Source organism: Camelus dromedarius, chromosome 35, assembly GCF_036321535.1.
Source record: "Camelus dromedarius isolate mCamDro1 chromosome 35, mCamDro1.pat, whole genome shotgun sequence".
Taxonomy (NCBI): Eukaryota; Metazoa; Chordata; class Mammalia; order Artiodactyla; family Camelidae; genus Camelus; species Camelus dromedarius.
The window spans coordinates 10,212,054-10,356,232 of NC_087470.1; positions in this window are offsets into that span (position 1 = coordinate 10,212,054).

Below are 144,179 nucleotides of genomic sequence, written 5' to 3' on the forward strand. Positions count from 1 at the left end.
CATGCTCAGTTCGGAGACATAAGTGTGAGTGAAGCAGTACTTCACCTAGCTTGTTGGGAACACAAATTTCATTTTGGTTGCAAATTCCACTCCATAATTATGTATGGGGAGGTACTAGGTCCAACTTGGTTGTACAGTGAAAACTGCAGGAACTTCAAACCGGCACTAGGAAACAGACTGAGAAACCAGAGTAAAAGTTTCTCCTGCATCCCGTTCCATTTGTGCTAGATGAACGATCGTCTCTCCACATGCTCTGTTCTGAAATTTAATTGTGTGTGAAAGCCGTTCTTCAACTAGCTTGTTGGGAACACAAAGTTTCTTTTCAGTTGCAAAATTCACTCAATATATATATATGGGGAGTTACTAGCTCCAACACGGTTTAATAGTGAAAAATTCTGAAACTTCAAACCGGCACTAGGAAACAGACTGAGAAACCAGAGTAACAATTTATCCTGCAACCGTTCAATTTGTGCTACATGAACGAACGTCTCTCCACATGCTCAGTTCTGAGAGTTAAGTGTGTGTGAAAGCCGTCCTTCACAAAACTGGTTCAGAAAACAAAGTTTCTTTTTAGTTGAAAACTCCACTCCATACATATATATGGGGATGTACTAGCTCCAACTCGGTTTTACAGTGAAACAGCAGGAACTTCAACCCGGCACTAGGAAACAGACTGAAAAACCAGAGGAAAAGTTTCGCCTGCAACCCGTTCCCTTTGAGCTAGATGAACGAACGTCTCCCCACATGCTCAGTTCTGAGAGATAATTGTGTGTGAAAGCCGTCCTTGACCTTGCTTGTTGGGAACACTAAGTTATTTTTAGTTGTAAACACCACTCCATACATATATATGGGGAGGTAATAGCTGCAACACCGTTTTACAGTGAAAACTGCAGGAACTTCAACCAGCACTAGGAAACAGACTGATAAACCAGAGATATTTTCTCCTGCAACCCGTTCTATGTGGTAGATGAACGAACGTATCTCCACATGCTCAGGTCTGAGAGATAATAGTGTGTGAAAGCCATACTTGACCTTTCTTGTTGGGAACACTAAGTTTCTTTTTATTTGCAAACTCCACTCCATACATATATATGGGGTGGTAAAAATCCAACACCGTTTAACAGTGAAAACTGCAGGAACTTCAAACCAGCACTAGGAAACAGACTGAGAAAACAGAGTAAAAGTTTCCCCTGCAACCCGTTCCTTTTCGGCTAGATGAACGAACGTATGTCCACATGCTCATTTCTGAGAGATAAGTGTGTGTGAAAGCCTTCCTTCAACTACCTTGTTGGGAACACAAAGTTTCTTTAAGTTGCAAACACCATTCCATACTTATGTATGGGGAAGTACTAGCTCCAACTCTGTTTTACAGTGTAAACTGCAGGAACTCAAACCGGCACTAAGAAACAGACTGAGAAACCAGAGTAAAAGTTCCTCCTGCAAACTGTTCCCTTTGTGCTAAATGAACGAACATCTCTCCACAGGCTCAGTTCTGAGAGATAAGTGTGATTGAAAGCCGTACTTCAACTTGCTTGTTGGGAACACAAAGTTTCTTTTCAGGTGCAAACACCACTCCAAAAATTTATATGGGGTGGTACTAGCTCCAACTCGGTTTTACAGTGAAAACTGCAGGAATATCAAACCGGCACTAAGAAACAAACTGAGATACCAAAGTAAAAGTTTCTCCTGCAAAACGTTCCTTTTGTGCTAGATGAACGAACTTCTCTCCACATGCTCAGTTCTGAGAGATAAAGTTGTGTGAAAGCCGTCCTTCACCTAGCTTGTTGGGAACACAAATTTCCTTTTAGTTGCAAACTCCACTCCATATTTATGTATGGGGAGGTACTAGGTCCTACTCGGTTGTACAGTGAAAACTGCAGGAACTTCAAACCAGCACTAGGAAACAGACTGAGAAACCAGAGTAAAAGTTTCTCCTGCATCCCGTTCCATTTGTGCTAGATGAACGATCGTCTCTCCACATGCTCTGTTCTGAGATTTAATTGTGTGTGAAAGCCGTTCTTCAACTAGCTTGTTGGGAACACAAAGTTTCTTTTCAGTTGCAAAATCCACTCAATAAATATATATGGGGAGTTACTAGCACCAACATTGTTTTATAGTGAAAAATTTAGGAACTTCAAACCGGCACTAGGAAACAGACTGAGAAACCATAATAATTGTTTCTCCTGCAACCCGTTCCCTTTGTGCTAGATGAAAGAAAGTCTCTCCATATGCTCATTTCTGAAAAATAATTGTGTGTGAAAGCCGTCTTACACATAGCTTGTTGGGAACACAAACTTTCTTTTAAGTTGCAAACTCCACTCCATACATATATATGGGGAAGTACTAGCTCCAAATCGGTTTTACAGTGAAAACTGCAGGAACTTCAAAACGACAGTAGGAAAAAGACTGAATTACCAGTGTAATTGTTTCTCCTGTATCCCGTGCCCTTTGTGCTAGATGAACGAACGTCTCTCCACATGCTCAATTCTGAGAGATAAGTCTCTCTCAAAGCCGTCCTTCACCTTGCAATTTGGGAACACAAAGTTTCTTTTCAGTTGCAAACTCCACTCAGTAAATATATATGGGGAGTTACAAGGTCCGACTCAGTTTTGCTGTGAAAACTGCAGGAAATTAAAATCGGCACTACTAAAAAGACTGAGAAACCAGAGTAAGAGTTTCTCCTGAGATCGGTTCCATTTGGGCTAGATGAACGAACGTCTCTCCACATACTCAGTTCCGAGTGATAAGTGTGTGTGAAAGCCGTACTTCACTTAGCTTGTTGGGAACAAAAAGTTTCTTTTCAGTTACAAACTCCACTCCATAAATATATATGGGGAGGTATCAGCACCAACACGGTTTTAAAGTGAAACAGCAGGAACTTCAAACAGGCACTAGGAAACAGACTGAAAACCAGAGTAAAAGTTTCACCTGCAACCAGTTCCCTTTGTGCTAGATGAACGAACGTCTCTCCACATGCTCAGTTCTGAGACATAAGTGTGATTGAAAGCCGTACTTCAACTTGATTGTTGGGAACACAAAGTTTCTTTTCAGGTGCAAACACCACTCCAAAAATTTATATGGGGTGGTACTAGCTCCAACTCGGTTTTACAGTGAAAACTGCAGGAACATCAAACCGGCACTAAGAAACAAACTGAGATACCAAAGTAAAAGTTTATCCTGCAAACCGTTCCTTTTGTGCTAGATGAACGAAGTTCTCTCCACATGCTCAGTTCTGAGAGATAAGGGTGTGTGAAAGCCGTCCTTCACCTAGCTTGTTGGGAACACAAATTTCCTTTTAGTTGCAAACTCCACTCCATATTTATGTATGGGGAGGTACTAGGTCCTACTCGGTTGTACAGTGAAAACTGCAGGAACTTCAAACCAGCACTAGGAAACAGACTGAGAAACCAGAGTAAAAGTTTCTCCTGCATCCCGTTCCATTTGTGCTAGATGAACGATCGTCTCTCCACATGCTCTGTTCTGAGATTTAATTGTGTGTGAAAGTCGTTTTTCAACTAGGTTGTTGAGAACACAAAGTTTCTTTTCAGTTGCAAAATCCACTCAATATATATATATGGGGAATTACTAGCTCCAACACGGTTTTATAGTGAAAAATTTAGGAACTTCAAACCCGCACTAGGAAACAGACTGAGAAACCATAATAATAGTTTCTCCTGCAACCCGTTCCCTTTGTGCTAGATGAAAGAATGTCTCTCCATATGCTCATTTGTGAAAAATAATTGTGTGTGAAAGCCGTCTTTCACCTAGCTTGTTGGGAACACAAACTTTCTTTTAAGTTGCAAACTCCACTCCATACATATATATGGGGAGTACTAGCTTCAACTCGGTATTACAGTGAAAACTGCAGGAACTTCAACACGGCACTAGGAAAAAGACTGAGAAAACAGAGTAAAACTTTCTCCTGCCATCCGTTCATTTGTGCTAGATGAACGAACTTCTCTAAACATGCTCAGTTGTGAGAGTTAAGAGTGTGTGAAAGACGTCCTTCACCTAGCTTGTTTGGAACACAAAATTTCTTTTCAGTTGCAAACTGCACTCCATACATATATATATGGATGTACTAGCTCCAACACTGTTTTACAGTGAAGACTGCAGGAAATTCAAACCGGCACTAGGAAACAGACTGAGAAACCAGAAAAATGTTTCTCCTGCAACCCGTTCCATTTGCGCTAGATGAACGAACGTATATCCACATGCTCAGTTCTGAGAGATAAGTGTGTGTGAAAGCCGTCTTTCACCTAGCTTGTTGTGAACACAAAGTTTCTTTACAGTTGGAAATTCCACTCCATACATATATATGGGGAGGTACTAGTTCCATATCAGGTTTTACAGTGAGAACTGCAGGAACTTCAAACAGGCACTAGGAAACAGACTGAGAAACCAGAGTACAAGTTTCTCTTGCAACACATTCCCATTGTGATAAATGAACGAACGTCTCTCCCCATGCTCATTTCTGAGAGATAAGTGTTTGTGAAAGCCGTCCTTCAAATAGCTTGTTGGGAACATAAAATTTCTTTTCAGTTGCAAACACCACTCCTTAAATATATATGGGGAGGTACAAAGTCCAAATCCATTTTACAGTGAAAACTGCAGGAACTTCAAAACGACAGTAGGAAAAAGACTGAATAACCAGTGTAAGTGTTTCTCCTGTATCCCGTGCCCTTTGTGCTAGATGAACGAACGTCTCTCCACATGCTCAATTCTGAGAGATATGTCTGTGTCAAAGCCGTCCTTCACCTTGCAATTTGGGAACACAAAGTTTCTTTTCAGTTGCAAACTCCACTCAGTAAATATATATGGGGAGTTACAAGGTCCGACTCACTTTTGCTGTGAAAACTGCAGGAACTTCAAACCGGCACTAGTAAAAAGGTTGAGAAACCAGAGTAAGAGTTTCTCCTGAGATCGGTTCCATTTGGGCTAGATGAACGAACGTCTCTCCACATACTCAGTTCCGAGAGATAAGTGTGTGTGAAAGCCGTACTTCACTTAGCTTGTTGGGAACACAAAGTTTCTTTTCAGTTGCAAACTCCACTCCATAAATATATATGGGGATGTTCCAGCACCAAAACGGTTTTACAGTGAAACAGCAGGAACTTCAAACCGGCACTAGGAAACAGACTGAAAACCAGTGTAATAGTTTCTCCTGCAACCCGTTCCATTTGCGCTAGATGAACGAACGTATCTCCACATGCTCAGTTCTGAGAGATAAGTGTGTGTGAAAGCCGTCTTTCACCTAGCTTGTTGTGAACACAAAGTTTCTTTACAGTTGAAAATTCCACTCCATACATATATATGGGGAGGTACTAGTTCCATATCAGGTTTTACAGTGAGAACTGCAGGAACTTCAAACAGGCACTAGGAAACAGACTGAGAAACCAGAGTACAAGTTTCTCTTGCAACACATTCCCATTGTGATAAATGAACGAACGTCTCTCCCCATGCTCATTTCTGAGAGATTAGTGTTTGTGAAAGCCGTCCTTCAAATAGCTTGTTGGGAACATAAAATTTCTTTTCAGTTGCAAACACCACTCCTTAAATATATATGGGGAGGTACAAAGTCCAAATCCATTTTACAGTGAAAACTGCAGGAACTTCAAAACGACAGTAGGAAAAAGACTGAATAACCAGTGTAAGTGTTTCTCCTGTATCCCGTGCCCTTTGTGCTAGATGAACGAACGTCTCTCCACATGCTCAATTCTGAGAGATATGTCTGTGTCAAAGCTGTCCTTCACCTTGCAATTTGGGAACACAAAGTTTCTTTTCAGTTGCAAACTCCACTCAGTAAATATATATGGGGAGTTACAAGGTCCGACTCACTTTTGCTGTGAAAACTGCAGGAACTTCAAACCGGCACTAGTAAAAAGGTTGAGAAACCAGAGTAAGAGTTTCTCCTGAGATCGGTTCCATTTGGGCTAGATGAACGAACGTCTCTCCACATACTCAGTTCCGAGAGATAAGTGTGTGTGAAAGCCGTACTTCACTTAGCTTGTTGGGAACACAAAGTTTCTTTTCAGTTGCAAACTCCACTCCATAAATATATATGGGGATGTTCCAGCACCAAAACGGTTTTACAGTGAAACAGCAGGAACTTCAAACCGGCACTAGGAAACAGACTGAAAACCAGAGTAAAAGTTTCACCTGCAACCAGTTCCCTTTGTGCTAGATGAACGAACGTCTCTCCACATGCTCAGTTCTGAGAGATAATTGTGTATGAAAGCCGTCCTTGACCTTGCTTGTTGGGAACACTAAGTTATTTTTAGTTGTAAACAGCACTCCATACATATATATGGGGAGGTAAGAGCTGCAACAACGTTTTACAGTGAAAACTGCAGGAATTTCAACCAGCACTAGGAAACAGACTGATAAACCAGAGAAATTTTCTCCTGCAACCCGTTCTATGTGGTAGATGAACGAACGTCTCTCCACATGCTCAGGTCTGAGAGATAATTGTGTGTGAAAGCCATACTTGACCTTTCTTGTTGGGAACACTAAGTTTCTTTTTATTTGCAAACTCCACTCCATACATATATATGGGGTGGTAATAGATCAAACTCCGTTTAACAGTGAAAACTGAAGGAACTTAAAACCCGCACTAGGAAACACACTGAGAAAACAGAGTAAAAGTTTCCTTGCAACCCGTTCCTTTTCGGCTAGATGAAAGAACGTATCTGCACATGCTCATTTCTGAGAGAAAAGTGTGTGTGAAAGCCTTCCTTCAACTACCTTGTTGGGAACACAAAGTTTCTTTAAGTTGCAAACTCCATTCCATACTTATGAATGGGTAAGAACTAGCTCCAAATCTGTTTTACAGTGTAAACTGCAGGAACTCAAACCGGCACTAAGAAACAGACTGAGAAACCAGAGTAAAACTTTCTCCTGCAAACTGTTCCCTATGTGCTAGATGAACGAACGTCTCTCCACATGCTCAGTTCTGAGAGATAAGTGTGATTGAAAGCCGTAATTCAACTTGCTTGTTGGGAACACAAAGTTTCTTTTCAGGTGCAAACACCACTCCAAAAATTTATATGGGGTGGTACTAGCTCCAACTCGGTTTTACAGTGAAAACTGCAGGAACTTCAAACCGGCACTAGGAAACAGACTGAGAAACCAGAGTAAAAGTTTCTCCTGCATCCCGTTCCATTTGTGCTAGATGAACGATCATCTCTCCACATGCTCAGTTCTGAGTGTTAAGTGTGTGTGAAAGCCGTCCTTCACAAAGCTGGTTCGGAAAACAAAGTTTCTTTTTATTTGCAAACTCCACTCCATACATATAGATGGGGATGTTCAAGCTCCAACTCGGTTTTACAGTGAAAACTGCAGGAACTTCAAACCGGCACTAGGAATCAGACTGAGAAACCAGAGTAAAGTTTCTCCTGCAACCTGTTCCCTATGTGCTGGATGAACGAACGTTTCTCCACATGCTCAGTTCTGAGAGATAAGTGTGTGTGAAAGCTGTACTTCACCTAGATTTTTGGGAACACAATGTTACTTTTCAGGTGCAAACTCCACTCCAAACATTTATATGGGGAGGTACTAGCTCCAACTCTGTTTTACAGTGAAAACTGCAGGATATTCAAACCGGAACTAGGATTCAGACTGAGAAACGATAGTAATAGTTTCTCCTGCAAAACGTTCCCTTTGGGCTAGATGAACGAAAGATTCTCCACATGCTCACTTCTGAGAAATAAGTGTGTGTGAAAGCCGTCCTTCACCTAGCTTGTTGGGAACACAAAGTTTCTTTTCAGTTGCAAACTCCACTCCATACATATATATGGGGAGGTACTAGATCCAACTTGGTTTTAGAGTGAAAACTGCAGGAACTTCAAACCAGCACTAGGAAACAGACTGATAAGCCAGAGTAACAGTTTCTCCTGCAACCCTTTCCCTTTGTGCTATATGAAAGAGCGTCTCGCCATATGCTATGCACTGAGAGATAAAGGTGTGTGAAAGCCTTCCTTCAACTACCTTGTTGGGAACACAAAGTTTCTTTTAGTTGCAAACTCCATTCCATACTTATGTATGGTGAGGTACTAGTTCCAAATCAGGTTTTACAGGGAGAACTGCAGGAACCTCAAACAGGCACTAGGAAACAGACTGAGAAACCAGAGTAAAAGTTTCACCTGCACACTGTTCCATTTGTGCTAGATGAACGAACGTCTCTCAACATGCTCAGTTCTGAGAGATAATTGTGTGTGAAAGCCGTATTTCACTTAGCTTGTTGGGAACACAAAGTTTCTTTTCAGTTGCAAACTCCACTCCATAAATATATATGGGGATGTTCCAGCACCAAAACGGTTTTACAGTGAAACAGCAGGAACTTCAATCCGGCACTAGGAAACAGACTGAGAAACCAGAGTAATAGTTTCTCCTGCAATCCGTTTCTTTTGTGCTAGATGAACGAACGTCTCTCCACATGCTCAGTTCTGAGAGAAAAGTGTGTGTGAAAGCCGTCCTTCACCAAGCTTGTTTGGAACACAAAGTTTCTTTTCAGTTGCCAAATCCACTCCATACATATATATGGGGTGGTACTAGCTCCAACGCGGTTTTACAGTGAAAACTGCAGGAACATCAAACAGGCACTAGGAAACAGACTGAGAAACCAGAGTACAAGTTTCTCTTGCAACACATTCCCATTGTGATAGGTGAACGATCGTTTCTCCCCATGCTCATTTCTGAGAGATAAGTGTGTGTGAAAGCCGTCCTTCAAATAGCTTGTTGGGAACATAAAATTTCTTTTCAGTTGCAAACACCACTCCTTACATATATATGGGGAGGTACAAAGTCCAAATCGGTTTTACAGTGAAAACTGCAGGAACTTCAAAACGACAGTAGGAAAAAGACTGAATAACCAGTGTAAGAGTTTCTCCTGTATCCCGTGCCCTTTGTGCTAGATGAACGAACGTCTCTCCACATGCTCAATTCTGAGTGATAAGTCTGTGTCAAAGCCGTCCTTCAACTTGCAATTTGGTAACACAAAGTTTCTTTTCAGTTGCAAAATCCACACAATAAATATATATGGGGAGTTACAAGATCCGACTCAGTTTTGCTGTGAAAACTGCAGGAACTTCAAACCGGCACTAGTAAAAAGACTGAGAAACCAGTGTAAGTGTTTCTCCTGAGTTCGGTTACATTTGGGCTAGATGAACGAACGTCTCTCCACATACTCAGTTCTGAGTGATAAGTGTGTGTGAAAGCCGTACTTCTACTTAGCTTGTTGGGAACACAAAGATTCTTTTCAGTTGCAAACTCCACTCCATATATATATATGGGGAGGTATAAGCTCCAAATCAACTTTACAGTGAAAACTGCAGGAACTTCAAAACGGCACTAGGAAACATACTGAGAAACCAGAGTAAAAGTTTCTCCTGCAACCCGTTCATTTTGAGCAAGAAGAACGAACGTCTCTCCACATGCTCAGTTCTGAGAGAAATGTGTGTGTGAAAGCCGTCCTTGAACTATCTTGTTGGGAACACAAAGTTTCTTTTAAGTTGCAAACTCCACTCCATATATATATATGGGGTGGTACCAGCACGAACTCGGTTTTACAGTGAAAACAGCAGGAACTTCAAACTGGCACTAGAAAACAGACTGAAAAACCAGAGTAAAAGTTTCTCCTGGAAACCGTTCCCTTTGTGTTAGATGAACGAACGTCTCTCCACATGCTCAGTTCGGAGACATAAGTGTGAGTGAAGCAGTACTTCACCTAGCTTGTTGGGAACACAAATTTCATTTTGGTTGCAAATTCCACTCCATAATTATGTATGGGGAGGTACTAGGTCCAACTTGGTTGTACAGTGAAAACTGCAGGAACTTCAAACCGGCACTAGGAAACAGACTGAGAAACCAGAGTAAAAGTTTCTCCTGCATCCCGTTCCATTTGTGCTAGATGAACGATCGTCTCTCCACATGCTCTGTTCTGAAATTTAATTGTGTGTGAAAGCCGTTCTTCAACTAGCTTGTTGGGAACACAAAGTTTCTTTTCAGTTGCAAAATTCACTCAATATATATATATGGGGAGTTACTAGCTCCAACACGGTTTAATAGTGAAAAATTCTGAAACTTCAAACCGGCACTAGGAAACAGACTGAGAAACCAGAGTAACAATTTATCCTGCAACCGTTCAATTTGTGCTACATGAACGAACGTCTCTCCACATGCTCAGTTCTGAGAGTTAAGTGTGTGTGAAAGCCGTCCTTCACAAAACTGGTTCAGAAAACAAAGTTTCTTTTTAGTTGAAAACTCCACTCCATACATATATATGGGGATGTACTAGCTCCAACTCGGTTTTACAGTGAAACAGCAGGAACTTCAACCCGGCACTAGGAAACAGACTGAAAAACCAGAGGAAAAGTTTCGCCTGCAACCCGTTCCCTTTGAGCTAGATGAACGAACGTCTCCCCACATGCTCAGTTCTGAGAGATAATTGTGTGTGAAAGCCGTCCTTGACCTTGCTTGTTGGGAACACTAAGTTATTTTTAGTTGTAAACACCACTCCATACATATATATGGGGAGGTAATAGCTGCAACACCGTTTTACAGTGAAAACTGCAGGAACTTCAACCAGCACTAGGAAACAGACTGATAAACCAGAGATATTTTCTCCTGCAACCCGTTCTATGTGGTAGATGAACGAACGTATCTCCACATGCTCAGGTCTGAGAGATAATAGTGTGTGAAAGCCATACTTGACCTTTCTTGTTGGGAACACTAAGTTTCTTTTTATTTGCAAACTCCACTCCATACATATATATGGGGTGGTAAAAATCCAACACCGTTTAACAGTGAAAACTGCAGGAACTTCAAACCAGCACTAGGAAACAGACTGAGAAAACAGAGTAAAAGTTTCCCCTGCAACCCGTTCCTTTTCGGCTAGATGAACGAACGTATGTCCACATGCTCATTTCTGAGAGATAAGTGTGTGTGAAAGCCTTCCTTCAACTACCTTGTTGGGAACACAAAGTTTCTTTAAGTTGCAAACACCATTCCATACTTATGTATGGGGAAGTACTAGCTCCAACTCTGTTTTACAGTGTAAACTGCAGGAACTCAAACCGGCACTAAGAAACAGACTGAGAAACCAGAGTAAAAGTTCCTCCTGCAAACTGTTCCCTTTGTGCTAAATGAACGAACATCTCTCCACAGGCTCAGTTCTGAGAGATAAGTGTGATTGAAAGCCGTACTTCAACTTGCTTGTTGGGAACACAAAGTTTCTTTTCAGGTGCAAACACCACTCCAAAAATTTATATGGGGTGGTACTAGCTCCAACTCGGTTTTACAGTGAAAACTGCAGGAATATCAAACCGGCACTAAGAAACAAACTGAGATACCAAAGTAAAAGTTTCTCCTGCAAAACGTTCCTTTTGTGCTAGATGAACGAACTTCTCTCCACATGCTCAGTTCTGAGAGATAAAGTTGTGTGAAAGCCGTCCTTCACCTAGCTTGTTGGGAACACAAATTTCCTTTTAGTTGCAAACTCCACTCCATATTTATGTATGGGGAGGTACTAGGTCCTACTCGGTTGTACAGTGAAAACTGCAGGAACTTCAAACCAGCACTAGGAAACAGACTGAGAAACCAGAGTAAAAGTTTCTCCTGCATCCCGTTCCATTTGTGCTAGATGAACGATCGTCTCTCCACATGCTCTGTTCTGAGATTTAATTGTGTGTGAAAGCCGTTCTTCAACTAGCTTGTTGGGAACACAAAGTTTCTTTTCAGTTGCAAAATCCACTCAATAAATATATATGGGGAGTTACTAGCACCAACATTGTTTTATAGTGAAAAATTTAGGAACTTCAAACCGGCACTAGGAAACAGACTGAGAAACCATAATAATTGTTTCTCCTGCAACCCGTTCCCTTTGTGCTAGATGAAAGAAAGTCTCTCCATATGCTCATTTCTGAAAAATAATTGTGTGTGAAAGCCGTCTTACACATAGCTTGTTGGGAACACAAACTTTCTTTTAAGTTGCAAACTCCACTCCATACATATATATGGGGAAGTACTAGCTCCAAATCGGTTTTACAGTGAAAACTGCAGGAACTTCAAAACGACAGTAGGAAAAAGACTGAATTACCAGTGTAATTGTTTCTCCTGTATCCCGTGCCCTTTGTGCTAGATGAACGAACGTCTCTCCACATGCTCAATTCTGAGAGATAAGTCTCTCTCAAAGCCGTCCTTCACCTTGCAATTTGGGAACACAAAGTTTCTTTTCAGTTGCAAACTCCACTCAGTAAATATATATGGGGAGTTACAAGGTCCGACTCAGTTTTGCTGTGAAAACTGCAGGAAATTAAAATCGGCACTACTAAAAAGACTGAGAAACCAGAGTAAGAGTTTCTCCTGAGATCGGTTCCATTTGGGCTAGATGAACGAACGTCTCTCCACATACTCAGTTCCGAGTGATAAGTGTGTGTGAAAGCCGTACTTCACTTAGCTTGTTGGGAACAAAAAGTTTCTTTTCAGTTACAAACTCCACTCCATAAATATATATGGGGAGGTACCAGCACCAACACGGTTTTAAAGTGAAACAGCAGGAACTTCAAGCAGGCACTAGGAAACAGACTGAAAACCAGAGTAAAAGTTTCACCTGCAACCAGTTCCCTTTGTGCTAGATGAACGAACGTCTCTCCACATGCTCAGTTCTGAGACATAAGTGTGATTGAAAGCCGTACTTCAACTTGATTGTTGGGAACACAAAGTTTCTTTTCAGGTGCAAACACCACTCCAAAAATTTATATGGGGTGGTACTAGCTCCAACTCGGTTTTACAGTGAAAACTGCAGGAACATCAAACCGGCACTAAGAAACAAACTGAGATACCAAAGTAAAAGTTTATCCTGCAAACCGTTCCTTTTGTGCTAGATGAACGAAGTTCTCTCCACATGCTCAGTTCTGAGAGATAAGGGTGTGTGAAAGCCGTCCTTCACCTAGCTTGTTGGGAACACAAATTTCCTTTTAGTTGCAAACTCCACTCCATATTTATGTATGGGGAGGTACTAGGTCCTACTCGGTTGTACAGTGAAAACTGCAGGAACTTCAAACCAGCACTAGGAAACAGACTGAGAAACCAGAGTAAAAGTTTCTCCTGCATCCCGTTCCATTTGTGCTAGATGAACGATCGTCTCTCCACATGCTCTGTTCTGAGATTTAATTGTGTGTGAAAGTCGTTTTTCAACTAGGTTGTTGAGAACACAAAGTTTCTTTTCAGTTGCAAAATCCACTCAATATATATATATGGGGAATTACTAGCTCCAACACGGTTTTATAGTGAAAAATTTAGGAACTTCAAACCCGCACTAGGAAACAGACTGAGAAACCATAATAATAGTTTCTCCTGCAACCCGTTCCCTTTGTGCTAGATGAAAGAATGTCTCTCCATATGCTCATTTGTGAAAAATAATTGTGTGTGAAAGCCGTCTTTCACCTAGCTTGTTGGGAACACAAACTTTCTTTTAAGTTGCAAACTCCACTCCATACATATATATGGGGAGTACTAGCTTCAACTCGGTATTACAGTGAAAACTGCAGGAACTTCAACACGGCACTAGGAAAAAGACTGAGAAAACAGAGTAAAACTTTCTCCTGCCATCCGTTCATTTGTGCTAGATGAACGAACTTCTCTAAACATGCTCAGTTGTGAGAGTTAAGAGTGTGTGAAAGACGTCCTTCACCTAGCTTGTTTGGAACACAAAATTTCTTTTCAGTTGCAAACTGCACTCCATACATATATATATGGATGTACTAGCTCCAACACTGTTTTACAGTGAAGACTGCAGGAAATTCAAACCGGCACTAGGAAACAGACTGAGAAACCAGAAAAATGTTTCTCCTGCAACCCGTTCCATTTGCGCTAGATGAACGAACGTATATCCACATGCTCAGTTCTGAGAGATAAGTGTGTGTGAAAGCCGTCTTTCACCTAGCTTGTTGTGAACACAAAGTTTCTTTACAGTTGGAAATTCCACTCCATACATATATATGGGGAGGTACTAGTTCCATATCAGGTTTTACAGTGAGAACTGCAGGAACTTCAAACAGGCACTAGGAAACAGACTGAGAAACCAGAGTACAAGTTTCTCTTGCAACACATTCCCATTGTGATAAATGAACGAACGTCTCTCCCCATGCTCATTTCTGAGAGATAAGTGTTTGTGAAAGCCGTCCTTCAAATAGCTTGTTGGGAACATAAAATTTCTTTTCAGTTGCAAACACCACTCCTTAAATATATATGGGGAGGTACAAAGTCCAAATCCATTTTACAGTGAAAACTGCAGGAACTTCAAAACGACAGTAGGAAAAAGACTGAATAACCAGTGTAAGTGTTTCTCCTGTATCCCGTGCCCTTTGTGCTAGATGAACGAACGTCTCTCCACATGCTCAATTCTGAGAGATATGTCTGTGTCAAAGCTGTCCTTCACCTTGCAATTTGGGAACACAAAGTTTCTTTTCAGTTGCAAACTCCACTCAGTAAATATATATGGGGAGTTACAAGGTCCGACTCACTTTTGCTGTGAAAACTGCAGGAACTTCAAACCGGCACTAGTAAAAAGGTTGAGAAACCAGAGTAAGAGTTTCTCCTGAGATCGGTTCCATTTGGGCTAGATGAACGAACGTCTCTCCACATACTCAGTTCCGAGAGATAAGTGTGTGTGAAAGCCGTACTTCACTTAGCTTGTTGGGAACACAAAGTTTCTTTTCAGTTGCAAACTCCACTCCATAAATATATATGGGGATGTTCCAGCACCAAAACGGTTTTACAGTGAAACAGCAGGAACTTCAAACCGGCACTAGGAATCAGACTGAAAACCAGTGTAAAAGTTTCTCCTGCAACCCGTTCCATTTGCGCTAGATGAACGAACGTATCTCCACATGCTCAGTTCTGAGAGATAAGTGTGTGTGAAAGCCGTCTTTCACCTAGCTTGTTGTGAACACAAAGTTTCTTTACAGTTGAAAATTCCACTCCATACATATATATGGGGAGGTACTAGTTCCATATCAGGTTTTACAGTGAGAACTGCAGGAACTTCAAACAGGCACTAGGAAACAGACTGAGAAACCAGAGTACAAGTTTCTCTTGCAACACATTCCCATTGTGATAAATGAACGAACGTCTCTCCCCATGCTCATTTCTGAGAGATAAGTGTTTGTGAAAGCCGTCCTTCAAATAGCTTGTTGGGAACATAAAATTTCTTTTCAGTTGCAAACACCACTCCTTAAATATATATGGGGAGGTACAAAGTCCAAATCCATTTTACAGTGAAAACTGCAGGAACTTCAAAACGACAGTAGGAAAAAGACTGAATAACCAGTGTAAGTGTTTCTCCTGTATCCCGTGCCCTTTGTGCTAGATGAACGAACGTCTCTCCACATGCTCAATTCTGAGAGATATGTCTGTGTCAAAGCTGTCCTTCACCTTGCAATTTGGGAACACAAAGTTTCTTTTCAGTTGCAAACTCCACTCAGTAAATATATATGGGGAGTTACAAGGTCCGACTCACTTTTGCTGTGAAAACTGCAGGAACTTCAAACCGGCACTAGTAAAAAGGTTGAGAAACCAGAGTAAGAGTTTCTCCTGAGATCGGTTCCATTTGGGCTAGATGAACGAACGTCTCTCCACATACTCAGTTCCGAGAGATAAGTGTGTGTGAAAGCCGTACTTCACTTAGCTTGTTGGGAACACAAAGTTTCTTTTCAGTTGCAAACTCCACTCCATAAATATATATGGGGATGTTCCAGCACCAAAACGGTTTTACAGTGAAACAGCAGGAACTTCAAACCGGCACTAGGAAACAGACTGAAAACCAGAGTAAAAGTTTCACCTGCAACCAGTTCCATTTGTGCTAGATGAACGAACGTCTCTCCACATGCTCAGTTCTGAGAGATAATTGTGTATGAAAGCCGTCCTTGACCTTGCTTGTTGGGAACACTAAGTTATTTTTAGTTGTAAACAGCACTCCATACATATATATGGGGAGGTAAGAGCTGCAACAACGTTTTACAGTGAAAACTGCAGGAATTTCAACCAGCACTAGGAAACAGACTGATAAACCAGAGAAATTTTCTCCTGCAACCCGTTCTATGTGGTAGATGAACGAACGTCTCTCCACATGCTCAGGTCTGAGAGATAATTGTGTGTGAAAGCCATACTTGACCTTTCTTGTTGGGAACACTAAGTTTCTTTTTATTTGCAAACTCCACTCCATACATATATATGGGGTGGTAATAGATCAAACTCCGTTTAACAGTGAAAACTGAAGGAACTTAAAACCCGCACTAGGAAACACACTGAGAAAACAGAGTAAAAGTTTCCTTGCAACCCGTTCCTTTTCGGCTAGATGAAAGAACGTATCTGCACATGCTCATTTCTGAGAGAAAAGTGTGTGTGAAAGCCTTCCTTCAACTACCTTGTTGGGAACACAAAGTTTCTTTAAGTTGCAAACTCCATTCCATACTTATGAATGGGTAAGAACTAGCTCCAAATCTGTTTTACAGTGTAAACTGCAGGAACTCAAACCGGCACTAAGAAACAGACTGAGAAACCAGAGTAAAACTTTCTCCTGCAAACTGTTCCCTATGTGCTAGATGAACGAACGTCTCTCCACATGCTCAGTTCTGAGAGATAAGTGTGATTGAAAGCCGTAATTCAACTTGCTTGTTGGGAACACAAAGTTTCTTTTCAGGTGCAAACACCACTCCAAAAATTTATATGGGGTGGTACTAGCTCCAACACGATTTTACAGTGAAAACTGCAGGAACTTCAAACCGGCACTAGGAAACAGACTGAGAAACCAGAGTAAAAGTTTCTCCTGCATCCCGTTCCATTTGTGCTAGATGAACGATCATCTCTCCACATGCTCAGTTCTGAGTGTTAAGTGTGTGTGAAAGCCGTCCTTCACAAAGCTGGTTCGGAAAACAAAGTTTCTTTTTATTTGCAAACTCCACTCCATACATATAGATGGGGATGTTCAAGCTCCAACTCGGTTTTACAGTGAAAACTGCAGGAACTTCAAACCGGCACTAGGAATCAGACTGAGAAACCAGAGTAAAGTTTCTCCTGCAACCTGTTCCCTATGTGCTGGATGAACGAACGTTTCTCCACATGCTCAGTTCTGAGAGATAAGTGTGTGTGAAAGCTGTACTTCACCTAGATTTTTGGGAACACAATGTTACTTTTCAGGTGCAAACTCCACTCCAAACATTTATATGGGGAGGTACTAGCTCCAACTCTGTTTTACAGTGAAAACTGCAGGATATTCAAACCGGAACTAGGATTCAGACTGAGAAACGATAGTAATAGTTTCTCCTGCAAAACGTTCCCTTTGGGCTAGATGAACGAAAGATTCTCCACATGCTCACTTCTGAGAAATAAGTGTGTGTGAAAGCCGTCCTTCACCTAGCTTGTTGGGAACACAAAGTTTCTTTTCAGTTGCAAACTCCACTCCATACATATATATGGGGAGGTACTAGATCCAACTTGGTTTTAGAGTGAAAACTGCAGGAACTTCAAACCAGCACTAGGAAACAGACTGATAAGCCAGAGTAACAGTTTCTCCTGCAACCCTTTCCCTTTGTGCTATATGAAAGAGCGTCTCGCCATATGCTATGCACTGAGAGATAAAGGTGTGTGAAAGCCTTCCTTCAACTACCTTGTTGGGAACACAAAGTTTCTTTTAGTTGCAAACTCCATTCCATACTTATGTATGGTGAGGTACTAGTTCCAAATCAGGTTTTACAGGGAGAACTGCAGGAACCTCAAACAGGCACTAGGAAACAGACTGAGAAACCAGAGTAAAAGTTTCACCTGCACACTGTTCCATTTGTGCTAGATGAACGAACGTCTCTCAACATGCTCAGTTCTGAGAGATAATTGTGTGTGAAAGCCGTATTTCACTTAGCTTGTTGGGAACACAAAGTTTCTTTTTAGTTGCAAACTCCACTCCTTACATATATATGGGAATGTACTAGCTCCAACTCGGTTTTACAGTGAAAACTGCAGGAACTTCAAACCGGCACTAGGAAACAGAATGAGAAACCAGAGTAAAAGTTTCTCCTGCAACCCGATCCCTTTGTGCTAGATGAACGAAAGTCTCTCCACATGCTCAGTTCTGAGAGATAAGTGTGGGTGAAAGCCGTCCTTCACCTAGCTTGTTGGGAATACACAGTTTCTTTTCAGTTGCAAACACCTGTCCATATATTTATATGGGGTGGTACTAGCTCCAACTCTATTTTACAGAGAAAACTGCAGGAATTTGAAACCGGCACTAGGAAACAGGCTGAGAAAGCAGAGTAACAATTTCTCCTGCAACACGTTCCCTTTGTGCTAGGTGAACGAACGTCTCTCCACATGCTCAGGTCTGAGTGATAACAGTGTTTGAAAGCTGTCCTTCACCTCGCTTGTGGGGAACACAAAGTTTCTTTTCAGTTGCAATCTCCACTCCATACATATATATGGGAGGTACTAGCTCAAACTCTGTTTTACCCTGATAACAGCAGGAACTTCAAACCGGCACTAAGAAACAGACAGAGAAAACAGAGTAAAAGTTTCTCCTGTAACCTCTTCCCTTTGTGCTAGATGAACGGACGTCTATCAACATGCTCAGTTCTGAGAGATAAATGTGTGTGAAAGCCGTCATTCTACTAGCTTGTTGGGAACACAAAGTGTCTTTTCATTTCCAAACTCCACTCCATACATATATACGGGGAGGTACTAGATCCAAATCAGTTTTACAGTGAAAACTGCAGGAACTTCAACCGGCACAAGGAAAAAGACTGACAAACCAGAATAAAACTTTCTCCTGCAAACCGTTCAATTTGTCCTAAATGAATGAAATTCTCTCCAAATGCTCAGTTCTGAGATATAAGTGTGTTTGAAAGCCGTCCTTCACATAGCTTGTTGGGAACACAAATACTATTTTCATTTGCCAACACCACTCCATACATATATATGGGGAGGTACTAGCTCCAACACGGTTTTACATTGAAAACTGCAGGAATTTCAAACCTGCACTAGGAAAAAGACTGAGAAACCAGAGTAAAAGTTTCTCCTGCATCCCGTTCCATTTGTGCTAGATGAACGATCGTCTCTCCACATGCTCTGTTCTGAGATTTAATTGTGTGTGAAAGTCGTTTTTCAACTAGGTTGTTGAGAACACAAAGTTTCTTTTCAGTTGCAAAATCCACTCAATATATATATATGGGGAATTACTAGCTCCAACACGGTTTTATAGTGAAAAATTTAGGAACTTCAAACCCGCACTAGGAAACAGACTGAGAAACCATAATAATAGTTTCTCCTGCAACCCGTTCCCTTTGTGCTAGATGAAAGAATGTCTCTCCATATGCTCATTTGTGAAAAATAATTGTGTGTGAAAGCCGTCTTTCACCTAGCTTGTTGGGAACACAAACTTTCTTTTAAGTTGCAAACTCCACTCCATACATATATATGGGGAGTACTAGCTTCAACTCGGTATTACAGTGAAAACTGCAGGAACTTCAACACGGCACTAGGAAAAAGACTGAGAAAACAGAGTAAAACTTTCTCCTGCCATCCGTTCATTTGTGCTAGATGAACGAACTTCTCTAAACATGCTCAGTTGTGAGAGTTAAGAGTGTGTGAAAGACGTCCTTCACCTAGCTTGTTTGGAACACAAAATTTCTTTTCAGTTGCAAACTGCACTCCATACATATATATATGGATGTACTAGCTCCAACACTGTTTTACAGTGAAGACTGCAGGAAATTCAAACCGGCACTAGGAAACAGACTGAGAAACCAGAAAAATGTTTCTCCTGCAACCCGTTCCATTTGCGCTAGATGAACGAACGTATATCCACATGCTCAGTTCTGAGAGATAAGTGTGTGTGAAAGCCGTCTTTCACCTAGCTTGTTGTGAACACAAAGTTTCTTTACAGTTGGAAATTCCACTCCATACATATATATGGGGAGGTACTAGTTCCATATCAGGTTTTACAGTGAGAACTGCAGGAACTTCAAACAGGCACTAGGAAACAGACTGAGAAACCAGAGTACAAGTTTCTCTTGCAACACATTCCCATTGTGATAAATGAACGAACGTCTCTCCCCATGCTCATTTCTGAGAGATAAGTGTTTGTGAAAGCCGTCCTTCAAATAGCTTGTTGGGAACATAAAATTTCTTTTCAGTTGCAAACACCACTCCTTAAATATATATGGGGAGGTACAAAGTCCAAATCCATTTTACAGTGAAAACTGCAGGAACTTCAAAACGACAGTAGGAAAAAGACTGAATAACCAGTGTAAGTGTTTCTCCTGTATCCCGTGCCCTTTGTGCTAGATGAACGAACGTCTCTCCACATGCTCAATTCTGAGAGATATGTCTGTGTCAAAGCTGTCCTTCACCTTGCAATTTGGGAACACAAAGTTTCTTTTCAGTTGCAAACTCCACTCAGTAAATATATATGGGGAGTTACAAGGTCCGACTCACTTTTGCTGTGAAAACTGCAGGAACTTCAAACCGGCACTAGTAAAAAGGTTGAGAAACCAGAGTAAGAGTTTCTCCTGAGATCGGTTCCATTTGGGCTAGATGAACGAACGTCTCTCCACATACTCAGTTCCGAGAGATAAGTGTGTGTGAAAGCCGTACTTCACTTAGCTTGTTGGGAACACAAAGTTTCTTTTCAGTTGCAAACTCCACTCCATAAATATATATGGGGATGTTCCAGCACCAAAACGGTTTTACAGTGAAACAGCAGGAACTTCAAACCGGCACTAGGAATCAGACTGAAAACCAGTGTAAAAGTTTCTCCTGCAACCCGTTCCATTTGCGCTAGATGAACGAACGTATCTCCACATGCTCAGTTCTGAGAGATAAGTGTGTGTGAAAGCCGTCTTTCACCTAGCTTGTTGTGAACACAAAGTTTCTTTACAGTTGAAAATTCCACTCCATACATATATATGGGGAGGTACTAGTTCCATATCAGGTTTTACAGTGAGAACTGCAGGAACTTCAAACAGGCACTAGGAAACAGACTGAGAAACCAGAGTACAAGTTTCTCTTGCAACACATTCCCATTGTGATAAATGAACGAACGTCTCTCCCCATGCTCATTTCTGAGAGATAAGTGTTTGTGAAAGCCGTCCTTCAAATAGCTTGTTGGGAACATAAAATTTCTTTTCAGTTGCAAACACCACTCCTTAAATATATATGGGGAGGTACAAAGTCCAAATCCATTTTACAGTGAAAACTGCAGGAACTTCAAAACGACAGTAGGAAAAAGACTGAATAACCAGTGTAAGTGTTTCTCCTGTATCCCGTGCCCTTTGTGCTAGATGAACGAACGTCTCTCCACATGCTCAATTCTGAGAGATATGTCTGTGTCAAAGCTGTCCTTCACCTTGCAATTTGGGAACACAAAGTTTCTTTTCAGTTGCAAACTCCACTCAGTAAATATATATGGGGAGTTACAAGGTCCGACTCACTTTTGCTGTGAAAACTGCAGGAACTTCAAACCGGCACTAGTAAAAAGGTTGAGAAACCAGAGTAAGAGTTTCTCCTGAGATCGGTTCCATTTGGGCTAGATGAACGAACGTCTCTCCACATACTCAGTTCCGAGAGATAAGTGTGTGTGAAAGCCGTACTTCACTTAGCTTGTTGGGAACACAAAGTTTCTTTTCAGTTGCAAACTCCACTCCATAAATATATATGGGGATGTTCCAGCACCAAAACGGTTTTACAGTGAAACAGCAGGAACTTCAAACCGGCACTAGGAAACAGACTGAAAACCAGAGTAAAAGTTTCACCTGCAACCAGTTCCATTTGTGCTAGATGAACGAACGTCTCTCCACATGCTCAGTTCTGAGAGATAATTGTGTATGAAAGCCGTCCTTGACCTTGCTTGTTGGGAACACTAAGTTATTTTTAGTTGTAAACAGCACTCCATACATATATATGGGGAGGTAAGAGCTGCAACAACGTTTTACAGTGAAAACTGCAGGAATTTCAACCAGCACTAGGAAACAGACTGATAAACCAGAGAAATTTTCTCCTGCAACCCGTTCTATGTGGTAGATGAACGAACGTCTCTCCACATGCTCAGGTCTGAGAGATAATTGTGTGTGAAAGCCATACTTGACCTTTCTTGTTGGGAACACTAAGTTTCTTTTTATTTGCAAACTCCACTCCATACATATATATGGGGTGGTAATAGATCAAACTCCGTTTAACAGTGAAAACTGAAGGAACTTAAAACCCGCACTAGGAAACACACTGAGAAAACAGAGTAAAAGTTTCCTTGCAACCCGTTCCTTTTCGGCTAGATGAAAGAACGTATCTGCACATGCTCATTTCTGAGAGAAAAGTGTGTGTGAAAGCCTTCCTTCAACTACCTTGTTGGGAACACAAAGTTTCTTTAAGTTGCAAACTCCATTCCATACTTATGAATGGGTAAGAACTAGCTCCAAATCTGTTTTACAGTGTAAACTGCAGGAACTCAAACCGGCACTAAGAAACAGACTGAGAAACCAGAGTAAAACTTTCTCCTGCAAACTGTTCCCTATGTGCTAGATGAACGAACGTCTCTCCACATGCTCAGTTCTGAGAGATAAGTGTGATTGAAAGCCGTAATTCAACTTGCTTGTTGGGAACACAAAGTTTCTTTTCAGGTGCAAACACCACTCCAAAAATTTATATGGGGTGGTACTAGCTCCAACACGATTTTACAGTGAAAACTGCAGGAACTTCAAACCGGCACTAGGAAACAGACTGAGAAACCAGAGTAAAAGTTTCTCCTGCATCCCGTTCCATTTGTGCTAGATGAACGATCATCTCTCCACATGCTCAGTTCTGAGTGTTAAGTGTGTGTGAAAGCCGTCCTTCACAAAGCTGGTTCGGAAAACAAAGTTTCTTTTTATTTGCAAACTCCACTCCATACATATAGATGGGGATGTTCAAGCTCCAACTCGGTTTTACAGTGAAAACTGCAGGAACTTCAAACCGGCACTAGGAATCAGACTGAGAAACCAGAGTAAAGTTTCTCCTGCAACCTGTTCCCTATGTGCTGGATGAACGAACGTTTCTCCACATGCTCAGTTCTGAGAGATAAGTGTGTGTGAAAGCTGTACTTCACCTAGATTTTTGGGAACACAATGTTACTTTTCAGGTGCAAACTCCACTCCAAACATTTATATGGGGAGGTACTAGCTCCAACTCTGTTTTACAGTGAAAACTGCAGGATATTCAAACCGGAACTAGGATTCAGACTGAGAAACGATAGTAATAGTTTCTCCTGCAAAACGTTCCCTTTGGGCTAGATGAACGAAAGATTCTCCACATGCTCACTTCTGAGAAATAAGTGTGTGTGAAAGCCGTCCTTCACCTAGCTTGTTGGGAACACAAAGTTTCTTTTCAGTTGCAAACTCCACTCCATACATATATATGGGGAGGTACTAGATCCAACTTGGTTTTAGAGTGAAAACTGCAGGAACTTCAAACCAGCACTAGGAAACAGACTGATAAGCCAGAGTAACAGTTTCTCCTGCAACCCTTTCCCTTTGTGCTATATGAAAGAGCGTCTCGCCATATGCTATGCACTGAGAGATAAAGGTGTGTGAAAGCCTTCCTTCAACTACCTTGTTGGGAACACAAAGTTTCTTTTAGTTGCAAACTCCATTCCATACTTATGTATGGTGAGGTACTAGTTCCAAATCAGGTTTTACAGGGAGAACTGCAGGAACCTCAAACAGGCACTAGGAAACAGACTGAGAAACCAGAGTAAAAGTTTCACCTGCACACTGTTCCATTTGTGCTAGATGAACGAACGTCTCTCAACATGCTCAGTTCTGAGAGATAATTGTGTGTGAAAGCCGTATTTCACTTAGCTTGTTGGGAACACAAAGTTTCTTTTTAGTTGCAAACTCCACTCCTTACATATATATGGGAATGTACTAGCTCCAACTCGGTTTTACAGTGAAAACTGCAGGAACTTCAAACCGGCACTAGGAAACAGAATGAGAAACCAGAGTAAAAGTTTCTCCTGCAACCCGATCCCTTTGTGCTAGATGAACGAAAGTCTCTCCACATGCTCAGTTCTGAGAGATAAGTGTGGGTGAAAGCCGTCCTTCACCTAGCTTGTTGGGAATACACAGTTTCTTTTCAGTTGCAAACACCTGTCCATATATTTATATGGGGTGGTACTAGCTCCAACTCTATTTTACAGAGAAAACTGCAGGAATTTGAAACCGGCACTAGGAAACAGGCTGAGAAAGCAGAGTAACAATTTCTCCTGCAACACGTTCCCTTTGTGCTAGGTGAACGAACGTCTCTCCACATGCTCAGGTCTGAGTGATAACAGTGTTTGAAAGCTGTCCTTCACCTCGCTTGTGGGGAACACAAAGTTTCTTTTCAGTTGCAATCTCCACTCCATACATATATATGGGAGGTACTAGCTCAAACTCTGTTTTACCCTGATAACAGCAGGAACTTCAAACCGGCACTAAGAAACAGACAGAGAAAACAGAGTAAAAGTTTCTCCTGTAACCTCTTCCCTTTGTGCTAGATGAACGGACGTCTATCAACATGCTCAGTTCTGAGAGATAAATGTGTGTGAAAGCCGTCATTCTACTAGCTTGTTGGGAACACAAAGTGTCTTTTCATTTCCAAACTCCACTCCATACATATATACGGGGAGGTACTAGATCCAAATCAGTTTTACAGTGAAAACTGCAGGAACTTCAACCGGCACAAGGAAAAAGACTGACAAACCAGAATAAAACTTTCTCCTGCAAACCGTTCAATTTGTCCTAAATGAATGAAATTCTCTCCAAATGCTCAGTTCTGAGATATAAGTGTGTTTGAAAGCCGTCCTTCACATAGCTTGTTGGGAACACAAATACTATTTTCATTTGCCAACACCACTCCATACATATATATGGGGAGGTACTAGCTCCAACACGGTTTTACATTGAAAACTGCAGGAATTTCAAACCTGCACTAGGAAAAAGACTGAGAATCTAGAGTAACATTTTCCCTGCAATCCGTTCCCTTTTTCTAGTTGAACAAACTTCTCTCCACATGCTCAGTTCTGAGAGAAAAATGTGTGTTATATTCATACTTCATCTAGCTTGTTGGAAACACAAAGTTACTTTTCAGTAGCAAATTCCACTCCATAAATATATAAGGGGAGGTACTAGCTCCAAAACGGATTCATAGTGAAAACTGCAGGAACTTCAAACCGGCACTAGGAAACAGACTGAGAAACCAGAGTAAAATTTCTCCTGCAACCCGTTCCATTTGTGATAGATGAAAGAAAGTCTCTCCAGATGCTCAGTTCTGAGAGTTAAATGTGTGTGAAAGACATCCTTCACCTAGCTTGTTTGGAACACAAAGTTGCTTTTCAGTTGCAAACTCCACTCCATACATATATATGGGAGGTACTAGCTCAAACTCAGTTTTACCTTGATAACTGCAGGAACTTCAAACCGGCACTATGAAACAGACTGAGAAACCAGAGTAAAAGTTTCTCCTGCATCCCGTTCCATTTGTGCTAGATGAACGATCGTCTCTCCACATGCTCTGTTCTGAGATTTAATTGTGTATGAAAGCCGTTCTTCAACTAGCTTGTTGGGAACACAAAGTTTCTTTTCATTTGCAAAATCCACTCAATATATATATATGGGGAGTACTAGCTCCAACACGGTTTTATAGTGAAAAATTTAGGAACTTCAAACCGGCACTAGGAAACAGACTGAGAAACCATAATAATAGTTTCTCCTGCAACCCGTTCCCTTTGTGCTAGATGAACGAAAGTCTCTCCATATGCTCATTTCTGAAAAATAATTGAGTGTGAAAGCCGTCTTTCACATAGCTTGTTGGGAACACAAACTTTCTTTTAAGTTGCAAACTCCACTCCATACATATATATGGGGAAGTACTAGCTCCAACTCGGTTTTACAGTGAAAACTGCAGGAACTTCAACACGGCACTAGGAAAAAGACTGAGAAAACAGAGTAAAACTTTCTCCTGCCATCTGTTCATTTGTGCTAGATGAACGAACGTCTCTAAACATGCTCAGTTCTGAGAGTTAAGTGTGTGTGAAAGACGTACTTCACCTAGCTTGTTTGGAACACAAAATTTCTTTTCAGTTGCAAACTCCACTCCATACATATATATGGGGATGTACTAGCTCCAACACTGTTTTACAGTGAAGACTGCAGGAATTTCAAACCGGCACTAGGAAACAGACTGAGAAACCAGAGTAACAATATCTCCTGCAACCGTTCAATTTGTGCTAGATGAACGAACGTCTCTCCACATGCTCAGTTCTGAGAGTTAAGTGTGTGTGAAAGCCGTCCTTCAAAATGCTGGTTCGGAAAACAAAGTTTCTTTTTAGTTGCAAACCCCACTCCATACATTTAGATGGGGATGTTCAAGCTCCAACTCGGTTTTAAAGTGAAAACTGCAGGAACTTCAGACTGGCACTAGGAAAAAGACTAAGGAACCAGAAAAAAGATTCTCCTGCAACCCGTTCCCTTTGTGCTAGATGAACGAACGTCTCACCACATGCTCAGTTCTGAGAGATAAGTGTGATTGAAAGCCGTACTTCACCTTGCTTGTTGGGATAACTAAGTTACTTTTAAGATGAAAATTCCACTCCATACATATATATGGGTAGGTACTAGCTCCAACTCCGTTTTACAGTGAAAACTGCAGGAACTTCAGAATGGCACTAGGAAACAGAATGAGAAACCAGAGTAATAGTTTCCCTTGAAACCCGTTCAATTTGTGCTAGATGAACGAAAGTCTCTACACATGCTCAGTTCTGAGAGATAAGTGTGTGTGAAAGCCTTCCTTCACATTTCTTGTTGGGAACACTAAGTTTTTTTAGTTGCAAACTCCACTCCGTACATATATATGGGGAGGTAATAGCTCCAACTCCGCATTACAGTGTAAACTACAGGAACTTCAACCGGCATTAAGACACAGACTGAGAACCAGAGAAATTTTCTCCTGCAACCTGTTCCCTATGTGCTAGATGAACGAACGTTTCTCCACATGCTCAGTTCTGAGAGATAAGTGTGTGTGAAAGCTGTACTTCACCTAGATTTTTGGGAACACAATGTTACTTTTCAGGTGCAAACTCCACTCCAAACATTTATATGGGGAGGTACTAGCTCCAACTCTGTTTTACAGTGAAAACTGCAGGATATTCAAACCGGAACTAGGATTCAGACTGAGAAACGATAGTAATAGTTTCTCCTGCAAAACGTTCCCTTTGGGCTAGATGAACGAAAGATTCTCCACATGCTCACTTCTGAGAAATAAGTGTGTGTGAAAGCCGTCCTTCACCTAGCTTGTTGGGAACACAAAGTTTCTTTTCAGTTGCAAACTCCACTCCATACATATATATGGGGAGGTACTAGCTCCAACTTGGTTTTAGAGTGAAAACTGCAGGAACTTCAAACCAGCACTAGGAAACAGACTGATAAGCCAGAGTAACAGTTTCTCCTGCAACCCTTTCCCTTTGTGCTATATGAACGAGCGTCTCGCCATATGCTATGCACTGAGAGATAAAGGTGTGTGAAAGCCTTCCTTCAACTACCTTGTTGGGAACACAAAGTTTCTTTTAGTTGCAAACTCCATTCCATACTTATGTATGGTGAGGTACTAGTTCCAAATCAGGTTTTACAGGGAGAACTGCAGGAACCTCAAACAGGCACTAGGAAACAGACTGAGAAACCAGAGTAAAAGTTTCACCTGCACACTGTTCCATTTGTGCTAGATGAACGAACGTCTCTCAACATGCTCAGTTCTGAGAGATAATTGTGTGTGAAAGCCGTATTTCACTTAGCTTGTTGGGAACACAAAGTTTCTTTTTAGTTGCAAACTCCACTCCTTACATATATATGGGAATGTACTAGCTCCAACTCGGTTTTACAGTGAAAACTGCAGGAACTTCAAACCGGCACTAGGAAACAGAATGAGAAACCAGAGTAAAAGTTTCTCCTGCAACCCGATCCCTTTGTGCTAGATGAACGAAAGTCTCTCCACATGCTCAGTTCTGAGAGATAAGTGTGGGTGAAAGCCGTCCTTCACCTAGCTTGTTGGGAACACACAGTTTCTTTTCAGTTGCAAACACCTGTCCATATATTTATATGGGGTGGTACTAGCTCCAACTCTATTTTACAGAGAAAACTGCAGGAATTTGAAACCGGCACTAGGAAACAGGCTGAGAAAGCAGAGTAACAGTTTCTCCTGCAACACGTTCCCTTTGTGCTAGGTGAACGAACGTCTCTCCACATGCTCAGGTCTGAGTGATAACAGTGTTTGAAAGCTGTCCTTCACCTCGCTTGTGGGGAACACAAAGTTTCTTTTCAGTTGCAATCTCCACTCCATACATATATATGGGAGGTACTAGCTCAAACTCTGTTTTACCGTGATAACAGCAGGAACTTCAAACCGGCACTAAGAAACAGACAGAGAAAACAGAGTAAAAGTTTCTCCTGTAACCTCTTCCCTTTGTGCTAGATGAACGGACGTCTATCAACATGCTCAGTTCTGAGAGATAAATGTGTGTGAAAGCCGTCATTCTACTAGCTTGTTGGGAACACAAAGTGTCTTTTCATTTCCAAACTCCACTCCATACATATATACGGGGAGGTACTAGATCCAAATCAGTTTTACAGTGAAAACTGCACGAACTTCAACCGGCACAAGGAAAAAGACTGACAAACCAGAATAAAAGTTTCTCCTGCAAACCGTTCAATTTGTCCTAAATGAATGATATTCTCTCCAAATGCTCAGTTCTGAGATATAAGTGTGTTTGAAAGCCGTCCTTCACATAGCTTGTTGGGAACACAAATACTATTTTCATTTGCCAACACCACTCCATACATATATATGGGGAGGTACTAGCTCCAACACGGTTTTACATTGAAAACTGCAGGAATTTCAAACCTGCACTAGGAAAAAGACTGAGAATCTAGAGTAACATTTTCCCTGCAATCCGTTCCCTTTTTCTAGTTGAACAAACTTCTCTCCACATGCTCAGTTCTGAGAGAAAAATGTGTGTTATATTCATACTACATCTAGCTTGTTGGAAACACAAAGTTACTTTTCAGTAGCAAACTCCACTTCATAAATATATAAGGGGAGGTACTAGCTCCAAAACGGATTCATAGTGAAAACTGCAGGAACTTCAAACCGGCACTAGGAAACAGACTGAGAAACCAGAGTAAAATTTCTCCTGCAACCCGTTCCATTTGTGATAGATGAAAGAAAGTCTCTCCAGATGCTCAGTTCTGAGAGTTAAATGTGTGTGAAAGACGTCCTTCACCTAGCTTGTTTGGAACACAAAGTTGCTTTTCAGTTGCAAACTCCACTCCATACATATATATGGGAGGTACTAGCTCAAACTCAGTTTTACCTTGATAACTGCAGGAACTTCAAACCGGCACTATGAAACAGACTGAGAAACCAGAGTAAAAGTTTCTCCTGCATCCCGTTCCATTTGTGCTAGATGAACGATCGTCTCTCCACATGCTCTGTTCTGAGATTTATTTGTGTATGAAAGCCGTTCTTCAACTAGCTTGTTGGGAACACAAAGTTTCTTTTCATTTGCAAAATCCACTCAATATATATATATGGGGAGTACTAGCTCCAACACGGTTTTATAGTGAAAAATTTAGGAACTTCAAACCGGCACTAGGAAACAGACTGAGAAACCATAATAATAGTTTCTCCTGCAACCCGTTCCCTTTGTGCTAGATGAACGAAAGTCTCTCCATATGCTCATTTCTGAAAAATAATTGAGTGTGAAAGCCGTCTTTCACATAGCTTGTTGGGAACACAAACTTTCTTTTAAGTTGCAAACTCCACTCCATACATATATATGGGGAAGTACTAGCTCCAACTCGGTTTTACAGTGAAAACTGCAGGAACTTCAACACGGCACTAGGAAAAAGACTGAGAAAACAGAGTAAAACTTTCTCCTGCCATCTGTTCATTTGTGCTAGATGAACGAACGTCTCTAAACATGCTCAGTTCTGAGAGTTAAGTGTGTGTGAAAGACGTACTTCACCTAGCTTGTTTGGAACACAAAATTTCTTTTCAGTTGCAAACTCCACTCCATACATATATATGGGGATGTACTAGCTCCAACACTGTTTTACAGTGAAGACTGCAGGAATTTCAAACCGGCACTAGGAAACAGACTGAGAAACCAGAGTAACAATATCTCCTGCAACCGTTCAATTTGTGCTAGATGAACGAACGTCTCTCCACATGCTCAGTTCTGAGAGTTAAGTGTGTGTGAAAGCCGTCCTTCAAAATGCTGGTTCGGAAAACAAAGTTTCTTTTTAGTTGCAAACCCCACTCCATACATTTAGATGGGGATGTTCAAGCTCCAACTCGGTTTTAAAGTGAAAACTGCAGGAACTTCAGACTGGCACTAGGAAAAAGACTAAGGAACCAGAAAAAAGATTCTCCTGCAACCCGTTCCCTTTGTGCTAGATGAACGAACGTCTCACCACATGCTCAGTTCTGAGAGATAAGTGTGATTGAAAGCCGTACTTCACCTTGCTTGTTGGGATAACTAAGTTACTTTTAAGATGAAAATTCCACTCCATACATATATATGGGTAGGTACTAGCTCCAACTCCGTTTTACAGTGAAAACTGCAGGAACTTCAGAATGGCACTAGGAAACAGAATGAGAAACCAGAGTAATAGTTTCCCTTGAAACCCGTTCAATTTGTGCTAGATGAACGAAAGTCTCTACACATGCTCAGTTCTGAGAGATAAGTGTGTGTGAAAGCCTTCCTTCACATTTCTTGTTGGGAACACTAAGTTTTTTTAGTTGCAAACTCCCCTCCGTACATATATATGGGGAGGTAATAGCTCCAACTCCGCATTACAGTGTAAACTACAGGAACTTCAACCGGCATTAAGACACAGACTGAGAACCAGAGAAATTTTCTCCTGCAACCTGTTCCCTATGTGCTAGATGAACGAACGTTTCTCCACATGCTCAGTTCTGAGAGATAAGTGTTTGTGAAAGCTGTACTTCACCTAGATTATTGGGAACACAATGTTACTTTTCAGGTGCAAACTCCACTCCAAACATTTATATGGGGATGTACTAGCTCCAACTCTGTTTTACAGTGAAAACTGCAGGATATTCAAACCGGAACTAGGATTCAGACTGAGAAACCATAGTAATAGTTTCTCCTGCAAAAAGTTCCCTTTGGGCTACATGAACGAAAGATTCTCCACATGCTCACTTCTGAGAAATAAGTGTGTGTGAAAGCCGCCCTTCACCTAGCTTGTTGGGAACACAAAGTTTCTTTTCAGTTGAAAACTCCACTCCATACATATATATGGGGAGGTACTAGCTCCAACTTTGTTTTAGAGTGAAAACTGCAGGAACTTCAAACCAGCACTAGGAAACAGACAGATAAGCCAGAGTAACAGTTTCTCCTGCAACCCTTTCCCTTTGTGCTATATGAACGAGCGTCTCGCCATATGCTATGCACTGAGAGATAAAGGTGTGTGAAAGCCTTCCTTCAACTACCTTGTTGGGAACACAAAGTTTCTTTTAGTTGCAAACTCCATTCCATACTTATGTATGGGGAGGTACTAGTTCCAAATCAGGTTTTACAGGGAGAACTGCAGGAACTTCAAACAGGCACTAGGAAACAGACTGAGAAACCAGAGTAAAAGTTTCACCTGCACACTGTTCCATTTGTGCTAGATGAACGAAAGTCTCTCAACATGCTCTGTTCTTAGATTTAAGTGTGTGTGAAAGCCTTTCTTCAACTAGCTTTTTGGGAACACATAGTTTCTTTTCAGTTGCAAAATCCACTCAATAAATATATATGGGGAGGTACTAGCTCCAACACGGTTTTGTAGTGAAAAATTCAGGAACTTCAAACCGGCACTAGGAAACAGACTGAGAAACCAGAGTAAAATTTCTCCTGCAACCCGTTCCATTTGTGCTAGATGAAAGAAAGACTCTACATATGCTCATTCCTGAGAAATAATTGTGTGTGAAAGCCGTCCTTCACAAAGCTGTTTCGGAAAACAAAGTTTCTTTTTACTTGCCATCCCCAATCCTTACATATATATGGGGATGTACTAGCTCCAACACGGTTTTACAGTGAAAACTGCAGGAACTTCATACCGGCACTAGGAAACAGAATGAGAAACCAGAGAAAAAGTTTCTCCTGCAAACCGATCCCTTTGTGCTAGATGAACGAACGTCTCTCCACATGCTCAGTTCTGAGAGATAATTGTGGGTGAAAGCCGTCCTTCACATAGCTTGTTGGGAACACACAGTTTCTTTTCAGTTGCAAACACCTGTCCATATATTTATATGGGGTGGTACTAGCTCCAACTCTATTTTACAGAGAAAAATGCAGGAATATCAAACCGGCACTAGGAAACAGGCTGAGAAACCAGAGTAACAGTTTCTCCTGCAACACGTTCCCTTTGTGCTAGATGAAAGAACGTCTCTCCAAATGCTCAGGTCTGAGTGATAACAGTGTGTGAAAGCTGTCCTTCAAATCGCTTGTGGGGAACACAAAGTTTCTATTCAGTTGCAATCTCCACTCCATACATATATATGGGATGTACTAGCTCAAACTCTGTTTTACCGTGATAACTGCAGGAACTACAAACCAGCACTAAGAAACAGACAGAGAAAACAGAGTAAAAGTTTCTCCTGTAAAATCTTCCCTTTGTGCTAGATGAACGGACGTCTATCAACATGCTCAGTTCTGAGAGACAAATGTGTGTGAAAGCCGTCCTTCAACTAGCTTGTTGGGAACACAAAGTTTCTTTTCATTTCCAAACTGCACTCCATACATATATACGGGGAGGTTCTAGCTCCAAATCAGTTTTACAATGAAAACTGCAGGAACTTCAACCGGCACTAGGAAAAAGACTGACAAACCAGAATAAAAGTTTCTCCTGCAAACCGTTCAATTTGTCCTAAATGAATGAAATTCTCTCCAAATGCTCAGTTCTGAGATATAAGTGTGTTTGAAAGCCGTCCTTCACATAGCTTGTTGGGAACACAAATACTATTTTCATTTCCCAACTCCACTCCATACATATATATGGGAAGGTACTAGCTCCAACACGGTTTTACATTGAAAACTGCAGGAATTTGAAACTTGCACTAGGAAAAAGACTGAGAATCCAGAGTAACATTTTCCCTGCAACCCGTTCCCTTTTTCTAGTTGAACGAACTTCTCTCCACATGCTCAGTTCTGAGAGAAATATGTGTGTGATAGTCATACTTCATCTAGCTTGTTGGAAACACAAAGTTACTTTTCAGTAGCAAACTCCACTTCATAAATATATAAGGGGAGGTACTAGATCCAACACGGATTAATAGTGAAAACTGCAGGAACTTCAAACCGGCACTAGGAAACAGACTGAGAAACCAGAGTAAAATTTCTCCTGCAACCCGTTCCATTTGTGCTAGATGAACGAACGTCTCTCCACATGCTCAGCTCTGAGTGATAACTGTGTGTGAAAGCCGTCCTTCACCTCGCTTCTGGGGAACACAAAGTTTCTTTTCAGTTGGAAACTCCACTCCATACATATATATGGGAGGTACTAGCTCAAACCCAGTTTTACCGTGATAACTGCAGGAACTTCAAACCGGCACTAAGAAACAGACTGAGAAACCAGAGTAAAAGTTTCTCCTGCATACCGTTCCATTTGTGCGTGATGAACGATCGTCTTTCCACATGCTCTGTTCTGAGATTTAAGTGTGTGTGAAAGCCGTTCTTCAACTAGCTTGTTGGGAACACAAAGTTTCTTTTCAGTTGCAAAATCCACTCAATAAATATATATGGGGGGGTACTAGCTCCAACACGGTTTTATAGTGAAAAATTCAGGAACTTCAAACCGGCACTATGAAACAGACTGAGAAACTAGAGTAAAATTTCTCCTGCAACCCGTTCCATTTGGCTAGATGAACGAAAGTCTCTCCATATGCTCATTTCTGAGAAATAATTGTGTGAAAGCCGTCCTTCACAAAGCTGGTTCGGAAAACAAACTTTCTTTTCAGTTGCAAACTCCACTCCATACATATATATGGGGATAGACCAGCTCCAACTCGGTTTTACTGTGAAAACTGCAGGAACTTCAAACCGGCACTAGGAAACACAATGAGAAACCAGAGTAAAAGTTTCTCCTGCAAACCGATCCCTTTGTGCTAGATGAACGAACGTCTCTCCACATGCTCAGTTCTGAGAGATAAGTGTGGGTGAAAGCCGTCCTTCACCTAGCTTGTTGGGAACACACAGTTTCTTTTCAGTTGCAAACACCTGTCCATATATTTATATGGGGTGGTACTAGCTTCAACTCTATTTTACAGTGAAAACTGCAGGAATTTGAAACCGGCACTAGGAAACAGGCTGAGAAACCAGAGTAACAGTTTCTCCTGCAACACGTTCAATTTGTGCTAGATGAACGAACGTCTCTCCACATGATCAGGTCTGAGTGAAAACAGTGTGTGAAAGCTGTCCTTCACCTCGCTTGTGGGGAACACAAAGTTTCTTTTCAGTTGCAATCTCCACTCCATACATATATATGGGAGGTACTAGCTCAAACTCTGTTTTACCGTGATAACTGCAGGAACGTCAAACCGGCACTAAGAAACAGACAGAGAAAATAGTGTAAAAGTTTCTCCTGTAACCTCTTCCCTTTGTGCTAGATGAACGGACGTCTATCAACATGCTCAGTTCTGAGAGAAAAATGTGTGTGAAAGCCGTCCTTCGACTAGCTTGTTGGGAACACAAAGTTTCTTTTCATTTCCAAACTCCACTCCATACATATATACGGGGAGGTACTAGCTCCAACACGGTTTTACATTGAAAACTGCAGGAATTTCAAACCTGCACTAGGAAACAGACTGAGAATCAAGAGTAACATTTTCCCTGCAACCCGTTCCCTTTTTCTAGTTGAACGAACTTCTCTCCACATGCTCAGTTCTGAGAGAAAAATGTGTGTGATAGTCATACTTCATCTAGCTTGTTGGAAATACAAAGTTACTTTTCAGTAGCAAACTCCACTCCATAAGTATATAAGGGGAGGTACTAGCTCCAACACGTATTTATAGTGAAAACTGCAGGAACTTCAAACCGGCACTAGGAAACAGACTGAGAAATCAGATTATTAGTTGCTCCTGCAACCCGTTCCCTTTCTGCTAGTTGAATGAACGTTACTCCAGATACTCAGTTCTGAGAGATAATTTTGAGTGAAGCAGACCTTCACTTAACTTGTTGGGAACGCAAAGTTTATTTTCAGTTGCCAACTGAACTCCATACATATATATGCGGTGGTACTATCTCCAACTCTGTTTTACAGTGAAAACTGCAGGAACTTCAAACCGGCACTAGGAAACAGACTGAGAAACCAGAGTAAAAATTTCTCCTGCATCCCGTTCCATTTGTGCTATATGAACGAACTTCACTCCAAATACTCAGTTCTGAGTGAAAAGTGTGTGTGAAAGTCGTCCTTCACCTAGCTTGTTTTGAACAGAAAGTTTCATTTCAGGTGCAAACTCCACTCCATACATATATACGGGGAGGTACGAACTCCAACTCGATTTTACAGTGAAAACTGCATGAACTTCAAACCGGCACTAAGAAACAGACTGAGAAACCAGAGTAAAATTTCTCCTGCATCCCGTTCCATTTGTGCTAGATGAACGATCGTCTTTCCACATGCTCTGTTCTGAGATTTAAGTGTGTGTGAAAGCCGTACTACAAATAGCTTGTTGGGAACACAAAGTTTCTTTTCAGTTGCAAAATCCACTCAATAAATATATATGGGGAGTTACTAGCTCCAACACGGTTTTATAGTGAAAAATTCAGGAAATTCAAACCGGCACTAGGAAACAGACTGAGAATCCAGAGTAAAATTTCTCCTGCAACCAGTTCCATTTGTGATAGATGAACGAAAGTCTCTCCATATGCTCATTTCTGAGAAATAATTGTATGTGAAAGCCGTCTTTCACCTAGCTTGTTGGGAACACAAACTTTCTTTTAAGTTGCAAACTCCACTCCATACATATATATGGGGAGGTACTAGTTCCAACTCGGTTTTACAGTGAAAACTGCAGGAACTTCAACACGGCACTAGGAAGAAGACTGAGAAAACAGAGTAAAAGTTTTTCCAGCCATCCGTTCATTTGTGATAGATGAACGAAAGTCTCTCCAGATGCTCAGTTCTGAGAGATAAGTGTGTGTGAAAGCCATACTTCAACTAGATTGTTGGGAACACAAAGTTTCTTTTCAGTTTCCAACTCCACTCCATATATACATATGGGAAGGTACGAGCTCCAACTCGGTTTTATAGTGAAAAATGGAGGAACTTCAAACAGGCACTAGGAAACAGAATGAGAAACTAGAGTAACAGTTTCCCCTGCAAACCGTTCCCTTTCTGCAAGATGAACGAGCGTCTCTCCACATGCTAAGTTTTGCGAGATAAGTGTGTGTGAATGCCGTCCTTCACCTAGCTTGTTTGGAACACAAAGTTTCTTTTCAGATGCAAACTCCACTCCATACATATATATGGGGAGGTACTAGCTCCAACACTGTTTTACAGTTAAGACTGCAGGAATTTCAAATCGGCACTAGGAAACAGACTGAGAAACCATACTAACAATTTCTCCTGCAACAAGTTCCCTTTGTGCTAGATGAATGAACGTCTCTCCACATGCTCAGGTCTGAGTGATAACTGTGTGTGAATGCCGTCCTTCAACTCGCTTGTGGGGAACACAAAGTTTCTTTTCAGTTGCAAACTCCAATCCATACATATATATGGGAGGTACTAGCTCAAACTCAGTTTTACCGTGATAACTGCAGGAACTTCAAACCGGCACTAAGAAACAGACTGAGAACCCAGAGTAAATGTTTCTCCTGCATACCGTTCCATTTGTGCTAGATGAACGATCGTCTTTCCACATGCTCTGTTCTGAGATTTAAGTGTATGTGAAAGCCGTTCTTCAACTAGCTTGTTGGGAACACAATGTTTCATTTCAGTTGCAAAATCCACTCAATAAATATATATGGGGAGTTACTAGCTCCAACACGGTTTTATAGTGAAATATTCAGGAACTTCAAACCGGCACTAGGAAACAGACTGAGAAACCAGAGTAAAATTTCTCCTGCAACCCGTTCCATTTGGCTAGATGAAAGAAAGTCTCTCCATATGCTCATTTCTGAGAAATAATTGTATGTGAAAGCCGTCTTTCACCTAGCTTGTTGGGAACAGAAACTTTCTTTTAAGTTGCAAACTCCACTCCATACATATATATGGGGAAGTACAAGCTCCAACTCGGTTTTACAGTGAAAACTGCAGGAACTTCAACACGGCACTAGGAAAAAGACTGAGAAAACAGAGTAAAAGTTTCTCCTGCCATCCGTTCATTTGTGCTAGATGAACGAAAGTCCCTCCAGATGCTCAGTTCTGAGAGTTAAGTGTGTGTGAAAGACGTCCTTCACCTAACTTGTTTGGAACACACAGTTTCTTTTCAGTTGCAAACACCTGTCCATATATTTATATGGGGTGGTACTAGCTCCAACTCTATTTTACAGAGAAAACTGCAGGAATTTCAAACCTGCACTAGGAAACAGGCTGAGAAACCAGAGGAACAATTTCTCCTGCAACACGTTCCCTTTGTGCTAGATGAACGAACGTCTCTCCACATGCTCAGGTCTGAGTGATAACAGTGTGTGAAAGCTGTCCTTCACCTCGCTTGTGGGGAACACAAAGTTTCTTTTCAGTTGCAATCTCCACTCCATACATATATATGGGATGTACTAGCTCAAACTCTGTTTTACCGTGATAACTGCAGGGACTTCAAACCGGCACTAAGAAACAGACAGAGAAAACAGAGTAAAAGTTTCTCCTGTAACCTCTTCCCTTTGTGCTAGATGAACGGACGTCTATCAACATGCTCAGTTCTGAGAGAAAAATGTGTGTGAAAGCCGTCCTTCGACTAGCTTGTTGGGAACACAAAGTTTCTTTTCATTTCCAAACTCCAATCCATACATATATACGGGGAGGTACTAGCTCCAACACGGTTTTACATTGAAAACTGCAGGAATTTCAAACCTGCACTAGGAAACAGACTGAGAATCAAGAGTAACATTTTCCCTGCAACCCGTTCCCTTTTTCTAGTTGAACGAACTTCTCTCCACATGCTCAGTTCTGAGAGAAAAATGTGTGTGATAGTCATACTTCATCTAGCTTGTTGGAAACACAAAGTTACTTTTCAGTAGCAAACTCCACTCCATAAGTATATAAGGGGAGGTACTAGCTCCAACACGTATTTATAGTGAAAACTGCAGGAACTTCAAACCGGCACTAGGAAACAGACTGAGAAATCAGATTAATAGTTGCTCCTGCAACCCGTTCCCTTTGTGCTAGTTGAATGAACGTTACTCCAGATGCTCAGTTCTGAGAGATAATTTTGATTGAAGCAGGCCTTCACTTAACTTGTTGGGAACGCAAAGTTTATTTTCAGTTGCCAACTGAACTCCATACATATATATGGGGTGGTACTATCTCCAACTCTGTTTTACAGTGAAAACTGCAGGAACTTCAAACCGGCACTAGGAAACAGACTGAGATACCAGAGTAAAAATTTCTCCTGCATCCCGTTCCATTTGTGCTATATGAACGAACTTCACTCCAAATACTCAGTTCTGAGTGAAAAGTGTGTGTGATAGTCATACTTCATCTAGCTTGTTGGAAACACAAAGTTACTTTTCAGTAGCAAACTCCACTCCATACATATATACGGGGAGGTACGAACTCCAACTCGATTTTACAGTGAAAACTGCAGGTACTTGAAACCGGCACTAGGAAACAGACTGGGAATCCATAGTAAAAGTTTCTCCTGCAAACTGTTCCATTTGTGCTAGATGAACGAACGTTTCTCCACAAGCTCAGTTCTGAGAGATAATTGTGTGTTAAAGCCGTCTTTCACTTAGCTTGTTGGGAACACAAAGTTTCTTTTCAGGTGCAAAATTCACTCCATAAATATATATGGGGTAGTAACAGCTCCAACTCGGTTTTACAGTGAAAACTGCAGGAATTTCAAATCGGCACTATTAAACAGACTGACAAACCAGAGTAACAATTTCTCCTGCAACCTGTTCCATTTGTGCTAGATGAACGAACGTCACTCCACATGCTCAGTTCTGAGAGAAAAGTGTGTGTGAAAGCCAACCTTCACGTAGCTTGTTGGGAACACAAATTTTCTTTTCAGTTGCAAACTCCACTCCATACATATATATGGGGAGGTACTAGCTCCAACTCGGTTTTACAGTGAAAACTGCAGGAACTTCAAACTGGCACTAAGAAACAGACTGAGAAACCAGAGTAAAATTTCTCCTGCATCCCGTTCCATTTGTGCTAGATGAACGATCGTCTTTCCACATGCTCTGTTCTGAGATTTAAGTGTGTGTGAAAGCCGTACTACAAATAGATTGTTGGGAACACAAAGTTTCTTTTCAGTTGCAAAATCCACTCAATAAATATATATGGGGAGTTACTAGCTCCAACACGATTTTATAGTGAAAAATTCAGGAACTTCAAACCGGCACTAGGAAACAGACTGAGAATCCAGAGTAAAATTTCTCCTGCAACCAGTTCCATTTGTGATAGATTAACGAAAGTCTCTCCATATGCTCATTTCTGAGAAATAATTGTATGTGAAAGCCGTCTTTCACCTAGCTTGTTGGGAACACATACTTTCTTTTAAGTTGCAAACTCCACTCCATACATATATATGGGGAAGTACAAGCTCCAACTCGGTTTTACAGTGAAAACTGCAGGAACTTCAACACAGCACTAGGAAGAAGACTGAGAAAACAGAATAAAAGTTTCTCCTGCCATCCGTTCATTTGTGATAGATGAACGAAAGTCTCTCCAGATGCTCAGTTCTGAGAGATAAGTGTGTTTGAAAGCCATACTTCAACTAGATTGTTGGGAATACAAAGTTTCTTTTCAGTTTCCAACTCCAATCCATACATCATATGGGAAGGTACGAGCTCCAACTCGGTTTTATAGTGAAAAATGGAGGAACTTCAAACAGGCACTAGGAAACAGACTGAGAAACTAGAGTAACAGTTTCCCCTGCAAACCGTTCCCTTTCTGCAAGATGAACGAACGTCTCTCCACATGCTAAGTTTTGCGAGATATGTGTGTGTGAATGCCGTCCTTCACCTAGCTTGTTTGGAACACAAAGTTTCTTTTCAGTTGCAAACTCCACTCCATACATATATATGGGGAGGTACTAGCTCCAACACTGTTTTACAGTGAAGACTGCAGGAATTTCAAACCGGCACTAGGAAACAGACTGAGAAACCATAGTAAAAATTTCTCCTGCAACACGTTCCCTTTGTGCTAGATGAACGAACGTCTCTCCACATGCTCAGTTCTGAGTGATAACTGGGTGTGAAAGCCGTCCTTCACCTCGCTTGTGGGGAACACAAAGTTTCTTTTCAGTTGCAAACTCCAATCCATACATATATATGGGAGGTACTAGCTCAAACTCAGTTTTACCGTGATAACTGCAGGAACTTCAAACCGGCACTAAGAAACAGACAGAGAAACCAGAGTAAATGTTTCTCCTGCAAACCGTTCCATTTGTGCTAGATGAACGATCGTCTTTCCACATGCTCTGTTCTGAGATTTAAGTGTGTGTGAAAGCCGTTCTTCAACTAGCTTGTTGGGAACACAAAGTTTCTTTTCAGTTGCAAAATCCACTCAATAAATATATATGGGGAGTTACTAGCTCCAACACGGTTTTATAGTGAAATATTCAGGAACATCAAACCGGCACTAGGAAACAGACTGAGAAACCAGAGTAAAATTTCTCCTGCAACCCGTTCCATTTGGCTAGATGAACGAAAGTCTCTCCATATGCTCATTTCTGAGAAATAATTGTATGTGAAAGCCGTCTTTCACCTAGCTTGTTGGGAACAGAAACTTTCTTTTAAGTTGCAAACTCCACTCCATACATATATATGGGGAAGTACAAGCTCCAACTCGGTTTTACAGTGAAAATTGCAGGAACTTCAACACGGCACTAGGAAAAAGACTGAGAAAACAGAGTAAAAGTTTCTCCTGCCATCCGTTCATTTGTGCTAGATGAACGAAAGTCCCTCCAGATGCTCAGTTCTGAGAGTTAAGTGTGTGTGAAAGACGTCCTTCACCTAGCTTGTTTGGAACACACAGTTTCTTTTCAGTTGCAAACACCTGTCCATATATTTATATGGGGTGGTACTAGCTCCAACTCTATTTTACAGAGAAAACTGCAGGAATTTCAAACCTGCACTAGGAAACAGGCTGAGAAACCAGAGTAACAATTTCTCCTGCAACACGTTCCCTTTGTGCTAGATGAACGAACGTCTCTCCACATGCTCAGGTCTGAGTGATAACAGTGTGTGAAAGCTGTCTTTCACCTTGCTTGTGGGGAACACAAAGTTTCTTTTCAGTTGCAATTTCCACTCCATACATATATATGGAATGTTCTAGCTCAAACTCTGTTTTACCGTGATAACTGCAGGGACTTCAAACCGGCACTAAGAAACAGACAGAGAAAACAGAGTAAAAGTTTCTCCTGTAACCTCTTCCCTTTGTGCTAGATGAACGGACGTCTATCAACATGCTCAGTTCTGAGAGAAAAATGTGTGTGAAAGCCGTCCTTCAACTAGCTTGTTGGGAACACAAAGTTTCTTTTCATTTCCAAACTCCACTCCATACATATATACGGGGAGGTACTAGCTCCAAATCAGTTTTACAATGAAAACTGCAGGAACATCAACCGGCACTAGGAAAAAGACTGACAAACCAGAATAAAATTTTCTCCTGCAAACCATTCAATTTGTCCTAAATGAATGAAATTCTCTCCAAATGCTCAGTTCTGAGATATAAGTGTGTTTGAAAGCCATCCTTCACATAGCTTGTTGGGAACACAATTATTATTTTCATTTGCCATCTCCACTCCATACACATATATGGGTAGGTACTAGCTCCAACACGGTTTTACATTGAAAACTGCAGGAATTTCAAACCTGCACTAGGAAACAGAATGAGAATCCAGAGTAACATTTTCCCTGCAACCCGTTCCCTTTTTCTAGATGATTTAACTTCTCTCCACATGCTCAGTTCTGAGAGAAAAATGTGTGTGATAGTCATACTTCATCTAGCTTGTTGGAAACACAAAGTTACTTTTCAGTAGCAAATTCCACTCCATAAATATATAAGGGGAGGTACTCTCCCCAACACTGATTTATAGTGAAAACTGCAGGAACTTCAAACCGGCACTAGGAAACAGACTGAGAAATCAGATTAATAGTTGCTCCTGCAACCCGTTCCCTTTGTGCTAGTTGAATGAACGTCTCTCCACATGCTCAGTTCTGAGAGATAATTTTGAGTGAAGCAGTCCTTCACCTAACTTGTTGGGAACACAAAGTTTATTTTCAGTTGCCAACTGAACTCCATACATATATATGGGGAGGTACTAGCTCCAACTCTGTTTTACAGTGAAAACTGCAGGAACTTCAAACCGGCACTAGGAAACAGACTGAGAAACCAGAGTAACAATTTCTTCTGCATCCCGTTCCATTTGTGCTAGATGAACGAACTTCACTCCAAATACTGAGTTCTGAGTGAAAAGTGTGTGTGAAAGCCGTCCTTCACCTAGTTTGTTTTGAACAGAAAGTTTCATTTCAGGTGCAAACTCCACTCCATTCATATATATGGGAAGGTACTAGCTCCAACTCGGTTTTACAGTGAGAACTGCAGGAAATTCAAAACGGCACTAGGAAACAGACTGAGAACCCAGAGTAAAAGTTTCTCCTGCAACCTGTTCCATTTGTGCTAGATGAACGAACGTCTTTTCACATGCTCAGTTCTGAGAGATAAGTGTGTTTGAAAGCCGCCATTCACTTTCTTGTTGGGAAAACTAAGTTACTTTTTACATGAAAACACCAATCCATACATATATATGGGGATGTACTAGCTACAAATCCGTTTTAGAGTGAAAACTGCAGGAAATTCAAACCGGCACTAGGAGACAGACTGAGAAACCAGAGTAAAGTTTCTCCTGCAACCCGTTCCATTTTTGCTAGATGAATGAACGTCTCTCCACATGCTCAGTACTGAGATATAATTGTGTGGGAAAGCCGTCCTTGACCTTGCTTGTTGGGAACACTAAGTTTTTTTAGTTGCAAACACAACTCCGTACATATATATGGGGAGGTAATAGCTCCAACTCCGCTTTACAGTGAAAACTGCAGGAATTTCAACCGGCACTAAGACACAGACTGAGAAACCAGAGAAATTTTCTCCTGCAACCCGTTCAATTTGTGCTAGATGAACGAAAGTTTCTCCACATGCTCAGTTCTGAGAGATAAGTGTGTGTGAAAGCCGTTCTTCACCTAGCTTTTTGGGAACACAATGTTACTTTTCAGGTGCAAACTCCACTCCAAACATTTATATGGGGAGGTAATAGCTCCAACTCGGTTTTACAGTGAAAACTGCAGGAACTTCAACACAGCACTAGGAAGAAGACTGAGAAAACAGAATAAAAGTTTCTCCTGCCATCCGTTCATTTGTGATAGATGAACGAAAGTCTCTCCAGATGCTCAGTTCTGAGAGATAAGTGTGTTTGAAAGCCATACTTCAACTAGATTGTTGGGAATACAAAGTTTCTTTTCAGTTTCCAACTCCAATCCATACATCATATGGGAAGGTACGAGCTCCAACTCGGTTTTATAGTGAAAAATGGAGGAACTTCAAACAGGCACTAGGAAACAGACTGAGAAACTAGAGTAACAGTTTCCCCTGCAAACCGTTCCCTTTCTGCAAGATGAACGAACGTCTCTCCACATGCTAAGTTTTGCGAGATATGTGTGTGTGAATGCCGTCCTTCACCTAGCTTGTTTGGAACACAAAGTTTCTTTTCAGTTGCAAACTCCACTCCATACATATATATGGGGAGGTACTAGCTCCAACACTGTTTTACAGTGAAGACTGCAGGAATTTCAAACCGGCACTAGGAAACAGACTGAGAAACCATAGTAAAAATTTCTCCTGCAACACGTTCCCTTTGTGCTAGATGAACGAACGTCTCTCCACATGCTCAGTTCTGAGTGATAACTGGGTGTGAAAGCCGTCCTTCACCTCGCTTGTGGGGAACACAAAGTTTCTTTTCAGTTGCAAACTCCAATCCATACATATATATGGGAGGTACTAGCTCAAACTCAGTTTTACCGTGATAACTGCAGGAACTTCAAACCGGCACTAAGAAACAGACAGAGAAACCAGAGTAAATGTTTCTCCTGCAAACCGTTCCATTTGTGCTAGATGAACGATCGTCTTTCCACATGCTCTGTTCTGAGATTTAAGTGTGTGTGAAAGCCGTTCTTCAACTAGCTTGTTGGGAACACAAAGTTTCTTTTCAGTTGCAAAATCCACTCAATAAATATATATGGGGAGTTACTAGCTCCAACACGGTTTTATAGTGAAATATTCAGGAACATCAAACCGGCACTAGGAAACAGACTGAGAAACCAGAGTAAAATTTCTCCTGCAACCCGTTCCATTTGGCTAGATGAACGAAAGTCTCTCCATATGCTCATTTCTGAGAAATAATTGTATGTGAAAGCCGTCTTTCACCTAGCTTGTTGGGAACAGAAACTTTCTTTTAAGTTGCAAACTCCACTCCATACATATATATGGGGAAGTACAAGCTCCAACTCGGTTTTACAGTGAAAATTGCAGGAACTTCAACACGGCACTAGGAAAAAGACTGAGAAAACAGAGTAAAAGTTTCTCCTGCCATCCGTTCATTTGTGCTAGATGAACGAAAGTCCCTCCAGATGCTCAGTTCTGAGAGTTAAGTGTGTGTGAAAGACGTCCTTCACCTAGCTTGTTTGGAACACACAGTTTCTTTTCAGTTGCAAACACCTGTCCATATATTTATATGGGGTGGTACTAGCTCCAACTCTATTTTACAGAGAAAACTGCAGGAATTTCAAACCTGCACTAGGAAACAGGCTGAGAAACCAGAGTAACAATTTCTCCTGCAACACGTTCCCTTTGTGCTAGATGAACGAACGTCTCTCCACATGCTCAGGTCTGAGTGATAACAGTGTGTGAAAGCTGTCTTTCACCTTGCTTGTGGGGAACACAAAGTTTCTTTTCAGTTGCAATTTCCACTCCATACATATATATGGAATGTTCTAGCTCAAACTCTGTTTTACCGTGATAACTGCAGGGACTTCAAACCGGCACTAAGAAACAGACAGAGAAAACAGAGTAAAAGTTTCTCCTGTAACCTCTTCCCTTTGTGCTAGATGAACGGACGTCTATCAACATGCTCAGTTCTGAGAGAAAAATGTGTGTGAAAGCCGTCCTTCAACTAGCTTGTTGGGAACACAAAGTTTCTTTTCATTTCCAAACTCCACTCCATACATATATACGGGGAGGTACTAGCTCCAAATCAGTTTTACAATGAAAACTGCAGGAACATCAACCGGCACTAGGAAAAAGACTGACAAACCAGAATAAAATTTTCTCCTGCAAACCATTCAATTTGTCCTAAATGAATGAAATTCTCTCCAAATGCTCAGTTCTGAGATATAAGTGTGTTTGAAAGCCATCCTTCACATAGCTTGTTGGGAACACAATTATTATTTTCATTTGCCATCTCCACTCCATACACATATATGGGTAGGTACTAGCTCCAACACGGTTTTACATTGAAAACTGCAGGAATTTCAAACCTGCACTAGGAAACAGAATGAGAATCCAGAGTAACATTTTCCCTGCAACCCGTTCCCTTTTTCTAGATGATTTAACTTCTCTCCACATGCTCAGTTCTGAGAGAAAAATGTGTGTGATAGTCATACTTCATCTAGCTTGTTGGAAACACAAAGTTACTTTTCAGTAGCAAATTCCACTCCATAAATATATAAGGGGAGGTACTCTCCCCAACACTGATTTATAGTGAAAACTGCAGGAACTTCAAACCGGCACTAGGAAACAGACTGAGAAATCAGATTAATAGTTGCTCCTGCAACCCGTTCCCTTTGTGCTAGTTGAATGAACGTCTCTCCACATGCTCAGTTCTGAGAGATAATTTTGAGTGAAGCAGTCCTTCACCTAACTTGTTGGGAACACAAAGTTTATTTTCAGTTGCCAACTGAACTCCATACATATATATGGGGAGGTACTAGCTCCAACTCTGTTTTACAGTGAAAACTGCAGGAACTTCAAACCGGCACTAGGAAACAGACTGAGAAACCAGAGTAACAATTTCTTCTGCATCCCGTTCCATTTGTGCTAGATGAACGAACTTCACTCCAAATACTGAGTTCTGAGTGAAAAGTGTGTGTGAAAGCCGTCCTTCACCTAGTTTGTTTTGAACAGAAAGTTTCATTTCAGGTGCAAACTCCACTCCATTCATATATATGGGAAGGTACTAGCTCCAACTCGGTTTTACAGTGAGAACTGCAGGAAATTCAAAACGGCACTAGGAAACAGACTGAGAACCCAGAGTAAAAGTTTCTCCTGCAACCTGTTCCATTTGTGCTAGATGAACGAACGTATCTCCACATGCTCAGTTCTGAGAGATATGTGTGTGTGAAAGCCGTCCTTCACCTACATTTTTGAACACAAATTTTCTTTTAGTTGCAAACTCCACTCCATACTTATGTATGGGGAGGTACAAGCTCCAACTCGGTTTTACAGTGAAAACTGCAGGAACTTCAACCCGGCACTAGGAAACAGACTGAGAAACCAGAATAATAATTTCTCCTGCAACCCGTTCCATTTGTGCTAGATGAACGTCGTCACTCCACATGCTAAGTTCTGAGAGAAAAGTGTGTGTGAAAGCCGTCCTTCACCTAGCTTTTTGGGAACACAAAGTTTTCTTTCAGGTGCATAATCCACTCCACACATATATATTGGGATGTACTAGCTCTAACTCGGTTTTACAGTGAAAACTGCAGGAACTTCAAACCGGCCTTAGGAAACAGACTGAGAAACCAGAGTAATAATTTCTCCTGCAAACCGTTCCATTTGTGCTAGATGAACGTCGTCACTCCACATGCTAAGTTCTGAGAGAAAAGTGTGTGTGAAAGCCGTCCTTCACCTAGATTTTTGGGAACATAAAGTTTCCTTTGTGGTGCAAACTCCACTCCATACAAATATATGTGGAGGTACTAGCCCCAAATCCGTTTTACAGTGAAAATTGCAGGATTTCAAACAGGCACTAGGAAACAGACTGATAAACCAGAGTAAATGTTTCTCCTGCAAACTGTTCCCTTTGTGCTAGATGAACGAACGTCTTTTCACATGCTCACTTCTGAGAGATAAGTGTGTTTGAAAGCCGCCATTCACTTTCTTGTTGGGAAAACTAAGTTACTTTTTACATGAAAACACCAATCCATACATATATATGGGGATGTACTAGCTACAAATCCGTTTTAGAGTGAAAACTGCAGGAAATTCAAACCGGCACTAGGAGACAGACTGAGAAACCAGAGTAAAGTTTCTCCTGCAACCCGTTCCATTTTTGCTAGATGAATGAACGTCTCTCCACATGCTCAGTACTGAGATATAATTGTGTGGGAAAGCCGTCCTTGACCTTGCTTGTTGGGAACACTAAGTTTTTTTAGTTGCAAACACAACTCCGTACATATATATGGGGAGGTAATAGCTCCAACTCCGCTTTACAGTGAAAACTGCAGGAATTTCAACCGGCACTAAGACACAGACTGAGAAACCAGAGAAATTTTCTCCTGCAACCCGTTCAATTTGTGCTAGATGAACGAAAGTTTCTCCACATGCTCAGTTCTGAGAGATAAGTGTGTGTGAAAGCCGTTCTTCACCTAGCTTTTTGGGAACACAATGTTACTTTTCAGGTGCAAACTCCACTCCAAACATTTATATGGGGAGGTAATAGCTCCAACTCGGTTTTACAGTGAAAACTGCAGGAACTTCAACACAGCACTAGGAAGAAGACTGAGAAAACAGAATAAAAGTTTCTCCTGCCATCCGTTCATTTGTGATAGATGAACGAAAGTCTCTCCAGATGCTCAGTTCTGAGAGATAAGTGTGTTTGAAAGCCATACTTCAACTAGATTGTTGGGAATACAAAGTTTCTTTTCAGTTTCCAACTCCAATCCATACATCATATGGGAAGGTACGAGCTCCAACTCGGTTTTATAGTGAAAAATGGAGGAACTTCAAACAGGCACTAGGAAACAGACTGAGAAACTAGAGTAACAGTTTCCCCTGCAAACCGTTCCCTTTCTGCAAGATGAACGAACGTCTCTCCACATGCTAAGTTTTGCGAGATATGTGTGTGTGAATGCCGTCCTTCACCTAGCTTGTTTGGAACACAAAGTTTCTTTTCAGTTGCAAACTCCACTCCATACATATATATGGGGAGGTACTAGCTCCAACACTGTTTTACAGTGAAGACTGCAGGAATTTCAAACCGGCACTAGGAAACAGACTGAGAAACCATAGTAAAAATTTCTCCTGCAACACGTTCCCTTTGTGCTAGATGAACGAACGTCTCTCCACATGCTCAGTTCTGAGTGATAACTGGGTGTGAAAGCCGTCCTTCACCTCGCTTGTGGGGAACACAAAGTTTCTTTTCAGTTGCAAACTCCAATCCATACATATATATGGGAGGTACTAGCTCAAACTCAGTTTTACCGTGATAACTGCAGGAACTTCAAACCGGCACTAAGAAACAGACAGAGAAACCAGAGTAAATGTTTCTCCTGCAAACCGTTCCATTTGTGCTAGATGAACGATCGTCTTTCCACATGCTCTGTTCTGAGATTTAAGTGTGTGTGAAAGCCGTTCTTCAACTAGCTTGTTGGGAACACAAAGTTTCTTTTCAGTTGCAAAATCCACTCAATAAATATATATGGGGAGTTACTAGCTCCAACACGGTTTTATAGTGAAATATTCAGGAACATCAAACCGGCACTAGGAAACAGACTGAGAAACCAGAGTAAAATTTCTCCTGCAACCCGTTCCATTTGGCTAGATGAACGAAAGTCTCTCCATATGCTCATTTCTGAGAAATAATTGTATGTGAAAGCCGTCTTTCACCTAGCTTGTTGGGAACAGAAACTTTCTTTTAAGTTGCAAACTCCACTCCATACATATATATGGGGAAGTACAAGCTCCAACTCGGTTTTACAGTGAAAATTGCAGGAACTTCAACACGGCACTAGGAAAAAGACTGAGAAAACAGAGTAAAAGTTTCTCCTGCCATCCGTTCATTTGTGCTAGATGAACGAAAGTCCCTCCAGATGCTCAGTTCTGAGAGTTAAGTGTGTGTGAAAGACGTCCTTCACCTAGCTTGTTTGGAACACACAGTTTCTTTTCAGTTGCAAACACCTGTCCATATATTTATATGGGGTGGTACTAGCTCCAACTCTATTTTACAGAGAAAACTGCAGGAATTTCAAACCTGCACTAGGAAACAGGCTGAGAAACCAGAGTAACAATTTCTCCTGCAACACGTTCCCTTTGTGCTAGATGAACGAACGTCTCTCCACATGCTCAGGTCTGAGTGATAACAGTGTGTGAAAGCTGTCTTTCACCTTGCTTGTGGGGAACACAAAGTTTCTTTTCAGTTGCAATTTCCACTCCATACATATATATGGAATGTTCTAGCTCAAACTCTGTTTTACCGTGATAACTGCAGGGACTTCAAACCGGCACTAAGAAACAGACAGAGAAAACAGAGTAAAAGTTTCTCCTGTAACCTCTTCCCTTTGTGCTAGATGAACGGACGTCTATCAACATGCTCAGTTCTGAGAGAAAAATGTGTGTGAAAGCCGTCCTTCAACTAGCTTGTTGGGAACACAAAGTTTCTTTTCATTTCCAAACTCCACTCCATACATATATACGGGGAGGTACTAGCTCCAAATCAGTTTTACAATGAAAACTGCAGGAACATCAACCGGCACTAGGAAAAAGACTGACAAACCAGAATAAAATTTTCTCCTGCAAACCATTCAATTTGTCCTAAATGAATGAAATTCTCTCCAAATGCTCAGTTCTGAGATATAAGTGTGTTTGAAAGCCATCCTTCACATAGCTTGTTGGGAACACAATTATTATTTTCATTTGCCATCTCCACTCCATACACATATATGGGTAGGTACTAGCTCCAACACGGTTTTACATTGAAAACTGCAGGAATTTCAAACCTGCACTAGGAAACAGAATGAGAATCCAGAGTAACATTTTCCCTGCAACCCGTTCCCTTTTTCTAGATGATTTAACTTCTCTCCACATGCTCAGTTCTGAGAGAAAAATGTGTGTGATAGTCATACTTCATCTAGCTTGTTGGAAACACAAAGTTACTTTTCAGTAGCAAATTCCACTCCATAAATATATAAGGGGAGGTACTCTCCCCAACACTGATTTATAGTGAAAACTGCAGGAACTTCAAACCGGCACTAGGAAACAGACTGAGAAATCAGATTAATAGTTGCTCCTGCAACCCGTTCCCTTTGTGCTAGTTGAATGAACGTCTCTCCACATGCTCAGTTCTGAGAGATAATTTTGAGTGAAGCAGTCCTTCACCTAACTTGTTGGGAACACAAAGTTTATTTTCAGTTGCCAACTGAACTCCATACATATATATGGGGAGGTACTAGCTCCAACTCTGTTTTACAGTGAAAACTGCAGGAACTTCAAACCGGCACTAGGAAACAGACTGAGAAACCAGAGTAACAATTTCTTCTGCATCCCGTTCCATTTGTGCTAGATGAACGAACTTCACTCCAAATACTGAGTTCTGAGTGAAAAGTGTGTGTGAAAGCCGTCCTTCACCTAGTTTGTTTTGAACAGAAAGTTTCATTTCAGGTGCAAACTCCACTCCATTCATATATATGGGAAGGTACTAGCTCCAACTCGGTTTTACAGTGAGAACTGCAGGAAATTCAAAACGGCACTAGGAAACAGACTGAGAACCCAGAGTAAAAGTTTCTCCTGCAACCTGTTCCATTTGTGCTAGATGAACGAACGTATCTCCACATGCTCAGTTCTGAGAGATATGTGTGTGTGAAAGCCGTCCTTCACCTACATTTTTGAACACAAATTTTCTTTTAGTTGCAAACTCCACTCCATACTTATGTATGGGGAGGTACAAGCTCCAACTCGGTTTTACAGTGAAAACTGCAGGAACTTCAACCCGGCACTAGGAAACAGACTGAGAAACCAGAATAATAATTTCTCCTGCAACCCGTTCCATTTGTGCTAGATGAACGTCGTCACTCCACATGCTAAGTTCTGAGAGAAAAGTGTGTGTGAAAGCCGTCCTTCACCTAGCTTTTTGGGAACACAAAGTTTTCTTTCAGGTGCATAATCCACTCCACACATATATATTGGGATGTACTAGCTCTAACTCGGTTTTACAGTGAAAACTGCAGGAACTTCAAACCGGCCTTAGGAAACAGACTGAGAAACCAGAGTAATAATTTCTCCTGCAAACCGTTCCATTTGTGCTAGATGAACGTCGTCACTCCACATGCTAAGTTCTGAGAGAAAAGTGTGTGTGAAAGCCGTCCTTCACCTAGATTTTTGGGAACATAAAGTTTCCTTTGTGGTGCAAACTCCACTCCATACAAATATATGTGGAGGTACTAGCCCCAAATCCGTTTTACAGTGAAAATTGCAGGATTTCAAACAGGCACTAGGAAACAGACTGATAAACCAGAGTAAATGTTTCTCCTGCAAACTGTTCCCTTTGTGCTAGATGAACGAACGTCTTTTCACATGCTCACTTCTGAGAGATAAGTGTGTTTGAAAGCCGCCATTCACTTTCTTGTTGGGAAAACTAAGTTACTTTTTACATGAAAACACCAATCCATACATATATATGGGGATGTACTAGCTACAAATCCGTTTTAGAGTGAAAACTGCAGGAAATTCAAACCGGCACTAGGAGACAGACTGAGAAACCAGAGTAAAGTTTCTCCTGCAACCCGTTCCATTTTTGCTAGATGAATGAACGTCTCTCCACATGCTCAGTACTGAGATATAATTGTGTGGGAAAGCCGTCCTTGACCTTGCTTGTTGGGAACACTAAGTTTTTTTAGTTGCAAACACAACTCCGTACATATATATGGGGAGGTAATAGCTCCAACTCCGCTTTACAGTGAAAACTGCAGGAATTTCAACCGGCACTAAGACACAGACTGAGAAACCAGAGAAATTTTCTCCTGCAACCCGTTCAATTTGTGCTAGATGAACGAAAGTTTCTCCACATGCTCAGTTCTGAGAGATAAGTGTGTGTGAAAGCCGTTCTTCACCTAGCTTTTTGGGAACACAATGTTACTTTTCAGGTGCAAACTCCACTCCAAACATTTATATGGGGAGGTAATAGCTCCAACTCGGTTTTACAGTGAAAACTGCAGGAATTTCAAACCGGCACTATTAAACAGACTGAGAAACCAGAGTAACAATTTCTCCTGCCACCTGTTCCATTTGTGCTAGATGAACGAACGTCACTCCACATGCTCAGTTCTGAGAGAAAAGTGTGTGTGAAAGCCAAACTTCACGTAGCTTGTTGGGAACACAAAGTTTATTTTCAGGTTCAAACTCCACTCCATACATATATATGGCGAGGTACTACCTCCAAATCTGTTTTACAGTGAGAACTGCAGGAACTTCATACCGGCAGTATGAAACAGACTGAAAACCCAGAGTAAAAGTTTCTCCTGCAACCCGTTCCCTTTGTGCTAGATGAACGAACGTCTCTCCACATGCTCAGTTCTGAGAGATAATTGTGTGTGAAAGCCGTCCTTGACCTTGCTTGTTGGGAACACTAAGTTTTTTTAGTTGCAAACACCACTCCGTACATATATATGGGGAGGTAATAGCTCCAACTCCGCTTTACAGTGAAAACTGCAGGAATTACAACCGGCACTAAGACACAGACTGAGAAACCAGAGAAATTTTCTCCTGCAACCCGTTCAATTTGTGCTACATGAACGAACGTTTCTCCACATGCTCAGTTCTGAGAGAAAAGTGTGTGTGAAAGCCGTTCTTCACCTAGCTTTTTGGGAACACAATGTTACTTTTCAGGTGCAAACTCCACTCCAAATATTTATATGGGGAGGTAATAGCTCCAACTCGGTTTTACAGTGAAAACTGCAGGAAATTCAAACCGGAACTAGGATTCAGACTGAGAACCCAGAGTAATAGTTTCTCCTGCAAAACGTTCCCTTTGGGCTAGATGAACGAGCCTCTCGCCACATGCTAGGTACTGAGAGATAAGTGTGTGTGAAAGACTTCCTTCAACTACCTTGTTGGGAACTCAAAGTTTATTATAGTTGCAAACTCCATTCCATACTTATGTATGGGGAAGAACTAGCTCCAACTCGGTTTTAAAGTGTAAACTGCAGGAACTCAAACCGGAACTAAGAAACAGACTGAGAAACCAGAGTAAAATTGCTCCTGCAATCCGTTCCCTTTGTGCTAGATGAACGAACGTCTCTCCACATGCTCAGTTCTGAGAGATAAGTGTGAGTGAAAGCCGTCCTTCACCAAGCTTGTTTGGAACACAAAGTTTGTTTTCAGTTGCCAAATCCACTCCATACATATATATGGGGTGGTACTAGCTCCAACTCGGTTTTACATTGAAAACTGCAGGAACTTCAAACCGGCACTAGGAAACAGTCTGAGAAACCAGAAAAAAGTTTCTCCAGCAACCCGTTCCCTTTGTGCTAGATGAACGAACGTATCTCCACATGGTCAGTTCTTAGAGATAAGTGTGTGTGAAAGCTGTCTTTCACCTAGCTTGTTGGGAACACAAAGTTTCTTTTCAGTTGCAAATTCCACTCCATACATATATATGGGGAGGTACTAGTTCCAAATCAGATATTACAGTGAGAACTGCAGGAACTTCAAACAGGCACTAGGAAACAGACTGAGAATCCAGAGTAAAAGTTTCTCCTGCAAACTGTTCCATTTGTGCTAGATGAACGAACGTCTCTCCACATGCTCAGTTCTGAGAGATAATTGTGTGTGAAAGCCGTCTTTCACTTAGCTTGTTGGGAACACAAAGTTTCTTTTCAGGTGCAAAATCCACTCCATAAATATATAAGGGGAAGTAACAACTCCAACTCGGTTTTACAGTGAAAACTGCAGGAATTTCAAACCGGCACTATTAAACAGACTGAGAAACCAGAGTGACAATTTCTCCTGCCACCTGTTCCATTTGTGCTAGATGAACGAACGTCACTCCACATGCTCAGTTCTGAGAGAAAAGTGTGTGTGAAAGCCAAACTTCACGTAGCTTGTTGGGAACACAAAGTTTATTTTCAGGTTCAAACTCCACTCCATACATATATATGGCGAGGTACTACCTCCAAATCTGTTTTACAGTGAGAACTGCAGGAACTTCATACCGGCAGTATGAAACAGACTGAAAACCCAGAGTAAAAGTTTCTCCTGCAACCCGTTCCCTTTGTGCTAGATGAACGAACGTCTCTCCACATGCTCAGTTCTGAGAGATAATTGTGTGTGAAAGCCGTCCTTGACCTTGCTTGTTGGGAACACTAAGTTTTTTTAGTTGCAAACACCACTCCGTACATATATATGGGGAGGTAATAGCTCCAACTCCGCTTTACAGTGAAAACTGCAGGAATTTCAACCGGCACTAAGACACAGACTGAGAAACCAGAGAAATTTTCTCCTGCAACCCGTTCAATTTGTGCTAGATGAACGAAAGTTTCTACACATGCTCAGTTCTGAGATATAAGTGTGTGTGAAAGCCGTTCTTCACCTGGCTTTTTGGGAACACAATGTTACTTTTCAGGTGCAAACTCCACTCCAAATATTTATATGGGGAGGTAATAGCACCAAATCGGTTTTACAGTGAAAACTGCAGGAAATTCAAGCCGGAACTAGGATTCAGACTGAGAACCCAGAGTAATAGTTTCTCCTGCAAAACGTTCCCTTTGGGCTACATGAATTGGCGTCTCGCCACATGCTAGGTACTGAGAGAAAAGGGTGTGTGAAATACTCCCTTCAACAACCTTGTTGGGAACTCAAAGTTTATTATAGTTGCAAACTCCATTCCATACTTATGTATGGGGAAGAACTAGCTCCAACTCGGTTTTACAGTGTAAACTGCAGGAACTCAAACCGGCACTAAGAAACAGACTGAGAAACCAGAGAAAAAGTTTCTCCTGCAATCCGTTCCTTTTGTGCTAGATGAACGAACGTCTCTCCACATGCTCAGTTCTGAGAGATAAGTGTGTGTGAAAGCCGTCCTTCACAAAGCTTGTTTGGAACACAAAGTTTGTTTTCAGTTGCCAAATCCACTCCATACATATATATGGGGAGGTACTATCTCCAACTCGGTTTTACAGTGAAAACTGCAGGAACTTCAAACCGGGACTAGGAAACAGACTGAGAAACCAGAAAAAAGTTTCTCCTTCAACCCGTTCCCTTTGTGCTAGATGAACGAACGTATCTCCACATGCTCAGTTCTGAGAGATAAGTGTGTGTGAAAGCTTTCTTTCACCTAGCTTGTTGGGAACACAAAGTTTCTTTTCAGTTGCAAATTCCACTCCATACATATATATGGGGAGGTACTAGTTCCAAATCAGGTTTTACAGTGAGAATTGCAGGAACTTCAAACAGGCACTAGGAAACAGACTGAGAAACCAGAGTAAAAGTTTCTCCTGCAAACTGTTCCATTTGTGCTAGATGAACGAACGTCTCTCCACATGCTCATTTCTGAGAGATAATTGTGTGTGAAAGCCGTCTTTCACTTAGCTTGTTGGGAACACAAAGTTTCTTTTCAGGTGCAAAATCCACTCCATAAATATATATGGGGAAGTAACAGCTCCAACTCGGTTTTACAGTGAAAACTGCAGGAATTTCAAACCGGCACTATTAAACAGACTGAGAAACCAGAGTAACAATTTCTCCTGCCACCTGTTCCATTTGTGCTAGATGAACGAACGTCACTCCACATGCTCAGTTCTGAGAGAAAAGTGTGTGTGAAAGCCAAACTTCACGTAGCTTGTTGGGAACACAAAGTTTATTTTCAGGTTCAAACTCCACTCCATACATATATATGGCGAGGTACTACCTCCAAATCTGTTTTACAGTGAGAACAGCAGGAACTTCATACCGGCAGTATGAAACAGACTGAAAACCCAGAGTAAAAGTTTCTCCTGCAACCCGTTCCCTTTGTGCTAGATGAACGAACGTCTATCCACATGCTCAGTTCTGAGAGATAATTGTGTGTGAAAGCCGTCCTTGACCTTGCTTGTTGGGAACACTAAGTTTTTTTAGTTGCAAACACCACTCCGTACATATATATGGGGAGGTAATAGCTCCAACTCCGCTTTACAGTGAAAACTGCAGGAATTTCAACCGGCACTAAGACACAGACTGAGAAACCAGAGAAATTTTCTCCTGCAACCCGTTCAATTTGTGCTACATGAACGAACGTTTCTCCACATGCTCAGTTCTGAGAGAAAAGTGTGTGTGAAAGCCGTTCTTCACCTAGCTTTTTGGGAACACAATGTTACTTTTCAGGTGCAAACTCCACTCCAAACATTTATATGGGGAGGTAATAGCTCCAACTCGGTTTTACAGTGAAAACTGCAGGAAATTCAAACCGGAACTAGGATTCAGACTGAGAACCCAGAGTAATAGTTTCTCCTGCAAAACGTTCCCTTTGGGCTAGATGAACGAGCCTCTCGCCACATGCTAGGTACTGAGAGATAAGTGTGTGTGAAAGACTTCCTTCAACTACCTTGTTGGGAACTCAAAGTTTATTATAGTTGCAAACTCCATTCCATACTTATGTATGGGGAAGAACTAGCTCCAACTCGGTTTTAAAGTGTAAACTGCAGGAACTCAAACCGGAACTAAGAAACAGACTGAGAAACCAGAGTAAAATTGCTCCTGCAATCCGTTCCCTTTGTGCTAGATGAACGAACGTCTCTCCACATGCTCAGTTCTGAGAGATAAGTGTGAGTGAAAGCCGTCCTTCACCAAGCTTGTTTGGAACACAAAGTTTGTTTTCAGTTGCCAAATCCACTCCATACATATATATGGGGTGGTACTAGCTCCAACTCGGTTTTACATTGAAAACTGCAGGAACTTCAAACCGGCACTAGGAAACAGTCTGAGAAACCAGAAAAAAGTTTCTCCAGCAACCCGTTCCCTTTGTGCTAGATGAACGAACGTATCTCCACATGGTCAGTTCTTAGAGATAAGTGTGTGTGAAAGCTGTCTTTCACCTAGCTTGTTGGGAACACAAAGTTTCTTTTCAGTTGCAAATTCCACTCCATACATATATATGGGGAGGTACTAGTTCCAAATCAGATATTACAGTGAGAACTGCAGGAACTTCAAACAGGCACTAGGAAACAGACTGAGAATCCAGAGTAAAAGTTTCTCCTGCAAACTGTTCCATTTGTGCTAGATGAACGAACGTCTCTCCACATGCTCAGTTCTGAGAGATAATTGTGTGTGAAAGCCGTCTTTCACTTAGCTTGTTGGGAACACAAAGTTTCTTTTCAGGTGCAAAATCCACTCCATAAATATATAAGGGGAAGTAACAACTCCAACTCGGTTTTACAGTGAAAACTGCAGGAATTTCAAACCGGCACTATTAAACAGACTGAGAAACCAGAGTGACAATTTCTCCTGCCACCTGTTCCATTTGTGCTAGATGAACGAACGTCACTCCACATGCTCAGTTCTGAGAGAAAAGTGTGTGTGAAAGCCAAACTTCACGTAGCTTGTTGGGAACACAAAGTTTATTTTCAGGTTCAAACTCCACTCCATACATATATATGGCGAGGTACTACCTCCAAATCTGTTTTACAGTGAGAACTGCAGGAACTTCATACCGGCAGTATGAAACAGACTGAAAACCCAGAGTAAAAGTTTCTCCTGCAACCCGTTCCCTTTGTGCTAGATGAACGAACGTCTCTCCACATGCTCAGTTCTGAGAGATAATTGTGTGTGAAAGCCGTCCTTGACCTTGCTTGTTGGGAACACTAAGTTTTTTTAGTTGCAAACACCACTCCATACATATATATGGGGAGGTAATAGCTCCAACTCCGCTTTACAGTGTAAACTGCAGGAATTTCAACCGGCACTAAGACACAGACTGAGAAACCAGAGAAATTTTCTCCTGCAACCCGTTCAATTTGTGCTAGATGAACGAACGTTTCTACACATGCTCAGTTCTGAGATATAAGTGTGTGTGAAAGCCGTTCTTCACCTAGCTTTTTGGGAACACAATGTTACTTTTCAGGTGCAAACTCCACTCCAAATATTTATATGGGGAGGTAATAGCACCAAATCGGTTTTACAGTGAAAACTGCAGGAAATTCAAGCCGGAACTAGGATTCAGACTGAGAACCCAGAGTAATAGTTTCTCCTGCAAAACGTTCCCTTTGGGCTACATGAATTGGCGTCTCGCCACATGCTAGGTACTGAGAGATAAGGGTGTGTGAAATACTCCCTTCAACAACCTTGTTGGGAACTCAAAGTTTATTATAGTTGCAAACTCCATTCCATACTTATGTATGGGGAAGAACTAGCTCCAACTCGGTTTTACAGTGTAAACTGCAGGAACTCAAACCGGCACTAAGAAACAGACTGAGAAACCAGAGAAAAAGTTTCTCCTGCAATCCGTTCCCTTTGTGCTAGATGAACGAACGTCTCTCCACATGCTCAGTTCTGAGAGATAAGTGTGTGTGAAAGCCGTCCTTCACAAAGCTTGTTTGGAACACAAAGTTTGTTTTCAGTTGCCAAATCCACTCCATACATATATATGGGGAGGTACTATCTCCAACTCGGTTTTGCAGTGAAAACTGCAGGAACTTCAAACCGGGACTAGGAAACAGACTGAGAAACCAGAAAAAAGTTTCTCCTTCAACCCGTTCCCTTTGTGCTAGATGAACGAACGTATCTCCACATGCTCAGTTCTGAGAGATAAGTGTGTGTGAAAGCTGTCTTTCACCTAGCTTGTTGGGAACACAAAGTTTCTTTTCAGTTGCAAATTCCACTCCATACATATATATGGGGAGGTACTAGTTCCAAATCAGGTTTTACAGTGAGAACTGCAGGAACTTCAAACAGGCACTAGGAAACAGACTGAGAAACCAGAGTAAAAGTTTCTCCTGCAAACTGTTCCATTTGTGCTAGATGAACGAACGTCTCTCCACATGCTCATTTCTGAGAGATAATTGTGTGTGAAAGCCGTCTTTCACTTAGCTTGTTGGGAACACAAAGTTTCTTTTCAGGTGCAAAATCCACTCCATAAATATATATGGGGAAGTAACAGCTCCAACTCGGTTTTACAGTGAAAACTGCAGGAATTTCAAACCGGCACTATTAAACAGACTGAGAAACCAGAGTAACAATTTCTCTTGCCACCTGTTCCATTTGTGCTAGATGAACGAACGTCACTACACATGCTCAGTTCTGAGAGAAAAATGTGTGTGAAAGCCAAACTTCACGTAGCTTGTTGGGAACACAAAGCTTATTTTCAGGTTCAAACTCCACTCCATACATATATATGGCGAGGTACTACCTCCAAATCTGTTTTACAGTGAGAACTGCAGGAACTTCATACCGGCAGTATGAAACAGACTGAAAACCCAGAGTAAAAGTTTCTCCTGCAACCCGTTCCCTTTGTGCTAGATGAACGAACGTCTATCCACATGCTCAGTTCTAAGAGATAATTGTGTGTGAAAGCCGTCCTTGACCTTGCTTGTTGGGAACACTAATTTTTTTTATTTGCAAACACCACTCCGTACATATATATGGGGAGGTAATAGCTCCAACTCCGCTTTACAGTGAAAACTGCAGGAATTTCAACCGGCACTAAGACACAGACTGAGAAACCAGAGAAATTTTCTCCTGCAACCCGTTCAATTTGTGCTAGATGAACGAACATTTCTACACATGCTCAGTTCTGAGAGATAAGTGTGTGTGAAAGCCGTTCTTCACCTAGCTTTTTGGGAACACAATGTTACTTTTCAGGTGCAAACTCCACTCCAAACATTTATATGGGGAGGTAATAGCTCCAACTCGGTTTTACAGTGAAAACTGCAGGAAATTCAAACCGGAACTAGGATTCAGACTGAGAACCCAGAGTAATAGTTTCTCCTGCAAAACGTTCCCTTTGGGCTAGATGAACGAGCGTCTCGCCACATGCTAGGTACTGAGAGAAAATGGTGTGTGAAAGACTACATTCAACAACCTTGTTGGGAACTCAAAGTTTATTATAGTTGCAAACTACATTCCATACTTATGTATGGGGAAGAACTAGCTCCAACTCGGTCTTCCAGTGTAAACTGCAGGAACTCAAACCGGCACTAAGAAACAGAATGAGAAACCAGAGAAAAAGTTTCTCCTACAATCCGTTCCCTTTGTGCTAGATGAACGAACGTCTCTCCACATGCTCAGTTCTGAGAGATAAGTGTGTATGAAAGCCGTCCTTGACCAAGCTTGTTTGGAACACAAAGTTTTTTTCAGTTGCCAAATCCACTCCATACATATATATGGGGAGGTACTATCTCCAACTCGGTTTGACAGTGAAAACTGCAGGAACTTCAAACCGGGACTAGGAAACAGACTGAGAAACCAGAGTAAAAATTTCTCCTGCAAACTGTTCCATATGTGCTAGATGAACGAACGTCTCTCCACATGCTAGGTTCTGAAAGATAATTGTGTGTGAAAGCCGTCTTTCACTTAGCTTGTTGGGAAAACAAAGTTTCTTTTCAGGTGCAAAATCCACTCCATAAATATATATGGGGAAGTAACAGCTCCAACTCGGTTTTGCAGTGAAAACTGCAGGAATTTCAAACCGGCACTATTAAACAGACTGAGATACCAGAGTAACAATTTCTCCTGCCACCTGTTCCATTTGTGCTAGATGAACGAACGTCACTCCACATGCTCAGTTCTGAGAGAAAAGTGTGTGTGAAAGCCGTTCTTCACGTAGCTTTTTGGGAACACAAAGTTTATTTTCAGGTTCAAACTCCACTCCATACATATATATGGCGAGGTAATAGTTCCAAATCCGTTTTACCGTGAGAACTGCAGGAACTTCATACCGGCAGTATGAAAAAGACCGAAAACCCAGAGTAAATGTTTCTCCTGAAAACCGTTCCCTTTGTGCTAGATGAATGAACGTCTCTCCACATTCTCAGTTCTGAGAGATAAGTGTGTTTGAAAGCCGCCATTCACTTTCTTGTTGGGGAAACTAAGTTACATTTTAGATGAAAACACAAATCCATACATATATATGGGGATGTACTAGCTACAAATCCGTTTTAGAGTGAAAACTGCAGGAAATTCAAACCGGCACTAGGAAACAGACTGAGAAACCAGAGTAAAGTTTCTCCTGCAACCCGTGTAATTTGTGCTAGATGAACGAACGTCTCTCCACATGCTCAGTTCTGAGAGATAATTGTGTGTGAAACCCTTCCTTGACCTTGCTTGTTGGGAACACTAAGTTTTTTTAGTTGCAAACACCACTCCGTACATATATATGGGGAGGTAATAGCTCCAACTCCGTTTTACAGTGAAAACTGCAGGAACTTCAACCTGCACTAAGACACACACTGAGAAACCAGAGAAATTTTCGCCTGCAACCCGTTCCATTTTGCTAGATAAACGAACGTCTCGCCACATGCTATGTAGTGAGAGATAAGGCTGTGTGAAAGCCGTCCTTCAACTAGGTTTTTGGGAACACATAGTTTCTTTTCAGTTGCCAAATCCACTCCATACATATATATGGGGTGGTACTAGCTCGAACTCGGTTTAACAGTGAAAACTGCAGGAACTTGAAACCGGCACTATGAAATAGACTGAGAAACCAGAAAAAAATTTCTCCTGCAACCCGTTCACTTTGTGCTAGATGAACGTACGTCTCACCACATGCTCAGTTCTGAGAGATAATTGTGTGTGAAAGCCGTCCTTCAACCAGCTTGTTGGGAACACAATGTTACTTTTCAGGTGCAAAATCCACTCCATACATATATATGGGGAGGTAATAGCTCCAACTCCGTTTTACAGTGAAAACTGCAGGAACTTCAACTGGCACTAGGAAACAGAGTGATAAACCAGAGTAAATTTTCTCTTGAAACCCGTTCCATTTTGCTAGATGAAAGAACGTCTCGCCACATGCTCACTTGTGAGAGATAATTGTGTGTGAAAACCGTCCTTGACCTTGCTTGTTGGGAACACTAAGTTTTTTTTTAGTTGCAGACTCCAGTCCATACATATATATGGGGATGTACTACCTACTAATCGGTTTAACAGTGAAAAATGCAGGAACTTCAAACCTAAACTAGGAAACAGTCTTGGAAACCAGAGTAAAAATTTATCCTGCAACCCGTTCCTTTTGTGCTAGATGAACGAACGTCTCTCCACATGCTCAGTTCTGAGAGATAAGTGTGTGTGATAGCCGTCCTTCACCTTGCTTGTTTGGAACACAAAGTTTCTTTTCAGTTGCAAACAACACTCCATACATATATATGTGGAGGTAAAACTCCAACACGGTTTTAGTGTGAGAACTGCAGGAACTTCAAACAGGCACTAGGAAACAGACTGAGAAACCAGAGTAAAAGTTTCTCCTGCAACCTGTTCCCATTATGCTGGATGAATGAACGTCTCTCCAAGTGCTTAGTTCTGAGAGATAAGTGTGTGTGAAAGGCGTCCTTCACCTACCTTGTTGGGAACACAAAGTTTCTTTCCAGTTGCCAACTCCATTCCATATATATATATGAGGAGGTACTAGCTCCAAACCTTTTTTAAAGTGAAAACTGCAGGAAATTCAAAGAGGCACTAGGAAACAGACTGAGAATCCAGAGTAAAAGTTTCTCCTGCAAACCGTTCACTTTGGGCTAGATGAACAAAGTCTCTACACATGCTCAGTTCTGAGAGATAAGTGTGTGTGAAAGCCGTAGTTCACCTTGTTGTTTGGAACACAAAGGTTTTCACAGTTGCAAACTTCACTCCAAAAATATATATGGGGAGGTCCTAGCTCCAACTCGGTTTTACAGTGAAAACTGCAGGAACTTCAAACCGGCACTAGGAAACAGACTTTTAACCAGAGTAAAAGTTTCTCCTGCAACCTTTCCTTTTGTTCTAGATGAAAGAACGTCTCTCCACATGCTCAGTTCTGAGAGATAAGTGTGTTTGAAAGCCGTCCTTCACCTTGCTTCTTGGGAAAACTAAGTTACTTTTTAGATGAATACTCCACTCCATACATATATATGGGGAGGTAGTAGCTCCAAATCCGTTTTAAAGTGAAAACTGCAGGAACTGCAACCGGCACTAGGAAAAAGAGTGAGAAACCAGAGTAACCGTTTCGCCTGCAACCCTTTCCATTTTTGCTAGATGAACGAACGTCTCGCCACATGCTATGTACTGAGAGATAAGGCTGTGTGAAAGCCTTCCTTCACATAGCTTGTTGGGCACACAAATTTTCTTTTAGTTTCAAACTCCACTCCATACTTATGTATGGGGAGGTACAAGCTCCAACTCGGTTTTACAGAAGAAACTGCAGGATCTTCAAACAGGCCCTAGGAAAAAGACTGAGAAACCAGAGTAAAAGTTTATCATGCAACCTGTTCCCTTTGTGTGGTAGATGAACGAAAGTCTCTCCACATGCTCAGTTCTAACAGATAAGAGTTTTTAAAAGACGTCCTTCACCTTGCTTCTTCGGAAAACTAACTTACTTTTTGGATGAAAATTCCAAACCATACATATATATGGGGAGGTCCTAGGTCCAACTCCGTTTTACAGTTTAAACTGCAGGAACTTCAAACAGGCACTAGGAAATAGACTGAGAAACCAGAGTAAAAGTTTCTCCTGCAAACTGTTCCCATTATGCTGGATGAACGGACGTCTGTCCACATTCTTAGTTCTGAGAGATAAGTGTGTCTTAAAGACGTCCTTCACCTTACTTCTTGGGAAAACTATGTTAATTTTTAGATGAAAACTCCACTCCATACATATATATGGGGAGGTATTAGCTCCAACTCCATTTTACAGTGAAAACTGCAGGAACTTCAAACCGGCACTAGGAAACAGACTGAGAAACCAGAGTAAAAGTTTATCCTGCAAACCGTTCCCTTTGTGCTAGATGAACGAACGTCTCTCCACATGCTCAGTTCTGAGAGATAAGTGTGTGTGAAAGCCGTCCTTCACCAAGCTTGTTTGGAACACAAAGTTTGTTTTCAGTTGCCAAATCCACTCCATACATATATATGGGGAGGTACTATCTCCAACTCTGTTTTAAAGTGAAAACTGCAGGAACTTCAAACCGGGACTAGGAAACAGACTGAGAAACCAGAAAAAAGTTTCTCCTTCAACCCGTTCCCTTTGTGCTAGATGAACGAACGTATCTCCACATGCTCAGTTCTGAGAGATAAGTGTGTGTGAAAGCTGTCTATCACCTAGCTTGTTGGGAACACAAAGTTTCTTTTCAGTTGCAAATTCCACTCCATACATATATATTGGGAGGTACTAGTTCCAAATCAGGTTTTACAGTAAGAACTGCAGGAACTTCAAACAGGCACTAGGAAACAGACTGAGAAACCAGAGTAAAAGTTTCTCCTGCAAAGTGTTCCATTTGTGCTAGATGAACGAACGTCTCTCCACATGCTAGGTTCTGAGAGATAATTGTGTGTGAAAGCTGTCTTTCACTTAGCTTGTTGGGAACACAACGTTTCTTTTCAGGTGCAAAATCCACTCCATAAATATATATGGGGAAGTAACAGCTCCAACTCGGTTTTACAGTGAAAACTGCAGGAATTTCAAACCGGCACTATTAAACAGACTGAGAAACCAGAGTAACAATTTCTCCTGCAACCTGTTCCATTTGTGCTAGATGAACGAACGTCACTCCACATGCTCAGTTCTGAGAGAAAAGTGTGTGTGAAAGCCGTCCTTCACGTAGCTTTTTGGGAACACAAAGTTTATTTTCAGGTTCAAACTCCACTCCATACATATATATGGCGAGGTAATAGTTCCAAATCCGTTTTACAGTGAGAACTGCAGGAACTTCATACCGGCAGTATGAATATGACAGAAAACCCAGAGTAAATGTTTCTCCTGCAACCCGTTCCCTTTGTGCTAGATGAACGAACGTCTCTCCACATGCTCAGTTCTGAGAGATAAGTGTGTTTGAAAGCCGCCATTCACTTTCTTGTAGGGAAAACTAAGTTACTTTTTAGATGAAAACACCAATCCATACATATATATGGGGATGTACTAGCTACAAATCCGTTTTAGAGTGAAAACTGCAGGGAATTCAAACCGGCACTAGGAAACAGACTGAGAAACCAGAGTAAAGTTTCTCCTGCAACCCGTTCCATTTTTGCTAGATGAACGAACGTCTCTTCAGATGCTCAGTTCTGAGAGATAATTGTGTGTGAAAGCCTTCCTTGACATTGCTTGTTGGGAACACTAAGTTTTTTTAGTTGCAAACACCACTCCGTACATATATATGGGGAGGTAATAGCTCCAACTCCGCTTTACAGTGAAAACTGCAGGAACTTCAACCTGCACTAAGACACAGACTGAGAAACCAGAGAAATTTTCTCCTGCAACCCGTGTAATTTGTGCTAGATGAACGAAAGTTTCTCCACATGCTCAGTTCTGAGAGATAAGTGTGTGTGAAAGCCGTTCTTCACCTAGCTTTTTGGGAACACAATGTTAATTTTCAGGTGCAAAATCCACTCCATACATATATATGGGAAGGTAATAGCTCCAACTCCGTTTTACAGTGAAAACTGCAGGAACTTCAACTGGCACTAGGAAACAGACTGTTAAACCAGATAAATTTTCGCCTGCAACCCGTTCCATTTTGCTAGATGAACGAACGTCTCGCCACATGCTTAGTAGTGAGAGATAAGGCTGTGTGAAAGCCGTCCTTCACCTAGGTTTTTGGGAACACATAGTTTCTTTTCAGTTGCAGACTCCATTCCATACATATATATGGGGATGTACTACCTACTAATCGGTTTAACAGTGAAAAATGCAGGAACTTCAAACCTAAACTAGGAAACAGTCTTGGAAACCAGAGTAAAAATTTATCCTGCAACCCGTTCCTTTTGTGCTAGATGAACGAACGTCTCTCCACATGCTCAGTTCTGAGAGATAAGTGTGTGTGATAGCCGTCCTTCACCTTGCTTGTTTGGAACACAAAGTTTCTTTTCAGTTGCAAACAACACTCCATACATATATATGTGGAGGTAAAACTCCAACACGGTTTTAGTGTGAGAACTGCAGGAACTTCAAACAGGCACTAGGAAATAGACTGAGAAACCAGAGTAAAAGTTTCTCCTGCAACCTGTTCCCATTATGCTGGATGAACAGACGTCTCTCCACATTCTCAGTTCTGAGAGGTAAGTGTGTCTTAAAGACGTCCTTCACCTTACTTCTTGGGAAAACTAAGTTAATTTTTAGATGAAAACTCCACTCCATACATACATATGGGGAGGTATTAGCTCCAACTCCGTTTTACAGTGAAAACTGCAGGAACTTCAAACCGGCACTAGGAAACAGACTGAGAAACCAGAGTAAAAGTTTATCCTGCAAACCGTTCACTTTTTGCTAGATGAACGAACGTCTCGTCACATGCTATTTACTGAGAGATAATGCTGTGTGTAAGCCGTCCTTCACCTAGCTTGTTGGGAACACAAAGTTTCTTTAAGTTGCAAACTCCACTCCATACTTATATATGGGGAGGTTCTTGCTCCAACTCGGTTTTACAGTGAAAACTGCAGGAACTTCAAACCGGTAATAGGAAACAGACTGAGAAACCAGAGTAAAAGTTTCTCCTGCATCCCGTTCCCTTTGTGCTAGATGAAAGAACGTCTCTCCACATGCTCAGTTCTGAGAGAAAAGTGTGTGTGAAAGCCGTCCTTCACCAAGCTTGTTTGGAACACAAAGTTTGTTTTCAGTTGCCAAATCCACTCCATACATATATATGGGGAGGTACTATCTCCAACTCGGTTTTACAGTGAAAACTGCAGGAACTTCAAACCGGGACTAGGAAACAGACTGAGAAACCAGAAAAAAGTTTCTCCTTCAACCCGTTCCCTTTGTGCTAGATGAACGAACGTATCTCCACATGCTCAGTTCTGAGAGATAAGTGTGTGTGAAAGCTGTCTTTCACCTAGCTTGTTGGGAACACAAAGTTTCTTTTCAGTTGCAAATTCCACTCCATACATATATATGGGGAGGTACTAGTTCCAAATCAGGTTTTACAGTGAGAACTGCAGGAACTTCAAACAGGCACTAGGAAACAGACTGAGAAACCAGAGTAAAAGTTTCTCCTGCAAACTGTTCCATTTGTGCTAGATGAACGAACGTCTCTCCACATGCTAGGTTCTGAGAGATAATTGTGTGTGAAAGCCGTCTTTCACTTAGCTTGTTGGGAACACAAAGTTTCTTTTCAGGTGCAAAATCCACTCCATAAATATATATGGGGAAGTAACAGCTCCAACTCGGTTTTACAGTGAAAACTGCAGGAATTTCAAACCGGCACTATTAAACAGTCTGAGAAACCAGAGTAACAATTTCTCCTGCAACCTGTTCCATTTGTGCTAGATGAACGAACGTCACTCCACATGCTCAGTTCTGAGAGAAAAGTGTGTGTGAAAGCCGTCCTTCACGTAGCTTTTTGGGAACACAAAGTTTATTTTCAGGTTCAAACTCCACTCCATACATATATATGGCGAGGTACTAGTTCCAAATCCGTTTTACAGTGAGAACTGCAGGAACTTCATACTGGCAGTATGAAAATGACAGAAAACCCAGAGTAAATGTTTCTCCTGCAACCCGTTCCCTTTGTGCTAGATGAATGAACGTCTCTCCACATGCTCAGTTCTGAGAGATAAGTGTGTTTGAAAGCCGCCATTCACTTTCTTGTTGGGAAAACTAAGTTACTTTTTAGATGAAAACACCAATCCATACATATATATGGGGATGTACTAGCTACAAATCCGTTTTAGAGTGAAAACTGCAGGAAATTCAAACCGGCACTAGGAAACAGACTGAGAAACCAGAGTAAAGTTTCTCCTGCAACCCGTTCCATTTTTGCTAGATGAACGAACGTCTCTCCACATGCTCAGTTCTGAGAGATAATTGTGTGTGAAAGCCTTCCTTGACCTTGCTTGTTGGGAACACTAAGTTTTTTTAGTTGCAAACACCAATCCGTACATATATATGGGGAGGTAATAGCTCCAACTCCGCTTTACAGTGAAAACTGCAGGAACTTCAACCTGCACTAAGACACAGACTGAGAAACCAGAGAAATTTTCTCCTGCAACCCGTGTAATTTGTGCTAGATGAACGAAAGTTTCTCCACATGCTCAGTTCTGAGAGATAAGTGTGTGTGAAAGCCGTTCTTCACCTAGCATTTTGGGAACACAATGTTAATTTTCAGGTGCAAAATCCACTCCATACATATATATGGGAAGGTAATAGCTCCAACTCCGTTTTACAGTGAAAACTGCAGGAACTTCAACTGGCACTAGGAAACAGACTGTTAAACCAGATAAATTTTCGCCTGCAACCCGTTCCATTTTGCTAGATGAACGAACGTCTCGCCACATGCTTAGTAGTGAGAGATAAGGCTGTGTGAAAGCCGTCCTTCACCTAGGTTTTTGGGAACACATAGTTTCTTTTCAGTTGCAGACTCCATTCCATACATATATATGGGGATGTACTACCTACTAATCGGTTTAACAGTGAAAAATGCAGGAACTTCAAACCTAAACTAGGAAACAGTCTTGGAAACCAGAGTAAAAATTTATCCTGCAACCCGTTCCTTTTGTGCTAGATGAACGAACGTCTCTCCACATGCTCAGTTCTGAGAGATAAGTGTGTGTGATAGCCGTCCTTCACCTTGCTTGTTTGGAACACAAAGTTTCTTTTCAGTTGCAAACAACACTCCATACATATATATGTGGAGGTAAAACTCCAACACGGTTTTAGTGTGAGAACTGCAGGAACTTCAAACAGGCACTAGGAAATAGACTGAGAAACCAGAGTAAAAGTTTCTCCTGCAACCTGTTCCCATTATGCTGGATGAACAGACGTCTCTCCACATTCTCAGTTCTGAGAGGTAAGTGTGTCTTAAAGACGTCCTTCACCTTACTTCTTGGGAAAACTAAGTTAATTTTTAGATGAAAACTCCACTCCATACATACATATGGGGAGGTATTAGCTCCAACTCCGTTTTACAGTGAAAACTGCAGGAACTTCAAACCGGCACTAGGAAACAGACTGAGAAACCAGAGTAAAAGTTTATCCTGCAAACCGTTCACTTTTTGCTAGATGAACGAACGTCTCGTCACATGCTATTTACTGAGAGATAATGCTGTGTGTAAGCCGTCCTTCACCTAGCTTGTTGGGAACACAAAGTTTCTTTAAGTTGCAAACTCCACTCCATACTTATATATGGGGAGGTTCTTGCTCCAACTCGGTTTTACAGTGAAAACTGCAGGAACTTCAAACCGGTAATAGGAAACAGACTGAGAAACCAGAGTAAAAGTTTCTCCTGCATCCCGTTCCCTTTGTGCTAGATGAAAGAACGTCTCTCCACATGCTCAGTTCTGAGAGAAAAGTGTGTGTGAAAGCCGTCCTTCACCAAGCTTGTTTGGAACACAAAGTTTGTTTTCAGTTGCCAAATCCACTCCATACATATATATGGGGAGGTACTATCTCCAACTCGGTTTTACAGTGAAAACTGCAGGAACTTCAAACCGGGACTAGGAAACAGACTGAGAAACCAGAAAAAAGTTTCTCCTTCAACCCGTTCCCTTTGTGCTAGATGAACGAACGTATCTCCACATGCTCAGTTCTGAGAGATAAGTGTGTGTGAAAGCTGTCTTTCACCTAGCTTGTTGGGAACACAAAGTTTCTTTTCAGTTGCAAATTCCACTCCATACATATATATGGGGAGGTACTAGTTCCAAATCAGGTTTTACAGTGAGAACTGCAGGAACTTCAAACAGGCACTAGGAAACAGACTGAGAAACCAGAGTAAAAGTTTCTCCTGCAAACTGTTCCATTTGTGCTAGATGAACGAACGTCTCTCCACATGCTAGGTTCTGAGAGATAATTGTGTGTGAAAGCCGTCTTTCACTTAGCTTGTTGGGAACACAAAGTTTCTTTTCAGGTGCAAAATCCACTCCATAAATATATATGGGGAAGTAACAGCTCCAACTCGGTTTTACAGTGAAAACTGCAGGAATTTCAAACCGGCACTATTAAACAGTCTGAGAAACCAGAGTAACAATTTCTCCTGCAACCTGTTCCATTTGTGCTAGATGAACGAACGTCACTCCACATGCTCAGTTCTGAGAGAAAAGTGTGTGTGAAAGCCGTCCTTCACGTAGCTTTTTGGGAACACAAAGTTTATTTTCAGGTTCAAACTCCACTCCATACATATATATGGCGAGGTACTAGTTCCAAATCCGTTTTACAGTGAGAACTGCAGGAACTTCATACTGGCAGTATGAAAATGACAGAAAACCCAGAGTAAATGTTTCTCCTGCAACCCGTTCCCTTTGTGCTAGATGAATGAACGTCTCTCCACATGCTCAGTTCTGAGAGATAAGTGTGTTTGAAAGCCGCCATTCACTTTCTTGTTGGGAAAACTAAGTTACTTTTTAGATGAAAACACCAATCCATACATATATATGGGGATGTACTAGCTACAAATCCGTTTTAGAGTGAAAACTGCAGGAAATTCAAACCGGCACTAGGAAACAGACTGAGAAACCAGAGTAAAGTTTCTCCTGCAACCCGTTCCATTTTTGCTAGATGAACGAACGTCTCTCCACATGCTCAGTTCTGAGAGATAATTGTGTGTGAAAGCCTTCCTTGACCTTGCTTGTTGGGAACACTAAGTTTTTTTAGTTGCAAACACCAATCCGTACATATATATGGGGAGGTAATAGCTCCAACTCCGCTTTACAGTGAAAACTGCAGGAACTTCAACCTGCACTAAGACACAGACTGAGAAACCAGAGAAATTTTCTCCTGCAACCCGTTCCATTTTTGCTGGTTGAACGAACGTCTCTCCACATGCTCAGTTCTGAGAGATAATTGTGTGTGAAAGCCTTCCTTGACCTTGCTTGTTGGGAACACTAAGTTTTTTTAGTTGCAAACACCACTCCGTACATATATATGGGGAGGTATTAGCTCCAACTCCGTTTTACAGTGAAAACTGCAGGAACTTCAAACCGGCACTAGGAAACAGACTGAGAAACCAGAGTAAAAGTTTTTCCTGCAAACCGTTCACTTTTTGCTAGATGAACGAACGTCTCGTCACATGCTATTTACTGAGAGATAATGCTGTGTGTAAGCCGTCCTTCACCTAGCTTGTTGGGAACACAAAGTTTCTTTAAGTTGCAAACTCCACTCCATACTTATATATGGGGAGGTACTTGCTCCAACTCGGTTTTACAGTGAAAACTGCAGGAACTTCAAACCGGTAATAGGAAACAGACTGAGAAACCAGAGTAAAAGTTTCCCCTGCATCCCGTTCCCTTTGTGCAAGATGAACGAACATCTCTCCACATGCTCAGTTCTGAGAGAAAAGTGTGTGTGAAAGCCGTCCTTCACCAAGCTTGTTTGGAACACAAAGTTTGTTTTCAGTTGCCAAATCCACTCCATACATATATATGGGGAGGTACTATCTCCAACCCTGTTTTACAGTGAAAACTGCAAGAACTTCAAACCGGGACTAGGAAACAGACTGAGAAACCAGAAAAAAGTTTCTCCTAAAACCCGTTCCCTTTGTGCTAGATGAACGAACGTATCTCCACATGCTCAGTTCTGAGAGATAAGTGTGTGTGAAAGCTGTCTTTCACCTAGCTTGTTGGGAACACAAAGTTTCTTTTCAGTTGCAAATTCCACTCCATACATATATATGGGGTGGTACTAGTTCCAAATCAGGTTTTACAGTGAGAACTGCAGGAACTTCAAACAGGCACTAGGAAACAGACTGAGAAACCAGAGTAAAAGTTTCTCCTGCAAACTGTTCCATTTGTGCTAGATGAACGAACGTCTCTCCACATGCTAGTTTCTGAGAGATAATTGTGTGTGAAAGCCGACTTTCACTTAGCTTGTTGGGAACACAAAGTTTCTTTTCAGGTGCAAAATCCACTCCATAAATATATATGGGGAAGTAACAGCTCCAACTCGGTTTTACAGTGAAAACTGCAGGAATTTCAAACCGGCACTATTAAACAGACTGAGAAACCAGAGTAACAATTTCTCCTGCAACCTGTTCCATTTGTGCTAGATGAATGAACGTCTCTCCACATGCTCAGTTCTGAGAGATAAGTGTGTTTGAAAGCCGCCATTCACTTGCTTGTTGGGAAAACTAAGTTACTTTTTAGATGAAAACACCAATCCATACATATATATGGGGATGTACTAGCTACAAATCCGTTTTAGAGTGAAAACTGCAGGAAATTCCAACCGGCACTAGGAAACAGACTGAGAAACCAGAGTAAAGTTTCTCCTGCAAACCGTTCCATTTTTGCTAGATGAACGAACGTCTCTCCACATGCTCAGTTCTGAGAGATAATTGTGTGTGAAAGCCTTCCTTGACCTTGCTTGTTGGGAACACTAAGTTTTTTTAGTTGCAAACACCACTCCGTACATATATATGGGGAGGTAATAGCTCCAACTCCGCTTTACAGTGAAAACTGCAGGAACTTCAACCTGCACTAAGACACAGACTGAGAAACCAGAGAAATTTTCTCCTGCAACCCGTGTAATTTGTGCTAGATGAACGAAAGTTTCTCCACATGCTCAGTTCTGAGAGATAAGTGTGTGTGAAAGCCGTTCTTCACCTAGCTTTTTGGGAACACAATGTTACTTTTCAGGTGCAAAATCCACTCCATACATATATATGGGGAGGTAATAGCTCCAACTCCGTTTTACAGTGAAAACTGCAGGAACTTCAACTGGCACTAGGAAACAGACTGATAAACCAGAGAAATTTTCGCCTGCAACCCGTTCCATTTTGCTAGATGAACGAACGTCTCGCCACATGCTTAGTAGTGAGAGATAAGGCTGTGTGAAAGCCGTTCTTCACCTAGGTTTTTGGGAACACATAGTTTCTTTTCAGTTGCAGACTCCAGTCCATACATATATATGGGGATGTAGTACCTACTAATCGGTTTAACAGTGAAAAATGCAGGAACTTCAAACCTAAACTAGGAAACAGTCTTGGAAACCAGAGTAAAAATTTATCCTGCAACCTGTTCCTTTTGTGCTAGATGAACGAACGTCTCTCCACATGCTCAGTTCTGAGAGATAAGTGTGTGTGATAGCCGTCCTTCACCTTGCTTGTTTGGAACACAAAGTTTCTTTTCAGTTGCAAACAATACTCCATACATATATATGTGGAGGTAAAACTCCAACACGGTTTTAGTGTGAGAACTGCAGGAACTTCAAACAGGCACTAGGAAACAGACTGAGAAACCAGAGTAAAAGTTTCTCCTGCAACCTGTTCCCATTATGCTGGATGAATGAACGTCTCTCCAAATGCTCAGTTCTGAGAGATAAGTGTGTGTGAAAGGCGTCCTTCACCTACCTTGCTGGGAACACAAAGTTTCTTTCCAGTTGCCAACTTCATTCCATATATATATATGAGGAGGTACTAGCTCCAAATCTTTTTTAAGTGAAAACTGCAGGAAATTCAAAGAGGCACTAGGAAACAGACTGAGAATCCAGAGTAAAAATTTCTCCTGCAAACCGTTCACTTTGGGCTAGATGAACAAAGTCTCTCCACATGCTCAGTTCTGAGAGATAAGTGTGTGTGAAAGCCGTAGTTCACCTTGTTGTTTGGAACACAAAGGTTTTTACAGTTGCAAACTTCACTCCAAAAATATATATGGGGAGGTCCTAGCTCCAACTCGGTTTTACAGTGAAAACTGCAGGAACTTCAAACGGGCACTAGGAAACAGACTTTTAAACCAGAGTAAAAGTTTCTCCTGCAACCTTTCCTTTTGTTGTAGATGAAAGAACGTCTCTCCAAATGCTCAGTTCTGAGAGATAAGTGTGTTTGAAAGCCGTCCTTCACCTTTCTTCTTGGGAAAACTAAGTTACTTTTTAGATGAATACTCCACTCCATACATATATATGGGGAGGTAGTAGTTCCAAATCCGTTTTGAAGTGAAAACTGCAGGAACTGCAACCGGCACTAAGAAAAAGAGTGAGAAACCAGAGTAACAGTTTCGCCTGCAACCCTTTCCATTTTTGCTAGATGAACGAAAGTCTCGCCACATGCTATGTACTGAGAGATAAGGCTGTGTGAAAGCCTTCCTTCACATAGCTTGTTGGGCACACAAATTTTCTTTTAGTTTCAAACTCCACTCCATACTTATGTATGGGGAGGTACAAGCTCCAACTCGGTTTTACAGAAGAAACTGCAGGATCTTCAAACAGGCACTAGGAAACAGACTGAGAAACCAGAGTAAAAGTTTATCATGCAACCTGTTCCCTTTGTGCTAGATGAACGAACGTCTCTCCACATGCTCAGTTCTAACAGATAAGAGTTTTTAAAAGACGTCCTTCACCTTGCTTCTTCGGAAAACTAAGTTACTTTTTGGATGAAAATTCCAAACCATACATATATATGGGGAGGTCCTAGGTCCAACTCCGTTTTACAGTTTAAACTGCAGGAACTTCAAACAGGCACTAGGAAATAGACTGAGAAACCAGAGTAAAAGTTTCTCCTGCAACCTGTTCCCATTATGCTGGATGAACGGACGTCTCTCCACATTCTCAGTTCTGAGAGGTAATTGTGTCTTAAAGACGTCCTTCACCTTACTTCTTGGGAAAACTAAGTTAATTTTTAGATGAAAACTCCACTCCATACATATATATGGGGAGGTATTAGCTCCAACTTCGTTTTACAGTGAAAACTGCAGGAACTTCAAACCGGCACTAGGAAACAGACTGAGAAACCAGAGTAAAAGTTTATCCTGCAAACCGTTCACTTTTTGCTAGATGAACGAACGTCTCGTCACATGCTATTTACTGAGAGATAATGCTGTGTGTAAGCCGTCCTTCACCTAGCTTGTTGGGAAGACAAAGTTTCTTTAAGTTGCAAACTCCACTCGATACTTATATATGGGGAGGTACATGCTCCAACTCGGTTTTACAGTGAAAACTGCAGGAACTTCAAACCGGTAATAGGAAACAGACTGAGAAACCAGAGTAAAAGTTTCTCCTGCATCCCGTTCCCTTTGTGCTAGATGAACGAACGTCTCTCCACATGCTCAGTTCTGAGAGATAAGTGTGTGTGAAACCCGTCCTTCACCAAGCTTGTTTGGAACACAAAGTTTGTTTTCAGTTTCCAAATCCACTCCATACATATATATGGGGAGGTACTATCTCCAACTCGGTTTTACAGTGAAAACTGCAGGAACTTCAAACCGGGACTAGGAAACAGACTGAGAAACCAGAAAAAAGTTTCTCCTTCAACCCGTTCACTTTGTGCAAGATGAACGAACGTATCTCCACATGCTCAGTTCTGTGAGATCAGTGTGTGTGAAAGCTGTCTTTCACCTAGCTTGTTGGGAACACAAAGTTTCTTTTCAGTTGCAAATTCCACTCCATACATATATATGGGGAGGTACTAGTTCCAAATCAGGTTTTACAGTGAGAACTGCAGGAACTTCAAACAGGCACTAGGAAACAGACTGAGAAACCAGAGTAAAAGTTTCTCCTGCAAACTGTTCCATTTGTGCTAGATGAACGAACGTCTCTCCACATGCTAGGTTCTGAGAGATAATTGTGTGTGAAAGCCGTCTTTCACTTAGCTTGTTGGGAACACAAAGATTCTTTTCAGGTGCAAAATCCACTCCATATATATATATGGGGAAGTAACAGCTCCAACTCGGTTTTACAATGAAAACTGCAGGAATTTCAAACCGGCACTATTAAACAGACTGAGAAACCAGAGTAACAATTTCTCCTGCAACCTGTTCCATTTGTACTAGATGAACGAACGTCACTCCACATGCTCAGTTCTCAGAGAAAAGTGTGTGTGAAAGCCGTCCTTCACGTAGCTTTTTGGGAACACAAAGTTTATTTTCAGGTTCAAACTCCACTCCATACATATATATGGCGAGGTAATAGTTCCAAATCCGTTTTACAGTGAGAACTGCAGGAACTTCATACCGGCAGTATGAAAATGACAGGAAACCCAGAGTAAATGTTTCTCCTGCAACCCGTTCCCTTTGTGCTAGATGAATGAACGTCTCTCCACATGCTCAGTTCTGAGAGATAAGTGTGTTTGAAAGCCGCCATTCACTTTCTTGTTGGGAAAACTAAGTTACTTTTTAGATGAGAACACCAATCCATACATATATATGGGGATGTACTAGCTAGAAATACGTTTTAGAGTGAAAACTGCAGGAAATTCCAACCGGCACTAGGAAACAGACTGAGAAACCAGAGTAAAGTTTCTCCTGCAACCCGTTCCATTTTTGCTAGATGAATGAACGTCTCTCCACATGCTCAGTTCTGAGAGATAATTGTGTGTGAAAGCCTTCCTTGACCTTGCTTGTTGGGAACACTAAGTTTTTTTAGTTGCAAACACCACTCCGTACATATATATGGGGAGGTAATAGCTCCAACTCCGCTTTACAGTGAAAACTGCAGGAACTTCAAACTGCACTAAGACACAGACTGAGAAACCAGAGAAATTTTCTCCTGCAACCCGTGTAATTTGTGCTAGATGAACGAAAGTTTCTCCACATGCTCAGTTCTGAGAGATAAGTGTGTGTGAAAGCCATTCTTCACCTAGCTTTTTGGGAACACAATGTTAATTTTCAGGTGCAAAATCCACTCCATACATATATATGGGGAGGTAATAGCTCCAACTCCGTTTTACAGTGAAAACTGCAGGAACTTCAACTGGCACTAGGAAACAGACTGATAAACCAGAGAAATTTTCGCCTGCAACCCGTTCCATTTTGCTAGATGAACGAACGTCTCGCCACATGCTAAGTAGTGAGAGATAAGGCTGTGTGAAAGCCGTCCTTCACCTAGGTTTTTGGGAACACATAGTTTCTTTTCAGTTGCCAAATCCACTCCATACATATATATGGGGTGGTACTAGCTCGAACTCGGTTTAACAGTGAAAACTGCAGGAACTTGAAACCGGCACTATGAAATAGACTGAGAAACCAGAAAAAAGTTTCTCCTGCAACAAGTTCCCTTTGTGCTACATGAACGAACGTATCTCCACATGCTCAGTTCTGAGAGATAAGTATGTTTGAAAGCCATACTTCACCTTGCTTGTTGGGAAAACTAAGTTACTTTTTAGATGAAACCTCCACTCCATACATATATATGGTGAGGTACTAGCTCCAACTACGTTTTACAGTGAAAACTGCAGGAAATTCAGACTGGCACTAGGAAACAGACTGAGAAACCAGAGTAAAGTTTCTCTTGCAACCCGTTCCCTAATGCTAGATGAACGAACGTCTCGCACATGCTCACTTGTGAGAGATAATTGTGTGTGAAAGCCGTCCTTGAACTTGCTTGTTGGGAACACTAAGTTTTTTTTTAGTTGCAGACTCCAGTCCATACATATATATGGGGATGTACTACCTACTAATCGGTTCAACAGTGAAAAATGCAGGAACTTCAAACCTAAACTAGGAAACAGTCTTGGAAACCAGAGTAAATATTTATCCTGCATCCCGTTCCTTTTGTGCTAGATGAACGAACGTCTCCCCACATGCTCAGTTCTGAGAGATAAGTGTGTGTGATAGCCGTCCTTCACCTTGCTTGTTTGGAACACAAAGTTTCTTTTCAGTTGCAAACAACACTCCATACATACATATGTGGAGGTAAAACTCCAACATGGTTTTAGTGTGAGAACTGCAGGAACTTCAAACAGGCACTAGGAAACAGACTGAGAAACCAGAGTAAAAGTTTCTCCTGCAACCTGTTCCCATTATGCTGGATGAATGAACGTCTCTCCAAATGCTCAGTTCTGAGAGATAAGTGTGTGTGAAAGGCGTCCTTCAACTACCTTGTTGGGAACACAAAGTTTCTTTCCAGTTGCCAACTCCATTCCATATATATATATGAGGAGGTACTAGCTCCAAATCTTTTTTAAAGTGAAAACTGCAGGAAATTCAAAGAGGCACTAGGAAACAGACTGAGAATCTAGAGTAAAAGTTTCTCCTGCAAACCATTCACTTTCGGCTAGATGAACAAAGTCTCTCCACATGCTCAGTTCTGAGAGATAAGTGTGTGTGAAAGCCGTAGTTCACCTTGTTGTTTGGAACACAAAGGTTTTCACAGTTGCAAACTTCACTCCAAAAATATATATGGGGAGGTCCTAGCTCCAACTCGGTTTTACAGTGAAAACTGCAGGAACTTCAAACCGGCACTAGGAAACAGACTTTTAAACCAGAGTAAAAGTTTCTCCTGCAAACTTTCCTTTTGTTGTAGATGAAAGAACGTCTCTCCACATGCTCAGTTCTGAGAGATAAGTGTGTTTGAAAGCCGTCCTTCACCTTGCTTCTTGGGAAAACTAAGTTACTTTTTAGATGAATACTCCACTCCATACATATATATGGGGAGGTAGTAGCTCCAAATCCGTTTTAAAGTGAAAACTGCAGGAACTGCAACCGGCTCTAGGAAAAAGAGTGAGAAACCAGAGTAACAGTTTCGCCTGCAACCCTTTCCATTTTTGCTAGATGAACGAACGTCTCGCCACATGCTATGTACTGAGAGATAAGGCTGTGTGAAAGCCTTCCTTCACATAGCTTGTTGGGCACACAAATTTTCTTTTAGTTGCAAACTCCACTCCATACATATGTATGGGGAGGTACAAGCTCCAACTCGGTTTTACAGAAGAAACTGCAGGATCTTCAAACAGGCCCTAGGAAACAGACTGAGAAACCAGAGTAAAAGTTTATCATGCAACCTGTTCCCTTTGTGCTAGATGAACGAAAGTCTCTCCACATGCTCAGTTCTAACAGATAAGAGTTTTTAAAAGACGTCCTTCACCTTGCTTCTTCGGAAAACTAAGTTACTTTTTGGATGAAAATTCCAAACCATACATTTATATGGGGAGGTCCTAGGTCCAACACCGTATTACAGTTTAAACTGCAGGAACTTCAAACAGGCACTAGGAAACAGACTGAGAAACCAGAGTAAAAGTTTCTCCTGCAAACTGTTCCCATTATGCTGGATGAACGGACGTCTCTCCACATTCTTAGTTCTGAGAGTTAAGTGTGTCTTAAAGAGGTCCTTCAACTTACTTCTTGGGAAAACTAAGTTAATTTTTAGATGAAAACTCCACTCCATACATATATATGGGGAGGTATTAGCTCCAACTCCGTTTTACAGTGAAAACTGCAGGAACTTCAAACCGGCAATAGGAAACAGACTGAGAAACCAGAGTAAAAGTTTATCCTGCAAACCGTTCCCTTTGTGCTAGATGAACGAACGTCTCTCCACATGCTCAGTTCTGAGAGATAAGTGTGTGTGAAAGCCGTCCTTCACCAAGCTTGTTTGGAACACAAAGTTTGTTTTCAGTTGCCAAATCCACTCCATACATATATATGGGGAGGTACTATCTCCAACTCGGTTTTACAGTGAAAACTGCAGGAACTTCAAACCGGGACTAGGAAACAGACTGAGAAACCAAAAAAAGTTTCTCTTTCAACCCGTTCCCTTTGTGCTAGATGAACGAACGTATCTCCACATGCTCAGTTCTGAGAGATAAGTGTGTGTGAAAGCTGTCTTTCACCTAGCTTGTTGGGAACACAAAGTTTCTTTTCAGTTGCAAATTCCACTCCATACATATATATGGGGAGGTACTAGTTCCAAATCAGGTTTTACACTGAGAACTGCAGGAACTTCAAACAGGCACTAGGAAACAGACTGAGAAACCAGAGTAAAATTTCTCCTGCAAACTGTTCCATTTGTGCTAGATGAACGAACGTCTCTCCACATGCTAGGTTCTGAGAGATAATTGTGTGTGAAAGCCGTCTTTCACTTAGCTTGTTGGGAACACAAAGTTTCTTTTCAGGTGCAAAATCCACTCCATAATTATATATGGGGAAGTAACAGCTCCAACTCAGTTTTACAGTGAAAACTGCAGGAATTTCAAACCGGCACTATTAAACAGACTGAGAAACCAGAGTAACAATTTCTCCTGCAACCTGTTCCATTTGTGCTAGATGAACGAACGTCACTCCACATGCTCAGTTCTGAGAGAAAATTGTGTGTGAAAGCCGTCCTTCACGTAGCTTTTTGGGAACACAAAGTTTATTTTCAGGTTCAAACTCCAATCCATACATATATATGGCGAGGTACTAGTTCCAAATCCGTTTTACAGTGAGAACTGCAGGAACTTCATACCGGCAGTATGAAAATGACAGAAAACCCAGAGTAAATGTTTCTCCTGCAACCCGTTCCCTTTGTGCTAGATGAATGAACGTCTCTCCACATGCTCAGTTCTGAGAGATAAGTGTGTTTGAAAGCCGCCATTCACTTTCTTGTTGGGAAAACTAAGTTACTTTTAAGATGAAAACACCAATCCATACATATATATGGGGATGTACTAGCTACAAATCCGTTTTAGAGTGAAAACTGCAGGAAATTCAAACCGGCACTAGGAAACAGACTGAGAAACCAGAGTAAAGTTTCTCCTGCAACCCGTTCCATTTTTGCTAGATGAACGAACGTCTCTCCACATGCTCAGTTCTGAGAGATAATTGTGTGTGAAAGCCTTCCTTGACCTTGCTTGTTGGGAACATTAAGTTTTTTTAGTTGCAAACACCACTCCGTACATATATATGGGGAGGTAATAGCTCCAACTCCGCTTTACAGTGAAAACTGCAGGAACTTCAACCTGCACTAAGACACAGACTGAGAAACCAGAGAAATTTTCTCCTGCAACCCGTGTAATTTGTGCTAGATGAACGAAAGTTTCTCCACATGCTCAGTTCTGAGAGATAAGTGTGTGTGAAAGCCGTTCTTCACCTAGCTTTTTGGGAACACAATGTTACTTTTCAGGTGCAAAATCCACTCCATACATATATATGGGGAGGTCCTAGGTCCAACATCGTTTTACAGTTTAAACTGCAGGAACTTCAAACAGGCACTAGGAAATAGACTGAGAAACCAGAGTAAATGTTTCTCCTGCAACCTGTTCCCATTATGCTGGATGAACGGACGTCTCTCCACATTCTCAGTTCTGAGAGGTAAGTGTGTCTTAAAGACGTCCTTCACCTTACTTCTTGGGAAAACTAAGTTAATTTTTAGATGAAAACTCCACTCCATACATATATATGGGGAGGTATTAGCTCCAACTCCGTTTTACAGTGAAAACTGCATGAACTTCAACTGGCACTAGGAAACAGACTGATAAACCAGAGAAATTTTCGCCTGCAACCCGTTCCATTTTGCTAGATGAACGAACGTCTCGCCACATGCTTAGTAGTGAGAGATAAGGCTGTGTGAAAGCCGTCCTTCACCTAGGTTTTTGCGAACACATAGTTTCTTTTCAGTTGCCAAATCCACTCCATACATATATATGGGGTGGTACTAGCTCGAACTCGGTTTAACAGTGAAAACTGCAGGAACTTGAAACCGGCACTATGAAATAGACTGAGAAACCAGAAAAAAGTTTCTCCTGCAACCCGTTCCCTTTGTGCTAGATGAACGAACGTATCTCCACATGCTCAGTTCTGAGAGATAAGTGTGTTTGAAAGCCATACTTCACCTTGCTTGTTGGGAAAACTAAGTTACTTTTTAGATGAAACCTCCACTCCATACATATATATGGTGAGGTACTAGCTCCAACTACGTTTTACAGTGAAAACTGCAGGAAATTCAGACTGGCACTAGGAAACAGACTGAGAAACCAGAGTAAAGTTTCTCTTGCAACCCGTTCCCTTTGTGCTAGATGAACGAACGTCTCGCCACATGCTCACTTGTGAGAGATAATTGTGTGTGAAAGCCGTCCTTGAACTTGCTTGTTGGGAACACTAAGTTTTTTTTTAGTTGCAGACTCCAGTCCATACATATATATGGGGATGTACTACCTACTAATCGGTTAAACAGTGAAAAATGCAGGAACTTCAAACCTAAACTAGGAAACAGTCTTGGAAACCAGAGTAAAAATTTATCCTGCAACCCGTTCCTTTTGTGCTAGATGAACGAACGTCTCTCCACATGCTCAGTTCTGAGAGATAAGTGTGTGTGATAGCCGTCCTTCACCTTGCTTGTTTGGAACACAAAGTTTCTTTTCAGTTGCAAACAACACTCCATACATATATATGTGGAGGTCAAACTCCAACACGGTTTTAGTGTGAGAACTGCAGGAACTTCAAACAGGCACTAGGAAACAGACTGAGAAACCAGAGAAAAAGTTTCTCCTACAATCCGTTCCCTTTGTGCTAGATGAACGAACGTCTCTACACATGCTCAGTTCTGAGAGATAAGTGTGTATGAAAGCCGTCCTTGACCAAGCTTGTTTGGAACACAAAGTTTTTTTCAGTTGCCAAATCCACTCCATACATATATATGGGGAGGTACTATCTCCAACTCGGTTTGACAGTGAAAACTGCAGGAACTTCAAACCGGGACTAGGAAACAGACTGAGAAACCAGAAAAAAGTTTCTCCTTCAACCCGTTCCCTTTGTGCTAGATGAACGAACGTATCTCCACATGCTCAGTTCTGAGAGATAAGTGTGTGTGAAAGCTGTCTTTCACCTAGCTTGTTGGGAACACAAAGTTTCTTTTCAGTTGCAAATTCCACTCCATACATATATATGGGGAGGTACTAGTTCCAAATCAGGTTTTACAGTGAGAACTGCAGGAACTTCAAACAGGCACTAGGAAACAGACTGAGAAACCAGAGTAAAAATTTCTCCTGCAAACTGTTCCATATGTGCTAGATGAACGAACGTCTCTCCACATGCTAGGTTCTGAAAGATAATTGTGTGTGAAAGCCGTCTTTCACTTAGCTTGTTGGGAAAACAAAGTTTCTTTTCAGGTGCAAAATCCACTCCATAAATATATATGGGGAAGTAACAGCTCCAACTCGGTTTTGCAGTGAAAACTGCAGGAATTTCAAACCGGCACTATTAAACAGACTGAGAAACCAGAGTAACAATTTCTCCTGCCACCTGTTCCATTTGTGCTAGATGAACGAACGTCACTCCACATGCTCAGTTCTGAGAGAAAAGTGTGTGTGAAAGCCGTTCTTCACGTAGCTTTTTGGGAACACAAAGTTTATTTTCAGGTTCAAACTCCACTCCATACATATATATGGCGAGGTAATAGTTCCAAATCCGTTTTACCGTGAGAACTGCAGGAACTTCATACCGGCAGTATGAAAAAGACCGAAAACCCAGAGTAAATGTTTCTCCTGCAACCCGTTCCCTTTGTGCTAGATGAATGAACGTCTCTCCACATTCTCAGTTCTGAGAGATAAGTGTGTTTGAAAGCCGCCATTCACTTTCTTGTTGGGAAAACTAAGTTACATTTTAGATGAAAACACAAATCCATACATATATATGGGGATGTACTAGCTACAAATCCGTTTTAGAGTGAAAACTGCAGGAAATTCAAACCGGCACTAGGAAACAGACTGAGAAACCAGAGTAAAGTTTCTCCTGCAACCCGTGTAATTTGTGCTAGATGAACGAACGTCTCTCCACATGCTCAGTTCTGAGAGATAATTGTGAGTGAAACCCTTCCTTGACCTTGCTTGTTGGGAACACTAAGTTTTTTTAGTTGCAAACACCACTCCGTACATATATATGGGGAGGTAATAGCTCCAACTCCGTTTTACAGTGAAAACTGCAGGAACTTCAACCTGCACTAAGACACACACTGAGAAACCAGAGAAATTTTCGCCTGCAACCCGTTCCATTTTGCTAGATAAACGAACGTCTCGCCACATGCTATGTAGTGAGAGATAAGGCTGTGTGAAAGCCGTCCTTCAACTAGGTTTTTGGGAACACATAGTTTCTTTTCAGTTGCCAAATCCACTCCATACATATATATGGGGTGGTACTAGCTCGAACTCGGTTTAACAGTGAAAACTGCAGGAACTTGAAACCGGCACTATGAAATAGACTGAGAAACCAGAAAAAAATTTCTCCTGCAACCCGTTCACTTTGTGCTAGATGAACGTACGTCTCACCACATGCTCAGTTCTGAGAGATAATTGTGTGTGAAAGCCGTCCTTCAACCAGCTTGTTGGGAACACAATGTTACTTTTCAGGTGCAAAATCCACTCCATACATATATATGGGGAGGTAATAGCTCCAACTCCGTTTTACAGTGAAAACTGCAGGAACTTCAACTGGCACTAGGAAACAGAGTGATAAACCAGAGTAAATTTTCTCTTGAAACCCGTTCCATTTTGCTAGATGAAAGAACGTCTCGCCACATGCTCACTTGTGAGAGATAATTGTGTGTGAAAACCGTCCTTGACCTTGCTTGTTGGGAACACTAAGTTTTTTTTTAGTTGCAGACTCCAGTCCATACATATATATGGGGATGTACTACCTACTAATCGGTTTAACAGTGAAAAATGCAGGAACTTCAAACCTAAACTAGGAAACAGTCTTGGAAACCAGAGTAAAAATTTATCCTGCAACCCGTTCCTTTTGTGCTAGATGAACGAACGTCTCTCCACATGCTCAGTTCTGAGAGATAAGTGTGTGTGATAGCCGTCCTTCACCTTGCTTGTTTGGAACACAAAGTTTCTTTTCAGTTGCAAACAACACTCCATACATATATATGTGGAGGTAAAACTCCAACACGGTTTTAGTGTGAGAACTGCAGGAACTTCAAACAGGCACTAGGAAACAGACTGAGAAACCAGAGTAAAAGTTTCTCCTGCAACCTGTTCCCATTATGCTGGATGAATGAACGTCTCTCCAAGTGCTTAGTTCTGAGAGATAAGTGTGTGTGAAAGGCGTCCTTCACCTACCTTGTTGGGAACACAAAGTTTCTTTCCAGTTGCCAACTCCATTCCATATATATATATGAGGAGGTACTAGCTCCAAAACTTTTTTAAAGTGAAAACTGCAGGAAATTCAAAGAGGCACTAGGAAACAGACTGAGAATCCAGAGTAAAAGTTTCTCCTGCAAACCGTTCACTTTGGGCTAGATGAACAAAGTCTCTACACATGCTCAGTTCTGAGAGATAAGTGTGTGTGAAAGCCGTAGTTCACCTTGTTGTTTGGAACACAAAGGTTTTCACAGTTGCAAACTTCACTCCAAAAATATATATGGGGAGGTCCTAGCTCCAACTCGGTTTTACAGTGAAAACTGCAGGAACTTCAAACCGGCACTAGGAAACAGACTTTTAACCAGAGTAAAAGTTTCTCCTGCAACCTTTCCTTTTGTTCTAGATGAAAGAACGTCTCTCCACATGCTCAGTTCTGAGAGATAAGTGTGTTTGAAAGCCGTCCTTCACCTTGCTTCTTGGGAAAACTAAGTTACTTTTTAGATGAATACTCCACTCCATACATATATATGGGGAGGTAGTAGCTCCAAATCCGTTTTAAAGTGAAAACTGCAGGAACTGCAACCGGCACTAGGAAAAAGAGTGAGAAACCAGAGTAAACGTTTCGCCTGCAACCCTTTCCATTTTTGCTAGATGAACGAACGTCTCGCCACATGCTATGTACTGAGAGATAAGGCTGTGTGAAAGCCTTCCTTCACATAGCTTGTTGGGCACACAAATTTTCTTTTAGTTTCAAACTCCACTCCATACTTATGTATGGGGAGGTACAAGCTCCAACTCGGTTTTACAGAAGAAACTGCAGGATCTTCAAACAGGCCCTAGGAAAAAGACTGAGAAACCAGAGTAAAAGTTTATCATGCAACCTGTTCCCTTTGTGCTAGATGAACGAAAGTCTCTCCACATGCTCAGTTCTAACAGATAAGAGTTTTTAAAAGACGTCCTTCACCTTGCTTCTTCGGAAAACTAACTTACTTTTTGGATGAAAATTCCAAACCATACATATATATGGGGAGGTCCTAGGTCCAACTCCGTTTTACAGTTTAAACTGCAGGAACTTCAAACAGGCACTAGGAAATAGACTGAGAAACCAGAGTAAAAGTTTCTCCTGCAAACTGTTCCCATTATGCTGGATGAACGGACGTCTGTCCACATTCTTAGTTCTGAGAGATAAGTGTGTCTTAAAGACGTCCTTCACCTTACTTCTTGGGAAAACTATGTTAATTTTTAGATGAAAACTCCACTCCATACATATATATGGGGAGGTATTAGCTCCAACTCCATTTTACAGTGAAAACTGCAGGAACTTCAAACCGGCACTAGGAAACAGACTGAGAAACCAGAGTAAAAGTTTATCCTGCAAACCGTTCCCTTTGTGCTAGATGAACGAACGTCTCTCCACATGCTCAGTTCTGAGAGATAAGTGTGTGTGAAAGCCGTCCTTCACCAAGCTTGTTTGGAACACAAAGTTTGTTTTCAGTTGCCAAATCCACTCCATACATATATATGGGGAGGTACTATCTCCAACTCTGTTTTAAAGTGAAAACTGCAGGAACTTCAAACCGGGACTAGGAAACAGACTGAGAAACCAGAAAAAAGTTTCTCCTTCAACCCGTTCCCTTTGTGCTAGATGAACGAACGTATCTCCACATGCTCAGTTCTGAGAGATAAGGGTGTGTGAAAGCTGTCTATCACCTAGCTTGTTGGGAACACAAAGTTTCTTTTCAGTTGCAAATTCCACTCCATACATATATATTGGGAGGTACTAGTTCCAAATCAGGTTTTACAGTAAGAACTGCAGGAACTTCAAACAGGCACTAGGAAACAGACTGAGAAACCAGAGTAAAAGTTTCTCCTGCAAAGTGTTCCATTTGTGCTAGATGAACGAACGTCTCTCCACATGCTAGGTTCTGAGAGATAATTGTGTGTGAAAGCTGTCTTTCACTTAGCTTGTTGGGAACACAACGTTTCTTTTCAGGTGCAAAATCCACTCCATAAATATATATGGGGAAGTAACAGCTCCAACTCGGTTTTACAGTGAAAACTGCAGGAATTTCAAACCGGCACTATTAAACAGACTGAGAAACCAGAGTAACAATTTCTCCTGCAACCTGTTCCATTTGTGCTAGATGAACGAACGTCACTCCACATGCTCAGTTCTGAGAGAAAAGTGTGTGTGAAAGCCGTCCTTCACGTAGCTTTTTGGGAACACAAAGTTTATTTTCAGGTTCAAACTCCACTCCATACATATATATGGCGAGGTAATAGTTCCAAATCCGTTTTACCGTGAGAACTGCAGGAACTTCATACCGGCAGTATGAATATAACAGAAAACCCAGAGTAAATGTTTCTCCTGCAACCCGTTCCCTTTGTGCTAGATGAACGAACGTCTCTCCACATGCTCAGTTCTGAGAGATAAGTGTGTTTGAAAGCCGCCATTCACTTTCTTGTTGGGAAAACTAAGTTACTTTTTAGATGAAAACACCAATCCATACATATATATGGGGATGTACTAGCTACAAATCCGTTTTAGAGTTAAAACTGCAGGGAATTCAAACCGGCACTAGGAAACAGACTGAGAAACCAGAGTAAAGTTTCTCCTGCAACCCGTTCCATTTTTGCTAGATGAACGAACGTCTCTTCACATGCTCAGTTCTGAGAGATAATTGTGTGTGAAAGCCTTCCTTGACATTGCTTGTTGGGAACACTAAGTTTTTTTAGTTGCAAACACCACTCCGTACATATATATGGGGAGGTAATAGCTCCAACTCCGCTTTACAGTGAAAACTGCAGGAACTTCAACCTGCACTAAGACACAGACTGAGAAACCAGAGAAATTTTCTCCTGCAACCCGTGTAATTTGTGCTAGATGAACGAAAGTTTCTCCACATGCTCAGTTCTGAGAGATAAGTGTGTGTGAAAGCCATTCTTCACCTAGCTTTTTGGGAACACAATGTTAATTTTCAGGTGCAAAATCCACTCCATACATATATATGGGAAGGTAATAGCTCCAACTCCGTTTTACAGTGAAAACTGCAGGAACTTCAACTGGCACTAGGAAACAGACTGTTAAACCAGAGAAATTTTCGCCTGCAACCCGTTCCATTTTGCTAGATGAACGAACGTCTCGCCACATGCTTAGTAGTGAGAGATAAGGCTGTGTGAAAGCCGTCCTTCACCTAGGTTTTTGGGAACACATAGTTTCTTTTCAGTTGCAGACTCCATTCCATACATATATATGGGGATGTACTACCTACTAATCGGTTTAACAGTGAAAAATGCAGGAACTTCAAACCTAAACTAGGAAACAGTCTTGGAAACCAGAGTAAAAATTTATCCTGCAACCCGTTCCTTTTGTGCTAGATGAACGAACGTCTCTCCACATGCTCAGTTCTGAGAGATAAGTGTGTGTGATAGCCGTCCTTCACCTTGCTTGTTTGGAACACAAAGTTTCTTTTCAGTTGCAAACAACACTCCATACATATATATGTGGAGGTAAAACTCCAACACGGTTTTAGTGTGAGAACTGCAGGAACTTCAAACAGGCACTAGGAAATAGACTGAGAAACCAGAGTAAAAGTTTCTCCTGCAACCTGTTCCCATTATGCTGGATGAACAGACGTCTCTCCACATTCTCAGTTCTGAGAGGTAAGTGTGTCTTAAAGACGTCCTTCACCTTACTTCTTGGGAAAACTAAGTTAATTTTTAGATGAAAACTCCACTCCATACATACATATGGGGAGGTATTAGCTCCAACTCCGTTTTACAGTGAAAACTGCAGGAACTTCAAACCGGCACTAGGAAACAGACTGAGAAACCAGAGTAAAAGTTTATCCTGCAAACCGTTCACTTTTTGCTAGATGAACGAACGTCTCGTCACATGCTATTTACTGAGAGATAATGCTGTGTGTAAGCCGTCCTTCACCTAGCTTGTTGGGAACACAAAGTTTCTTTAAGTTGCAAACTCCACTCCATACTTATATATGGGGAGGTTCTTGCTCCAACTCGGTTTTACAGTGAAAACTGCAGGAACTTCAAACCGGTAATAGGAAACAGACTGAGAAACCAGAGTAAAAGTTTCTCCTGCATCCCGTTCCCTTTGTGCTAGATGAAAGAACGTCTCTCCACATGCTCAGTTCTGAGAGAAAAGTGTGTGTGAAAGCCGTCCTTCACCAAGCTTGTTTGGAACACAAAGTTTGTTTTCAGTTGCCAAATCCACTCCATACATATATATGGGGAGGTACTATCTCCAACTCGGTTTTACAGTGAAAACTGCAGGAACTTCAAACCGGGACTAGGAAACAGACTGAGAAACCAGAAAAAAGTTTCTCCTTCAACCCGTTCCCTTTGTGCTAGATGAACGAACGTATCTCCACATGCTCAGTTCTGAGAGATAAGTGTGTGTGAAAGCTGTCTTTCACCTAGCTTGTTGGGAACACAAAGTTTCTTTTCAGTTGCAAATTCCACTCCATACATATATATGGGGAGGTACTAGTTCCAAATCAGGTTTTACAGTGAGAACTGCAGGAACTTCAAACAGGCACTAGGAAACAGACTGAGAAACCAGAGTAAAAGTTTCTCCTGCAAACTGTTCCATTTGTGCTAGATGAACGAACGTCTCTCCACATGCTAGGTTCTGAGAGATAATTGTGTGTGAAAGCCGTCTTTCACTTAGCTTGTTGGGAACACAAAGTTTCTTTTCAGGTGCAAAATCCACTCCATAAATATATATGGGGAAGTAACAGCTCCAACTCGGTTTTACAGTGAAAACTGCAGGAATTTCAAACCGGCACTATTAAACAGTCTGAGAAACCAGAGTAACAATTTCTCCTGCAACCTGTTCCATTTGTGCTAGATGAACGAACGTCACTCCACATGCTCAGTTCTGAGAGAAAAGTGTGTGTGAAAGCCGTCCTTCACGTAGCTTTTTGGGAACACAAAGTTTATTTTCAGGTTCAAACTCCACTCCATACATATATATGGCGAGGTACTAGTTCCAAATCCGTTTTACAGTGAGAACTGCAGGAACTTCATACTGGCAGTATGAAAATGACAGAAAACCCAGAGTAAATGTTTCTCCTGCAACCCGTTCCCTTTGTGCTAGATGAATGAACGTCTCTCCACATGCTCAGTTCTGAGAGATAAGTGTGTTTGAAAGCCGCCATTCACTTTCTTGTTGGGAAAACTAAGTTACTTTTTAGATGAAAACACCAATCCATACATATATATGGGGATGTACTAGCTACAAATCCGTTTTAGAGTGAAAACTGCAGGAAATTCAAACCGGCACTAGGAAACAGACTGAGAAACCAGAGTAAAGTTTCTCCTGCAACCCGTTCCATTTTTGCTAGATGAACGAACGTCTCTCCACATGCTCAGTTCTGAGAGATAATTGTGTGTGAAAGCCTTCCTTGACCTTGCTTGTTGGGAACACTAAGTTTTTTTAGTTGCAAACACCAATCCGTACATATATATGGGGAGGTAATAGCTCCAACTCCGCTTTACAGTGAAAACTGCAGGAACTTCAACCTGCACTAAGACACAGACTGAGAAACCAGAGAAATTTTCTCCTGCAACCCGTTCCATTTTTGCTGGTTGAACGAACGTCTCTCCACATGCTCAGTTCTGAGAGATAATTGTGTGTGAAAGCCTTCCTTGACCTTGCTTGTTGGGAACACTAAGTTTTTTTAGTTGCAAACACCACTCCGTACATATATATGGGGAGGTATTAGCTCCAACTCCGTTTTACAGTGAAAACTGCAGGAACTTCAAACCGGCACTAGGAAACAGACTGAGAAACCAGAGTAAAAGTTTTTCCTGCAAACCGTTCACTTTTTGCTAGATGAACGAACGTCTCGTCACATGCTATTTACTGAGAGATAATGCTGTGTGTAAGCCGTCCTTCACCTAGCTTGTTGGGAACACAAAGTTTCTTTAAGTTGCAAACTCCACTCCATACTTATATATGGGGAGGTACTTGCTCCAACTCGGTTTTACAGTGAAAACTGCAGGAACTTCAAACCGGTAATAGGAAACAGACTGAGAAACCAGAGTAAAAGTTTCCCCTGCATCCCGTTCCCTTTGTGCAAGATGAACGAACATCTCTCCACATGCTCAGTTCTGAGAGAAAAGTGTGTGTGAAAGCCGTCCTTCACCAAGCTTGTTTGGAACACAAAGTTTGTTTTCAGTTGCCAAATCCACTCCATACATATATATGGGGAGGTACTATCTCCAACCCTGTTTTACAGTGAAAACTGCAAGAACTTCAAACCGGGACTAGGAAACAGACTGAGAAACCAGAAAAAAGTTTCTCCTAAAACCCGTTCCCTTTGTGCTAGATGAACGAACGTATCTCCACATGCTCAGTTCTGAGAGATAAGTGTGTGTGAAAGCTGTCTTTCACCTAGCTTGTTGGGAACACAAAGTTTCTTTTCAGTTGCAAATTCCACTCCATACATATATATGGGGTGGTACTAGTTCCAAATCAGGTTTTACAGTGAGAACTGCAGGAACTTCAAACAGGCACTAGGAAACAGACTGAGAAACCAGAGTAAAAGTTTCTCCTGCAAACTGTTCCATTTGTGCTAGATGAACGAACGTCTCTCCACATGCTAGTTTCTGAGAGATAATTGTGTGTGAAAGCCGTCTTTCACTTAGCTTGTTGGGAACACAAAGTTTCTTTTCAGGTGCAAAATCCACTCCATAAATATATATGGGGAAGTAACAGCTCCAACTCGGTTTTACAGTGAAAACTGCAGGAATTTCAAACCGGCACTATTAAACAGACTGAGAAACCAGAGTAACAATTTCTCCTGCAACCTGTTCCATTTGTGCTAGATGAATGAACGTCTCTCCACATGCTCAGTTCTGAGAGATAAGTGTGTTTGAAAGCCGCCATTCACTTGCTTGTTGGGAAAACTAAGTTACTTTTTAGATGAAAACACCAATCCATACATATATATGGGGATGTACTAGCTACAAATCCGTTTTAGAGTGAAAACTGCAGGAAATTCCAACCGGCACTAGGAAACAGACTGAGAAACCAGAGTAAAGTTTCTCCTGCAAACCGTTCCATTTTTGCTAGATGAACGAACGTCTCTCCACATGCTCAGTTCTGAGAGATAATTGTGTGTGAAAGCCTTCCTTGACCTTGCTTGTTGGGAACACTAAGTTTTTTTAGTTGCAAACACCACTCCGTACATATATATGGGGAGGTAATAGCTCCAACTCCGCTTTACAGTGAAAACTGCAGGAACTTCAACCTGCACTAAGACACAGACTGAGAAACCAGAGAAATTTTCTCCTGCAACCCGTGTAATTTGTGCTAGATGAACGAAAGTTTCTCCACATGCTCAGTTCTGAGAGATAAGTGTGTGTGAAAGCCGTTCTTCACCTAGCTTTTTGGGAACACAATGTTACTTTTCAGGTGCAAAATCCACTCCATACATATAAATGGGGAGGTAATAGCTCCAACTCCGTTTTACAGTGAAAACTGCAGGAACTTCAACTGGCACTAGGAAACAGACTGATAAACCAGAGAAATTTTCGCCTGCAACCCGTTCCATTTTGCTAGATGAACGAACGTCTCGCCACATGCTTAGTAGTGAGAGATAAGGCTGTGTGAAAGCCGTTCTTCACCTAGGTTTTTGGGAACACATAGTTTCTTTTCAGTTGCAGACTCCAGTCCATACATATATATGGGGATGTAGTACCTACTAATCGGTTTAACAGTGAAAAATGCAGGAAATTCAAACCTAAACTAGGAAACAGTCTTGGAAACCAGAGTAAAAATTTATCCTGCAACCTGTTCCTTTTGTGCTAGATGAACGAACGTCTCTCCACATGCTCAGTTCTGAGAGATAAGTGTGTGTGATAGCCGTCCTTCACCTTGCTTGTTTGGAACACAAAGTTACTTTTCAGTTGCAAACAACACTCCATACATATATATGTGGAGGTAAAACTCCAACACGGTTTTAGTGTGAGAACTGCAGGAACTTCAAACAGGCACTAGGAAACAGACTGAGAAACCAGAGTAAAAGTTTCTCCTGCAACCTGTTCCCATTATGCTGGATGAATGAACGTCTCTCCAAATGCTCAGTTCTGAGAGATAAGTGTGTGTGAAAGGCGTCCTTCACCTACCTTGTTGGGAACACAAAGTTTCTTTCCAGTTGCCAACTCCATTCCATATATATATATGAGGAGGTACTAGCTCCAAATCTTTTTTAAGTGAAAACTGCAGGAAATTCAAAGAGGCACTAGGAAACAGACTGAGAATCCAGAGTAAAAGTTTCTCCTGCAAACCGTTCACTTTGGGCTAGATGAACAAAGTCTCTCCACATGCTCAGTTCTGAGAGATAAGTGTGTGTGAAAGCCGTAGTTCACCTTGTTGTTTGGAACACAAAGGTTTTTACAGTTGCAAACTTCACTCCAAAAATATATATGGGGAGGTCCTAGCTCCAACTCGGTTTTACAGTGAAAACTGCAGGAACTTCAAACGGGCACTAGGAAACAGACTTTTAAACCAGAGTAAAAGTTTCTCCTGCAACTTATCCTTTTGTTGTAGATGAAAGAACGTCTCTCCAAATGCTCAGTTCTGAGAGATAAGTGTGTTTGAAAGCCGTCCTTCACCTTTCTTCTTGGGAAAACTAAGTTACTTTTTAGATGAATACTCCACTCCATACATATATATGGGGAGGTAGTAGTTCCAAATCCGTTTTGAAGTGAAAACTGCAGGAACTGCAACCGGCACTAAGAAAAAGAGTGAGAAACCAGAGTAACAGTTTCGCCTGCAACCCTTTCCATTTTTGCTAGATGAACGAAAGTCTCGCCACATGCTATGTACTGAGAGATAAGGCTGTGTGAAAGCCTTCCTTCACATAGCTTGTTGGGCACACAAATTTTCTTTTAGTTGCAAACTCCACTCCATACTTATGTATGGGGAGGTACAAGCTCCAACTCGGTTTTACAGAAGAAACTGCAGGATCTTCAAACAGGCACTAGGAAACAGACTGAGAAACCAGAGTAAAAGTTTATCATGCAACCTGTTCCCTTTGTGCTAGATGAACGAACGTCTCTCCACATGCTCAGTTCTAACAGATAAGAGTTTTTAAAAGACGTCCTTCACCTTGCTTCTTCGGAAAACTAAGTTACTTTTTGGATGAAAATTCCAAACCATACATATATATGGGGAGGTCCTAGGTCCAACTCCGTTTTACAGTTTAAACTGCAGGAACTTCAAACAGGCACTAGGAAATAGACTGAGAAACCAGAGTAAAAGTTTCTCCTGCAACCTGTTCCCATTATGCTGGATGAACGGACGTCTCTCCACATTCTCAGTTCTGAGAGGTAATTGTGTCTTAAAGACGTCCTTCACCTTACTTCTTGGGAAAACTAAGTTAATTTTTAGATGAAAACTCCACTCCATACATATATATGGGGAGGTATTAGCTCCAACTTCGTTTTACAGTGAAAACTGCAGGAACTTCAAACCGGCACTAGGAAACAGACTGAGAAACCAGAGTAAAAGTTTATCCTGCAAACCGTTCACTTTTTGCTAGATGAACGAACGTCTCGTCACATGCTATTTACTGAGAGATAATGCTGTGTGTAAGCCGTCCTTCACCTAGCTTGTTGGGAAGACAAAGTTTCTTTAAGTTGCAAACTCCACTCGATACTTATATATGGGGAGGTACATGCTCCAACTCGGTTTTAAAGTGAAAACTGCAGGAACTTCAAACCGGTAATAGGAAACAGACTGAGAAACCAGAGTAAAAGTTTCTCCTGCATCCCGTTCCCTTTGTGCTAGATGAACGAACGTCTCTCCACATGCTCAGTTCTGAGAGATAAGTGTGTGTGAAACCCGTCCTTCACCAAGCTTGTTTGGAACACAAAGTTTGTTTTCAGTTTCCAAATCCACTCCATACATATATATGGGGAGGTACTATCTTCAACTCGGTTTTACAGTGAAAACTGCAGGAACTTCAAACCGGGACTAGGAAACAGACTGAGAAACCAGAAAAAAGTTTCTCCTTCAACCCGTTCACTTTGTGCAAGATGAACGAACGTATCTCCACATGCTCAGTTCTGTGAGATAAGTGTGTGTGAAAGCTGTCTTTCACCTAGCTTGTTGGGAACACAAAGTTTCTTTTCAGTTGCAAATTCCACTCCATACATATATATGGGGAGGTACTAGTTCCAAATCAGGTTTTACAGTGAGAACTGCAGGAACTTCAAACAGGCACTAGGAAACAGACTGAGAAACCAGAGTAAAAGTTTCTCCTGCAAACTGTTCCATTTGTGCTAGATGAACGAACGTCTCTCCACATGCTAGGTTCTGAGAGATAATTGTGTGTGAAAGCCGTCTTTCACTTAGCTTGTTGGGAACACAAAGTTTCTTTTCAGGTGCAAAATCCACTCCATATATATATATGGGGAAGTAACAGCTCCAACTCGGTTTTACAATGAAAACTGCAGGAATTTCAAACCGGCACTATTAAACAGACTGAGAAACCAGAGTAACAATTTCTCCTGCAACCTGTTCCATTTGTACTAGATGAACGAACGTCACTCCACATGCTCAGTTCTCAGAGAAAAGTGTGTGTGAAAGCCGTCCTTCACGTAGCTTTTTGGGAACACAAAGTTTATTTTCAGGTTCAAACTCCACTCCATACATATATATGGCGAGGTACTAGTTCCAAATCCGTTTTACAGTGAGAACTGCAGGAACTTCATACCGGCAGTATGAAAATGACAGAAAACCCAGAGTAAATGTTTCTCCTGCAACCCGTTCCCTTTGTGCTAGATGAATGAACGTCTCTCCACATGCTCAGTTCTGAGAGATAAGTGTGTTTGAAAGCCGCCATTCACTTTCTTGTTGGGAAAACTAAGTTACTTTTTAGATGAGAACACCAATCCATACATATATATGGGGATGTACTAGCTAGAAATACGTTTTAGAGTGAAAACTGCAGGAAATTCCAACCGGCACTAGGAAACAGACTGAGAAACCAGAGTAAAGTTTCTCCTGCAACCCGTTCCATTTTTGCTAGATGAATGAACGTCTCTCCACATGCTCAGTTCTGAGAGATAATTGTGTGTGAAAGCCTTCCTTGACCTTGCTTGTTGGGAACACTAAGTTTTTTTAGTTGCAAACACCACTCCGTACATATATATGGGGAGGTAATAGCTCCAACTCCGCTTTACAGTGAAAACTGCAGGAACTTCAAACTGCACTAAGACACAGACTGAGAAACCAGAGAAATTTTCTCCTGCAACCCGTGTAATTTGTGCTAGATGAACGAAAGTTTCTCCACATGCTCAGTTCTGAGAGATAAGTGTGTGTGAAAGCCATTCTTCACCTAGCTTTTTGGGAACACAATGTTAATTTTCAGGTGCAAAATCCACTCCATACATATATATGGGGAGGTAATAGCTCCAACTCCGTTTTACAGTGAAAACTGCAGGAACTTCAACTGGCACTAGGAAACAGACTGATAAACCAGAGAAATTTTCGCCTGCAACCCGTTCCATTTTGCTAGATGAACGAACGTCTCGCCACATGCTAAGTAGTGAGAGATAAGGCTGTGTGAAAGCCGTCCTTCACCTAGGTTTTTGGGAACACATAGTTTCTTTTCAGTTGCCAAATCCACTCCATACATATATATGGGGTGGTACTAGCTCGAACTCGGTTTAACAGTGAAAACTGCAGGAACTTGAAACCGGCACTATGAAATAGACTGAGAAACCAGAAAAAAGTTTCTCCTGCAACCCGTTCCATTTGTGCTAGATGAACGAACGTATCTCCACATGCTCAGTTCTGAGAGATAAGTATGTTTGAAAGCCATACTTCACCTTGCTTGTTGGGAAAACTAAGTTACTTTTTAGATGAAACCTCCACTCCATACATATATATGGTGAGGTACTAGCTCCAACTACGTTTTACAGTGAAAACTGCAGGAAATTCAGACTGGCACTAGGAAAAAGACTGAGAAACCAGAGTAAAGTTTCTCTTGCAACCCGTTCCCTAATGCTAGATGAACGAACGTCTCGCACATGCTCACTTGTGAGAGATAATTGTGTGTGAAAGCCGTCCTTGAACTTGCTTGTTGGGAACACTAAGTTTTTTTTTAGTTGCAGACTCCAGTCCATACATATATATGGGGATGTACTACCTACTAATCGGTTTAACAGTGAAAAATGCAGGAACTTCAAACCTAAACTAGGAAACAGTCTTGGAAACCAGAGTAAATATTTATCCTGCATCCCTTTCCTTTTGTGCTAGATGAACGAACGTCTCCCCACATGCTCAGTTCTGAGAGATAAGTGTGTGTGATAGCCGTCCTTCACCTTGCTTGTTTGGAACACAAAGTTTCTTTCCAGTTGCAAACAACACTCCATACATACATATGTGGAGGTAAAACTCCAACATGGTTTTAGTGTGAGAACTGCAGGAACTTCAAACAGGCACTAGGAAACAGACTGAGAAACCAGAGTAAAAGTTTCTCCTGCAACCTGTTCCCATTATGCTGGATGAATGAACGTCTCTCCAAATGCTCAGTTCTGAGAGATAAGTGTGTGTGAAAGGCGTCCTTCAACTACCTTGTTGGGAACACAAAGTTTCTTTCCAGTTGTCAACTCCATTCCATATATATATATGAGGAGGTACTAGCTCCAAATCTTTTTTAAAGTGAAAACTGCAGGAAATTCAAAGAGGCACTAGGAAACAGACTGAGAATCTAGAGTAAAAGTTTCTCCTGCAAACCATTCAATTTCGGCTAGATGAACAAAGTCTCTCCACATGCTCAGTTCTGAGAGATAAGTGTGTGTGAAAGCCGTAGTTCACCTTGTTGTTTGGAACACAAAGGTTTTTACAGTTGCAAACTTCACTCCAAAAATATATATGGGGAGGTCCTAGCTCCAACTCGGTTTTACAGTGAAAACTGCAGGAACTTCAAACCGGCACTAGGAAACAGACTTTTAAACCAGAGTAAAAGTTTCTCCTGCAAACTTTCCTTTTGTTGTAGATGAAAGAACGTCTCTCCACATGCTCAGTTCTGAGAGATAAGTGTGTTTGAAAGCCGTCCTTCACCTTGCTTCTTGGGAAAACTAAGTTACTTTTTAGATGAATACTCCACTCCATACATATATATGGGGAGGTAGTAGCTCCAAATCCGTTTTAAAGTGAAAACTGCAGGAACTGCAACCGGCACTAGGAAAAAGAGTGAGAAACCAGAGTAACAGTTTCGCCTGCAACCCTTTCCATTTTTGCTAGATGAACGAACGTCTCGCCACATGCTATGTACTGAGAGATAAGGCTGTGTGAAAGCCTTCCTTCACATAGCTTGTTGGGCACACAAATTTTCTTTTAGTTGCAAACTCCACTCCATACATATGTATGGGGAGGTACAAGCTCCAACTCGGTTTTACAGAAGAAACTGCAGGATCTTCAAACAGGCCCTAGGAAACAGACTGAGAAACCAGAGTAAAAGTTTATCATGCAACCTGTTCCCTTTCTGCTAGATGAACGAAAGTCTCTCCACATGCTCAGTTCTAACAGATAAGAGTTTTTAAAAGACGTCCTTCACCTTGCTTCTTCGGAAAACTAAGTTACTTTTTGGATGAAAATTCCAAACCATACATTTATATGGGGAGGTCCTAGGTCCAACACCGTATTACAGTTTAAACTGCAGGAACTTCAAACAGGCACTAGGAAACAGACTGAGAAACCAGAGTAAAAGTTTCTCCTGCAAACTGTTCCCATTATGCTGGATGAACGGACGTCTCTCCACATTCTTAGTTCTGAGAGTTAAGTGTGTCTTAAAGAGGTCCTTCAACTTACTTCTTGGGAAAACTAAGTTAATTTTTAGATGAAAACTCCACTCCATACATATATATGGGGAGGTATTAGCTCCAACTCCGTTTTACAGTGAAAACTGCAGGAACTTCAAACCGGCAATAGGAAACAGACTGAGAAACCAGAGTAAAAGTTTATCCTGCAAACCGTTCCCTTTGTGCTAGATGAACGAACGTCTCTCCACATGCTCAGTTCTGAGAGATAAGTGTGTGTGAAAGCCGTCCTTCACCAAGCTTGTTTGGAACACAAAGTTTGTTTTCAGTTGCCAAATCCACTCCATACATATATATGGGGAGGTACTATCTCCAACTCGGTTTTACAGTGAAAACTGCAGGAACTTCAAACCGGGACTAGGAAACAGACTGAGAAACCAAAAAAAGTTTCTCTTTCAACCCGTTCCCTTTGTGCTAGATGAACGAACGTATCTCCACATGCTCAGTTCTGAGAGATAAGTGTGTGTGAAAGCTGTCTTTCACCTAGCTTGTTGGGAACACAAAGTTTCTTTTCAGTTGCAAATTCCACTCCATACATATATATGGGGAGGTACTAGTTCCAAATCAGGTTTTACACTGAGAACTGCAGGAACTTCAAACAGGCACTAGGAAACAGACTGAGAAACCAGAGTAAAATTTCTCCTGCAAACTGTTCCATTTGTGCTAGATGAACGAACGTCTCTCCACATGCTAGGTTCTGAGAGATAATTGTGTGTGAAAGCCGTCTTTCACTTAGCTTGTTGGGAACACAAAGTTTCTTTTCAGGTGCAAAATCCACTCCATAATTATATATGGGGAAGTAACAGCTCCAACTCAGTTTTACAGTGAAAACTGCAGGAATTTCAAACCGGCACTATTAAACAGACTGAGAAACCAGAGTAACAATTTCTCCTGCAACCTGTTCCATTTGTGCTAGATGAACGAACGTCACTCCACATGCTCAGTTCTGAGAGAAAAGTGTGTGTGAAAGCCGTCCTTCACGTAGCTTTTTGGGAACACAAAGTTTATTTTCAGGTTCAAACTCCAATCCATACATATATATGGCGAGGTACTAGTTCCAAATCCGTTTTACAGTGAGAACTGCAGGAACTTCATACCGGCAGTATGAAAATGACAGAAAACCCAGAGTAAATGTTTCTCCTGCAACCCGTTCCCTTTGTGCTAGATGAATGAACGTCTCTCCACATGCTCAGTTCTGAGAGATAAGTGTGTTTGAAAGCCGCCATTCACTTGCTTGTTGGGAAAACTAAGTTACTTTTAAGATGAAAACACCAATCCATACATATATATGGGGATGTACTAGCTACAAATCCGTTTTAGAGTGAAAACTGCAGGAAATTCAAACCGGCACTAGGAAACAGACTGAGAAACCAGAGTAAAGTTTCTCCTGCAACCCGTTCCATTTTTGCTAGATGAACGAACGTCTCTCCACATGCTCAGTTCTGAGAGATAATTGTGTGTGAAAGCCTTCCTTGACCTTGCTTGTTGGGAACATTAAGTTTTTTTAGTTGCAAACACCACTCCGTACATATATATGGGGAGGTAATAGCTCCAACTCCGCTTTACAGTGAAAACTGCAGGAACTTCAACCTGCACTAAGACACAGACTGAGAAACCAGAGAAATTTTCTCCTGCAACCCGTGTAATTTGTGCTAGATGAACGAAAGTTTCTCCACATGCTCAGTTCTGAGAGATAAGTGTTTGTGAAAGCCGTTCTTCACCTAGCTTTTTGGGAACACAATGTTACTTTTCAGGTGCAAAATCCACTCCATACATATATATGGGGAGGTCCTAGGTCCAACACCGTTTTACAGTTTAAACTGCAGGAACTTCAAACAGGCACTAGGAAATAGACTGAGAAACCAGAGTAAATGTTTCTCCTGCAACCTGTTCCCATTATGCTGGATGAACGGACGTCTCTCCACATTCTCAGTTCTGAGAGGTAAGTGTGTCTTAAAGACGTCCTTCACCTTACTTCTTGGGAAAACTAAGTTAATTTTTAGATGAAAACTCCACTCCATACATATATATGGGGAGGTATTAGCTCCAACTCCGTTTTACAGTGAAAACTGCATGAACTTCAACTGGCACTAGGAAACAGACTGATAAACCAGAGAAATTTTCGCCTGCAACCCGTTCCATTTTGCTAGATGAACGAACGTCTCGCCACATGCTTAGTAGTGAGAGATAAGGCTGTGTGAAAGCCGTCCTTCACCTAGGTTTTTGCGAACACATAGTTTCTTTTCAGTTGCCAAATCCACTCCATACATATATATGGGGTGGTACTAGCTCGAACTCGGTTTAACAGTGAAAACTGCAGGAACTTGAAACCGGCACTATGAAATAGACTGAGAAACCAGAAAAAAGTTTCTCCTGCAACCCGTTCCCTTTGTGCTAGATGAACGAACGTATCTCCACATGCTCAGTTCTGAGAGATAAGTGTGTTTGAAAGCCATACTTCACCTTGCTTGTTGGGAAAACTAAGTTACTTTTTAGATGAAACCTCCACTCCATACATATATATGGTGAGGTACTAGCTCCAACTACGTTTTACAGTGAAAACTGCAGGAAATTCAGACTGGCACTAGGAAACAGACTGAGAAACCAGAGTAAAGTTTCTCTTGCAACCCGTTCCCTTTGTGCTAGATGAACGAACGTCTCGCCACATGCTCACTTGTGAGAGATAATTGTGTGTGAAAGCCGTCCTTGAACTTGCTTGTTGGGAACACTAAGTTTTTTTTTAGTTGCAGACTCCAGTCCATACATATATATGGGGATGTACTACCTACTAATCGGTTTAACAGTGAAAAATGCAGGAACTTCAAACCTAAACTAGGAAACAGTCTTGGAAACCAGAGTAAAAATTTATCCTGCAACCTGTTCCTTTTGTGCTAGATGAACGAACGTCTCTCCACATGCTCAGTTCTGAGAGATAAGTGTGTGTGATAGCCGTCCTTCACCTTGCTTGTTTGGAACACAAAGTTTCTTTTCAGTTGCAAACAACACTCCATACATATATATGGGGAGGTAAAACTCCAACACGGTTTTAGTGTGAGAACTGCAGGAACTTCAAACAGGCACTAGGAAACAGACTGAGAAACCAGAGTAAAAGTTTCTCCTGCAACCTGTTCCCATTATGCTGGATGAATGAACGTCACTCCAAATGCTCAGTTCTGAGAGATAAGTGTGTGTGAAAGGCGGCCTTCACCTACCTTGTTGGGAACACAAAGTTTCTTTCCAGTTGCCAACTCCATTCCATATATATATATGAGGAGGTACTAGCTCCAAATCTTTTTTAAAGTGAAAACTGCAGGAAATTCAAAGAGGCACTAGGAAACAGACTGAGAATCCAGAGTAAAAGTTTCTCCTGCAAACCGTTCACTTTGGGCTAGATGAACAAAGTCTCTCCACATGCTCAGTTCTGAGAGATAAGTGTGTGTGAAAGCCGTAGTTCACCTTGTTGTTTGGAACACAAAGGTTTTTACAGTTGCAAACTTCACTCCAAAAATATATATGGGGAGGTCCTAGCTCCAACTCGGTTTTACAGTGAAAACTGCAGGAACTTCAAACCGGCACTAGGAAAAAGACTTTTAAACCACAGTAAAAGTTTCTCCTGCAACCTTTCCTTTTGTTGTAGATGAAAGAACGTCTCTCCACATGCTCAGTTCTGAGAGATAAGTGTGTTTGAAAGCCGTCCTTCACCTTTCTTCTTGGGAAAACTAAGTTACTTTTTAGATGAATACTCCACTCCATACATATATATGGGGAGGTAGTAGCTCCAAATCCGTTTTAAAGTGAAAACTGCAGGAACTGCAACCGGCACTAGGAAAAAGAGTGAGAAACCAGAGTAACAGTTTCGCCTGCAACCCTTTCCATTTTTGCTAGATGAACGAACGTCTCGCCACATGCTATGTACTGAGAGATAAGGCTGTGTGAAAGCCTTCCTTCACATAGCTTGTTGGGCACACAAATTTTCTTTTAGTTGAAAACTCCACTCCATACTTATGTATGGGGAGGTACAAGCTCCAACTCGGTTTTACAGAAGAAACTGCAGGATCTTCAAACAGGCCCTAGGAAACAGACTGAGAAACCAGAGTAAAAGTTTATCATGCAACCTGTTCCCTTTGTGCTAGATGAACGAACGTCTCTCCACATGCTCAGTTCTAACAGATAAGAGTTTTTAAAAGACGTCCTTCACCTTGCTTCTTAGGAAAACTAAGTTACTTTTTGGATGAAAATTCCAAACCATACATATATATGGGGAGGTAATAGCTCCAACTCCGTTTTACAGTGAAAACTGCAGGAACTTCAACTGGCACTAGGAAACAGACTGATAAACCAGAGAAATTTTCGCCTGCAACCCGTTCCATTTTGCTAGATGAACGAACGTCTCGCCACATGCTTAGTAGTGAGAGATAAGGCTGTGTGAAAGCCGTCCTTCACCTAGGTTTTTGGGAACACATAGTTTCTTTTCAGTTGCCAAATCCACTCCATACATATATATGGGGTTGTACTAACTCGAACTCGGTTTAACAGTGAAAACTGCAGGAACTTGAAACCGGCACTATGAAATAGACTGAGAAACCAGAAAAAAGTTTCTCCTGCAACCCGTTCCCTTTGTGCTAGATGAACGAACGTATCTCCACATGCTCAGTTCTGAGAGATAAGTGTGTTTGAAAGCCATACTTCACCTTGCTTGTTGGGAAAACTAAGTTACTTTTTAGATGAAACCTCCACTCCATACATATATATGGTGAGGTACTAGCTCCAACTACGTTTTACAGTGAAAACTGCAGGAAATTCAGACTGGCACTAGGAAACAGACTGAGAAACCAGAGTAAAGTTTCTCTTGCAACCCGTTCCCTTTGTGCTAGATGAACGAACGTCTCGCCACATGCTCACTTGTGAGAGATAATTGTGTGTGAAAGCCGTCCTTGACCTTGCTTGTTGGGAACACTAAGTTTTTTTTTAGTTGCAGACTCCAGTCCATACATATATATGGGGATGTACTACCTACTAATCGGTTTAACAGTGAAAAATGCAGGAACTTCAAACCTAAACTAGGAAACAGTCTTGGAAACCAGAGTAAAAATTTATCCTGCAACCTGTTCCTTTTGTGCTAGATGAACGAACGTCTCTCCACATGCTCAGTTCTGAGAGATAAGTGTGTGTGATAGCCGTCCTTCACCTTGCTTGTTTGGAACACAAAGTTTCTTTTCAGTTGCAAACAACACTCCATACATATATATGGGGAGGTAAAACTCCAACACGGTTTTAGTGTGAGAACTGCAGGAACTTCAAACAGGCACTAGGAAACAGACTGAGAAACCAGAGTAAAAGTTTCTCCTGCAACCTGTTCCCATTATGCTGGATGAATGAACGTCACTCCAAATGCTCAGTTCTGAGAGATAAGTGTGTGTGAAAGGCGGCCTTCACCTACCTTGTTGGGAACACAAAGTTTCTTTCCAGTTGCCAACTCCATTCCATATATATATATGAGGAGGTACTAGCTCCAAATCTTTTTTAAAGTGAAAACTGCAGGAAATTCAAAGAGGCACTAGGAAACAGACTGAGAATCCAGAGTAAAAGTTTCTCCTGCAAACCGTTCACTTTGGGCTAGATGAACAAAGTCTCTCCACATGCTCAGTTCTGAGAGATAAGTGTGTGTGAAAGCCGTAGTTCACCTTGTTGTTTGGAACACAAAGGTTTTTACAGTTGCAAACTTCACTCCAAAAATATATATGGGGAGGTCCTAGCTCCAACTCGGTTTTACAGTGAAAACTGCAGGAACTTCAAACCGGCACTAGGAAAAAGACTTTTAAACCACAGTAAAAGTTTCTCCTGCAACCTTTCCTTTTGTTGTAGATGAAAGAACGTCTCTCCACATGCTCAGTTCTGAGAGATAAGTGTGTTTGAAAGCCGTCCTTCACCTTTCTTCTTGGGAAAACTAAGTTACTTTTTAGATGAATACTCCACTCCATACATATATATGGGGAGGTAGTAGCTCCAAATCCGTTTTAAAGTGAAAACTGCAGGAACTGCAACCGGCACTAGGAAAAAGAGTGAGAAACCAGAGTAACAGTTTCGCCTGCAACCCTTTCCATTTTTGCTAGATGAACGAACGTCTCGCCACATGCTATGTACTGAGAGATAAGGCTGTGTGAAAGCCTTCCTTCACATAGCTTGTTGGGCACACAAATTTTCTTTTAGTTGAAAACTCCACTCCATACTTATGTATGGGGAGGTACAAGCTCCAACTCGGTTTTACAGAAGAAACTGCAGGATCTTCAAACAGGCCCTAGGAAACAGACTGAGAAACCAGAGTAAAAGTTTATCATGCAACCTGTTCCCTTTGTGCTAGATGAACGAACGTCTCTCCACATGCTCAGTTCTAACAGATAAGAGTTTTTAAAAGACGTCCTTCACCTTGCTTCTTAGGAAAACTAAGTTACTTTTTGGATGAAAATTCCAAACCATACATATATATGGGGAGGTAATAGCTCCAACTCCGTTTTACAGTGAAAACTGCAGGAACTTCAACTGGCACTAGGAAACAGACTGATAAACCAGAGAAATTTTCGCCTGCAACCCGTTCCATTTTGCTAGATGAACGAACGTCTCGCCACATGCTTAGTAGTGAGAGATAAGGCTGTGTGAAAGCCGTCCTTCACCTAGGTTTTTGGGAACACATAGTTTCTTTTCAGTTGCCAAATCCACTCCATACATATATATGGGGTTGTACTAACTCGAACTCGGTTTAACAGTGAAAACTGCAGGAACTTGAAACCGGCACTATGAAATAGACTGAGAAACCAGAAAAAAGTTTCTCCTGCAACCCGTTCCCTTTGTGCTAGATGAACGAACGTATCTCCACATGCTCAGTTCTGAGAGATAAGTGTGTTTGAAAGCCATACTTCACCTTGCTTGTTGGGAAAACTAAGTTACTTTTTAGATGAAACCTCCACTCCATACATATATATGGTGAGGTACTAGCTCCAACTACGTTTTACAGTGAAAACTGCAGGAAATTCAGACTGGCACTAGGAAACAGACTGAGAAACCAGAGTAAAGTTTCTCTTGCAACCCGTTCCCTTTGTGCTAGATGAACGAACGTCTCGCCACATGCTCACTTGTGAGAGATAATTGTGTGTGAAAGCCGTCCTTGACCTTGCTTGTTGGGAACACTAAGTTTTTTTTTAGTTGCAGACTCCAGTCCATACATATATATGGGGATGTACTACCTACTAATCGGTTTAACAGTGAAAAATGCAGGAACTTCAAACCTAAACTAGGAAACAGTCTTGGAAACCAGAGTAAAAATTTATCCTGCAACCCGTTCCTTTTGTCCTAGATGAACGAACGTCTCTCCACATGCTCAGTTCTGAGAGGTAAGTGTGTGTCAAAGGCGGCCTTAACCTACCTTGTTGGGAACACAAAGTTTATTTCCAGTTGCCAACTCCATTCCATATATATATATGAGGAGGTACTAGCTCCAAACCTTTTTTAAAGTGAAAACTGCAGGGAATTCAAAGAGGCACTAGGAAACAGACTGAGAATCCAGAGTAAAAGTTTCTCCTGCAAACCGTTCACTTTGGGCTAGATGAACAAAGTCTCTCCACATGCTCAGTTCTGAGAGATAAGTGTGTGTGAAAGCCGTAGTTCACCTTGTTGTTTGGAACACAATGGTTTTTACAGTTTCAAACTTCACTCCAATAATATATATGGGGAGGTCCTAGCTCCAACTCGGTTTTACAGTGAAAACTGCAGGAACTTCAAACCGGCACTAGGAAAAAGACTTTTAAACCAGAGTAAAAGTTTCTCCTGCAACTTTTCCTTTTGTTGTAGATGAAAGAACGTCTCTCCACATGCTCAGTTCTGAGAGATAAGTGTGTTTGAAAGCCGTCCTTCACCTTTCTTCTTGGGAAAACTAAGTTACTTTTTAGATGAATACTCCACTCCATACATATATATGGGGAGGTAGTAGCTCCAAATCCGTTTTAAAGTGAAAACTGCAGGAACTGCAACCGGCACTAGGAAAAAGAGTGAGAAACCAGAGTAACAGTTTCGCCTGCAACCCTTTCCATTTTTGCTAGATGAACGAACGTCTCGCCACATGCTATGTACTGAGAGATAAGGCTGTGTGAAAGCCTTCCATCACATAGCTTGTTGGGCACACAAATTTTCTATTAGTTGCAAACTCCACTCCATACTTATGTATGGGGAGGTACAAGCTCCAACTCGGTTTTACAGAAGAAACTGCAGGATCTTCAAACAGGCCCTAGGAAACAGACTGAGAAACCAGAGTAAAAGTTTATAATGCAACCTGTTCCCTTTGTGCTAGATGAACGAACGTCTCTCCACATGATCAGTTCTAACAGATAAGAGTTTTTGAAAGACGTCCTTCACCTTGCTTCTTCGGAAAACTAAGTTACTTTTTGGATGAAAATTCCAAACCATACATATATATGGGGAGGTCCTAGGTCCAACTCCGTTTTACAGTTTAAACTGCAAGAATTTCAAACAGGCACTAGGAAATAGACTGAGAAACCAGAGTAAAAGTTTCTCCTGCAACCTGTTCCCATTATGCTGGATGAACGGATGTCTCTCCACATTCTCAGTTCTGAGAGGTAAGTGTGTCTTAAAGACGTCCTTCACCTTACTTCTTGGGAAAACTAAGTTAATTTTTAGATGAAAACTCCACTCCATACTTATATATGGGGAGGTATTAGCTCCAACTCCATTTTACAGTGAAAACTGCAGGTACTTCAAACCGGCACTAGGAAACAGACTGAGAAACCAGAGTAAAAGTTTATCCTGCAAACCGTTCACTTTTTGCTAGATGAACGAACGTCTCGTCACATGCTATTTACTGAGAGATAATGCTGTGTGTAAGCCGTCCTTCACCTAGCTTGTTGGGAACACAAAGTTTCTTTAAGTTGCAAACTCCACTCCATACTTATATATGGGGAGGTACTTGCTCCAACTCGGTTTTACAGTGAAAACTGCAGGAACTTCAAACCGGTAATAGGAAACAGACTGAGAAACCAGAGTAAAAGTTTCTCCTGCATCCCGTTCCCTTTGTGCTAGATGAACGAACGTCTCTCCACATGCTCAGTTCTGAGAGATAAGTGTGTGTGAAAGCCGACCTTCAGCTAGCTTGTTGGGAACACAAAGATTATTTCCAGTTGCAAACTCCACTCCATACATATATATGGGGTGGTACTAGCTCCAACTCGGTTTTACAGTGAAAACTGCAGGAACTTCAAACTGGCACTAGGAAACAGACTGAGCAACCAGAGTAAAAATTTCTCCTGCTACCCGTTCCCTTTGTGCTAGTTGAATGAATGTTTCTATACATGCTCAGTTCTGAGAGATAAGTGTGTGTGAAAGCCGTCCTTGACATTGCTTGTTGGGAACACTAAGTTTTTTTTTTAGTTGCAGACTCCAGTCCATACATAGATATGGGGATGTACTAGCTCCTAATCGGTTTTACAGTGAAAAATGCAGGAACTTCAAACCGAAACTAGGAAACAGTCTTGGAAAAAAAGTAAAAGTTTATCCTGCAAACCGTTCCTTTTGTGCTAGATGAACGAACGTCTCTCCACATGCTCATTTCTGAGAGATAATTATGTGTGATAGCCGTCCTTCACCTTGCTTGTTTGGAACACAAAGTTTCTTTTCAGTTGCAAACAACACTCCATACATATATATGTGGAGGTAAAACTCCAACACGGTTTTAGTGTGAGAACTGCAGGAACTTCAAACAGGCACTAGGAAACAGACTGAGAAACCAGAGTAAAAATTTCTCCTGCAACCTGTTCCCATTATGCTGGATGAACGAACGTCTCTCCACATTCTCAGTTCTGAGAGGTAAGTGTGTCTTAAAGACGTCCTTCACCTTACTTCTTGGGAAAACTAAGTTAATTTTTAGATGAAAACTCCACTCAATACATATATATGGGAGGTATTAGCTCCAACTCCGTTTTACAGTGAAAACTGCAGGAACTTCAAACAGGCACTAGGAAACAGACTGAGAAACCAGAGTAAAAGTTTATCCTGCAAACCGTTCACTTTTTGCTAGATAAACGAACGTCTCGTCACATGCTATTTACTGAGAGATAACGCTGTGTGAAAGCCATCCATCACCTAGCTTGTTGGGAACACAAAGTTTCTTTAAGTTGCATACTCCACTCCATACTTATATATGGGGAGGTACTGGCTCCAACTCGGTTTTACAGTGAGAACTGCAGGAACTTCAAACAGGCACTAGGAAACAGACTGAGAAACCAGAGTAAAAGTTTCTCCTGCAAACTATTCCATTTGTGCTAGATGAACGAACATCTCTCCACGTGCTCAGTTCTGAGAGATAATTGTGTGTGAAAGCCGTCTTTTACTTAGCTTGTTGGGAACACAAAGTTTCTTTTCAGGTGCAAATTCCACTCCATACATATATATGGGTAGGTACTAGTTCCAAATCAGGTTTTACAGTGAGAACTGCAGGAACTTCAAACAGGCACTAGGAAACAGACTGAGAAAGCAGAGTAAAACTTTCTCCTGCAAACTGTTCCATTTGTGCTAGATGAACGAACGTCTCTCCACATGCTCAGTTCTGAGAGATAATTGTGTGTGAAAGCCGTCTTTCACTTAGCTTGTTGGGATCACAAAGATTCTTTTCAGGTGCAAAATCCACTCCATGAATATATATGGGCAAGTAACAGCTCCAACTCGGTTTTACAGTGAAAACTGCAGGAATTTCAAACCGGCACTATTAAACAGACTGAGAAACCAGAGTAACAATTTCTCCTGCCACCTGTTCCATTTGTGCTAGATGAACGAACGTCACTCCACATGCTCAGTTCTGAGAGAAAAGTGTGTGTGAAAGCCAAACTTCACATAGCTTGTTGGGAACACAAAGTTTATTTTCAGGTTCAAACTCCAATCCATACTTATATATGGTGAGGTACTAGCTCCAAATCTGTTTTACTGTGAGATCTGCAGGAACATCATACCGGCAGTATGAAACAGACAGAAAACCCAGAGTAAAAGTATCTCCTGCAACCCGTTCCCTTTGTGCTAGATGAACGAACGTCTCTCCACATGCTCAGTTCTGAGAGATAATTGTGTGTGAAAGCCGTCCTTGACCTTGCTTGTTGGGAACACTAAGTTTTTTTCGTTGCAAACACCACTCCGTACATATATATGGGGAGGTAATAGCTCCAACTCCGCTTTACAGTGAAAACTGCAGGAACTGCAACCGGCACTAGGAAAAAGAGTGAGAAACCAGAGTAACAGTTTCGCCTGCAACCCTTTCCATTTTTGCTAGATGAACGAACGTCTCGCCACATGCTATGTACTGAGAGATAAGGCTGTGTGAAAGCCTTCCATCACATAGCTTGTTGGGCACACAAATTTTCTATTAGTTGCAAACTCCACTCCATACTTATGTATGGGGAGGTACAAGCTCCAACTCGGTTTTACAGAAGAAACTGCAGGATCTTCAAACAGGCCCTAGGAAACAGACTGAGAAACCAGAGTAAAAGTTTATAATGCAACCTGTTCCCTTTGTGCTAGATGAACGAACGTCTCTCCACATGATCAGTTCTAACAGATAAGAGTTTTTGAAAGACGTCCTTCACCTTGCTTCTTCGGAAAACTAAGTTACTTTTTGGATGAAAATTCCAAACCATACATATATATGGGGAGGTCCTAGGTCCAACTCCGTTTTACAGTTTAAACTGCAAGAATTTCAAACAGGCACTAGGAAATAGACTGAGAAACCAGAGTAAAAGTTTCTCCTGCAACCTGTTCCCATTATGCTGGATGAACGGATGTCTCTCCACATTCTCAGTTCTGAGAGGTAAGTGTGTCTTAAAGACGTCCTTCACCTTACTTCTTGGGAAAACTAAGTTAATTTTTAGATGAAAACTCCACTCCATACATATATATGGGGAGGTATTAGCTCCAACTCCATTTTACAGTGAAAACTGCAGGTACTTCAAACCGGCACTAGGAAACAGACTGAGAAACCAGAGTAAAAGTTTATCCTGCAAACCGTTCACTTTTTGCTAGATGAACGAACGTCTCGTCACATGCTATTTACTGAGAGATAATGCTGTGTGTAAGCCGTCCTTCACCTAGCTTGTTGGGAACACAAAGTTTCTTTAAGTTGCAAACTCCACTCCATACTTATATATGGGGAGGTACTTGCTCCAACTCGGTTTTACAGTGAAAACTGCAGGAACTTCAAACCGGTAATAGGAAACAGACTGAGAAACCAGAGTAAAAGTTTCTCCTGCATCCCGTTCCCTTTGTGCTAGATGAACGAACGTCTCTCCACATGCTCAGTTCTGAGAGATAAGTGTGTGTGAAAGCCGACCTTCAGCTAGCTTGTTGGGAACACAAAGATTATTTCCAGTTGCAAACTCCACTCCATACATATATATGGGGTGGTACTAGCTCCAACTCGGTTTTACAGTGAAAACTGCAGGAACTTCAAACTGGCACTAGGAAACAGACTGAGCAACCAGAGTAAAAATTTCTCCTGCTACCCGTTCCCTTTGTGCTAGTTGAATGAATGTTTCTATACATGCTCAGTTCTGAGAGATAAGTGTGTGTGAAAGCCGTCCTTGACATTGCTTGTTGGGAACACTAAGTTTTTTTTTTAGTTGCAGACTCCAGTCCATACATAGATATGGGGATGTACTAGCTCCTAATCGGTTTTACAGTGAAAAATGCAGGAACTTCAAACCGAAACTAGGAAACAGTCTTGGAAAAAAAGTAAAAGTTTATCCTGCAAACCGTTCCTTTTGTGCTAGATGAACGAACGTCTCTCCACATGCTCATTTCTGAGAGATAATTATGTGTGATAGCCGTCCTTCACCTTGCTTGTTTGGAACACAAAGTTTCTTTTCAGTTGCAAACAACACTCCATACATATATATGTGGAGGTAAAACTCCAACACGGTTTTAGTGTGAGAACTGCAGGAACTTCAAACAGGCACTAGGAAACAGACTGAGAAACCAGAGTAAAAATTTCTCCTGCAAACTGTTCCCATTATGCTGGATGAACGAACGTCTCTCCACATTCTCAGTTCTGAGAGGTAAGTGTGTCTTAAAGACGTCCTTCACCTTACTTCTTGGGAAAACTAAGTTAATTTTTAGATGAAAACTCCACTCAATACATATATATGGGAGGTATTAGCTCCAACTCCGTTTTACAGTGAAAACTGCAGGAACTTCAAACAGGCACTAGGAAACAGACTGAGAAACCAGAGTAAAAGTTTATCCTGCAAACCGTTCACTTTTTGCTAGATAAACGAACGTCTCGTCACATGCTATTTACTGAGAGATAACGCTGTGTGAAAGCCATCCATCACCTAGCTTGTTGGGAACACAAAGTTTCTTTAAGTTGCATACTCCACTCCATACTTATATATGGGGAGGTACTGGCTCCAACTCGGTTTTACAGTGAGAACTGCAGGAACTTCAAACAGGCACTAGGAAACAGACTGAGAAACCAGAGTAAAAGTTTCTCCTGCAAACTATTCCATTTGTGCTAGATGAACGAACATCTCTCCACGTGCTCAGTTCTGAGAGATAATTGTGTGTGAAAGCCGTCTTTTACTTAGCTTGTTGGGAACACAAAGTTTCTTTTCAGGTGCAAATTCCACTCCATACATATATATGGGTAGGTACTAGTTCCAAATCAGGTTTTACAGTGAGAACTGCAGGAACTTCAAACAGGCACTAGGAAACAGACTGAGAAAGCAGAGTAAAACTTTCTCCTGCAAACTGTTCCATTTGTGCTAGATGAACGAACGTCTCTCCACATGCTCAGTTCTGAGAGATAATTGTGTGTGAAAGCCGTCTTTCACTTAGCTTGTTGGGATCACAAAGATTCTTTTCAGGTGCAAAATCCACTCCATGAATATATATGGGCAAGTAACAGCTCCAACTCGGTTTTACAGTGAAAACTGCAGGAATTTCAAACCGGCACTATTAAACAGACTGAGAAACCAGAGTAACAATTTCTCCTGCCACCTGTTCCATTTGTGCTAGATGAACGAACGTCACTCCACATGCTCAGTTCTGAGAGAAAAGTGTGTGTGAAAGCCAAACTTCACATAGCTTGTTGGGAACACAAAGTTTATTTTCAGGTTCAAACTCCAATCCATACTTATATATGGTGAGGTACTAGCTCCAAATCTGTTTTACTGTGAGATCTGCAGGAACATCATACCGGCAGTATGAAACAGACAGAAAACCCAGAGTAAAAGTATCTCCTGCAACCCGTTCCCTTTGTGCTAGATGAACGAACGTCTCTCCACATGCTCAGTTCTGAGAGATAATTGTGTGTGAAAGCCGTCCTTGACCTTGCTTGTTGGGAACACTAAGTTTTTTTCGTTGCAAACACCACTCCGTACATATATATGGGGAGGTAATAGCTCCAACTCCGCTTTACAGTGAAAACTGCAGGAACTTCAACCGGCACTAAGACACAGACTGAGAAACCAGAGAAATTTTCTCCTGCAACCCGTTCAATTTGTGCTAGATGAACGAACGTTTCTCCACATGCTCAGTTCTGAGAGATAAGTGTGTGTGAAAGCCGTTCTTCACCTAGCTTTTTGGGAACACAATGTTACTATACAAGTGCAAACTCCACTCGAAACATTTATATGGGGAGGTAATAGCTCCAACTCGGTTTTTCAGTGAAAACTGCAGGAAATTCAAACCGGAACTAGGATTCAGACTGAGAACCCAGAGTAATAGTTTCTCCTGCAAAAAGTTCCCTTTGGGCTAGATGAACGAGCGTCTCGCCACATGCTAGGTACTGAGAGATAAGGGTGTGTGAAAGACTTCCTTCAACAACCTTGTTGGGAACTCAAAGTTTATTAAAGTTGCAAACACCATTCCATACTTATGTATGGGGAAGAACTAGCTCCAACTCGGTTTTACAGTGTAAACTGCAGGAACTCAAACCGGCACTAAGAAACAGACTGAGAAACCAGAGAAAAAGTTTCTCCTGCAAACTGTTCCATTTGTTCTAGATGAACGAACGTCTCTCCACATGCTCAGTTCTGAAAGATAATTGTGTGTGAAAGCCGTCTTTCACTTAGCTTGTTTGGAACACAAAGTTACTTTTCAGGTGCAAAATCCACTCCATAAATATATATGGGGAAGTAACAGCTCCAACTCGGTTTTACAGTGAAAACTGCAGGAACTTCAAACCGGCACTATGAAACAGACTGAGAAACCAGAAAAAAGTTTCTCCTGCAACCCTTTCCTTTTGTGCTAGATGAACGAACGTATCTCCACATGCTCAGTTCTGAGACATAAGTGTGTTTGAAAGCCAAACTTCACCTTGCTTGTTGGGAAAACTAAGTTCCTTTTTAGATGAAAACTCCACTCCATACATATATATGGGGAGGTACTAGCTCCAACTACGTTTTACAGTGAAAACTGCAGGAAATTCAGACTGGCACTAGGAAACAGACTGATAAACCAGAGAAATTTTCGCCTGCAATCCGTTCCATTTTGCTAGATGAACGAACGTCTCGCCACATGCTATGTAGTGAGAGATAAGTCTGTGTGTAAGCCGTCCTTCACCTAGGTTTTTGGGAACACATAATTTCTTTTCAGTTGCCAAATCCACTCCATACATATATATGGGGTAGTACTAGCTCGAACTCGGTTTAACAGTGAAAACTGCAGGAACATCAAACCGGCACTATGAAACAGACTGAGAAAGCAGAGTAAAAGTTTATCCTGCAAACTGTTCACTTTTTGCTAGATGAACGAACGTCTCGTCACATGCTATTTACTGAGAGATAACGCTGTGTGAAAGCCAACCTTCACCTAGCTTGTTGGGAACACAAAGTTTCTTTAAGTTGCAAACTACACTCCATACTTATATATGGGGAGGTACTTGCTCCAACTCGGTTTTACAGTGAAAACTGCAGGAACTTCAAACCGAAACTAGGAAACAGTCTTGGAAACCAGAGTAAAAGTTTATCCTACAACCCTTTCCTTTTGTGCTAGATGAACGAACGTCTCTCCACATGCTCAGTTCAGAGAGATAAGTGTGTGTGATAGCCGTCCTTCACCTTGCTTGTTTGGAACACAAAGTTTTTTTTCAGTTGCAAACAACACTCCATAAATATATATGTGGAGGTAAAACTCCAACTCGGTTTTAGTGTGAGAACTGCAGGAACTTCAAACAGGCACTAGGAAACAGACTGAGAAACCAGAGTAAAAGTTTCTCCTGCAACCTGTTCCCATTATGCTGGATGAACGAACGCCTCTCCACATTCTCACTTCTGAGAGGTAAGTGTGTCTTAAAGACGTCCTTCACCTTACTTCTTGGGAAAACTAAGTTAATTTTTAGATGAAAACTCCACTCCATACATATATATGGGGAGGTATTAGCTCCAACTCGGTTTTAGTGTGAGAACTGCAGGAACTTCAAACCGGCACTAGGAAACAGACTGAGAAACCAGAGTAAAAGTTTATCCTGCAAACCGTTCACTTTTTGCTAGATGAACGAATGTTTCATCACATGCTATTTACTGAGAGATAACGCTGTGTGAAAGCCGTCCTTCACCTAGCTTGTTGGGAACACAAAGTTTCTTTAAGTTGCAAACTCCACTCCATACATATATATGGGGAGGTACTTGCTCCAACTCGGTTTTACAGTGAAAACTGCAGGAACTTCAAACCGGCAATAGGAAACAGACTGAGAAACCACAGTAAAAGTTTCTCCTGAAACCCGTTCCCTTTGTGCTAGATGAACGAACGTCTCTCCACATGCTCAGTTCTGAGAGATAAATGTGTGTGAAAGCCGACCTTCAGCTAGCTTGTTGGGAACACAAAGTTTATTTTCAGTTGCAAACCCCACTCCAAACATATATATGGGGTGGTACTAGCTCCAACTCGGTTTTACAGTGAAAACTGCAGGAACTTCAAACCGGCACTAGGAAACAGACTGAGCAACCATATTAAAAGTTTCTTCTGCATCCCGTTCCCTTTGTGCTAGTTGAATGAAAGTTTCTATACATGCTCAATTCTGAGTGATAAGTGTGTGTGAAAGCTGTACTTCAGCTAGCTTGTTGGGAACACAAAGTTACATTTCAGGTGCATACTCCCCTTCATACATATATATGGGGAGGTACTATTTCCGACTCGATTTTACAGTGAAAACTGCAGGAACTTCAAACCGGCACTAGGAAACAGACTTTTAAACCAGAGTAAAAGTTACTCCTGCAACCCTTTCCTTTTGTTGTAGATGAAAGAACGTCTCTCCACATGCTCAGTTCTGAGAGATAAGTGTGTTTGAAAGCCGTCCTTCACCTTGCTTCTTGGGAAAACTAAGTTACTTTTTAGATGAATAATCCACTCCATACATATATAAGGGGAGGTAGTAGCTCCAAATCCGTTTTATAGTGAAAACTGCAGGAACTGCAACCTGCACTAGGAAAAAGAGTGAGGAACCAGAGAAACAGTTTCGCCTGCAACCCTTTCCATTTTTGCTAGATGAATGAACATTTCGCCACATGCTATGTACTGAGAGATAAGGCTGTGTGAAAGACTTCCTTCACATAGCTTGTTGGGCACACAAATTTTCTTTTAGTTGCAAACTCCACTCCATACTTATTTATGGGGTGGTACAAGCTCCAACTCGGTTTTACTGAAGAAACTGCAGGATCTTCAAACAGGAACTAGGAAACAGACTGAGAAACCAGAGTAAAAGTTTATCATGCAACCTGTTCCCTTTGTGCTAGATGAACGAACGTCTCTCCACATGCTCAGTTCTAACAGATAAGAGTTTTTAAAAGACGTCCTTCACCATGCTTCTTCGGAAAACAAAGTTACTTTTTGGATGAAAATTCCAAACCATACATATATATGGGGAGGTCCTAGGTCCAACTCCGTTTTACAGTTTAAACTGCAGGAACTTCAAACAGGCACTAGGAAATAGACTGAGAAACCAGAGTAAAAGTTTCTCCTGCAACCTGTTCCCATTATGCTGGATGAACGGACGTCTCTCCACATTCTCAGTTCTGAGAGGTAAGTGTGTCTTAAAGACGTCCTTCACCTTACTTCTTGGGAAAACTAAGTTAATTTTTAGATGAAAACTCCACTCCATACATATATATGGGGAGGTATTAGCTCCAACTCCGTTTTACAGTGAAAACTGCAGGTACTTCAAACCGGCACTAGGAAACAGACTGAGAAAACAGAGTAAAATTTTATCCTGCAAACCGTTCACTTTTTGCTAGATGAACGAACGTCTCGTCACATCCCATTTACTGAGAGATAATGCTGTGTGTAAGCCGTCCTTCACCTAGCTTGTTGGGAACACTAATTTTTTTTATTTGCAAACACCACTCCGTACATATATATGGGGAGGTAATAGCTCCAACTCCGCTTTACAGTGAAAACTGCAGGAACTTCAAACCGGTAATAGGAAACAGACTGAGAAACCAGAGAAATTTTCTCCTGCAACCCGTTCAATTTGTGCTAGATGAACGAACGTTTCTCCACATGCTCAGTTCTGAGAGATAAGTGTGTGTGAAAGCCGTTCTTCACCTAGCTTTTTGGGAACACAATGTTACTTTACAAGTGCAAACTCCACTCGAAACTTTTATATGGGGAGGTAATAGCTCCAACTCGGTTTTTCAGTGAAAACTGCAGGAAATTCAAACCGGAACTAGGATTCAGACTGAGAACCCAGAGTAATAGTTTCTCCTGCAAAAAGTTCCCTTTGGGCTTGATGAACGAGCGTCTCGCCACATGCTAGGTACTGAGAGATAAGGGTGTGTGAAAGACTTCCTTCAACAACCTTGTTGGGAACTCAAAGTTTATTATAGTTGCAAACACCATTCCATACTTATGTATGGGGAAGAACTAGCTCCAACTCGGTTTTACAGTGTAAACTGCAGGAACTCAAACCGGCACTAAGAAACAGACTGAGAAACCAGAGAAAAAGTTTCTCCTGCAAACTTTTCCATTTGTTCTAGATGAACGAACGTCTCTCCACATGCTCAGTTCTGAAAGATAATTGTGTGTGAAAGCCGTCTTTCACTTAGCTTGTTTGGAACACAAAGTTACTTTTCAGGTGCAAAATCCACTCCATAAATATATATGGGGAAGTAACAGCTCCAACTCGGTTTTACAGTGAAAACTGCAGGAATTTCAAACCGGCACTATTCAACAGACTGAGAAACCAGAGTAACAATTTCTCCTGCAACCTGTTCCATTTGTGCTAGATGAACGAACGTCACTCCACATGCTCAGTTCTGAGAGAAAATTGTGTGTGAAAGCCGTCCTTCACGTAGCTTTTTGGGAACACAAAGTTTATTTTCAGGTTCAAACTCCACTCCATACATATATATGGCGAGGTACTAGTTCCAAATCCGTTTTACAGTGAGAACTGCAGGAACTTCATACCGGCAGTATGAAACAGACTGAAAACCCAGAGTAAAAGTTTCTCCTGCAACCCGTTCCCTTTGTGCTAGATGAACGAACGTCTCTCCACATGCTCAGTTCTGAGAGATAAGTGTGTTTGAAAGCCGCCATTCACTTGCTTGTTGGGAAAACTAAGTTACTTTTTAGATGAAAACACCAATCCATACATATATATGGGGATGTACTAGCTACAAATCCGTTTTAGAGTGAAAACTGCAGGAAATTACAAACGGCACTAGGAAACAGACTGAGAAACCAGAGTAAAGTTTCTCCTGCAACCCGACCCATTTTTGCTAGGTGAACAAACGTCTCTCCACATGCTCAGTTCTGAGAGATAATTGTGTGTGAAAGCCGTCCTTGACCTTGCTTGTTGGGAAAACTAAGTTTTTTTAGTTGCATCACCACTCCGTACATATATATGGGGAGGTAATAGCTCCAACTCTGCTTTACAGTGAAAACTGCAGGAACTTCAACCTGCATTAAGACACAGACTGAGAAACCAGAGAAATTTTCTCCTGCCACCCGTGTAATTAGTGCTAGATGAACGAAAGTTTCTCCACATGCTCAGTTCTGAGAGATAAGTGTGTGTGAAAGCCGTTCTTCACCTAGCTTTTTGGGAACACAATATTACTTTTCAGGTGCAAACTCCACTCCATACATATATATGGGGAGGTAATAGCTCCAACTACGTTTTACAGTGAAAACTGAAGGAACTTCAACTGGCACTAAGAAACAGACTGATAAACCAGAGAAATTTTCACCTGCAACCCGTTCCATTTTGCTAGATGAACGAACGTCTCGTCAAATGCCATTTACTGAGAGATAACGCTGTGTGAAAGCCATCCATCACCTAGCTTGTTGGGAACACAAAGTTTCTTTAACTTGCATAATCCACTCCATACTTATATATGGGGAGGTACTGGCTCCAACTCGGTTTTACAGTGAGAACTGCAGGAACTTCAAACAGGCACTAGGAAACAGACTGAGAAACCAGAGTAAAAGTTTCTCCTGCAAACTATTCCATTTGTGCTAGATGAACGAACGTCTCTCCACGTGCTCAGTTCTGAGAGATAATTGTGTGTGAAAGCCGTCTTTCACTTAGCTTGTTGGGAACACAAAGTTTCTTTTCAGGTGCAAATTCCACTCCATACATATATATGGGGAGGTACTAGTTCCAAATCAGATTTTACAGTGAGAACTGCAGGAACTTCAAACAGGCACTAGGAAACAGACTGAGAAACCAGAGTAAAAGTTTCTCCTGCAAACTGTTCCATTTGTGCTAGATGAACTTACGTCTCTCCACATGCTCAGTTCTGAGAGATAATTGTGTGTGAAAGCCGTCTTTCACTTAGCTTGTTGGGAACACAAAGTTTCTTTTCAGCTGCAAAATCCACTCCATAAATATATATGGGGAAGTAACAGCTCCAACTCGGTTTTACAGTGAAAACTGCAGGAATTTCAAACCGGCACTATTAAACAGACTGAGAAACCAGAGTAACAATTTCTCCTGCAACATGTTCCATTTGTGCTAGATGAACGAACGTCACTCCACATGCTCAGTTCTGAGAGAAAATTGTGTGGGAAAGCCGTCCTTCACGTAGCTTTTTGGGAACACAAAGTTTATTTTCAGGTTCAAACTCCACTCCATACATATATATGGCGTGGTACTAGTTCCAAATCAGTTTTACAGTGAGAACTGCAGGAACTCCATACCGGCAGTATGAAACAGACTGAAAACCCAGAGTAAAATTTGCTCCTGCAACCCGTTCCCTTTGTGCTAGATGAACGAACGTCTCTCCACATGCTAAGTTCTGAGAGATAAGTAGGTTTGAAAGCCGCCATTCACTTGCTTGTTGGGAAAACTAAGTTAATTTTTAGATTAAAACACCAATCCTTACATATATATGGGGATGTACTAGCTAAAATTCCGTTTTAGAGTGAAAACTGCAGGAAATTCCAACCGGCACTAGGAAACAGACTGAGAAACCAGAGTAAAGTTTCTCCTGCAACCCATTCCATTTTTGCTAGATGAACGAACGTCTCTCCACATGCTCAGTTCTGAGAGATAATTGTGTGTGAAAGCCGTCCTTGACCTTGCTTGTTGGGAACACTAAGTTTTTTTTAGTTGCAAACACCACTCCGTACATATATATGGGGAGGAAATACCTCCAACTCTGCTTTACAGTGAAAACTGCAGGAACTTCAACCTGCACTAAGACAGAGGCTGAGAAACCAGAGAAATTTTCTCCTGCAACCCGTGTAATTTGTGCTAGATGAACGAAAGTTTCTCCACATGCTCAGTTCTGAGAGATAAGTGTGTGTGAATGCCGTTCTTCACCTAGGTTTTTGGGAACACATAGTTTCTTTTCAGTTGCCAAATCCACTCCATACATATATATGGGGTGGTACTAGCTCGAACTCTGTTTAACTGTGAAAACTGCAGGAACTTCAAACCGGCACTATGAAACAGACTGAGAAACCAGAAAAAAGTTTCTCCTGCAACCCGTTCCTTTTGTGCTAGATGAACGAACGTATCTCCACATGCTCAGTTCTGAGACATAAGTGTGTTTGAAAGCCAAACTTCACCTTGCTTGTTGGGAAAACTAAGTTACTTTTTAGATGAAAACTCCACTTCATACATATATATGGGGAGGTACTAGCTCCAACTACGTTTTACAGTGAAAACTGCAGGAAATTCAGACTGGCACTAGGAAACAGACTGATAAACCAGAGAAATTTTCGCCTGCAATCCGTTCCATTTTGCTAGATGAACGAACGTCTCGCCACATGCTATGTAGTGAGAGATAAGGCTGTGTGTAAGCCGTCCTTCACCTAGGTTTTTGGGAACACATAATTTCTTTTCAGTTGCTAAATCCACTCCATACATATATATGGGGTAGTACTAGCTCAAACTCGGTTTAACAGTGAAAACTGCAGGAACATCAAACCGGCACTATGAAACAGACTGAGAAAGCAGAGTAAAAGTTTATCCTGCAAACCGTTCACTTTTTGCTAGATGAACGAACGTCTCGTCACATGCTATTTACTGAGAGATAACGCTGTGTGAAAGCTAACCTTCACCTAGCTTGTTGGGAACACAAAGTTTCTTTAAGTTGCAAACTACACTCCATACTTATATATGGGGAGGTACTTGCTCCAACTCGGTTTTACAGTGAAAACTGCAGGAACTTCAAACCGAAACTAGGAAACAGTCTTGGAAACCAGAGTAAAAGTTTATCCTACAACCCGTTCCTTTTGTGCTAGATGAACGAACGTCTCTCCACATGCTCAGTTCTGAGAGATAAGTGTGTGTGATAGCCGTCCTTCACCTTGCTTGTTTGGAACACAAAGTTTTTTTTCAGTTGCAAACAACACTCCATAAATATATATGTGGAGGTAAAACTCCAACTCGGTTTTAGTGTGAGAACTGCAGGAACTTCAAACAGGCACTAGGAAACAGACTGAGAAACCAGAGTAAAAGTTTCTCCTGCAACCTGTTCCCATTATGCTGGATGAACGAACGCCTCTCCACATTCTCACTTCTGAGAGGTAAGTGTGTCTTAAAGACGTCCTTCACCTTACTTCTTGGGAAAACTAAGTTAATTTTTAGATGAAAACTCCACTCCATACATATATATGGGGAGGTATTAGCTCCAACTCGGTTTTAGTGTGAGAACTGCAGGAACTTCAAACCGGCACTAGGAAACAGACTGAGAAACCAGAGTAAAAGTTTATCCTGCAAACCGTTCAATTTTTGCTAGATGAACGAATGTCTCGTCACATGCTATTCACTGAGAGATAACGCTGTGTGAAAGCCGTCCTTCACCTAGCTTGTTGGGAACACAAAATTTCTTTAAGTTGCAAACTCCACTCCATACTTATATATGGGGAGGTACTTGCTCCAACTCAGTTTTACAGTGAAAACTGCAGGAACTTCAAACCGGCAATAGGAAACAGACTGAGAAACCACAGTAAAATTTCTCCTGAAACCCGTTCCCTTTGTGCTAGATGAACGAACGTCTCTCCACATGCTCAGTTCTGAGAGATAAGTGTGTGTGAAAGCCGAACTTCAGCTAGCTTGTTGGGAACACAAAGTTTATTTTCAGTTGAAAACCCCACTCCAAACATATATATGGGGTGGTACTAGCTCCAACTCGGTTTTACAGTGAAAACTGCAGGAACTTCAAACCGGCACTAGGAAACAGACTGAGCAACCATATTAAAAGTTTCTTCTGCATCCCGTTCCCTTTGTGCTAGTTGAATGAAAGTTTCTATACATGCTCAATTCTGAGTGATAAGTGTGTGTGAAAGCTGTACTTCAGCTAGCTTGTTGGGAACACAAAGTTACTTTTCAGGTGCATACTCCCCTTCATACATATATATGGGGAGGTACTATTTCCGACTCGATTTTACAGTGAAAACTGCAGGATCTTCAAACCGGCACTAGGAAACAGACTTTTAAACCAGAGTAAAAGTTTCTCCTGCAACCCTTTCCTTTTGTTGTAGATGAAAGAACGTCTCTCCACATGCTCAGTTCTGAGAGATAAGTGTGTTTGAAAGCCGTCCTTCACCTTGCTTCTTGGGAAAACTAAGTTACTTTTTAGATGAATAATCCACTCCATACATATATATGGGGAGGTAGTAGCTCCAAATCCGTTTTAAAGTGAAAACTGCAGGAACTGCAACCTGCACTAGGAAAAAGAGTGAGAAACCAGAATAACAGTTTCGCCTGCAACCCTTTCCATTTTTGCTAGATGAATGAACATTTCGCCACATGCTATGTACTGAGAGATAAGGCTGTGTGAAAGCCTTCCTTCACATAGCTTGTTGGGCACACAAATTTTCTTTTAGTTGCAAACTCCACTCCATACTTATTTATGGGGTGGTACAAGCTCCAACTCGGTTTTACTGAAGAAACTGCAGGATCTTCAAACAGGAACTAGGAAACAGACTGAGAAACCAGAGTAAAAGTTTATCATGCAACCTGTTCCCTTTGTGCTAGATGAACGAACGTCTCTCCACATGCTCAGTTCTAACAGATAAGAGTTTTTAAAAGACGTCCTTCACCTTGCTTCTTCGGAAAACTAAGTTACTTTTTGGATGAAAAATCCAAACCATACATATATATGGGGAGGTCCTAGGTCCAACACCGTTTTACAGTTTAAACTGCAGGAACTTCAAACAGGCACTAGGAAATAGACTGAGAAACCAGAGTAAAAGTTTCTCCTGCAACCTGTTCCCATTATGCTGGATGAACGGACGTCTCACCACATTCTCAGTTCTGAGAGGTAAGTGTGTCTTAAAGACGTCCTTCACCTTACTTCTTGGGAAAACTAAGTTAATTTTTAGATGAAAACTCCACTCCATACATATATATGGGGAGGTATTAGCTCCAACTCCGTTTTACAGTGAAAACTGCAGGTACTTCAAATCGGCACTAGGACACAGACTGAGAAACCAGAGTAAAAGTTTATCCTGCAAACCGTTCACTTTTTGCTAGATGAACGAACGTCTCGTCACATGCTATTTACTGAGAGATAATGCTGTGTGTAAGCCGTCCTTCACCTAGCTTGTTGGGAACACTAATTTTTTTTTATTTGCAAACACCACTCCGTAAATATATATGGGGAGGTAATAGCTCCAACTCCACTTTACAGAGAAAACTGCAGGAACTTCAACCGGCACTAAGACACAGACTGAGAAACCAGAGAAATTTTCTCCTGCAACCCGTTCAATTTGTGCTAGATGAACGAACGTTTCTCCACATGCTCAGTTCTGAGAGATAAGTGTGTGTGAAAGCCGTTCTTCACCTAGCTTTTTGGGAACACAATGTTACTTTACAAGTGCAAACTCCACTCGAAACGTTTATATGGGGAGGTAATAGCTCCAACTCGGTTTTTCAGTGAAAACTGCAGGAAATTCAAACCGGAACTAGGATTCAGACTGAGAACCCAGAGTAATAGTTTCTCCTGCAAAAAGTTCCCTTTGGGCTAGATGAACGAGCGTCTCGCCACATGCTAGGTACTGAGAGATAAGGGTGTGTGAAAGACTTCCTTCAACATCCTTGTTGGGAACTCAAAGTTTATTATTGTTGCAAACACCATTCCATACTTATGTATGGGGAAGAACTAGCTCCAACTCGGTTTTACAGTGTAAACTGCAGGAACTCAAACCGGCACTAAGAAACAGACTGAGAAACCAGAGAAAAAGTTTCTCCTGCAAACTGTTCCATTTGTTCTAGATGAACGAACGTCTCTCCACATGCTCAGTTCTGAAAGATAATTGTGTGTGAAAGCCGTCTTTCACTTAGCTTGTTTGGAACACAAAGTTACTTTTCAGGTGCAAAATCCACTCCATAAATATATATGGGGAAGTAACAGCTCCAACTCGGTTTTACAGTGAAAACTGCAGGAATTTCAAACCGGCACTATTCAACAGACTGAGAAACCAGAGTAACAATTTCTCCTGCAACCTGTTCCATTTGTGCTAGATGAACGAACGTCACTCCACATGCTCAGTTCTGAGAGAAAATTGTGTGTGAAAGCCGTCCTTCACGTAGCTTTTTGGGAACACAAAGTTTATTTTCAGGTTCAAACTCCACTCCATACATATATATGGCGAGGTACTAGTTCCAAATCCGTTTTACAGTGAGAACTGCAGGAACTCCATACCGGCAGTATGAAACAGACTGAAAACCCAGAGTAAAAGTTTCTCCTGCAACCCGTTCCCTTTGTGCTAGATGAACGAACGTCTCTCCACATGCTCAGTTCTGAGAGATAAGTGTGTTTGAAAGCCGCCATTCACTTGCTTGTTGGGAAAACTAAGTTACTTTTTAGATGAAAACACCAATCCATACATATATATGGGGATGTACTAGCTACAAATCCGTTTTAGACTGAAAACTGCAGGAAATTCCAAACGGCACTAGGAAACAGACTGAGAAACCAGAGTAAAGTTTCTCCTGCAACCCGACCCATTTTTGCTAGGTGAACGAACGTCTCTCCACATGCTCAGTTCTGAGAGATAATTGTGTGTGAAAGCCGTCCTTGAACTTGCTTTTTGAGAAAACTAAGTTTTTTTAGTTGCATCACCACTCCGTACATATATATGGGGAGGTAATAGCTCCAACTCTGCTTTACAGTGAAAACTGCAGGAACTTCAACCTGCACTAAGACACAGACTGAGAAACCAGAGAAATTTTCTCCTGCCACCCGTGTAATTAGTGCTAGATGAACGAAAGTTTCTCCACATGCTCAGTTCTGAGAGATAAGTGTGTGTGAAAGCCGTTCTTCACCTAGCTTTTTGGGAACACAATGTTATTTTTCAGGTGCAAACTCCACTCCATACATATATATGGGGTAGTACTAGCTCGAACTCTGTTTAACAGTGAAAACTGCAGGAACATCAAACCGGCACTATGAAACAGACTGAGAAAGCAGAGTAAAAGTTTATCCTGCAAACCGTTCACTTTTTGCTAGATGAACGAACGTCTCGTCACATGCTATTTACTGAGAGATAACGCTGTGTGAAAGCCAACCTTCACCTAGCTTGTTGGGAACACAAAGTTTCTTTAAGTTGCAAACTACACTCCATACTTATATATGGGGAGGTACTTGCTCCAACTCGGTTTTACAGTGAAAACTGCAGGAACTTCAAACCGAAACTAGGAAACAGTCTTGGAAACCAGAGTAAAAGTTTATCCTACAACCCGTTCCTTTTGTGCTAGATGAACGAACGTCTCTCCACATGCTCAGTTCTGAGAGAAAAGTGTGTGTGATAACCGTCCTTCACCTTGCTTGTTTGGAACACAAAGTTTTTTTTCAGTTGCAAACAACACTCCATAAATATATTGTGGAGGTAAAACTCCAACTCGGTTTTAGTGTGAGAACTGCAGGAACTTCAAACAGGCACTAGGAAACAGACTGAGAAACCAGAGAAAAAGTTTCTCCTGCAACCTGTTCCCATTATGCTGGATGAACGAACGCCTCTCCACATTCTCACTTCTGAGAGGTAAGTGTGTCTTAAAGACGTCCTTCACCTTACTTCTTGGGAAAACTAAGTTAATTTTTAGATGAAAACTCCACTCCATACATATATATGGGGAGGTATTAGCTCCAACTCGGTTTTAGTGTGAGAACTGCAGGAACTTCAAACCGGCACTAGGAAACAGACTGAGAAACCAGAGTAAAAGTTTATCCTGCAAACCGTTCACTTTTTGCTAGATGAACGAATGTCTCGTCACATGCTATTTACTGAGAGATAACGCTGTGTGAAAGCCGTCCTTCACCTAGCTTGTTGGGAACACAAAATTTCTTTAAGTTGCAAACTCCACTCCATACTTATATATGGGGAGGTACTTGCTCCAACTCGGTTTTACAGTGAAAACTGCAGGAACTTCAAACCGGCAATAGGAAACAGACTGAGAAACCACAGTAAAAGTTTCTCCTGAAACCCGTTCCCTTTGTGCTAGATGAACGAACGTCTCTCCACATGCTCAGTTCTGAGAGATAAGTGTGGGTGAAAGCCGAACTTCAGCTAGCTTGTTGGGAACACAAAGTTTATTTTCAGTTGCAAACCCCACTCCAAACATATATATGGGGTGGTACTAGCTCCAACTCGGTTTTACAGTGAAAACTGCAGGAACTTCAAACCGGCACTAGGAAACAGACTGAGCAACCATATTAAAAGTTTCTTCTGCATCCCGTTCCCTTTGTGCTAGTTGAATGAAAGTTTCTATACATGCTCAATTCTGAGTGATAAGTGTGTGTGAAAGCTGTACTTCAGCTAGCTTGTTGGGAACACAAAATTACTTTTCAGGTGCATACTCCCCTTCATTCATATATATGGGGAGGTACTATTTCCGACCCGATTTTACAGTGAAAACTGCAGGATCTTCAAACCGGCACTAGGAAACAGACTTTTAAACCAGAGTAAAAGTTTCTCCTGCAACCCTTTCCTTTTGTTGTAGATGAAAGAACGTCTCTCCACATGCTCAGTTCTGAGAGATAAGTGTGTTTGAAAGCCGTCCTTCACCTTGCTTCTTGGGAAAACTAAGTTACTTTTTAGATGAATAATCCACTCCATATATATATATGGGGAGGTAGTAGCTCCAAATCCGTTTTAAAGTGAAAACTGCAGGAACTGCAACCTGCACTAGGAAAAAGAGTGAGAAACCAGAATAACAGTTTCGCCTGCAACCCTTTCCATTTTTGCTAGATGAATGAATATTTCGCCACATGCTATGTACTGAGAGATAAGGCTGTGTGAAAGCCTTCCTTCACATAGCTTGTTGGGCACACAAATTTTCTTTTAGTTGCAAACTCCACTCCATACTTATTTATGGGGTGGTACAAGCTCCAACTCGGTTTTACTGAAGAAACTGCAGGATCTTCAAACAGGCCCTAGGAAACAGACTGAGAAACCAGAGTAAAAGTTTATCATGCAACCTGTTCCCTTTGTGCTAGATGAACGAACGTCTCTCTACATGCTCAGTTCTAACAGATAAGAGTTTTTAAAAGACGTCCTTCACCTTGCTTCTTCGGAAAACTAAGTTACTTTTTGGATGAAAATTCCAAACCATACATATATATGGGGAGGTATTAGCTCCAACTCCGTTTTACAGTGAAAACTGCAGGTAATTCAAATCGGCACTAGGAAACAGACTGAGAAACCAGAGTAAAAGTTTATCCTGCAAACCGTTCACTTTTTGCTAGATGAACGAACGTCTCATCACATGCTATTTACTGAGAGATAATGCTGTGTGTAAGCCGTCCTTCACCTAGCTTGTTGGGAACACTAATTTTTTTTATTTGCAAACACCACTCCGTACATATATATGGGGAGGTAATAGCTCCAACTCCGCTTTACAGTGAAAACTGCAGGAACTTCAAACGGCACTAAGACACAGACTGAGAAACCAGAGAAATTTTCTCCTGCAACCCGTTCAATTTGTGCTAGATGAACGAACGTTTCTCCACATGATCAATTCTGAGAGATAAGTGTGTGTGAAAGCCATTCTTCACCTAGATTTTTGGGAACACAATGTTACTTTACAAGTGCAAACTCCACTCGAAACATTTATATGGGGAGGTAATAGCTCCAACTCGGTTTTTCAGTGAAAACTGCAGGAAATTCAAACCGGAACTAGGATTCAGACTGAGAACCCAGAGTAATAGTTTCTCCTGCAAAAAGTTCCCTTTGGGCTAGATGAACGAGCGTCTCGCCACATGCTAGGTACTGAGAGATAAGGGTGTGTGAAAGACTTCCTTCAACAACCTTGTTGGGAACTCAAAGTTTATTATAGTTGCAAACACCATTCCATACTTATGTATGGGGAAGAACTAGCTCCAACTCGGTTTTACAGTGTAAACTGCAGGAACTCAAACCGGCACTAAGAAACAGACTGAGAAACCAGAGAAAAAGTTTCTCATGCAAACTGTTCCATTTGTTCTAGATGAACGAACGTCTCTCCACATGCTCAGTTCTGAAAGATAATTGTGTGTGAAAGCCGTCTTTCACTTAGCTTGTTTGGAACACAAAGTTACTTTTCAGGTGCAAAATCCACTCCATAAACATATATGGGGAAGTAACAGCTCCAACTCGGTTTTACAGTGAAAACTGCAGGAATTTCAAACCGGCACTATTCAACAGACTGAGAAACCAGAGTAACAATTTCTCCTGCAACCTGTTCCATTTGTGCTAGATGAACGAACGTCACTCCACATGCTCAGTTCTGAGAGAAAATTGTGTGTGAAAGCCGTCCTTCACGTAGCTTTTTGGGAACACAAAGTTTATTTTCAGGTTCAAACTCCACTCCATATATATATATGGCGAGGTACTAGTTCCAAATCCGTTTTACAGTGAGAACTGCAGGAACTTCATACCGGCAGTATGAAACAGACTGAAAACCCAGAGTAAAAGTTTCTCCTGCAACCCGTTCCCTTTGTGCTAGATGAACGAACGTCTCTCCACATGCTCAGTTCTGAGAGATAAGTGTGTTTGAAAGCCGCCATTCACTTGCTTGTTGGGAAAACTAAGTTACTTTTTAGATGAAAACACCAATCCATACATATATATGGGGATGTACTAGCTACAAATCCGTTTTAGACTGAAAACTGCAGGAAATTCCAAACGGCACTAGGAAACAGACTGAGAAACCAGAGTAAAGTTTCTCCTGCTACCCGACCCATTTTTGCTAGGTGAACGAACGTCTCTCCACATGCTCAGTTCTGAGAGATAATTGTGTGTGAAAGCCGTCCTTGACCTTGCTTTTTGGGAAAACTAAGTTTTTTTAGTTGCATCACCACTCCGTACATATATATGGGGAGGTAATAGCTCCAACTCTGCTTTACAGTGAAAACTGCAGGAACTTCAACCTGCACTAAGACACAGACTGAGAAACCAGAGAAATTTTCTCCTGCCACCCGTGTAATTAGTGCTAGATGAACGAAAGTTTCTCCACATGCTCAGTTCTGAGAGATAAGTGTGTGAGAAAGCCGTTCTTCACCTAGCTTTTTGGGAACACAATGTTACTTTTCAGGTGCAAACTCCACTCCATACATCTTTATGGGGAGGTAATAGCTCCAACTACGTTTTACAGTGAAAACTGAAGGAACTTCAACTGGCACTAAGAAACAGACTGATAAACCAGAGAAATTTTCGCCTACAACCCGTTCCATTTTGCTAGATGAACGAACGTCTCGTCAAATGCCATTTACTGGGAGATAACGCTGTGTGAAAGCCATCCATCACCTAGCTTGTTGGGAACACAAAGTTTCTTTAAGTTGCATAATCCACTCCATACTTATATATGGGAAGGTACTGGCGCCAACTCGGTTTTACAGTGAGAACTGCAGGAACTTCAAACAGGCACTAGGAAACAGACTGAGAAACCAGAGGAAAAGTTTCTCCTGCAAACTATTCCATTTGTGCTAGATGAACGAACGTCTCTCCACGTGCTCAGTTCTGAGAGATAATTGTGTGTGAAAGCCGTCTTTCACTTAGCTTGTTGGGAACACAAAGTTTCTTTTCAGGTGCAAATTCCACTCCATACATATATATGGGGAGGTACTAGTTCCAAATCAGGTTTTACAGTGAGAACTGCAGGAACTTCAAACAGGCACTAGGAAACAGACTGAGAAACCAGAGTAAAAGTTTCTCATGCAAACTGTTCCATTTGTGCTAGATGAACGAACGTCTCTCCACATGCTCAGTTCTGAGAGATAATTGTGTGTGAAAGCCGTCTTTCACTTAGCTTGTTGGGAACACAAAGTTTCTTTTCAGCTGCAAAATCCACTCCATAAATATATATTGGGAAGTAACAGCTCCAACTCGGTTTTACCGTGAAAACTGCAGGAATTTCATACCGGCACTATTAAACAGACTGAGAAACCAGAGTAACAATTTCTCCTGCAACATGTTCAATTTGTGCTAGATGAACGAACGTCACTCCACATGCTCAGTTCTGAGAGAAAATTGTGTGTGAAAGCCGTCCTTCACGTAGCTTTTTGGGAACACAAAGTTTATTTTCAGGTTCAAACTCCACTCCATACAAATATATGGCGTGGTACTAGTTCCAAATCCATTTTACAGTGAGAACTGCAGGAACTTCATACCGGCAGTATGAAACAGACTGAAAACCCAGAGTAAAATTTGCTCCTGCAACCCGTTCCCTTTGTGCTAGATGAACGAACGTCTCTCCACATGCTCAGTTCTGAGAGATAAGTGTGTTTGAAAGCCGCCATTCACTTGCTTGTTGGGAAAACTAAGTTAAATTTTAGATGAAAACACCAATCCATACATATATATGGGGATGTACTAGCTACAAATCCGTTTTAGAGTGAAAACTGCAGGAAATTCCAACCGGCCCTAGGAAACAGACTGAGAAACCAGAGTAAAGTTTCTCCTGCAACCCATTCCATTTTTGCTAGATGAACGAACGTCTCTCCACATGCTCAGTTCTGAGAGATAATTGTGTGTGAAAGCCGTCCTTGACCTTGCTTGTTGGGAACACTAAGTTTTTTTAGTTGCAAACACCACTCCGTACATATATATGGGGAGGTAATACCTCCAACTCTGCTTTACAGTGAAAACTGCAGGAACTTCAACCTGCACTAAGACAGAGGCTGAGAAACCAGAGAAATTTTCTCCTGCAACCCGTGTAATTTGTGCTAGATGAACGAAAGTTTCTCCACATGCTCAGTTCTGAGAGATAAGTGTGTGTGAATGCCGTTCTTCACCTAGGTTTTTGGGAACACATAGTTTCTTTTCAGTTGCCAAATCCACTCCATACATATATATGGGGTGGTACTAGCTCGAACTCTGTTTAACTGTGAAAACTGCAGGAACTTCAAACCGGCACTATGAAACAGACTGAGAAACCAGAAAAAAGTTTCTCCTGCAACCCGTTCCTTTTGTGCTAGATGAACGAACGTATCTCCACATGCTCAGTTCTGAGACATAAGTGTTTTTGAAAGCCAAACTTCACCTTCCTTGTTGGGAAAACTAAGTTACTTTTTAGATGAAAACTCCACTTCATACATATATATGGGGAGGTACTAGCTCCAACTACGTTTTACAGTGAAAACTGCAGGAAATTCAGACTGGCACTAGGAAACAGACTGATAAACCAGAGAAATTTTCGCCTGCAATCCGTTCCATTTTGCTAGATGAACGAACGTCTCGCCACATGCTATGTAGTGAGAGATAAGGCTGTGTGTAAGCCGTCCTTCACCTAGGTTTTTGGGAACACATAATTTCTTTTCAGTTGCCAAATCCACTCCATACATATATATGGGGTAGTACTAGCTCGAACTCGGTTTAACAGTGAAAACTGCAGGAACATCAAACCGGCACTATGAAACAGACTGAGAAAGCAGAGTAAAAGTTTATCCTGCAAACCGTTCACTTTTTGCTAGATGAACGAACGTCTCGTCACATGCTATTTACTGAGAGGTAACGCTGTGTGAAAGCCAACCTTCACCTAGCTTGTTGGGAACACAAAGTTTCTTTAAGTTGCAAACTACACTCCATACTTATATATGGGGAGGTACTTGCTCCAACTCGGTTTTACAGTGAAAACTGCAGGAACTTCAAACCGAAACTAGGAAACAGTCTTGGAAACCAGAGTAAAAGTTTATCCTACAACCCGTTCCTTTTGTGCTAGATGAACGAACGTCTCTCCACATGCTCAGTTCTGAGAGATAAGTGTGTGTGATAGCCGTCCTTCACCTTGCTTGTTTGGAACACAAAGTTTTTTTTCAGTTGCAAACAACACTCCATAAATATATATGTGGAGGTAAAACTCCAACTCGGTTTTAGTGTGAGAACTGCAGGAACTTCAAACAGGCACTAGGAAACAGACTGAGAAACCAGAGTAAAAGTTTCTCCTGCAACCTGTTCCCATTATGCTGGATGAACGAACGCCTCTCCACATTCTCACTTCTGAGAGGTAAGTGTGTCTTAAAGACGTCCTTCACCTTACTTCTTGGGAAAACTAAGTTAATTTTTAGATGAAAACTCCACTCCATACATATATATGGGGAGGTATTAGCTCCAACTCGGTTTTAGTGTGAGAACTGCAGGAACTTCAAACCGGCACTAGGAAACAGACTGAGAAACCACAGTAAAAGTTTATCCTGCAAACCGTTCAATTTTTGCTAGATGAACGAACGTCTCTCCACATGCTCAGTTCTGAGAGATAAGTGTGTGTGAAAGCCGACCTTCAGCTAGCTTGTTGGGAACACAAAGTTTATTTTCAGTTGCAAACCCCACTCCAAACATATATATGGGGTGGTACTAGCTCCAACTCGGTTTTACAGTGAAAACTGCAGGAACTTCAAACCGGCACTAGGAAACAGACTGAGCAACCATATTAAAAGTTTCTTCTGCATCCCGTTCCCTTTGTGCTAGTTGAATGAAAGTTTCTATACATGCTCAATTCTGAGTGATAAGTGTGTGTGAAAGCTGTACTTCAGCTAGCTTGTTGGGAACACAAAGTTACTTTTCAGGTGCATACTCCCTTTCATACATATATATGGGGAGGTACTGTTTCCGACTCGATTTTACAGTGAAAACTGCAGGATCTTCAAACCGGCACTAGGAAACAGACTTTTAAACCAGAGTAAAAGTTTCTCCTGCAACCCTTTCCTTTTGTTGTAGATGAAAGAACGTCTCTCCACATGCTCAGTTCTGAGAGATAAGTGTGTTTGAAAGCCGTCCTTCACCTTGCTTCTTTGGAAAACTAAGTTACTTTTTAGATGAATAATCCACTCCATACATATATATGGGGAGGTAGTAGCTCCAAATCCGTTTTAAAGTGAAAACTGCAGGAACTGCAACCTGCACTAGGAAAAAGAGTGAGAAACCAGAATAACAGTTTCGCCTGCAACCCTTTCCATTTTTGCTAGATGAATGAATATTTCGCCACATGCTATGTACTGAGAGATAAGGCTGTGTGAAAGCCTTCCTTCACATAGCTTGTTGGGAACACAAAGTTTCTTTTCAGTTGCAAACTCCACTCCATACATATATATGGGGAGGTTCTAGCTCCAAATCAAGTTTTACAGTGAGAACTGCAGCAACGTCAAACAGGCACTAGGGAACAGACTGAGAAACCAGAGTAAAAGTTTCTCCTGCAAACTTTTCCATTTGTGCTAGATGAACGAAAGTCTCTCCACATTCTCAGTTCTGAGCGGTAAGTGTGTTTGAAAGACGTACTTCACCTTACTTCTTGGGAAAACTAAGTTAATTTTTAGATGAAATCCCCACTCCATACATATATATGGGGAGGTATTAGCTCCAACTCCGTTTTACAGTGAAAACTGCAGGAAATTCAAACCGGCACTAGGAAACAGACTGAGAAACCAGAGTAAAAGTTTCTCCTGCAAACCGTTCCCTTTGTGCTGGATGAACGAACGTCTATCCACATGCTCAGTTCTGAGATATAAGTGTGTGTGAAAGCCAAACTTCACCTACCTTGTTGGGAACACAAAGTATCTTTTCAGTTGCAAACTCCACTCCATAAATATATATGGGATTTTACCAGCTCCAACTCGGTTTTACAGTGAAAACTGCAGGAACTTCAAACCGGCACTAGGAAACAGACTGAGCAACCAGAGTAAAAGTTTCTCCTGCAACCCGTTCCCTTTGTGCTAGGTGAATGAAAGTTTCTATACATGCTCAGTTCTGAGAGATATGTGTGTGTGAAAGCCGTACTTCAGCTAGCTTGTTGGGAACACAAAGTATCTTTTCAGATGCTTACACCCTTCATACATATATATGGGGAGGTACTATTTCCGACTCGATTTTACAGTGAAATCTGCAGGAAATCAAACCGGCACTAGGAAACAGACTGAGAAACCAGGGAAATTTTCTCCTGCAAACCGTTCCGTTTGTGCTAGATGAACGAATGTCTCTCCACTTGCTCTGTTCTGAGAGATAAGTGTCTTTTAAAGCCGTCTTTCACCTAGCTTGTTGGGAACACAAAGTTTCTTTTCAGGTGCAAACTACACTCCATACATATATATGGGGAGGTAACAGCTCCAAATCTCTTCTACAGTGAGAACTGCAGGAAATTCAAACCGGCACTATGAAACAGACTGAGAACCCAGAGAAATAGTTTCTCCTGCAACCCGTTCCTTTTGTGCTAGATGAACGAACGTTTCTCCACATGCTCAGTTCTGAGAGATAAGTGTGTTTGAAAGCCGTACTTCACCTTGCTTGTTGGGAAAAATAAGTTACTTTTAAGGTGAAAATTCCACTCCATACATATATATGAGGAGGTAATATCTCCAACTCCGTTTTACAGTGAAAAGTGCAGGAACTTCAGACTGGCACTAGGAAACAGACAGAGAAACCAGAGTGAAAGTTTCTCTTGCAACCCGTTCCCTTTGTGCTATATGAACGAACGTCTCTCCACATGCTCAGTTCTGAGAGATAATTGTGTGTGACAGCCATCCTTGACCTTGCTTGTTTGGAAAAGTAAGATTTTTTTAGTTGTAGACTCCACTCCATACATATATTTGGTGAGGTAATAACTCCAACTCCGTTTTACAGTGAAAACTAATGGAACTTCAAACCGGCACTAGGAAACAGACTGAGAAACCAGAGAAAATTTCCCCTGCAACCCGTTCCCTTTGTGCTAGATGAACGAACGTCTCTCCACATGCTCAGTTCTGAGATATAAGTGAGTGTGAAAGCCGTCCTTCAACTAGCTTGTTGGGAACACAAAGTATCTTTTCAGTTGCAAACTCCACTCCAAACATATATATGGGGAGGTACTAGCTTCAACTCGGTTTTACAGTGAAAACTGCAGGAACTTCAATCTGCTCTAGGAAACAGACTGAGAAACCAGAGTAAAAGTTTATCCTGCAACCCGTTCCCTTTGTGCTAGATGAAAGAACGTCTCTACACATGCTCAGTTCTGAAGGATAATTCTGTGTGAAAGCAGTCCTTGACCATGCTTGTTGGGAACACTAAGTTTTTTTTAGTTGCAAACTCCACTCCATACATATATATGGAGATGTAAAAGCTCCAACTCCGTTTTAAAGTGAAAACTGCAGGAAATTCAACCGGCAATAGGAAACAGACTGAGAAACCAGAGAAATTTTGACATGCAACCCGTTCCCCTTGGGCTAGATGAACGAAATTCTCTTCACATGCTCAGTTCTGAGAGATAAGTGTGTGTGAAAGCCGTCCTTCAACTAGCTTGTTGGGAACACAAAGTTTCTTTTCAGTTACCAACTAAAAATCCATACATATATATGGGGAGGTACAAGCTCCAACTCGGTTTTAGACTGTAAATTGCAGGAACTTCAACCCGGCACTAGGAAACACACTGAGAAACCCGAGTAAAATTTTCTCCTTCATCCGGTTCCGTTTTTGATAGATGAACATACGTCTCTCCATATGTTAAGTTCTGAGAGATAAGTGTGTTTGAAAGCCGTCCTTCACCTAGCTTGTTGGGAACACAAAGTTTCTTTTCATATACCATCTCCAATCCATACATATATATGTGGAGGTACAAGCTCCAACTCGGTTTTACTGTGAAAACTGCAATAACTTCAAACCCGAACTAGGAAACAGACTGAGAAACCAGAGTAAAAGTTTGTCCTGCAACCCGTTCCCTTTGTGCTAGATGAACGAACGTCTCTCCACATGCACAGTTCTGAGAGTTATGTGTGTGTGACAGTCGCCCTTCAGCTATCTTGTTGGGAACACAAAGTTTCTTTTCAGGTGCAAACTACACTCCATACATATATATGGGGAAGTAATAGCTCCAACAATCTTCTACAGTGAGAATTGCAGGAAATTCAAACCGGCTCTATGAAACAGACTGAGAACCCAGAGAAATAGTTTCTCCTGCAACCTGTTCCCTTTGTGCTAGATGAACGAACTTATCTCCACATGCTCAGTTCTGGGAGATAAGTGTGTGTGAAAGCCAAACTTCACCTACCTTGTTGGGAACACAAAGTATCTTTTCAGTTGCAAACTCCACTCCATAAATATATATGGGATTTTACCAGCTCCAACTCGGTTTTACAGTGAAAACTGCAGGAACTTCAAACCGGCACTAGGAAACAGACTGAGCAACCAGAGTAAAAGTTTCTCCTGCAACCCGTTCCCTTTGTGCTAGGTGAATGAAAGTTTCTATACATGCTCAGTTCTGAGAGATATGTGTGTGTGAAAGCCGTACTTCAGCTAGCTTGTTGGGAACACAAAGTATCTTTTCAGATGCTTACACCCTTCATACATATATATGGGGAGGTACTATTTCCGACTCGATTTTACAGTGAAATCTGCAGGAAATCAAACCGGCACTAGGAAACAGACTGAGAAACCAGGGAAATTTTCTCCTGCAAACCGTTCCGTTTGTGCTAGATGAACGAATGTCTCTCCACTTGCTCTGTTCTGAGAGATAAGTGTCTTTTAAAGCCGTCTTTCACCTAGCTTGTTGGGAACACAAAGTTTCTTTTCAGGTGCAAACTACACTCCATACATATATATGGGGAGGTAACAGCTCCAAATCTCTTCTACAGTGAGAACTGCAGGAAATTCAAACCGGCACTATGAAACAGACTGAGAACCCAGAGAAATAGTTTCTCCTGCAACCCGTTCCTTTTGTGCTAGATGAACGAACGTTTCTCCACATGCTCAGTTCTGAGAGATAAGTGTGTTTGAAAGCCGTACTTCACCTTGCTTGTTGGGAAAAATAAGTTACTTTTAAGGTGAAAATTCCACTCCATACATATATATGAGGAGGTAATATCTCCAACTCCGTTTTACAGTGAAAAGTGCAGGAACTTCAGACTGGCACTAGGAAACAGACAGAGAAACCAGAGTGAAAGTTTCTCTTGCAACCCGTTCCCTTTGTGCTATATGAACGAACGTCTCTCCACATGCTCAGTTCTGAGAGATAATTGTGTGTGACAGCCATCCTTGACCTTGCTTGTTTGGAAAAGTAAGATTTTTTTAGTTGTAGACTCCACTCCATACATATATTTGGTGAGGTAATAACTCCAACTCCGTTTTACAGTGAAAACTAATGGAACTTCAAACCGGCACTAGGAAACAGACTGAGAAACCAGAGAAAATTTCCCCTGCAACCCGTTCCCTTTGTGCTAGATGAACGAACGTCTCTCCACATGCTCAGTTCTGAGATATAAGTGAGTGTGAAAGCCGTCCTTCAACTAGCTTGTTGGGAACACAAAGTATCTTTTCAGTTGCAAACTCCACTCCAAACATATATATGGGGAGGTACTAGCTTCAACTCGGTTTTACAGTGAAAACTGCAGGAACTTCAATCTGCTCTAGGAAACAGACTGAGAAACCAGAGTAAAAGTTTATCCTGCAACCCGTTCCCTTTGTGCTAGATGAAAGAACGTCTCTACACATGCTCAGTTCTGAAGGATAATTCTGTGTGAAAGCAGTCCTTGACCATGCTTGTTGGGAACACTAAGTTTTTTTAGTTGCAAACTCCACTCCATACATATATATGGAGATGTAAAAGCTCCAACTCCGTTTTAAAGTGAAAACTGCAGGAAATTCAACCGGCAATAGGAAACAGACTGAGAAACCAGAGAAATTTTGACATGCAACCCGTTCCCCTTGGGCTAGATGAACGAAATTCTCTTCACATGCTCAGTTCTGAGAGATAAGTGTGTGTGAAAGCCGTCCTTCAACTAGCTTGTTGGGAACACAAAGTTTCTTTTCAGTTACCAACTAAAAATCCATACATATATATGGGGAGGTACAAGCTCCAACTCGGTTTTAGACTGTAAATTGCAGGAACTTCAACCCGGCACTAGGAAACACACTGAGAAACCCGAGTAAAATTTTCTCCTTCATCCGGTTCCGTTTTTGATAGATGAACATACGTCTCTCCATATGTTAAGTTCTGAGAGATAAGTGTGTTTGAAAGCCGTCCTTCACCTAGCTTGTTGGGAACACAAAGTTTCTTTTCATATACCATCTCCAATCCATACATATATATGTGGAGGTACAAGCTCCAACTCGGTTTTACTGTGAAAACTGCAATAACTTGAAACCCGAACTAGGAAACAGACTGAGAAACCAGAGTAAAAGTTTGTCCTGCAACCCGTTCCCTTTGTGCTAGATGAACGAACGTCTCTCCACATGCACAGTTCTGAGAGTTATGTGTGTGTGACAGTCGCCCTTCAGCTATCTTGTTGGGAACACAAAGTTTCTTTTCAGGTGCAAACTACACTCCATACATATATATGGGGAAGTAATAGCTCCAACAATCTTCTACAGTGAGAATTGCAGGAAATTCAAACCGGCACTATGAAACAGACTGAGAACCCAGAGAAATAGTTTCTCCTGCAACCTGTTCCCTTTGTGCTAGATGAACGAACTTATCTCCACATGCTCAGTTCTGGGAGATAAGTGTGTGTGAAAGCCGACTTTCACCTAGCTTGTTGGGAACACAAAGTTCCTTTTCAGGTGCAAACTCCACTCCATACATATATATGGGGAGGTACTAGCTCCAAATCAGGATTTACAGTGAGAACTGCTGGAACTTCAAACAGGCACGAGGAAAAAGACTGAGAAACCAGAGTAAAAGTTTCTCCTGCAAACTGTTCCATTTGTGCTAGATGAACCAACGTCTCTCCACATGCTCAGTTGTGAGAGATAAGTGTGTTTGAAAGCCGTACTTCACCTTGCTTGTTGGGAAAACTAAGTTACTTTTAAGATGAAAATTCCACTCCATACATATTTATGGGGAGGTACTAGATCCAACTCCGTTTTACAGTGAAAAGTGCAGGAACTTCAGACTGGCACTAGGAAACAGAGTGAGAAACCAGAGTAAAACTTTCTCTTGCAACCCGTTCCCTTTGTGCTATATGAACGAACATCTCTCCACATGCTAAGTTTTGTGAGATAATTCTGTGTGACAGCCATCCTTGACCTTGCTTGTTGGGAACAGTAAGAATTTTTTAGTTGCAGACTCCAATCTATACATGTATATGGGGAGGTAATTGCTCGAATTCCGTTTTACAGTTAAAACTACTGGAACTTCAAACCGGCACTAGGAAACAGACTGAGAAACCACAGTAAATGTTTCACCTGCAAACCGTTCACTTTGGGCTAGATGAACAAAGTCTCTCCACATGCTCAGTTCTGAGAGATAAGGGTGTGTGAAAGCCGTATATCAACTTGCTGTTTGGAACAAAAAGTTTCTTTACATTTGCATACTTCACTCCAAAAATATATATGGGGATGTATTAGCTCCAACTCGGTTTTACAGTGAAAACTGCAGGAACTTCAAAACGGCACTAGGAAACAGACTGAGAAACCAAAGTAAAAGTTTATCCTGCAACCCGTTCCCTTTGTGCTAGATGAACGAACGTCTCTCCACATGCTCAGTTCTGAGGGATAATTGTGTGTGAAAGCAGACCTTGACCATACTTGTTGGGAACACTAAGTTTTTTTTAGTTGCAAAATCCACTCCATACATATATATGGGGAGGTACTAGCTCCAACTCGGTTTTACAGTGAAAACTGCAGGAACTTCAACCGGCAATATGAAACAGACTGAGAAACCAGAGAAATTTTCTCATGCAACCCGTTCCCTTTGTGCTAGATGAACGAACGTCTCTCCACATGCTCAGTTCGGAGAGAAAATTGTGTGTGAAAGCCGATCTTCAGCTAGCTTGTTGGGGACACAAAGTTTATTTTCAGTTGCAAACTCCACTCCATACATATATAAGGGGTGGTAGTAGCTCCAACTAGGTTTTACAGTGAAAACTGCAGGAACTTCAATCCGGCACTAGAAAACAGACTGAGAAACCAGAGTAAAAGTTTATCCTGCAAACCGTTCACTTTTGCTAGATGAACGAACGTCTCGTCACATGCTATTTACTGAGAGATAACGCTGTGTGAAAGCCATCCATCACCTAGCTTGTTTGGAACACAAAGTTTCTTTAAGTTGCATACTCCTCTCCATACTTATATATGGGGAGGTACTGGCTCCAACTCGGTTTTACAGTGAGAACTGCAGGAACTTCAAACAGGCACTAGGAAACAGACTGAGAAACCAGAGTAAAAGTTTCTCCTGCAAACTATTCCATTTGTGCTAGATGAACGAACATCTCTCCACGTGCTCATTTCTGAGAGATAATTGTGTGTGAAAGCCGTCTTTCACTTAGCTTGTTGGGAACACAAAGTTTCTTTTCAGGTGCAAATTCCACTCCATACATATATATGTGGAGGTACTAGTTCCAAATCAGGATTTACAGTGAGAACTGCAGGAACTTCAAACAGGCACTAGGAAACAGACTGAGAAACCAGAGTAAAAGTTTCTCCTGCAAACTGTTCCATTTGTGCTAGATGAACGAACGTCTCTCCACATGCTCAGTTCTGAGAGATAATTGTGTGTGAAAGCCGTCTTTCACTTAGCTTGTTGGGATCACAAAGTTTCTTTTCAGGTGCAAAATCCACTCCATAAATATATATGGGCAAGTAACAGCTCCAATTCGGTTTTACAGTGAAAACTGCAGGAATTTCAAACCGGCACTATTAAACAGACAGAGAAACCAGAGTAACAATTTCTCCTGCCACCTGTTCCATTTGTGCTAGATGAACGAACGTCACTCCACATGCTCAGTTCTGAGAGAAAAGTGTGTGTGAAAGCCAAACTTCACGTAGCTTGTTGGGAACACAAAGTTTATTTTCAGGTTCAAACCCCACTCCATACTTCTATACGGTGAGGTACTATCTCCAAATCTGTTTTACAGTGAGAACTGCAGGAACTTCATACCGGCAGTATGAAACAGACAGAAAACCCAGAGTAAAAGTATCTCCTGCAACCCGTTCCCTTTGTGCTAGATGAACGAACGTCTCTCCACATGCTCAGTTCTGAGAGATAATTGTGTGTGAAAGCCGTCCTTGACCTTGCTTGTTGGGAACACTAATTTTTTTTATTTGCAAACACCACTCCGTACATATATATGGGGAGGTAATAGCTCCAACTCCGCTTTACAGTGAAAACTGCAGGAACTTCAACCGGCACTAAGACACAGACTGAGAAACCAGAGAAATTTTCTCCTGCATCCCGTTCAATTTGTGCTAGATGAATGAACGTTTCTCCACATGCTCAGTTCTGAGAGATAAGTGTGTGTGAAAGCCGTCCTTCACCTAGCTTTTTGGGAACACAATGTTACTTTACAAGTGCAAACTCCACTCGAAACATTTATATGGGGAGGTAATAGCTCCAACTCGGTTTTTCAGTGAAAACTGCAGGAAAATCAAACCGGAACTAAAATTCAGACTGAGAACCCAGAGTAATAGTTTCTCCTGCAAAAAGTTCCCTTTGGGCTAGATGAACGAGCGTCTCACCACATGCTAGGTACTGAGAGATAAGTGTGTGTGAAAGACATCCTTCAACAACCTTGTTGGGAACTCAAAGTTTATTATAGTTGCAAACACCATTCCATACTTATGTATGGGGAAGAACTAGCTCCAACTCGGTTTTACAGTGTAAACTGCAGGAACTCAAACCGGCACTAAGAAACAGACTGAGAAACCAGAGAAAAAGTTTCTCCTGCAAACTGTTCCATTTGTTCTAGATGAACGAACGTCTCTCCACATGCTCAGTTCTGAAAGATAATTGTGTGTGAAAGCCGTCTTTCACTTAGCTTGTTTGGAACACAAAGTTACTTTTCAGGTGCAAAAACCACTCCATAAATATATATGGGGAAGTAACAGCTCCAACTCGGTTTTACAGTGAAAACTGCAGGAATTTCAAACCGGCACTATTCAACAGACTGAGAAACCAGAGTAACACTTTCTCCTGCAACCTGTTCCATTTGTGCTAGATGAAAGAACGTCACTCCACATGCTCAGTTCTGAGAGAAATTTGTGTGTGAAAGCCGTCCTTCATGTAGCTTTTTGGGAACACAAAGTTTATTTTCAGGTTCAAACTCCACTCCATACATATATATGGCGAGGTACTAGTTCCAAATCCGTTTTACAGTGAGAACTGCAGGAACTTCATACCGGCAGTATGAAACAGACTGAAAACCCAGAGTAAAAGTTTCTCCTGCAACCCGTTCCCTTTGTGCTAGATGAACGAACGTCTCTCCACATGCTCAGTTCTGAGAGATAAGTGTGTTTGAAAGCCGCCATTCACTTGCTTGTTGGGAAAACTAAGTTACTTTTTAGATGAAAACACCAATCCATACATATATATATGGGGATGTACTAGCTACAAATCCGTTTTAGACTGAAAACTGCAGGAAATTCCAAACGGCACAAGGAAACAGACTGAGAAACCAGAGTAAAGTTTCTCCTGCAACCCGACCCAGTTTTGCTAGGTGAACGAACGTCTCTCCACATGCTCAGTTCTGAGAGATAATTGTGTGTGAAAGCCGTCCTTGACCTTGCTTGGTGGGAAAACTAAGTTTTTTTAGTTGCATCACCACTCCGTACATATATATGGGGAGGTAATAGCTCCAACTCTGCTTTACAGTGAAAACTGCAGGAACTTCAACCTGCACTAAGACACAGACTGAGAAACCAGAGAAATTTTCTCCTGCCACCCGTGTAATTAGTGCTAGATGAACGAAAGTTTCTCCACATGCTCAGTTCTGAGAGATAAGTGTGTGTGAAAGCCGTTCTTCACCTAGCTTTTTGGGAACACAATGTTACTTTTCAGGTGCAAACTCCACTCCATACATATATATGGGGAGGTAATAGCTCCAACTACGTTTTACAGTGAAAACTGAAGGAACTTCAACTGGCACTAAGAAACAGACTGATAAACCAGAGAAATTTTCGCCTGCAAACCGTTCCATTTTGCTAGATGAACGAACGTCTTGTCAAATGCCATTTACTGAGAGATAACGCTGTGTGAAATCCATCCATCACCTAGCTTGTTGGGAACACAAAGTTTCTTTAAGTTGCATAATCCACTCCATACTTATAAATGGGGAGGTACTGGCTCCAACTCGGTTTTACAGTGAGAACTGCAGGAACTTCAAACAGGCACTAGGAAACAGACTGAGAAACCAGAGTAAAAGTTTCTCCTGCAAACTATTCCATTTGTGCTAGATGAACGAACGTCTCTCCACGTGCTCAGTTCTGAGAGATAATTGTGTGTGAAAGCCGTTTTTCACTTAGCTTGTTGGGAACACAAAGTTTCTTTTCAGGTGCAAATTCCACTCCATACATATATATGGGGTAGTACTAGCTCGAACTCGGTTTAACAGTGAAAACTGCAGGAACATCAA